Source organism: Anoplopoma fimbria, chromosome 3 (assembly GCF_027596085.1).
Source record: "Anoplopoma fimbria isolate UVic2021 breed Golden Eagle Sablefish chromosome 3, Afim_UVic_2022, whole genome shotgun sequence".
Lineage (NCBI taxonomy): Eukaryota > Metazoa > Chordata > Actinopteri > Perciformes > Anoplopomatidae > Anoplopoma > Anoplopoma fimbria.
The window spans coordinates 15,979,939-16,124,117 of NC_072451.1; the positions used below are offsets into that span (position 1 = coordinate 15,979,939).

General features: G+C 41.3%; 1 protein-coding gene across 1 annotated transcript; it reads left to right on the top strand.

Moving 5' to 3' along the window:
• Positions 1 to 10,433: 10,433 nt before the first annotated feature.
• cdh2 (cadherin 2, type 1, N-cadherin (neuronal)) lies at positions 10,434 to 70,167 on the top strand. The gene is given in 17 exon segments (XM_054623536.1): positions 10,434 to 10,818; positions 12,588 to 12,696; positions 47,205 to 47,425; positions 51,184 to 51,351; positions 52,372 to 52,527; positions 53,781 to 53,925; positions 54,166 to 54,338; positions 55,594 to 55,731; positions 56,199 to 56,384; positions 57,260 to 57,513; positions 58,215 to 58,357; positions 59,478 to 59,663; positions 59,666 to 59,710; positions 60,493 to 60,726; positions 60,987 to 61,126; positions 65,893 to 66,057; positions 68,629 to 70,167. Coding segments are annotated over 17 exon segments (2,730 nt in total). The 5' UTR covers positions 10,434 to 10,758; the 3' UTR covers positions 68,836 to 70,167.
• The last annotated feature ends 74,012 nt before the right edge of the window (positions 70,168 to 144,179 follow it).

The following is a 144,179-nucleotide window of genomic DNA, read 5'->3' on the forward strand; positions in this document are numbered from 1 at the left end:
ATCTAATATATCTACCGTTTGCAATCTGCCTGTGTTGGGAAAGCAAAGTAAATGAAGTGAACATGGAACCCAATTAAAAGTTGACCGTGACTCTGTATGTCAAAAGGTCAGCGATCTGTCTCACTGTACACTGGACCTCGCAAATTTAACCCCGTCAAGTTGGATTAGGTTGAGAAATACTTGTGGAAAAATACAGAAAGGCAAATAGAAGCGACTCCTCAATAGAAGGTGAGGCCGTAACCCCGCTGTAAGTTACTGCTTCCCACAGCGAGCCTCGGCAAAGTGATTAATATTTCTATTTTTAGATCAGTTTCCTGTGTGTTTTTTCTTTTCTCCTTTATTTTTTTAATGGCAGTCGGCAGCTCTGCCAACAGAAATACTTTGTCAGCAACTTGATTGCATTTACATGGTAGAGTGAAGCCAAAGCTGGAGCAAAGAGAGCTAAGCCTTGGGCTCTGCTGAAATAACAGGCACTTCAAGAAATGCTCTGTGAGGCAACTACTCAAAATCAACACCTCAGGAATGACATTTTTTCTTTTTCTTTTCTTTACATGCCCTGAAATGATTACCTCTCACCACACGGCATATGCTCACCATCTCTGCCTGTTGATTCCTAAGCCAATTTGTATCCTAACAAAACTGAAACCGGAGAAGGAAACATGAAAACTGCATACAGCAGCAGAAGGAAGGTATTTTTTCCCAGTTGAATACTTTAATATGGTAGATTTTCAATCTCTCAGGACAGGAATTGTTTTATGGTTTGTAATTTAGAGGTTATTTAAATGTGCGTTTAGGAATGCAGCCAGTGAGGCTATGACAACATCATTACTTTCTGATTTGGAAGGGCTGACGATAAAATGTTTAGCATTGATGTTTTTAATGAAGCATTTTCTGTATGATGCTTTTCCATTATTAGAAATATCAAGGTGACCTCACTTCCCATCATTCATAGCGATCCCCCACGATAACATAATACACCACTGAGCAACAGGCTTCGAAAAATCTTATATTTCCAATAACTATTTGACTGTGTTTTAGAATACTGTGACTTAAAGCAGGATTATTTGATTTTTTTGACCACTTGAGGGTAATAAAATAAGATGTAGAACACCATTGACAATATATATCATATATATTAACCTTATAAAGTTGTCGGGCCTGACTTGTTAGCAAACATTTGCCATTTCGCTTAGCTTTAGTCTTCACCAAATCATGAGGGAAATATCCGTTTATTTAGCTGCTAAATGCTCCATTTACTTCACCCGCCAATCGCTAACTTTATTTGTTAGCGGTTTTGGGGCGGGGCAGGTAGAGTAGTGGGTTTATCAGAGCCTTTTTTTTGGCTGAAAATAGACATGCCTGCCTCAACTGGAAATGACAGCAGTGAGACTAAACTGAAACAGTAAAGGTGTGGGCCGCAAAACCAAACGAATGAGCTGAAAGACGCTTAAACTCTCCAAAGAGCTGATGGGAACTGTTGGGTGATTAATGTCTGTGGGGAGGTCAATACCAGCAACCTATTTCACATTACACACATTTTAAATGTATTGTGGAATGCACTGTAACTACACTATGAAGGTGGGTTGAACTTACCTATAGCAGAAAAGCTCTGATTATAGCACAAACAGACAGAGGGCTTCTTAATGGAAGACATTACTCCACTATATTTATACATAGCTAATAGTCATTAGCTGCTATATAAATGAAAAATAAATAAATTATTGTACAGAGAACACTGAGGTCATACTCGGGTGTACTGTATGTCATCATTTGGGCCCATAGTGCTCTTAGTTATACAAAATCTATTGTTAGATCTGGTTTTAGGTTGTTTTTTTGTGCTCAAGATATGCAGGTCTGCCCATTTTGTCCACCTAAATGTAATAACATCTCCAACATTAAACAAACCAAAGTCCACAGAATCCACCAGTGGCCCATGTAAATCTATATCAAACAAAAAAAGCCTCAATTTAAATTGTGAGTTTGGACCATAGCACTGTGAATACACCGGTTGAGTGAGGCTGATTCATGTAATATCCCCCTCTCTCCCCGGCTCCAGAGTCCCGCTGACACAGCAGCTGTGAGCAATACGTCCATGCGTGGGTGTGTGTGTGTGTGTGAATTTGTGTGTGCACTTCTGCTCGTGTGTGCATTTCGTGTGTGTCTCTGTATGGGTGTGTGTGTGTGTGTGTGTGTGTGTGTGTGTGTGTGTGTGTGTGTGTGTGTGTGTGCGTGTGCCTGTGTGTCCGTGCAGGTGGTAGGAGGGAGGGACAGCAATGCCTGCGAGCTGAATAACAAATCTAGCATGCTGCACACCTGAGGAGCTGTCACTGTCATAATCAGCCGTTTATAATGCATGGCAGAAGGGGGACAGGAGTCGAGAGGAGGAATTGAGGACACAGTGGGTATCAAAGCTCTGTCTGTATTATATCCTTTTCTTCTTATCCCTCTCTATTGGTCTATGTGGAATTGAAAAGGTGAAGGTATTCTTGATTTTTTTATATTTTCACTCGAAACAATAAACTTGAATTTCCTTTAAGTTATTTTCTCTCTCTCTCTCTCTCTCTCTCTCTCTCTCTCTCTCTCTCTCTCTCCCTCTCTCTGTCTCTCATCCACCGAGTCACAGCTGTGGCATAAGGAAAGCTGGATTCCTAGCTCCGCTCCCGTGTCCTGCCTCCTTCTTTCACACCCCGCCTGGCCCAGCAGGTTGGAGCCCGGACACCTCCTCCAGAGAGCTCAAGGTGACACATGGTTGCTCAGGCACAGATGAGTGGCTGTGTCCCCCAGGCCTCCTGGCGACCGCCAGTTGGCCCCCACACTTTCAATCCCTCCCCCTGTACAAGAGTCCAAGAGTAGCGGGAACTACTCCCCCCGAGCCTTTTGTTGTTTCGGTGTGACGCAAATCTTTGGGTTCTGCTGTGAGGGCCACAGGAGCGGCAGGTTGACTCACTTCCAGCTCACTGACACAATCATTCACTGCTTGTATTGGGGGGGCTGTGTGTGTGTGCGTGTGTGTGTGTGTGTGTGTGTGTGTGTGTGTGTGTGTGTGTGTGTGTGTGTGTGTGTGTGTGTGTGTGTGTGTGTGTGTGTGTGTGTGTGTTTAGCCGGAACAGTGCCTGTTAGACAGCCCGGCTGATATTTTTCTGCAGGGTCAGCAGAGACTTGGCCAAGCCAGCATCATGGGGGAGAAAATCAATGAAACCCAATTAGGCACCTAAAAAGGTGAGTAGACTAGATTGAGTCAAAAAGTGATCCCCCAGATTTTGTTTTAGTACATCAAACATCTTTGCCGTACCGACACATCCTCCCTTTTGTTTAACAGTGCTAAGGCTGATATTGAAAACGACATATCTGAAGACAGCTTTACTTACAGTTTGTCAGTATTTCAAAAGTACTGTGTGGGACATGCTCTGTGTGTTGGGGGAGGATGGGTCTTGTGAGTCACGCCAATGCATCACTCTGCTTCCCTTTAACCAAATAAAGTGGTGCTGTGACTACGAGGAGCTTCTGATATCACAATTTTACACGAACAAACACTGGTAGACACCTGAAATACCTCAACTGGTTCACTTCAGATGTCTCACTGCGTCCTACTGACCCTTTGATATTTGCATAGCCGAATTCCCCAGCGGGTGGCGGGTGAAGGGAGCAGTCATGTGTGTGTGTGTGTGTGTGTGTGTGTGTGTGTGTGTGTGTGTGTGTGTGTGTGTGTGTGTGTGTGTGTGTGTGTGTGTGTGTGTGGAGGGCGAGAGTAAAGGCAATATGTCTCATGATCACCTCCTGAGCGAGCCAAATGAGGCACCCTTCGCTCTGAGCAACCTGCCACTAACATCTGCTGCTTTGGCCGCAAAATGCCCTTCCGAGTTCGCCTATATAAATCCTGTTCTGCTTATTGGTTTGATCCATTGTCTATGCTACCAGGATGAAAAGCTCAAATAAAACCTATGCTGCTTTTAATCTTTTCTTAATTTGAATTATTAACATTATGGCTAGCAGGCTTTTGCTTTACTGAAAGTGAAAGCAAGTCAACAGTGGAAAGTCTATCAGTGAGTGCCATGCAGACAGGATCACTACAAGCGGCAACAATGAAATTGAAAATGTTCCATATTGTTGGTATGCCAGTGTTTTATTTTTCAGCAATTATCTGAATTAATGAAAGAAAATCAGCACCTTCATCTGCTGACTGCTCATGAGCTGTGGAGATTGCATTATGCACCAGATAATAATCCTGTTCACATTGACTGACGAAAAAAAAATAAAAGATACTAATACCCACATACCCACAGGCAAGTGTGTTGGAACAGGTACTATGGCAATTATTGTGAATTAGGATCATATTTTAATCTCATTAAAACACTGTATGTTGCGTCCAAAAAAACAACAAAAAAACATAATGTTCTTAATTAATTTGCTTTCTGTCAGAGGGTTTTATATCGGTAATGTTTAAATATTACATATGTTTAAGATAATATGGCTCCATTTTAATATGCGTCCATGATAAAGGCAACTGCAATAATAATAATAACACTTATTCACCCATGTTTAATTTATAATGATGAAATATTAACTAGCCTTTTATCATTTTTTTATCATGATTTTAATTATTTTAATGAACACGCTGTAGCTCCTAATGCAGCCGAGCAAGCCAGCCCTTTGCCATCTTCTTGAGCCCACAGTAATTATTAACACATTTTTTTCTAATCAGGCTTCTGCACCTTTTGCATGAAGGCAATCTAATAAATGTGAAATCTAAACTCTCCCCGCTGAACACATAAAGATAACCAAAACAGGAAAAATGTAAGTATTTATTGAAGTAACCTAATAATCTCATTACCTCTGTGATTTTAATAAAAACAAACAGTGGCTCATTCTCTGACTGCCTCCAAAATGTTGCTCTTGATAAGAAAGCCCAGAGTGAGACAGAGGAAGGCACTTGGGTGGATCAGCAGCAGCCACAGCCCTCATATAAATCCATCCAGGCCCCTGTGCTCAGACGGGCTGTTGTTCCGCCCCTAAATCAGACAGGCCGGGCTGTCACAACCAGAGACCTTGTTGTCTTCTCGCAGATCAATAGTGATGAGGTGAAATTCAGTTTAGGCTGCAAACAGTGAAGACACCAAAGAGGCACTCAGGACGCAAGGAGCTCCATCGGCCCTTTATTTTTGAATGTTATGGTGGGTATATCGCACAATGGAAGATGTTGATTTGGTCATCTTTGCTCATGTGTATAACATGAGGATAACTTGTCATTGAGGTGATGTGTTGTTTTAAACATTATGATTATGCTTTCCTTGTTTGATGCAATGTGGAATATGTCTGGGCACTGATTAAAAACTTGTGACTGATAATAAAAAGTAATTCAAAAAAATATTTACTTGTGAGGTTAACTGTGAAATTGCTGATATATTTATTACAATTAATATATCAGCAAACAACTATTTGCTATGTAAAGTTATAGTTAACTGATGTCTACCTGAGCTGACAATGAAGTCGCCTTCCCTCTGTGTGTGCTGTAATCCTAGCTACATCATTTGCACTGCGCTCATACGCCGATTACAGCTGATTTAGCACCTTTAACTCTGAATTGCCTTAGGTGTGAATGTTTTTGCATTAGGTTAGAGCAAGTGACGTACAATAAGCGACGCGCAGAGCAAATTACGTAGTATATATTGATCTGCTGTTATTGAAAGTTACGCGGTATAATAACAAGTACAGTCGAGAAAGCTTGAGTCCACTTAGGGCAGATTGGAAGAGTGGTGGGTGAGTCAAACAAACACAGGACTTTCACTCAGGACATCGCTGTTCATTTCAAGAGTCAAATTAAAAGTAAATGTCTAGTTTACGCTTGTTATTTAACATCGTTACATTTGTTACTTAAGAAAGTCCGCTATGGCCAGTTCTTATTAATTGATGCTAGTTACGTTGTTACTGTTGTTGCGTTACCTTGTTACGCTGATATCCTGTTACGCTGAAACGTACATTGCCAACATTTTTTCTGGCGACTTGGTTGTGTTATAGCAATGCTGGTCTGTGAGTTGGTTTATCATTTGGATCCAGACAACCCTCAACAATATCTCAACAATTGTTGGGTGGAAAGCTTAGGATACATTTTAATTTTTTGAGTTTGGTTTATGAAAAAACACCTGCAAAACTAAAGATATAAAATGCTAAACTTAGAGTGAACATGGTCAATGTTATACCTGCTAAACATCAGCATGTTGGAATTGTCATATTAGGATAGAGGCTCAATGCACCACCGTGCCTCAGTACAGCCTCACAGAACCGCCAGCATGACCATGGGCTATTTGTCATGTTTAAAAGAAAAAATAATAATTCAATTTCCTCTATACCATACAGCCATCTAATTGTCGTATATTCATATCATAAGCATGGTACATACTTGATATAATGACGCACGAATAAACAGGAAACAATTTACATGCAAAACAAGCTTTTGGACGTGATTTGTTTGAAAGGAAATACAGGATAACGAGTGAGCAATGAATAATTGAGACAACTGGCTTCATGCACACACACCGTTACAAATCAATAGCCTCACTTTTATTGCATCACTAACTGTGGATGCTCTCTCCTCTTCTTGGGTTGCTCTGGAGTTCAACACAATTTCCTTTAATCAGGCAATCAATCATTATTAGATCTGTGTGCCACACCACCACGCAGCAGGCAGATGTGGCCCCCAGCGAAAGAACTACAGTCCCTAAATTGGGGCAGACACACACTTGTGTGAGCGCTATGACTCAGTACACGTTGCCAGCGCTGCTGCCTGTGCTTACAAAGCAGCATTTTGCCTTTTTCTTAGTCGACAAGGGGGTGGCACCAAGCTGCTTTACTGACACGTCTTTGCACAAGAAATTACAGAGAAAGAACGCTCAGCGGAAATTGCATGTCTCTGTCACAGTTTGTCACTTTGCATATAATACAATATAATCAGATCCTTTTTAAGGTTACACATGTTCAGCAAAGTGTTTGCGCAATACTTTTGTCTAAAACACGCCATGCATCATGTCTGTGGTGCACAACATGCTGTGACCTTGCTATTAAATACTTGTGAAAGCCAGAAACAACATCAAGCACCATACATTTACACATATGTGTGTGTGTGTGTGTGTGTGTGTGTGTGTGCACACTATTGCAAGCATAGCTCTATTTGGCTGCATTGTTCGAATGGCATAAAAGATTGAATGAGACAATCTGGCACAAGAGGATATTAATCAGAGCAATACAGTGGTCCTCAGAGATCTTTTATTGAACACATTACAATGGCGCTTGATTGGAACTGATGAGTGCTTTGAAGACCAGGTTACTCCTTTCCAGTCCCTAATTTGCTCCAAAGCAACCTTTGACATGCGTGGGATTGTCAATGACAAGGTAATAAGCCAAGTTGAGAGGGGTCAAAATATGTGTGTTCATACCAAGAATGGAATACATTCTCTCTTATTGAATACTGAGTGTCATTTCAAAACACTGGATCCGTGACTCTGTCAATTTACATAAGCAGCCAGTGGATTCAAGAGAAGGAGGCTATGCCATCTATATTTGACTTTAAGCAGGAATGACTGAGCTCTGTATTACAGTATGTGGGAGCGGAGTGTGAACTGTGTGATATTCCTGTATCAACACAAAGTCAGCATGAAGAAGTGCCGCGGATGTGAAAGTGCTGCTGACCTCGCCCTTTTTTTTTTTCTTCCAGTGCCATCAAGGCCGCCGCGCTGCAGCGCTCTGTGCCTTCATCCAATTGTGCGGAGCAAAAAGGTGTGGAACGGAGGGGACCCTCGGGGGCCCCCGCCCCTCGGACACGGACGCTTATGAGAGTCAACAGCAGTGTCAGCAGCACGACCAACATGCATCACACGGCTGCCTCACACATGCCCACGTAGCAAACGTTATCTGTCCACACACACAGTACAGGCTGCACCGCGACCTTGAATGGCACATTTCTCCTTTGATTGCACATTTTAGAGCATGCCCAATTCAAGTATGTGCTGCACACAGAGTTTATCGGGGGGGGGGGTTGAAGATCTGTCTTATGAATCGTGCAACATGATATTGTTTGATTGAAAGCACCAAGTCCAAATTGGATTCCCACTAACCCCCACCCCCCCTCCCCCTTCCTAGACAAGTGCTGATGAAAGATAACCGCCTCTGCATTAATCAAAGAGATGGAGCATTTTGATCCCACTTTCAATTAGATTAGATTACATAAATTTGTACAAAACGCGATATCAATTATCAACAGGTCACGTTTAGTTTGATCTCTTGGTCAATTTTGCCAAAGTGCACATTGAATGTGACTGCCATGCCTGAAAACATGATTTTGTAACGTTTCTTAATAGCTGTGGAGATAACTGTCCGTGCGAAACCATGACCATGAACAGTCTTTCGCTATCTTAATTTTGTTTAAATCGTAACTAACTTGACTTTCTTTTTTCTTTTGATTGCAGAGAATATTTGATTATTTTTAAACGCAGATGATCAGGCTTGCTGATCAATGGCAAGAGTGTGAAGTGATCTGAAGGTCTTGTTACAAGACCCAAGCACTTAAAAAAACTATTCATCCCTCTCTTTGTTTATGTGTGTGTGTGTGTGTGTGTGCGTGCGTGCGTGCGTGCGTGCGTGCGTGCGTGCGTGCGTGCGTGCGTGTGTGCACTGACTGTAAGTGGGATGTGATAATGCTCACTGTTTGTTTAGGATTACAAGACACTCTCAGGAGCGGCTGTTTTGATTTGCAGTAGGAGGGGAGCATCATAGCTCCCATCACATACTCACATAGGCCACAAAACACCAATAACTTGGAAAACAACAGATTGCCCAGGAGGAGGTGAACGAAAAGTCAGCCCTTGTTTATTATTTGGAGATGGAATTTGTATATATTTTTCATTTTTTCTCGCATGCCAAACTGAAACATCTCGGTGTCACAGATGCAATCTCTTCCATAGGGCCATCTCTTGGTAGTTAATTAGATGTCAGCAGCACAACCAAGGTAATTTAACCTTCATCAGCCTGTATCACATGAGAAGATAATGTTAGGGAAATATTCATTGCATATTTTAGTGGAACATGAAAAAAGCTTTACTCACGGATTCGACGATTAAGTGAAGATGAATGAATAGAATGCAAAATTCTGCAGTGATAGTAGTTTGTGAAACAGTGAGCTTTTTTAAGTAGCAATGAGGGAGACAGTGGTTGTGTTTGTGTGTGTGTGTGTGTGTGTGTGTGTCTGTGTGTGTGTGATTGTGCATTTGAGAGGAACAAACACACACACACACAGATCTGGCACCAAAACATTGACAATTAATAATCCTCAAGATCAAATGTGCTGTAAACAGCAATTATCTAAGGGCAATGTTATCAAAATCTCCCACCTTATGATCAATAGAGGCTACTCTTTATGCAGACTGAGAGACAACTGATTGAATCCTGAATTTCTCATGCCTGTGACATTCAAAAAGCGCTTTGAGAGCAGGGGAGTCTGGAGCTAAACACCATAGAATTTAAATCAAAAAACAACATGGAAATAGATAACAGCCCGGTGTATCATGATCAGAATAAACACGCTTACATTTGATAACTTCAAACGTAACTTAATGACATAACATAACACAATGAGACACCGAATACACGGGCAACCCCAAGTAGAATGGATGACAAGATGTAAATACTGCTAAGCTGTAAGATATTCAGATAGTCTATCTTAGCATTTCTATGCCAGTCTCATTTAAATACAATGAGCATGAGGAAGTCAAATCAGACGATAAGCAAATAAATGGTGACCTCAAAGTGACCTTAACATTCTGAAATACTACTGCAGAGTGTTGGGATCTGAAATGGTGAGGCACGTTTTTTCAAGAGTTCATTTAATTTGGACTGGAAGGACAGTTTGGTCACATCAATGAGAGCCATATTAGAATTGGTTGGTATTGATATTATGTAGTTTAAATCAGGATACTAAAGCTTTATCAGCAGTTTTGCATTTTATATATTATAATGCCTATAACCATAAAAAAAAACAAAAAAACACGGATGAATGAATGAATTAAAATCGATTAATATTTAAATAATTGCTTTACAGATTCAAGATGAATGGCTACAACATAAATAAATAAATAAATAAATAAATAAATAAATAAATAAATAAATACAAATGCCATAATGTATGATAAGACCACAGTAAACTCGACACTGAGTGCCACACACTGTGAGTGAACATAACTATTATGTGTGAACGTTATAATACTCTGTCATTTGGGGATGATGGTTTAACATACAGGGGGTGTGGGGGGGGGGGGTTAGGGAGCCCGCTCCGTCCCTGCAGTGAAATTGGCGGCGCGACCAGCAGGGTGAGACAGTGAGATGGGCGGTTTTTATAGACTAGCGGCTGGGGCTTTTTTTTTTTTTTTTTTTTTTTGCCTCTGTGTTCTTCGTCGGACTGGATGGGAGGGAGCAGAGCAGCCTCAGTACCAGGCACCGCTCTCCCCTCAGTACTGGCTGGATAGATAGAAGGAGGAGGCTGCTGCTGCTGCATGCTGCCGCCGACGACACCACCACCTCTACTGCTGCCTTTTTTTTTAAATCGTAGAAGGACCTGTTTTTCTTTTCCCCACCGCGGCCCACACTTGAGCCAGACGGATATTCTTTTTTAATTTTTTTCCCCTTTTATTTCTTCTTCTTCTTTTTTTTTTTTTTTTTTTTTTTTGATACACGAACAAGGGGTTGGAAATTAAAGCAGTGGCGGTCGTACCAATGTACTCACTACACGAGGGCAGCGGACTGTTTCTGCTGGCGGTCTTGGCAGGACTGCAGGTAATGTGGATTTTCAGAGCAGAGGTTTTTCTGGCGGAGTTACACCGGACAGTTTAGGTGCTTTGTTGTTGTCGCTCGGTGGCGGTGATGTTTGTTGAGTTACGAGCCCCCTGTCTAGCCGCTAGCTTCCCAACAGGCACTTTACATAGCGCGCAGGTTTTTTTTTTTTTTTTTTTTTTTGGAACACTGCCATGAATGTACCAAAGAAATGAGCGATAAAGTAGCTCCGGCACGTGCTGTATTTACCGGCGAACGGTTCTATATGCGCACGAGACGCCCGTGTTGTTTCTCTGCTACGCACAATTTGAATTAATTATTCCAGCAAAAAAAAAAAAAAAAAAAAAAGAGTTCAAATGTACAATGGCGTAGCCTCGTTTAAGAGTTAAAATAGCCGAATCTTTCATTGTCTGGAAGTTATACATGGCCACGTTAACCTAGTTCTCCCTTGGTTATATTTAGTTTAGCTTTAATATTTATGGAGATTGCTGCAGCGTGTCCCCTGTCCCCCGGCGAGTTAATTGCCTCTCTGGTAAAAAGCCGTTATGAGCCACGAAAAGTAGCCCACTGTAAATGGAGGATAGCTATAGCCTAAACGGACTGTTACATTGATAAATAGTCATTGTTGCTGAACCCTTAGAAGGGAACCTGGCTGTGCAATGTTATCCCCCGGATATATTCTTGACTATATGGTTACTTTGCTAAACCCGTGTGCCTTTTTAGCAACAGAAAAAAACGCACCCACACAGTAAAATAATTCCGCTTTGGCAGCTGAAATAGTTGTTTTAAAGAACTGGTGTCTGTATTAACACTTGTATCCAGAACGGTACATCCTGGTACCGTCGTTATAGCTCTTCTGCTCCCCCTCTCCTCTCCTCTCCTCTCTGCATGCATTTTCCATTTAAATTCCTGTGAATAAAAAATGGCAAGTGGCACGGATACCCACAATGCTCTTTTTTCCCCCTTTTTTTTTTTTTTTCTTCTCTCTCCCAAAGACTCCTCTCCTGGTTTTACGGTCTTTTTGTGATGTGCACGCAAATAAATGGGGCCAGGCCTGTGTTCAGAGAAGCTGAGGTTGTGTGATGGGACTATATTTGAACTGGCCTGGACATCAGTTGTGTTCTCGCTTGTGGTTTCTTACTGTTAATGATTTCTTTCTTATCTGCAAAATTCATACGAGCCCCAGTGATTTAGATGCTTTCTTTTGCCTTGCGACAGCCTCATTATTTGCCAAATCCTTTGTGTACTTACACCCTAAGCAGAGTTTTCCTTTACAAAACAAGGCAACAAAAAAAAAACACCCCACTATATTGATCAAAGTGATCTTTCAGTCTCTTTATAGATGCCAGCAGTTGCTCTTTCTTGTTTATTCAGACATTTACACTTAAATGTTTACTCCTGAACAGTGGATCGTTAGCATCTACTTTTTATTGCTTTGTTTCCTGGACGTCAAAGTGGAGTGTTTGTCCAGAGTAAGAGTGTGTTGGTCGGGGGACTTGGTTATGGCCCTTCCCTGGGCCGGGGCCCCTCCAGGGGTACAAATGGAGTTTGTTCTTGCCTAGCCATGCTTTTTGGCTAATGCTTAACCCTTTTGGCCTCATTATCCTAATTGCGGTCCCTGCTATAAAAACAACAGATGCTTTTGTACAACTGTGGGGAATTTCGGAACGTGACCAAGAGGTTTTTTTTGGAGGCAACAGAGTGCATGTTTTCAAGGTTGATTTATGATTCATTGTTGCCCCCCTCCCCTCCCCATCCCCCCACCATTACAGATTGCAGCAGAGGGCAGGGGCACCCCACAATGCAGACCAGGCTTCTCTGAAGATGTATACAAGGTTGTGGTGCCAGAAATCACGGAGGAAGGACGTCCCCTTTTCAACGGTGAGTGGTGAAATATTCCCAGTGCTGGATGCTTGTTATGTCTATGTTTGCTCAAGTGTGTGTGTGCGTGGGTGTTGGTTGGTGTGGGTGCGTGCGTGCATGCTTGCCGCTATGTGTTACATTTCTGGGAGGATCAGAACAAGCCTGACATATTTAAACAATTAGCTTCGGTGTAGCCGTGTTGTACTGCGAGTGGTGTAGTTTGCCTTGTAAACCAGCTCAAATGTGGTTCAACTTAACTACATCGCTCCTGTCAGTTTTGCTTACACGCTGTTTTTAATTTTTTTTTCTTTCTTTTTAGCAGATTCAAACATAAGCTTTATACCTAAGTGCTAGATTATACATTGTGGCTTAACAGTTTGGTTTTGCAGTTTGCATTTTGTTAAGCAGAATATTAACTACTGGCTTTTTCATTAAAAGTAGAAAAACTTTATTGATTGCACTGGAGACTTAATAAAAAGTTGATTACACAAGGATCTGAATGCTTGCACAGCTCTGACCAAGCAAGTAACCTAGCTGTTAAACATCCCATGATATAACCATATGCCATTATTCTGCATTAGTCCTCTTCTAATTTACCATCACTTCAGTTAAAATTCAAACCATATGTGGAAACTATTTCGGTCTGTGTCTTTTAAACACGTTTATGCCTAAAGGTTCCTGCTCGTATCACATGGTAAGTCCACTCCACGGCAGGAATAACAGCAATTTAAATATCTTTCGAAATGTTTGTTACAGCAGTCGTCTCACTGTGCAAAACCCAGATGTAGTAGCTTTATAAAATGTATAACCTGGTGCAAAGAAGAAAGTGAAAAATAATGATTTTTTTCCCTTTGCAGTAGCCCATTACACTGCAGCATGCATGACCAATACGGCCTCTTTGGAATTTAATATTGGCAAAATGAGGATGCAGCACCCATGAAAGAGTACGCAGGCCTACAGACGGCAATAAAAAAACTGGGAATATATCACCATGGTGCTATTTGAAAGGTTAGAGCCTTGAGGTCATTCGGACCAGAAAAACATTCCCACTTGTGTTGGATTTCACGGTGTGTGCCTAAAACTTGCACGCTGCCGTTGGTGTGAGTCAGATAGGTGGAGGAAGAGGGGGAGGTGGCAATGACGGGAGTAGAAAGGGGAGAGGGAAGAGAGTGCTTTCAATGGGGTGGGTACAGCTTTCACTGGGCTTTACCTTGTGCACAAGTTTCCCCTTTTGATCCTGCAGGTGATGGATTTCCCTCTGTTGGCTTGTGGATGAGCCGTGACCTGGGGTAATCGGGTTCCCTTTTGTTTGCTACCCCCCTATTCTCCTTTCTCTACCTCCTCCCCCAGCGAGCTGTTGCTCTGTGGAGACTTCCTTGACTGAGAGGGGCACTCCTGTGTCATTGTAATGCAGCGGGGCTCAGCAGCGTGGGATGATGTTAATGAAACTGCATTCTCTAATGAAAAGCTCCTGGCATGTTTTTGAAAGACAAAGCCCCCACAGTGTGGAGAGCATGCCAAAAGTTTTTCAACTTTGCTTTCACCATGCTGGTTAGGGAGATTGTTTTTGACCAGGAGCTCAGGTTTTTTTATTCATATTGATGCTTCTTTAGCCGCATGTAGCCGGCTTTTGCTTTAAGTTTCTTTGCATTTCATTAACTTTGTCAATGGTTCCCTGAAAGGTCTTAGATAATGAATAGAGAGGCATTGAGTGACTCTTGTTGGGGTGGTTTTATTAACCATACCATTAGCCTGTTTCAACAGAACACATAAGCTTTGTCATGTTAGAAATAACCCAGTCAGCTAATTCCAGCACGCTGTAACGTATCCCTGTGTTATTTGTTGGTAGTTTAACGAAGATGGAATAGGACTTGCTTGCATATCTGTGTAATACTATCTGTACTTTGTGTAAGGTGTCGGTAATGTGAGTACTTTGCTCGTATTGTATTGCTTTTGACCCCAATATATGCATGAGATGCAGCAGGGGGTGGACTGTTGGATATCTTTGTCCCATCTAATTGCAGCCTCTCCTTTGTTTTTCCGAACAAGAGAATACACATCATGCAGTTCGTAAAACCGGGAAATGGGGGGGCAGTTTGCATGTAAACAGCTGACATTGTATGTGCTAAATTGAAGGCATCCTGTGGATTTGATGACGGCAATTGTGGCCGAGCAGTTAACATAGCTATTTAATTGTAAGATTTAATCACATTCCCGTGGGGTGTGGGTGGGGGCGTAGACTAGACTTTAACTGTTAGTTGGCCGAGTGATGCCTCATTGATTTTCAATGGATTTTTTTAATAATGCATTTTTATAAAAGTTTCTTGGCAGAGCAGCATGGAGAAAAGCCAGGAAAGGACAATTATTCCTCTTATGAGAACTCCTCTCCGGTGATCCATTTAAAGGGAGGTTACGCTCATTGTTTGCAGATGCAAAGCCACGTCAGGATTAGGGGGGTTACCCACTGTCTACCCTCTGGGGCCCATATGACCTTGCTTTTAGGCTTGGAAATATTTGCTCTGGCCTGATACCGAGTGGAGGGAAACGACCAAACACGGTTAATCATTATCAGACCATCATGCAGATGAAGAGCAGCGCAAGTCTTTAAACATTTTTGCGGCATTTCCTCTTATCTTGTTTAGTCGCTTGATAAATTGACTTGTTTTACTAAATTTAATTTCAGGTAGGCTGCGGCTGCCGGGGGGGGGTTTGCCTCTGGGTGTCTAATGGAATTCTAGTGGCTTTGGAGAGCTGACACACATTGCATTTTTTAGAGGGGTGGGGGGGTTGCAAAGTGAGTCAGTCGGAGCATTATTCAGCAGAGGTTTCCCTCCCCTAAAAAGTGGGTTAATGAAAAGCCCAAAAGCCTAATTGAACTTAATACAGTCTCTTATGCTGCTGCTCTGCCACCCTCCCCCCAAACCATGTATCCTGCTTTCATTTTTCTTACCTCCAGCCCACTGTCCTTGATTTTGCTTCCTTTTCTTGTCAATTATGGGAGCACTGGTGATAAAAGAGAAATATGGCTATTGTCTGCTTTAGCTTTGGTTCAAGTACTTTAAATGTGAGCGTGTCGAGAGGGGACAGGGCTCCACAGATAAGTCGAGGGGGGAGGGATTTACAGTTGACCAGTTTAATACTGTGTTGGGAACAATTAGTGTCAACGTCTGCGATGAGAACATGAACTCCAAAGCGCTCTCGGCTATACATAAATATATATATATATATATATATATATATATATATATATCTCAGAATATTCAGTTAATCTATCATTAGGTATAATTACCTCTCTTTGCTGTGTTTGTTTAAGGCAACCCTTTTAAACAAACCAAATTTCACCCGTTGACAAGAAAAACACCGTGTTAGCGAAATCCGGAGTTTTTTTTGCGCCGACTGAAACCATTTTTTATGTCGTTCTGGTTCTCTGCCCCTGGGTACAGCTGGGGCCACTCAGATGTGTTTAGGGGGGCCCCAGTGTTTGGCGAGACGTGACCCCGCTCGACCCTCTCCTGTAAACCGGGTCGAGTGCTCAGCAACATACTCAGCCCTTTTTCCTGCTCTCAGATTTGTGATGAGGCTGGTGGGGGTTTTCCTGGTGAGGTATAGATGAATGAAAGACCAGCCAGAGAGGTCCTGACCCGTCACCGGGGAGGCACCGCCACCTCATGTTGTTCTAACCTACGGAGGCGATCGTTCATCTCTTGGAGAAGCAGACAAAGGCTTTCAGGCGGTCTGCATAACACGTTTGATAAGAATTCTTCGGACATTAAAGCCCTTTTATGGCCCTTGTAATATGTACCACATACTTTAAAGGACTGTCTCTTGAACATTGCAGAGTTTCCATTTTATGTAGCTCTACCGGTTTATTGAAATATTCAGTGTAGGTTGGTAACTTTGAGGAATAGCCTGGGTAAGAGTATCTGCTGCAGCCCAGTGGCACAAAAAAAAGTGGCTGCCATTGGGATCTTTGTGTTTGAGGTGTATGAGGTCTTCATTGATGTCTGTGCTGATGCTGAATAATTCTACAGTCAAACATGACTTTCTTAATATTCAAATCCCCCGTTCAAGACTAGATGGACTGAGGAGCAGTCAGTCATACAGCAGATGAAGCAAGATGAAGAGCAACATGGGGACCGTCCCCCTTTTTTTTTTTTTTTCTTTTTTTTTCTTTTTTTTTTTTTCTGAAAGTGGATCAATGAATCCAGGGTCTTCGTTTGCCGCGATCGATATATATTTTAATGTAGGCAGAGTTTTAATTCCCAGCTAAAGCAACGCTGGAGGGTTAAGAGTTGAATTAGTTTTATTCTTTATTGTTATCAGCCTGCAAACATTTATTTTCATTTCCTGTCACTGAGTTTCTTTTTTTTTTCCTTCGTTTTTTTTTTTTTTTTTCTGGGAGCACCATGGCCTAGATAACCACCACATATTGTGACAGCAGATTGAATCTTGGCAGTGCATGGTTTTGGGAAGTAACCTTTGATGCAGTTCGCCTCCAGTATAACGGGGGAAGGAGAGTCGGATCGAGTGCTAGTGTTGGGGCGGCCGCGGCCATTTGTCAGAGGACCGCGGCTCCGTTGCAGGCCTAAGGCCATATTGTAAAAAAAAAAAAATGAAAGGATAATGTTAGCGCATTAAAACGCAGGCAGCCATCTGTGGCTAATTTGTGGGTGTTTTTTCTTCCTGGGTGACATGACAGAATGAGACATAGCTTATGTATGTCTGACCTTTTTTAGGCTCTAAGTCCTTGCCTAAACCAAACGGCAGTCTGATAATAATGCCTCCACATTTGGAGGCAGACAGGTACTTGACTAATGGCTAAATGTAGATAAAGTAGGACTGACACTATCCCGATGGCTTCTCATCACCTCTGTTCATATCGCTCTTATCAGCTCCAGGCTCTGCCCTCTGCCATTGGCACCTAACAGTGTGCGGCTCTGACATTGGGCTGCAGTTTAGGTGTCCCTCTCTCATGCCTGTGTGAATGTTAGGGGGGGGTTGTCCTTGGCATATAATTAGCTTGTTCAACCCAGACAGCTCTTTGTGGTGGTGGTGGTGGTGGTGGTGGTGTTGAAGGGCAGCTCCTGGTAACTGAGACTTCTATAACTAGCTGGTGGAGGTTAACTGACCTAGACCGCCTCTATCAGCAAGACATTTGACAAAAAATCAGCAGCCAGACCACACTGCATAATCAGACTGTGATTGGTTAAATGCACGTTGTAATTGGTCTTTCACAAGGTTGCATGTAACTACATCTGCCCAATCAGAATCTTGTCCATCATGGATAGGGATGTGAGAGAGCCGACCGTTGGCTGTATTTGCTCTTTCACACAGTCATGTGAAGGTTAGAGGGGGTTTTATAGGTTATTTGGTTCTAGATCACACCTGGGCCCCTACAGCCCCTAATGCTACGGTTTTAAAATGGATGTGTGCGCTTCCACTTAAAAGACTGTCAAATGAGAAAAGATTTATTTATTCCGTTAAGACAATCATTTCCTGTTTGCAGCTTGGCCTCGACATGAGGGGGAGCTGGAATCTTTCTCAGCGATTGTGGTGTTGTGTAGCTGGTACGTGTTTTTCTATTTAATGTGTAGAACACCCAGGAAGTGCATAAGATGACCCCACTACGTAATGAGGCCGTGTATAAATAGCCCTATTGACCTGACTTTCTGAATACGTACCTCCGTATAACTAGGCTGGCAATATATTTTTCAAATGCTAGAACAAGTGTGGAAAAGAGAAATGCCATCTTGCACCTAGAAGACAATACATCAGCACTATGGAGTGAATTGTTTACTTTTCCTGGGACTGATTTGCGGATTTCAGGGCCATTCTTCTTCCGTGAGACAGCCGCCTTTTTTTTTTTTTTTTTTTTTTTGGGCTGGTAGAGCAAACAGCTCCATATCTTTTTCACAGATCCTGTCTCCACAAAGAGAGCTCTGTTTGCGGTGTTGCCCCAGCTGTTTGTTGTGCAATAGCCCTCTCGATTTTGCCCACAGTTTCTCCCTCTGCCTTGTTGTTTTTTCTCACATTACATTTAGCTAAGTGAGAGTACAGAGAGCACCGGCTTCACTTTTTACATCGGCAGACCTGTGAAGCGAAGCCACTCCCAGTCCGCACTACTTTCTCTCTCTCTCTCTCTCTCTCTCTCTCTCTCTCTCTCTCTCTCGTCAAACCTTTTGTTCTTCAGGCGATACGTTTTGCTTCTGCTTTGTTGCTTTAGGACAAGAATGCATTCACCGGCTGCCCAGATGTAAATTCAACAGCATTGAACCGCAGACAACAGGCAGCCACAAGGTCTCTCTCTGTGCAGGGTCAAACCGGGAAAGCCAATACTCAAATGAATATATTAATGAGAGTTTCGGCAGACGTAAGAAAATAGAAAACAGAGCCAGCCTTGTGTTTAGCCTGCTTCTTTATGCGAGTGACACACATAGCTCACATTTTCCCCCAAGAAAACCTCACGCTGCGTTCGCGAGGCTGCATGAATCGGCACACCATTATTCCTCCTGCCAACAAAAGAGAAATCTGAAGCAGGGGACACGTTAATTGACCCAGATACTGTAACCATGTTCACAAAAGCCAATATCCTGCCTGGGGAGAGACGTCTACCTCCTGCGGGGGCCAAGCCGGCTATTGTGTTCCGGGCCGGGGGGGGCTTCAATTTCAACGCACCAGCGCCCCTCTGGACACCGGCCCTCTCCGATGAGACGCTGAGTCATACCTCCTGACATTCTCCATGCATCCTCCTTCCTATCCAGCCCTCTATCACCTCCAGCACTCCCTTCCCCCCCCCACCCTGCCACCACTTGAGCCTTAAGATGGAGCGGCTCCCTTGGCTCTGTACAGTGATTGATGTGACTTAATTGAGTAATGCAAGGACAGTACTGCAGCATTTAGTGCTACATTCTTTAACTGAGTTTGTCTGTTGGAGTGACCTTGGATGCTCCACGGCTTCGGTCATGAGTGTGGTGTGGGGTTTAAGTGCTGTTGGTAATATGTTTTGACAGACGGATGTCTGAGGTTTTGTGGAGCTCGGGCTTTTTTGACCACAAGTTGTTGTTTTTTACGCTAACTTGTGGTTTGTGTGTCGTCCTCCGTCGAGAAGCAGGATATAAAGTATATCATTACTTTATTTAAAGTAAATTAATCTTTTCATCTGATCTTGATTTGATTGGTTACTCAGAAAGACACCTTCCACCCCCCTCCCAAGCCGTCGACTCATCAGATAAGCATATGTCGCACGCCATATTACTTGTCTCGAGTGATCTACTGTTACCGGGCCTTGCTGACACCAGTGTCTGCCATCACCGCGCGGATATTATGATTGACCCGCAGCAATATCTAGTCTCCATTTGAGCGAACACTATGGCAGTGAGCAACATCGCTCTGCGGCCCGCGTCGTCTGAGTTTATATTATCTCTGCCTCTGTCGATATTTACTGAGGCATTAAAGAGCGTGCAGCATGTCGCCACTTTATTTCCTGTAGCACTGCCTGCTCAGCAGGACATGGGCTTTGGGGGGGGGGGTTAGATTTCTACTGAAGGGTGTAACGGCTGCTACAAGATGAAGGCCTGCTAATTTCTAAAACATGTCAAGTCTGACTGAGTCTGCACAAATGAGTTGGCTGAGACAAAGGCATATGGCATAACAGTTTAGTTGTGATTTTGATTTGAGTTCCTCCAGTGGTAAATGACTTCCTGCCTCAAGTTGTGAGCACAATGAATGGAATTGTGGAGATGATACAACAGTTGTATCATCAGTTGCTTGAAATGGCTTTGTTCATAAATCAAGCTGCACTAAAGACTTCATCACAAACCTCACAACAATTTCAACTTCTTCACTGGCTTCTTGTTTCCCTCGGCTCTAGGTTTTTTCCATCCTGACTGGGCAGATCAAATCCTGCTCGTGTGAGGTTGTGAGCTCGTAGAAGCTGTCCATTAGAGTGATTTATTTGAATTAAAATCAATATTTACATCAAATTTAATTTGCACAAGACAATGATTTTGCTCGTGTTTGGATTAGCAGATCATAATTTCTCCTTTAAAAAAGCACGGCTGTTAGCTGCTAATATGATGAACAAGGTCATAAAAACTAACGGAAAATCTCAGAGGATCTAATCTGGATGTGTTTAGAAGGGAGAAGAAAAAAATAGCCTCAACAAACACTGTTTCATCGCATTATGGTGGAAAGTTGATGCTTTTTTTTTTTTCCCCCGGAGAATTATACCGTGCACTTTAAGCTTGGCAACAGTTACGCAGGTTCCCAAATGTTTACCAGCATCCCATCCAACCGTCCATCTGATTCCACCAAAGTGCAACGCACTCCATCTTATATAGATCATGTGTCAGCCCTTCACTCTCACACTAAGTGTTCTAAGCACTGTGACCTTTGTAGAAGATAAGCTTCCTTCGGCCGACGCGAAGACTTTGGAATAACGGCATCGACCATTAATTTATGGCATTGCTAACCATATGAGGGCTATGAGCCAAGGTTATTGACCTTTCACGCCTGTCACTAGTGATAGAGGGAGCGAGACCCAGCAGCGAAATGAATTGGGCCTATTAAGGAGCCGGGCTTTGAATCCAGCCGAGGGGCGCAACTTTATCCTCCAGTTTTTCTCTTTCATTTATATCATTACTTTATTTTATTTTTATTTTTTTTGGTACACCGTTTGACCAATTGATAGCAGGAGTTACACTGAATCATAATGCTTCCCTGAATGTGTCTGGGAGCGATCCGGGCGCAGTGCGTGAAATGCCTGAAGGATTTACACTTGGAGTGCAAAACGCATTACAGAAGCACATCTTCAACTGAGGTCATTATTATCAGATGAGGGATTTTGTGGACTCAGAATCACTAATCAAAGCTTCATTGCAAAGGCCATTTTTTTTTTTCCTCGACTACACTTCGCCATTTTATTTCAAATCCCAAATCTTTTTTGCCTTTGTGGGTCTTTGCTTGTGATCTACTTTTATATTTGTGGCAAAAACAAAGTTTGCACAGGCAGAAAAAAAACAAACCATTTGATTAAAATGAAGCATGTAAAGAATGTCGTGCGAGATGCGGACAGAGAAGACCGAGCTCATGTTATTTCAGCCTCGTCCTCCCCTCAGAGCTCCCAGTCTGTAAAAACCTGGTGGGAGGCAAGGGAGGCATGCATTTATATTGGATCAACATGCTATGATGTTATTCTTTTTTCCAGCTCCACTTGTGTTTATAATCATACCCGCTCCCTTGTGGGGCTCAACTAAAACCATTTTTATTGACTCTGGAGAAGCTTATCTCCGCCTGATGCATTGTTTTGTACATAGGACCACAATCACATCCCGGTGGAAATAAGCAACGGAGAAAAACAGAGAAACTTGTGCCGCAAATGGGCTTCTGTTATTAGAAGACGTCCCCCCGTGAGGTCCAACTTAAAGGACATTTTTATTATTGCACGTTCATACATATACCTCCGATATTACAAGTGGGCTTAGCCATAACCTCATTAAGAGAGCAAGAACAGAAACGGAGCCACTGATGGTGCTTCAGCCGTCCTCTGTAGTATTCATTTAGAGCAGCGTGTTTAATTTTTTTCAAGTGTTTGTTTATCTGCAACGAGATAGCCAGAGGACGAGGTAAAAAGGACTAATGCATGAGAATTGTGTGCGCTCGAGAGCCCTGTTTATAAATGCAAGGCTTACTCTTGTGTATTTGGGGGACTTATTTGCATGCAGAGGTGGACTACTTATCAAAATGGACAGCGTGTGCAAAAAAAAAAAAAAAAAAAAAGAAAGTTCTCTCTGCCTGTGGGTAACAGGGGTATTTATGAGTGGGAGGGCTATTTTGGACCAGAAAAGCTCCATATCGCAAAAGCTTTTTACCTCGAGGGTGGACTGTGGACAAGTGGGTGCCAGCTGATTGGGGAAACATGCACTGCGGGTATGGTCGCACCGCAGCCAAATATGGCTGTCACTCCAAGGCTGAAGTTCACTTACAGTTCAGTTACAATAAAGGGGGAGCTGAAAATACTGAAAAGAAACAGCAAAGAGAATGCGTGCATTTTTTTTGCTTTACACAAATAGAAGTCGCTAACATCACAGTCATAGCCGGCCTTTATTTTGATTTTTCTACACTCTACCCCCTTCCTCCTTGAGGTGTGAGCTGCCTTCTTCCGTTCCAGATGCCAGTTACTCGTAGAGATGGAGATAAGGGTTTAACACCGTCACATTTTTAATCCGGAAGCTGCGTTTTTCCTCTGCTGTTGCTCCCATTGCGCAACACTTTGTGATCCGGGACCAAATGCTGCACTTGAACACTGAGCTCTTTCTTTAAATGCATTAAATTTGTCAGGAGGAAAAGCACATAAAGTCACCCGGCGGTTTATCACAAGCTGATGGATAAAATCACACCTTTTTGTTTGTTTGATCAACCGAGCCAAGCTGCCAAAAACCCCCCAAAAAAACAACTTCAGAGAGCTAGTCGTTCTTTGGTCGGTGCAGATGTTGCTGTGGTTACGGGTGTTGGTAATGGAAAAGGACATTTATTGCATTAACCTGTTTAGACTCACCGTGCTCTGTCGTAATAAGTGATTTAAAATCCCTGTAAGTGGTTGATAGAGCTGTCAATCACAAACTCTCAGTGTGAACGTCATGGCCGCTTTCATGTAGCTCATGAGTCATTCTGGTTTCAGACCATTGAGACATTTTTTTTGTCAGTGATTCAGTTTTTCTTGAAAATGAGCCACTATCAACCGTTATTCATCCCTGCATCCTTTTAGGTAGAATTAAGAAGAATAGATACGAGTCTTTCGTTAGAAGTCTTACATTTTGGATGTCGTGAAGTAGTTTAAGTGTTGTCTTTGCCTGGTTTTAAAGGCTGCATTAGCTTTTCTATTTTTCTCTTTACCCACTTAGTCATTATATCGACATTACTGAAGAGCAGCACCAATATTGATATTGAGGTATTTGATCAAAAATATCGTCTTATTTGATTTCCTCCATGTTGCCCGGCTTGAGATACAATAAAGTTAGCAAAACATTTTGACAGATTTTTCATTTAAATCATGTAAAAGATTAACTTATCACTAGAGGAGATGTTAGCAAAACATTTTGATAGAGTTTTCATTTAAATCATGTGAAAGATTAACTTATCACTAGAGGAGAAAGAGCCTCCTCAGCAGGGAACAAAAGATCCTTCATAAGTAAACTATGGATGACTTGCCAAGAGCATAAACCATCAGGTTGGCAGGGCATTATTTCCTCAGTTTTTAGTGTTTGCTTCAAGCAACTTCCCCAGCTTTAGTGCACACACACACACACACACACACACACACACACACACACACACACACACACACACACACACACACACACACACGCACACACACACACACCTTGTCTTTTAAAGGGGATCTGATTGGATAAATAGCAGAAAAACAACTGCGGTGAACCCGTTTGAATGTTTCCCCTCTGTCCTACCAAGAATGTGTTGTCTAGGAGAGTGGAGGTCAGAAGACACAAACAAGGCTTTGTTCTGGCTTCGCCCAGGCTTATTCTGTGCAGAGCGTCTGTAGCGGGCAACACTGGCACACATTGTTCTGTCATCGGTCCGTCGAAAGATTGGTTAGCTGATCGAAAAGAGCATATTTATTCATGAGTTTTTTAAATTCATTATTATTTATTCATTTAGCTACACATTCTTGTCTTCCGAATTGGAATAAACTGATGTTGTGCGTTTTTAAAAAGAAAATCCCAACAGAATTCATGACCCACAGTAGCTGCATATTGACGTGCTGAAGAGATCTGTGGCTTTTCAGTATCATAGAAATTTGATGATACAAGATGGAGTACAATAAAATCCAATTGTGTTTGGATATTTAACTGAGGATGTAGCGTGACTGCATATCCTGAGTGAAAAGGCCGTCAGATCGTCTCATTATGAAGATGATCGGTCCACAGCTGTGCTCCACTGACAGGTATAATCAGTTCAAGCTCTCAGGAAAAAAACAGTGTGGCTGTTGTTGCTTTTTAAACGGCAGACAACCGAACAACCAGAGCCCTCTCACGCTGCGCACCTTATGAACAGGGCTGCTGCATGCATTAAAGGGTATGTGTGTGTGTGTAGCAGTAGGTGTTGGACCCCGCTGACAGCTGGAACAGCATCGTACGGAACTTGGCCACAGCCAACGCGATGTCTAGCCTCTCCTCAATCTATCCTCTGATCCCCCCCCCGGTCTTCGTTTATTGGCCCCGTCTGCGGTGTGCTCGAAGAAAAAAAACAAAACGCAATTGCACCAACATTGATTTGTCTCTGTTTGGAATAAGGCGGTCCAGACACTGGGCACATGCATAAGCAGGACTTTATTCCCCCTCTCTCATTCTATCTCCATTTCCATCCCCAGTCACTCTCCCCCACTTCTAGCAAATCCATTCTCAGCGCGCCACACAGGCGAGACGACGGTTCCTCAGCCGCTTATCGTGCCTTCCACCAGACCACCAAAGGGGTCTGAGCATGTGTACACAGGCAGCTGTGCACCACTGTTAAACTCCACTCTGCGCGGGATAAGTGGGGATTGGCATGTACTCTGGCCGTCAGAGCCGGCTTCATCTGCTCAGAAATGCGACAGCTGGGCAGAGCTTTTTTTTTTTTTTTTTTTTTTTCTTCTTCTTCTTCTTTTTTTTGAGGCTCCTCCCACATGAGGAAGACGGACAGAAGTGAGACGTAGAGAGAGACCGAATGAGTGGAGGGACCTGGAGAGCAGAGGGCTGTCACGGCTTCCTCGCTGCTGCTTGGGGCAAAGCAAATGTTGGCACATGTGTTATGAGTTAGAGCTGACATAAGTGTTTTTAAGAGCGGCCTAACACATTAAGGATGTGTGGCTGGTTCCGTTACGTTCTTGCTTTACTCTTGATGCTGTAAACCCTGAGCAGTAATGGGAGGAAGGGCATAAGAAGAGTAATTTATGTGCGGAGAAGCCTAAAATGAGTCCTCCCTCCGGGATTAATGGGAGTCTCTGTTCACAGGAAATATGAAAGGCCCTTTGTTGGTAAAGGGCTTGCTGCTGCCAGCAAATAACTACCCACCGACATATCGAAAGTCCCCCCCCCAACCTCGAAACTCATTGAATCCTCTGCCGCTCATCCTTCAACCCCCTTTCTTTTTTTTTCTTTTTTTATGAGCCGATGTTTTCTGTCAAAGTCGCTCATTTATGATTCTACGCTGCGCCTGCTGTACAGAAGCCCAGGAGACACTAGCTCACGTTGTTAGTATTCACTGTCACTTCTAGAGTTCCGGCCATTGGGTGAGCAGGGGGAAGAGTGGGAGAAATGGTGCTGTACAGGTGGTGATTCATACTTTCAGCGCACTCTGTCTTTTCCCTCTCCTGTTTTTCCATCTGATGTGTTTAATTCCAAAAACCGACTATCATATCCGGCAGGGAATAAACCAGTTTGCTGTGGTTAATGCGCGACCAGTAGGGCTGCGCTGGTGGTAGAGGTTTATTTTTAGTGTTGGTGCCGGTACGTGTAGCGTAGCTCCTTAGGCTAGGCTAAATAAAGAATGGCCTATCAGTGAGGGGAAATGATTGTTTGGCACGACTCCGGCAGTGTGCCTTTCATCAGGTCACACATTGGTCTCCTCACACCTGCGGCTCAGGACAGGAGGGTGAAAGGCTGTTGGCAGGTGTTAATTGCTAAAAAAAAACCGGCTGTAGAATACTCCTTTCTCCTGAGCTGATATTTCACACTGCTGACTATAATTTCTGAACTGTATTCTGAAACTGAAAAGGGAGGAATTAAGTATTTCACGATCGATTGTTCTGTTCTTGGTCGGCCTTTTCATTTCAATTTCCTCTTTGCTCAAGCACTTCAATAAAGAACATAGATTAATGTGTTTGTGCAAAGATCTTTGTTCGGTTGCTCTGAATATACCGATGCTCTGAAAAGAGTTTCATTCTTTTCTCTCCCATGTCTAGCTTTTCATTTTAGCACTAGGCCTTTAAAAAAAAAAAAAATAATAATTTACTTGTACATTGCTCGGAAGAACAGTTTACTGGAACATCTCCGTCACACCTGAATAAATCTGAACAGACTGATGTGTGAAGAAATTGCAGTTGAATTGTTTTCTTGTGATTTTTTTTCTTTTTTTTTTTCCTTTCACAATAAAAATGTTTTTTCCTTAAATAAATATATATATTCTTGGCTTAGATTAAAAAATAATTGCTGCAGTTGTTTTGAGCTGTCCGTGATAGTTTCAGCTGTGTTGGCGTTCCCTGCCTCAGGAGCTCCACAGTGAAGGCAGAGAATCTATTCGCTCCATATTGACTTCCCCAGGCTGTCTCCAATGGATCTGACATGGATAACGCGGTTGTGTTTGTAACGAAAGGGGGGAGGGGACTTAATAAAAGCAGGAGACCCCCAACTGAAGAAAAAAGGGGAGGGAAGGAAGAGTGGAGTGAAGGAGAGGGGAACTTAAATGAAGAGGGCTCAACTTGGCAAAAGCCATGGTGTTGTCAGGGGCAACTGAAATGGCTCTGCCTCCCTCTCACCCTCCCCTTCAAGACAGCTCAGATGTAGGCATACATAGTAGGACTGAATATGAGCCCGACACTGAAAGGGCTGAAACTAAATACACACATTGGATGTCTGCCTTTTATAAATGATTTATAATTGAGTTTTCCCGGGCTCTGCTTGGAGAGTAGATGGAGTCGGGCTTTAATGAGCTTCATAGTTTCATGTTATCCTATGCTTTTGATTGTAATACTGAAGACGCCATTCATTTGTTTAATTTACTAGACTGGGAGCCGATGGCCGGGCTGGCGGGGGGGGGGGGGGTTTAATGGCCATCCTCTGGAAAGGATAAGGCTTATTAGGTCTGATGGGCCTCCTGTCTCATATAACCTAATGTGGCCATGATAGACAGAGGATTCAGGGTTTGGCTACACTGGAACTATAAATCGAAGCATTTTCCCAGGCCCTGGACTTTGTAATGGCCTATTATGAGCTATGTTTGTAGATGGAGGGGCCAGATGTCCCTGATGTGGCGCAGGGTCCAAGGTGGGCTTTGCGGCAGCATGCAGTTAAAAGAGAGAAGGGGGGGAGCACGGACTGGACATTGCCCCTCATTAAAGTGTGCTCTCTGCATGAGACCCATAAAAATGAAGGAAAAAAACCCTTTAATGTTCTTACCAGGGAAGATCCACAACTTGCCCACAATTCCACAGCCGTAAAAGAAGGGAATTGAATTCCATATGAATCCTCTGCTGTCATAGCTCACGGCACCAGCTGTCCATCCGTGTTAAAATCCAACCCCATGGGCGCCACTCCCTCTCAGTTTGGTGGGTTCCATATGTTGCATTGATCTAAAAAGCTCGGCTCCCACTGGTCTACTTGAGCGGAGGGCCTTAGCCTGATTGAGTGGGACATATGCAAGGGCAACATCAAACATTTCAGTGTTTGGTGTTAAGATCACATGGCCCTGGTGGATGTTATTGTGATTGATTTATGATGCTTTCTCATGTTACCACTCGTCCCCTCTTTCCTAGTTTATATACTTAAAAGTGCGCTTCATTCCTTTTGAACTATCTATCCTGAAACGGTAATTTAATTGAACCCAGGCACACCGTCATGGATAGTGTGTCGGTGTCATACTGTACATGCATGACAGCACCCATCCATCTCTTGAGCACCCTATCTCTTGTTTGTGTTTGGGCTGTGAACCCCCGAGCACAGCTGCCACCGGGGCATATGTGTCTGTGTGTGGGGGGGGGAGAGTTTCTGTAAGGCCGATGACCTCCTAATGTGGATTCCAGTCAGGCAGAAAGGCAAATGTTTGTGCTTCCAGGTCTTCCTGGTATCCAGGGTCGCTACAGCTGTCATGTTATCCCCTCTCCTACCCGAAAAACCTTCCAGCTCGGGATGCAACACAATATCTGCTAGCGTCCCAGCTGGCGACACTTTTAAGATATCTGCTGTTATTTTGACAGAAGCCTGCATACTTAATCAGCAGGCTTCCGGCTCAATGGCTCCCCCTTTGAGGGCTCAAGTCCCCAACCGGAAAACAACAACTGTACTTTTCAAGGAAGGAATCTGATTTAATGCCCTCATGAAGCCGTGCTCTGTCTATTAATGCCAAATGGACTTCACATGAACTACACGTTTTAAATAATGTACAACCTGAATGTTATTCAGGGTAAAAGGTAGTAAACTCTCTGCTTAGATACGTGTGGTTAGTGTGCAAAAATCCTCCCTCCTCCCCACCCAGGTCTTTAATTCCATTGTTTTTTTGTTTTTTTTGCGGAATGTTATGGCCTTGTTTGTATGCCGGTCATGACGAGTGCCAATGGAAATCTTATTTACACTAGATGGGTTTAGGAGTGCTGGCCAGCACAGTGGAAAGTGTCCCTTCTTTGCCAGTCTGCAGGGACCACACCGAACTGTGTTTCTGACGGATGGGTCTTTTAATGTGACAACTGAAAGAAGCCCCGCCGTTTCCTGCCATGGACCGGGACACAATAAAAAAAGCTACTAGTGGAGCTCTGGTTCTACCCCCTCCTCTTTCTCTTTGTCTTTTTTTACTCTGCCTTATATTCTTTCCTCTCCTCTCCTCCACAGCTCTCCTTACTCTTGGTCGAAAACTGATATGCAATAGACCGCTTCAGGTTACAGTGCAGACTGCAAGATTCTTTTCAAATGGTAAACTCTTGTGAATAGGATGTGGTAGAGGTGCGGGTATAGGGATGGAGGAAGGCACCACCGAGGGAGGAGCCGCTCTCCCCTTTGCCGCCAGGCTAAAAGCATTCAGCTCCTGCCCATTGTGAGTCCTCACTCAAAGGGATTGGAGATGGGCCTGATCTTTGACCCCTCTACGCCCACATTATGTAAATGAATGTACAAAAGAAGGGATGATACGATTATTTTCCAAGACACACACACACACACAATATCTTTGGCTTACGTGTGCGTTGATTTCCGTGAGTTTGCGCACAATGAAGCCAAATTATTTTATTTGTCAACGTGGAAACATTTCAACACTCTGCCGGTCTTTTATTTCCTGTATTTGTGTTTATGTTTACTGCTCAGCAGTCGGTGTCCTGAGGCATCTAAACGGCATGGAGATGAATATGGGGGAAGATGGACCTGTTGTCATGTATTAAGCTTCCTCCATATGTTGTTATGGCAGTGGTTGGGAAGGTAACCGGATACCCCCCCCCAACGCTGTTATTGTCCCTGTGCACAAAAGGATGGGGGGGGATGTGTAACACAAGATGGAGCAACACGCTGAGGTTCATGGACAACGCCCTTTTCCCAGACCGTATCGCAGTGGATCAACTGACCATTTTTGGTCGTAGAAGTGTAACATTTCAGTTTTCTGACCCTTGTCCTTGTCCTTGGCTCTTTGGTATTAACGGGTACCATTGCAACATGGTTATTATATTAAGCCTCTAGTTGATTTAACCTTACCCTGTATATAATGGTGACAGCTTCTACTGTACGTACAAAAATACAGACAAACTGGTCCAGTAGCACGTAATAGGACAAACAACAAGGTTTTATTTATGCTTCAGAGGTGATGTTGACTTCAGAGCTGACCCGGTGACTACACATGACTGATATGGATTACACAGGCTTGAACCTGTGTACAGTATCTGCTTCATATGCTGGTTCAGAGTGTCAAAGGGACAGCGGTCTGCAGTCAGTTACTCGTTAGTTTTCTAACATGTTCCCGAGAAAATAACTTGTTTGCCGTGTTGGTTGTTATCAGAGAATGAAAACCACTCTTCCCCCGCCGTTTGTGTGCTGGGTTAATGGATACAACAGCAGCCTTCTTCACACTTCAGTAATGGAAGGTCCACAGCTGGACGGAATGGCCCTCAGTATGCAGTATTGCCTTGTTTTGCTCTGTATAGTGATGTAGTTTAGCCTCAATTGTACCGGATTATACCGACAAAATTTTTAGGTACGATGCATTTAACTATCCGATGCACATTTTTGATGCCATCGCCTGAGCTTTTTTTCAGCGTTTTCCCTACAATAATGCATTTTAAGAAAGGATGGCCAAACTCAATGAATTACAGATGTTTTATTTCTGTGTGACCGGTAGCTGTTGGTCAATGCGTGTCTCCGTCTGAACACGAGCAAGAGGAGGTGGGGAGTTTTTCTTATTTTTTGTTCTTAACAGCTTGTAGTCCAACCACGTTGGGTCTTATAAAAAATGTACTGTGCTGATGGAAATGGGCTGTGATAGCTGTATTCAATTTAAACCATTTTGATTTCTTGAATATTTCCCACCTGAACAAAATTTTCGGACAAATGTCTCTAGATGCTTCAGCACTACGTTATAGAGTCAAATCCATGATTTTGAATGCAGTTACAGTTAACCTCGCTGTCACATGCTGTTAAGATTTTAATTTAAAGACCTTAAACTCTTTTTTTCCCTGTTTTTGATTTATGTGGTTTCATAAATACAGTGTCAGCATTTCTACATGTCAAGATGCATTTTATGATGCGTTCTTCAATATTTTTAATGAATCCAGCCTTTTGCAGAATACATGGAACCATCGCTTGTTTTTAAAACTCAGTATGACTCTGATGTTTCTTGATTCGAACCACATGTCTAAGGGGCTTGAAAGGGTTCTGCAGCATCAACAGACTCAGCTGGCTGGCGGTCTGTGATCTCATAGCGTGCCGCGTTTGCCATGTTTTGCTGCGCTCGTCAAGACTCGCCAAAGCCCCGCCTATGCTAACTAATCGTTTGCCCATCGGACGCCGGCTCTCGTGCCAATGAATAACCTTCACACAGGATCGGGAGAGGTGGTGAGTTTTAGGGATCCATGAGTTTAACGCTGACGTCACAGAACTGGCATTCGTATAAAAAATTTAAAAAAAGTATAATCAGTGTTATTTATCGATGCTGTGGAGAAACTTCTCTTCCATGTTCACAAATAGTGATGAGAATAAAAGTCTGCAACGGCAGTGAGGAGGCAGTGGACAGTGAGTTACAGCCTAACTGCTCTCAGCTCTGATCATTAACTGTTCTAACACACTGGGATATTAAAGTTTGTTTTACTGCTCCCATCAACAACCATGCAGGGCTACAGACACGTGTTATTGAATTCATATAACGTGAGTTATTAGGCCGTACATCTTGGGTGTCCATGTATATTGCCAGATCGGTCCGGTGTGTCCTAGAGGATAAAGAGTAGCGGGGGAGATCGTATTGGTTAATAAGCAGCTGTGCCATACCCCTGACCAAAGAAGATATGAACAAAAAAAGAACCTACGGTTGTTATTAATATTATTATCACCCCCCTGGTCTGCTTGTTTAAATCGCTGCATCCATCTGAGCATGCTGGCACGCCCGGTGCAGATAGACTTTGTGCACAACAATAAATAATACGCTTACTTTTAGTGCAGGGTTTCATCAGCCAATGAAAGTAATGAGATTAAGCTAGTTAAAAAATAAACCATAATTCCTATGCTCACTCCAGTGAATCAGAGGCATGTGGATAAGTGGGGAGAACAGCCTTAAATGAGAAACAGTGTGAGTAAAAAAAAAAAAAAAAAAAAAAAAACAAGCCTTGGACCATGTGATGTGACCCCTGCCATTCCTGTTTGGTCTGTTCGTGCACTTTAAAAAATAGTATCAATTCCAGCCCTATGGAGCGGACATCAGAGGCACGGTTTCACATATAATATAGACACACTTTGAGTTTTTAACTGTTACAGTTAAAGTAAATCTGATGTGTGTGTGAGACAGATTGAGCAAGACCTATAGGCAGCCTCATAACTAAGTGTGAAAAACAAAGTGCTTTCTGAGTGATGAAAGAAGTTGATTGACCCACTTAAAACACAAAATAGCATTGCATCATTAAGTTAGCCGTAGCTTTTCTTGCTAGTAAGTAAACCGTAACAGAGGAACATCTTCCGTGTTACAAAGTCTTGCTGCCACTTTTCAAACGCATCTTATTGTGGGATTAGTTCTACGTGGTGTTAGTGAAATCAGCTCGTCTCGACTCGTATGTGTACGTGAAGGAAGAAAGCTAGACAAACGGTGCAACAGTTCGGTTTGATGTTTGAACACTCTTTATGCGTAAGCTCTTCTAAGGGGATAGAGAGGCTTTTCCGTAAGCTCTAATGTCTCCTCTGTGCATCTTGCCTCTGTTTGGTCTGACACTCTGTGAACCTGCATTTTGTATTTGCCTGAGAGGTTCCGCTGAAGCAGAATGATAGGACAGCACCGACCAAACATGGCACCTCGCTTCTCTCCCTCTCTGGGTCGCTTAGGGGCGACTCATCTGTCAATTGGCTTGCATTTTTTGAAATGAAAAAAATCCCACCTCACAACAGGGTAGATGCACTGTCAGGCCTGGCCTGAAAGCATTGTATAATTGGACGACAATTACACTGCTTAATGACGGATCAGGCTGCTTTTAAAGCAGAGGAACAGCAGGGACGTCATTGGCTATTAAACTAAGGGCCACAATAAATAGATTACTGATTGTTTCCTTGAGACACACACACACACACACACACACACACACACACACACACACACACACACACACACACAGCACGGCAGCACCAGACGCCGCTTCACGTCTGTGCCACCTGCTTGTTTTGTGCCACCGCATCGAATGCTAACGCGAACCTGGTGAACATCGTTTTCACCGCAAGGCGACAGACTATTCCCACGAGTCCACGCGTAAAAAAAACCCCCAAATAAACCCAAGGTCTGGAAAACGTTTCCGCAGGCGGCCTTTCCAAGCGGAGACAGATTTGTACATGGCCGTGCTTGTGGTTTGGTGTTATAGCTGCCGACAAACCGAGGACAGATGTGTTCGGAGTCGTTTTCACCCCTCCACCCCCCACGATTCCCCTCTCCCCTCCCTCTCTAGTTCCAGTTCCCCTAATCTGGGACTCATTGTGTCTGTAATAAAGCACAGCTGCACAGATCCTTCTCTGAACCCACTCGGTTCAGCTGATTACATGGGAGTAAGAGGGCTGTGCTCTCTCTGAGTCCAGTCACACAGCCATGCTCCCCACATGGTAATGCTCTGCTGTTCCTCTAACACAGATAAGGCTTGTGAGAGGAGACGCTTCCTTGTGCTGGACTGGTGCCAAGACTAATTGTTCACACCTGATGTTGCATTTGCACCGGGCAACTGTTACAGTTGTGGGACTGTTTCTCTTCGGAATGCATAAAGCAGATGTTGTTCACATGAGGGGAAACATGCTCATTCTTTATCTATATAATTTTTTTTAAAAATCCATATTTTATCTTTGCAGATGACAGATGTGTATTTTTTTCAGCAGAGGCATATTTTTGTGGAAAACTTTTTCCGAATTAGTTTGCGTAGTTACACTGCTGCACACCCTGCGTTGTGTGGAGGCGAGACTCCGGTGCAATATGCAAGTTGGTTGGGTTTGGAGTGTGTTAAATTGCTTCTGCTCAGAAATAAAAAAGAAGTCATGCATATGAAAGTGAGCAGCCCTAATAAAAAGATGTGTCTCTCTTACAAATTGATTGCCGCATTGAGCATCAGAGGCTGAACTTCTGCATTAAGGATAAAAAAAAAAAAACAGCAAAGGGATCAATGAACACATTTTGATTGTGCACAAGATGTCTGTATCACACAACATACCAACTTTCTATCCAATTCAGAAGAACAATCCCATTCTCATAGTCTACAAACTAGTCGCATTTGAAAAAAACGCATTAAAATGGATTTATTTCTCTACTGAAAGTGTTTGAGTTTGCTGTCAATTTTGAAAATATGACTCATTCAGCCTTGAGATGGTCTTTATTTGCTCTGCACGGATGGATTTTATACCACCATCTATTCATGGAAGAACCTGCCTGCTCTCTTTATTTATATTCCACTCAGTCGATCTCCTTTGAGCACTAGCTCGGTGTGGGGGAGGGTCAAGCAGGTCAGAGTAGGTTAGTAGCGCGATGCACTTCAGCCGTAGATCCATATCTCCAGGAACCGACACGGTACAACAGGGATGAGCTTCGTTGACACTTTAAGACAGCAACATACAAATGCACGCTTTCCGGGAGCTTCACATAACAACCTGTCATGCGTCTGGGGAAAAAAAGCAATGTTTGTGTTGAACGTGAAAGCTTTTGAGAGGAACACTGGGCCCGTTTTTAATCTCGCCTTTGTGTATTTTCCGTCTTCTCTTTAAGCACGGGCTAATTGTGTTTCAAGCGGAATTTGAAACATATTGATTCAAACCCGCAGTGGCGAATGCGAACACAGCCCGTGTATTGGCAGCTGCCCTAATCCATCTCTTTGAAGAAGCGTCTTTTTCTTTCTTTCCCTGCAGTCATTGTTTTGCGGATGGATTTTTTTTTTTTTTTTCCATTTTCTGTTCTCCTCAACCTTTCAGAGGAGGCATGTTTTTAAATCCAGTGACGCTACAGCCATGGGGTTTGTTTTGGCCTTATGATGGGGTTTAGAGAGAGAGATCTTTTAAGTGTCTCGTGATGTGTGGCATGGGTGCATGTGAGTAAAATGAGGATAATGGTTGGTAGCTGTTACTGTAATGGTCTGCCCACCACAATGACTCAAAAGAGAAGCATTCACATATCCGTATGGCTTCTTCTGAAAAATAGTTTTTTCTTGTTTTCCTCCTTTTAATCTAGGAATATTTTAACTGATTAACACATAAATATACGTTTTTGTACAATTTACACAGGTTGCTGCAAGCGGTAAGGCAGAATATACTGTATTTCTTTATTTTATATGTGTGCAAATGACTCAGTAAATCATTTTTCTTTACTCTGAGAGAGACGCAGAAGCAACCCCTATCTTACAGTATAGTAGTCCTCTCCAGAGGCTGTCAGCCTCATCTTCCTTTGTCTGCCGCTTTGTTTCCCAGCCAAAGAGGATTCACATGCCTTCTCCTTGTTTCTCCCCGCGCCCCCTACTCCTCCAAAGGAAAAAAAAAAAAAAAAAAAAAAGCAGAGAAGCAGGAATTCCATTAGCTTTGTTATCAAAAACTCAGCATGAACTCGTGACTGTGATACACAGGACATAATGGCCCCCAGAACTGGTCCCAGATCCCTGTGCAGTTTTTTTTTCCTCCCACAGCTTTTATTTTACATCTTATGCTGTAGGTGAGTGCATCTCATCCCGCCGCGTCTTTTCTTGTTACAGACACTCCTGTGTTGTAGAAAGTCCCTCACTTTTTCCAATATGGCTCAAATTGCTGCGTCTTTCTGCTTTGAGTACACGGAAGGATAAATGGAAACTGTGTGTGTGTGTGTGTGTGTGTGTGTGTGTGTGTGTGTGTGTGTGTGTGTGTGTGTGTGTGTGTGTGTGTGTGTGTGTGTGTGTGTGTGTGTGTGTGTGTGTGTGTGTGTGTGTGTGTGTGTGTGTGTGTGTGTGTGTGTGTGTGTGTGTGTGTGTGTGCGCGCATGTTAAAAAGAAAAGCGGGAGGAGTGGACAGAAATTGTGTGTTTGTGTGGTTGGGTTTGTAATTGGATTCAGTGGACCGTATCAGTCTTTACCTGAGCTAGTCATTTGCATGGGTTTGATTGACAACAGAGCTATGCAAAGCAGGCACAAGTACTATTCCCCATGAAGGTAAAGGGGATGCACAGACCATGCTTTTCTCATAGCTATCACCTTCTTGTTAATTGGTATTGAATCATTATTGCTGAGAAAATGGCTGAAATTGAATGAGCATAAAGGCATACCAAAGCTGCCCAGTCACAGAGTGTGTGTTTTGGCAGATTAGATCTCACCTACGGTCGAACGTGGTGGGAGGTTTCTATAAATTTGCCTTTGTCATCAGACTTTACATACACGGAAGAATCAGAATGGGATCCGAGATTGGGAGCATTTCGTTTTGCCTCTGAACATGTTGACGATTACATCGGCAAACCGTTCGCCCTGTTAGCCGCTGTTAGCCGCTGTTAGCAGCTTATGCTACTAACAGCGCTAACAGGGCAAACCATGGCAAAAGTGCTGACAGAGCTAACAGTGTTTACCTGAGGAGGAACTGAGGGGAAACCGGAGGGTGGGTGCTACGCTTCCAGAAAAAAACGCTGTTGGTCGGGATGGCGTCAACAGTTGTATCCACTGTATGAGAGCAGCTTGCTAACATGCACTAACATGCACAAACATGCACTAACATGCACAAACATGCACTAAAATGCCGGCTACGTCAACCAAGTAAGGGAAAGCTTGTAAAACAACACACACAGAGGGAGAGCGACTTCATTCTCTGCTCAGGTAGACATGACTCCACTATATCGATAGATAAATAATGGTTGTCTGATGCTATATATTAATGTTTAGAATATTAAATACTGCTCCTTGAACAATGGAGCAAAGCTAAAAAAAAAATGCATGTGGTGTGCAGTCTCTAAATGAAATGTCCATCCTTTTATTGATTTGTACTTTTTTTTACACCCATGGATACAAGAAGCCTTGACTTCTGGTCACCCATGCGTGTGTGAATATGACTCGCGAAACAGATCATGCAAACTTGAATATTTTTTCATAATACTACTGTGGCATTGCCTTGAACATCACAACGTCCTTGTCATTTTGTTTGTCCTGGCTGGTCATGCGTGTGGCACCATGTAATGAAAGTTTACATTTGTTTGAATATAGTGAGGCGGCAGAGATGTTTACATGTATCACCAGAGAGAAAGCAGTTAATGATTAGCATTAACCACGTGCTGCTGTGTAGCTATGCTTGTTACATATGGAGAGAGGGCGCCTGCCCATGTCACGCATGATGGTTATTATTTAAGGTGGCTGAACCTTCCCTCCCGTCACATTTAAATGAACTCCATGTCAAGTAATGACACAGGATGTTAGACAATTTGTCTGAATTTAATCACGGCCAAACATACATCTGTTTTTTTAATTTGATCAATGCGGATAATGTACAAATAGCCTCCTCCGGGGTCCATCACGCGGGAAATGTCTTTGTCTTCTTGAACATTCATCTGCACAACCTTTGCCCCGCTAAAATCAGAGTTGAACCGTTTGCTTTGTTTTCTCCCAGTAGAGGTCCTGTCAGCCTTTCAACCGTCTCTGAACATATCCGATTTGAAATGTGATCAAACTCTAATTTCTTAATTCAGTTTTCGTAACCAATTTTGGCGTAATACTTAAACACACATCAGCTTTCAATATGATTTTTTCAAATATATTCCGCTTCACAGATAACTGGTAACACTTCTCCAACCACTCCTGTAGTTTAATTCATTGCTGTCTCAGCTGTATGCCAAAAAGTGGCGAGAAACACAGCTTCCGTTTGTCACTCGTTCATTGACGAATGACAAATGCACGAGTGGTCAGGATTTGATTGATACAATATGTGTCCACCCTTTACTGAAACATGTGACGTTTTTACACAAACTGGCATTTCTGTCTGGCACCAGCCGTCTTCAACCACAGAGACACCAATGGTGTGTGTTTTTCTGCAGTGATAACAGTTTACTCTCTTTCTGAAATGAGTGAGTACCCTCAGTGATTATCGATGTCATTTCCATAAACACACTCTTCTGACTGAGTTAAAATGGTAGAGATCCTGTGCCAGCGCAGAGCCGAAGCATTGCTGTTTGACAGACAATATTGACTGCAGCTAGAGACAGTGAAGCCGAAGCCTATACCCTAACAACGTGTGGTTTTTAACACTATTACTTTTCCACTTGGTGAAAGCAGAGGGAGACACTGACATCATTGCATAAGTCACCTCTTCAGTTTTCTTTTTTTTTTCCCCAACAAGAGCCCCGGATAATGATTGTCCCTGCGGAACAATGATTGGTACAGTTCTGGGCCGAGGGATATATTTGTGTCTCTTCTCTCGGCAACAAATCCAATACAAGACACTCTCTGCTGCTGTAATTAAAAAAATAAAAGAAAGTCTTACAAGACCCAGCGAACATGCCAGCAGAGGTTACCTCATCACTGGTCGCTGCCTCCCTCCTTTGTCTCTTTGATTTTTATGATGGTATTTTGATGGGAATGATCAAGGGGAAGAACTAAATAGCTCTGAGTCCGTTGCTTTCGAGATCAAAAGGACCTAATAATGTCACATTACAGGTTGCACTGAGGCAGTTTTAGTGCCCGGCCCTCTTCACAAAGCCTCTTCAGAAAATATCAGCTCAGCTTGGAACCGGAGGGGAGGCTCACAGTGATTGGCTGACGTAGCCATTGGCTGCTGCCCTTTTACACTCGCCTTCCTTTGAACATGAACCGCCAAATATATCCCAAGAGCCGATATACCATCAATTCTTTAATCTAATTCAAGCCAATTCTTCCCTGTATATCTATATGGAAAAATGATGAAATGGACGTGGGGTTCTTGCATCAAAATGAATTCATGTTTTTGAGGAATCTGACTGTGCACAACACTCAAGCTCTTCTCTTTTTAAGGAGCATCTTTGCTTGCATCACAGTAGATGCATAATAAATGAAAGCGATCGATATTTGACGTTTTAATATTCATGTTTATTTCTCACCCAAGCGCGAGCCTCTGACATGAGCTAGCTTTCCGTCCGACTCATAGTGCCAGAGAACTGAGCACTGAAACATCAGCGCCGTGGCAGGGTGGAGAGATGGAGGCTCTTTTTGTAGATTGAACAAAGTGACCAATGTCAGCACTTATCAGGTGAAATATGGAATAGAGAGCGATTTAAAAAAATTAAAATAAAATAAAAACTCCAACCTTTTATGGGAGGACAGAAAGTGGTCAAAGAATAGCTGTTGTGGTCATGAAGTTCAACACCTCATTTTAATATAACGCTGATTTACATCTGAGAGGTTGTAAATCGCTCAGATGTAAAGGCCAACTGGGCGTTGTAGACAGAAAGGCTTAGGTGATTTAGAGACAGGAGGCTACGTCTGTATATATGGTCACATTTACCTAACATTTAGCCCCATCATAGTCCACAGTAATTAGAGGTTTCATTCTTCACAGAGTATCAATTATTGTCCTTTGAACTCAAAAGAGAAAACACACTAAAAGGCAGGTTTTCTATCAATCTATAAAGCTTTTAACTTTCGTCATTTTAGCAGTTTGATTTCCCCAGCATATTAATGTGATGCTTTTCATAATGAGCGCCACCTGTAAGTGTCCGCAGGGGTCGCAGAGCTCATCTGAAAGACGTCGTGAAGAGTAAGAGGGTTTGACATCCCGGTAATGTGGTCAGTTTAATGCCCCCACTAAAGCCTACGTATCAAGCCGCTCGTCTCAATAACTCGCCGAGCCAAATCCCAGTAGCTATGCGCTGATAACTGCAGAAGGATGTAGCTTAGCCTTATCAGCTCTTGGCTCCAGTGACACAGTAATCCACACAATGCTCGGCTGTCATTGTACTGGAAAAAAAAAACACAGAATCATTTCATTTACCCAACAAAGGCCTGAGAATAATTGTGACGTCCCCCTGAGCTTCCCCTCCACTACCGACCCATCCAGATTTGCTAATTTTCAGAAGGGCAGATATTACTTATTCAAAGGGAGCCCAACTGTCATGTATTTTTTTTTTTTTTCTTTGCTGCGCAGAAAAAACACGTTTTGCTACAGGAATAAGAGGCTCTTACTGAATGTCACAGCGGCCAGATGCTTTCAGTTAGCCTTTTTTTCTCAGTCAGAGCCCAGCAGGTATCTACCAAACATGCAGCTGTTGTGTAGCCATGAAAACAGCCAGTGGAGAAGAGAAATGGTGGTTTAACTAAAGGCCAATCATTGCTGAGACACAACAGAGAACAGGGAGAAGAGTTGCCGCTCTAAAGGAACTCTGCTTACTTTTTAATTGTCCTTTAAAAACAATGTATGTCAAACATGATTGCTGTGCCCAGGGTGAGCAAATGACCAAGTGCAAATATGATATACATGGGCGTTTAAAAAAAGGCAAGAGAGCACGTCAAAATACATGGAAATAGTTTCCCTCTCCTCTGGGCCAGTTTTCTACATCAAGGGGAGTTTAACAATCTTTTAAACCCTTGGCTATACCCGCTCAGACACCCATGCTTCTTGAATGTATATCGGTGTGTGTACCGATGTGTGATAAGGAAAGGTAGTGTTGGTATGTCTTTTTGAGGGCTTCTTCAAAAATTGTTTAATGATGCATCAGTTTTGAGGAAGGAAAACCAGCTTCAGCAATATGCATAAACCACACAAACAAAGTGCTGGGGGATTGGTCACTGCAATCACGCTAGGAAAGCGAGCCAACCGCTGATTAAATGTGTTTATGCTCTGGTGCAATCCCTCTTTAGTTTCCTAAATTGCCAGAGACACTGAACAGAGTACAAACACTGCATGTTTTTTTCATGCAAATCCCTTACATATTTTAGGCCCAGCTATAAATGCATGGAATGCTTTGCGCGTTTGAAGTGCGGTGCATTAGCAAAACGCCTTCAAGGGCTTAGACTGGCAAAAGGCGGTATCATCATTCCCAGATCCAAGCTTCGGCTACAAACAGTTTACTTTCTCTGAAGAATACCATCTTTTCTGAAAACAGAATAAAATATCTTTGTCTCATCTCTGCATCTCATTTTCTTGGAATACATGGATATTTTCGACATGTCTGGAGTCAGTAGTGCAGCATAGCATCACCTCAAGCTCCACAGTTGCCCCTCTAGCAGCGGTGGTTGTTTTATTAAAAAAGACTGATGATGTCTTCACAGCCCGACGTTTATTCACTTCATTCTTGACACAATAGAGCGCTGCAGGAATGTCTTCTAAAACCGGTGAATGAACATTTTTGCTCCTGCGGTTCCCTCTTCTCAAAGTTGTTATTTTTCATGGGTTTTCATTAGATGTCTACAATAAGGTCGGCGCTTAACACAAGCTTAAGAAAATGTCAAGTTTGTTCTACCGTATTGAATACACCTGTGAATCGTGATGACAACAAAACGTCATCATGCCGACTAGTCCGCCGATTATATTCACCGCTCAAAAATCCTAAAAGCGGTGTTCATTTTTGAAAATTATCTATTAAACGTTTTAGTTACTAAACGTATTGCCACAGAGCTTATTCTATGCAAAGATCCAATTTAAATATCCCATTGACTTTTTGTCGAGAGAGCCTGTGCCATGCTAACTTTCGGGGTTGGACTACAAAAATACATTACCCCTGCAGCACTATACTTATTATTTTTAATTATTTTTGTATTTTTTTTTTTTACTATTAATTTAAATGCGCATAATTTATACATACATACAATCCAGCTTAATTTATTGCATCAGATCAGTGGGCAACAATACAGTCCTTTTCCAGAGGAAGACGTTGCCTCTTTTAAAGGCTTAATTTGTTGAATAGTATATTCATAATAATAGCGTTAGAAAAAAAGTACAGCTAGAGATAATAACATATGCATGCACAATTAAGCATAGCGAGCAGTCATCTTAAAGGAATTAAGGGAAAAAAGAACATATGCATTGTGCTATTAGCATTCTGTTCAATAATTGGGCAATTACAGAATTCGCTGTGAAAGATCTTTTTGTGGTGGGGCCACAAAGTCTGAACGCTGTAAGGGAATGCTGACCTTAATTTGGCATGTTCTCCCCCAATTTTGGACGGGATTAGAATTTTTATATCACAGCAGTTGTTATTGAGGTACCAGAGTGCGAGCTCCACTGGGGCTTAACAGGATCTTATAAAACAGTGGTGTTGGCATAGATGTCTCGCACAGCACATTCAACTGGAGCCTCCGCTTCATATTGCATTGTCTCCTCTCCAGTGCCGGGCCGCAGTACTAAACCTGCTCACATTCATTTGCGAATAATGCATTTTGTCGGTGGGGTGTTGTGCCTTTTGCGGGGGGGGGGGACTGCCACTGGGGTATTTGCCTGGGTCTGCATTTATCCTCGGCCACTGATGAAACACCTACGCTGAGTATTTCTCAACTGCCGGTGACCTCACTTCCCGGCGAATGAGTGACGGTATATTGGGATGATCTCACATGAGAGGTTTCAGTCTTGTCACATTTGCAGCACATTAGAGGGACTCTCAGCCAGCGTATATTTGGCAGGCAGGCGTAAAAAGCTGAGATTGTGGAACATTTTTTCTTTGCCTCCGCGCAGCCTCGGAGCCCACATTCCATGTTCCAAATTAAATGTCTCTCTCTCTCTCTCTCTCTCTCTCTCTCTCTCTCTCTCTCTCGCTGCCTCTCCCTATCTCTCTCTAACTATTTGTGTCTGTCTGAGTTAGAGTTATCACGTGACGGAGCAGACAATAGAGAGGCACTCTGGCACTACGGAGAGGTTAGCCGGGGCTTTTTGTGTTGCTTGTCAGTAAGGGGGGGGGGGGGGGGGGGCGCATCTAAGCTGTGAATAGAACCATTGAGTCGGAGGTAATTTTGGGCCCCGGTGCGGGGCATTAGTTGGACGGGCCTTTCTGCTGACAGGCCTGTTTTTCCCTTTTCTGTTCCCCCCCTCTTTTTTTTTTTTTTTTTTTTTTTTTTTTTTTTTTTTTTTTTTTTTTTTGAACCCCCAACCCCCAGGCCCCCGCTGCTGCATCGGCATTTCTGTCCAAACCAAAAGGCCTTTATCATTGCGGCCATGACGACATGTCTGATAGGGCGTGGCAGCCAAGATCTCCTCTCGCCCGTGCACCTCGGGGAGCCAATACATCTAGATATATAGATACGTTGCAGCAGCCAGAGTTTAACCGGTGCCACACTACACATTCCTGCGGTTTTATAAGCCACCGGAGCGCGTCTGATAAATGAATAGACACCTGCTGGACACGCTCATTCATTATCATTGGGAATGGCCGTGCCTGCTGGGAGTTTGTGTAGCGATTGCCGTGGGGGCCGGTCCGTTGAAGGGCCTCTCAGAGGTGTCCTGATGGCCAAATTTCAGACAATGTTAAAGAGCTGGAGCTCAGCTCTCGGGCTAAAATAACTCACAAGGGGAGCGCTGCTGTCAAGTGCAACCGCAACACTCGTTCACAAAAAAATGTTTAGTCAAAAGTGCCAGTAGGGCAGAAAATGAAAGCACATGGGCTGCGGTATCTGGGGATCCAACATTTTCACAGTGTTAGACATTTAAATGCATTTAGTGATGGATGTGCTGATAGCTAGTCGGTTAAAAGCATACGTGTTTAGTCTAGAAAATATAAATCAAGCAAGCTGAGCCAGATTGATATCTGTAGTAAATAAATAACTATATTTTATAAATAACTGTTTTAAGATCAGACAAGGCAGTGTTACATTACGGGAGTATTTAGTGGAAAACTGATTACTGGAACGCCTGAAGACAAAAAAATACAAAAATCATCGAGCAGTTCCGTTTAATCATTAGCAAGCGCTACCGAAACTCCTACCTTCAGGCATCTAATTCACCTGAAGGCAAATCATTTACATAAGCGATAATGATTATTTTAATTACGAATTAACTTGACGGTTATTTTCCAGCTTCATATCAAATTTAGTCAATAAAACATCAGAAAATGTTGATAAATGACCGTCACTTTTTCTTTGTGATGTCTCTGAATTCTTCCTATTGTCCGACCAACAGTCCATAATCCAATTATTTTTAATTTATATCATTATTGATTAATCAACTAATTGTTTTGGCTCTATTTACACCTGCTGAATAACATTCTAGAGCATTAACGCCTCAATCAGAGTAGTGGGAGTGAGACATTACCCAGCTATGGACCGTCTTCTGCTGCATTTGAGTTCTTTTGACAGTCTCTTACTCTGTATTCTACCTCAGTCTGAGGATCTGCTGACTTGGGCTGGCTGCTGATTGCCTGAAGGCTTTCAGTTTACAGGCAGCTGGCTTTAAGGGGAAAAACCTCTAGAGAAAGAAGGTCATCTATCTGATGTCAGCTTTGCCGGGTTCAAAGAGAAAAAAAAGCTAATTGGTCAAGGGTTATTTAGCAAAAGCAGCCAGGAAGGAGATGGTCAATATCAAGTGTGTTCCAGTACGGAAGAAAGATCTTGTCGAGATCTTCTATCTTCATTATTGGAACCGCTGGGTCTGCTGCAATGCTATTTCACTTTGTGTGCTGTTGAGTAATATTTAGATGACTTGCAACTGTTCAGGTAAAAGAAAAAAAAAAATGCAGTTTGCAAACTTTGCGGTGAAGTTTTCTTGTTTTCCTCAGTGTTTAAATATTTTAGCAGAAGCTGTAATGGAGTGCAGCTCATGGTCCTTGCTCTCCCTATTGTGGTTTTGATAAAGTATGGCAAGATTGCATTTTCATTCATCAGGGTGGATACATTGTGACTACACTGCAAGGCAAAGTTCCCTCATGCAGCCTTCTATTTTTGATTCACTCTCTGTATCTCTCTAACTTGCATTCTATTCACCACATTTGTAGAACTTGCTTTAAAAAAACAAACTTTTTAAAGACCATTGTCCTTCTGTTTCCTTCTGCTCTGTTGAATTCAGCCATTCTGCCTTTAGATGCTCACTAAGAATACAGGTACGTCTGGGACCAAGTGTATCTAGCTGAAAACATTTGCCTTGTCCGCTGTTGTAAGCAACATGCGCTGAATTCAGCCTTTTTATTGGTAGTAAGTAGTTGAGCTGTGAATCTTCAATTTTTTTATATTACAGCTACTTTTTCAATAGTTAGTCCAAGCAGTCAGATGGATCTGAGCTCCCTCGTTATTCAGAAAGTGCTTTCAAAAATCTGACAACCTGCTATGATGTAAAAAAAGCTGCATCTAATACAAGCATCTGTGTGAGCCACCTCAGTACATAAACATCACAACAAATGAAACATAAATCCTTCTGCTGTGCATTGCAAGTGTGCTGTAATCTGCAGAAATATGGTTTTCACATAGCTGCTCTAAGACAGGGCACTGAAAGCATATGGCATTTCACACTGCATGAATTAGGCTAGCGGCTAGCGTACTTTTTCTTACTCATAGCTCTTCTTCCATTAGTTGGTTTAAGTCACTGCATCTCCCGACAGGGTTAACGACACCATGGTTGAATTTCAGCCTGCGTGCACCTTTTTTTTTTTCAGTCCAACATTGTTGAAAGAGAGCAAGTAACATTGTTGGCCAGAGCAACAAGTTAGCGGACTACCGAGTGGTCAAAGCACACGGAGAGTTTGTAAGCTCCTCCCTCAACGAAACACAGAGAGCAGAAGAAACTAACAAGAGCGACAGGCAGTAAATGAGAGCAAAACGCAGTGAAGTCTCCCACTGAACTGAAACCAAACTATCTTCCCTCCCTGCAGAATCGCTCTTGCCCTCATCACGTTGCATCTCTCCACACCTCTAATAGCGTGCTGTGCATTTTAGGACGATTAATTGCACGTGTTTATGTGATACCATTAAATTAGGTCTGGGGGGCTAGACTTATCACTTCCTTTGGACTCTGAACTGATGCACTGCATCCTCTCCCCGAGCCCAGAGGAACTCGACGCGCCTTCCGAGTGCAGATGATACTCTTGGGACATCTGTGGGTCTCCGAGGTAGCAGCACAAAGGAAGATTAGGCACCCTCCTTCAAGGCTTTTGTTAAGTAATTCCACATCTCCTTTAATAATTCAAAGCGGCACCAGCAGAGCCTCCACACAAGCGATATGTGATGTGGTAACGTTGTGATCTCTGTGGCCGGAAGGGATTTTTATCTTTTCCTTTATGCCGTTTTGTGTGCGCCTAAACATGAGGGGGTTGGGGGGGGGGGTGGTTTTCAAGGGGGAAACAACTCCACACAAAAGGAGCACACAATGATGCTCTTAGGTGTGGTGTGTGTGTGTGTGTGTGTGTGTGTGTGTGTGTGTGTGTGTGTGTGTGTGTGTGTGTGTGTGTGTGTGTGTGTGTGTGTGTGTGTGTGTGTGTGTGTGTGTGTGTGTGTGTGTGTGTGTGTGCGCACATAGGAGCTACGTAGGCTGTGCTGTATTGTCACTCACTTGAAACATGAACCGGTGTTGTGCCACTGAGCCACCGGTGGGACTCCAGCTCCCACGAGCCACCTGTCTGCAGTGCATGTTTGCATGCACGAGTTTCTGTGTTTTTTGATATATTTCTTTTCCTGTGTGAACATGCTGATGAAATAAACATCACACGCACATACTTCTGTCTCTCGAGGAGCGGAGGATCGGCAGTCATCCGCGGAAAGCAACCCTGTATGTCATGGGGGACAAAGCTAGCATGTGATGGCCTTAGCCGGAAATAAAACACGACTTATCCTAGAAACGTGTTTATACACGCCGCATATATTTTCTCAAACGCAAACACAATGGGGGCATTTAGTCTAATTTACACATCAGGTTTTTAATGTAAAGTTTGGGGTTTTTAGGGTTCTTATTTAATAGACCTTAAGGGCCACACTTTCCCTTTTTTTCTTGACTTTTCTCTCCCTCCAACTCTCTCCTCCACTGCACCTGTTTTGAGCAATACCTTTGGGGCACAGCTTGAGGTGAATAATGTATGAGTGCGCAGGAAAATCAGAAAACCTTTGTGGACCCTCTGTGTCTGTCTGGCTGTCTGTCTTCCTCCTCCTTTGTCTCTATTGCTAGTATTTTTTCCACCAGGTTTCTCCCTCGCTTTCTTTGGGCTAATTTATTTATTAATTTTTCCTCCTTCCCTGTCTCTTGCAGTGAGGTTTGTCGACTGTGGCAGAGGGGGTCTGGTGCGGTTTGAGTGCAGTAACCCGTCCGACTTCCGGATAGAGGCCGACGGAGTAGTTTACGCTGCCAGGACCATTCAGCACTCCACCCTCCCCGAGTCGCAGCTGCTGATCAAGGCCAGTGACACCACCACTCAGCAGCAATGGGTGGCCCAAGCCAGACTGACACCCTCCACACACTCCAGCCAGCAGGTGAATATACCTTAACCACTTCCATGACACCTCCGACTTGTTTGTTGACCGATGTTACCGCTGCAGAAAGGTGGAATGATCAATTCTCCCCCTCGCATCAAATAACTTACGCTTATTAGGCACACTGCACATTCACAGATGACTAGTCTCCTAAATTGTAGCAGGTGTTCCGAGAGACTGGATGGATGCTCGCTAATTAAAACTTAATGTGTCAATTTACTAGGAGCACAAACATATACTCTACACGGTCAGCGGGTAGCAGGAGCAGATGCAAAATAGCTCCTCGTAAAGTTGATTTCAGTGAGCATGCCTTGCGATTGGGAGGTTATTGCCTTATCATCCAAAAGGGGACACACCTCTCTCAGTGCTTCGGAAGACGGGAAGCATCTGTCTGAGCCGTGGAGAAAAAGCGCTCCCACCGTTCCGCTGGACATGTTGCGCAGTCATCTGCAATTAGTTATAACGGCCGTGTGCTCATGTGTCAACATTGTGGTTGGCTGTGGATCAGAGGAAGTGCACACAAAAAAAAAAAATCGCTACACATGTCCTTTCTGTCTGCCTTGTAACCAGGAAATGAAAAGAAGCTCCAAAGGCCGTGTTATTGTAGAGGTTTCTAACTTCAGTGCCGGTGGATTATGTGATCCGGCTCAATTAGATAATATCTGTTGCTTTAAAGCTACAGGGGTGACGCTGCACATACACACACACACAGACAGACACACATATGCGTGTTACTTTTCTTTAACCGAAAATGTAGTATCTGTTCATAAATTAGGAACATGATATGTCAATAGTATCAAATACTGTGTATGTATGCAGATTATAGAGTATCAACTGTTTCTTATCTTTCTAAAATGATGTATTTGCTTGTCTATTGATTTATACAACACTATTTATGAATCGGTGTCTGAAGTCGATAAATCTAGTTGGCAACACTATGCTTCTGGCTGTGACAATAGTTGGGTTACTCTCTGTGCCACTGTGTTCATTTAGCTAACCATAGAGTGGCGCATGTATATAAATTTGACCCGCAGATAATCGGCTGTATCTGAGACTGATCGGCCGGTCATCGGGCATGCCAGATCAGAATTGGCTGATCGATCGGTGCATCTCTACGATTCTCTGCTCTGTGTGCTGCTCTATATCCTGGCCCAGTCCATAGAGACTAAAAGTTTATGTGCATACGATAATGATCATTGCCTTAAAATCTTAGATCATTAGCCTTCTGGGGTCTTAATGAACACCCCCAATAGCAATAATAGTGTTTGTTTTATAAAGAGCAATTGCGTATCTGTTATCTTTTTATATCCCTGTAATACACTTAAGCAAATGGCCACAAGTGGCCATTCCCAAATGGGCAGCACGGTAGATAATCTCAGGAAGGGCGGGTGTTTTATTGTATGTGGGTGCAGATTAAAAGTTAATACCAACAGTTATGTGAAGTTACTGTCTGTGCTGCGAGCGCAGTAGTCTGCTGGGCCCGAAATGAAACTTATGAAACGGTAATGATTTCAAGGCTTTTCAAAACCCCGTAGTTAGCCACTGACACTAATTTACTATAGGGACTCCTGCAGATATGTGCTTTTAATAGAACCATTACTCACTGTTGTCGAACGGTCAAAGGCAAATACATACTTGTCCCAAACAGGCTGAAATAAGCTCTCAGTGGGCTTTTTTTCTTAGTCATTAAATAATAGTCTGAACCAAACATTGGCTGTTCATTTTCATACAAATGATCAGCTGCATCATCAGCAGCCGTCCTCTGATCTGTATCTGCAGAGAGCGGTCGGGTTTGCCCCTGATTTGTCCGTAATGAAATCAGGGATTGACTTTCTTGTATCTCCCACGTTTATGAGGTCATGGGCTGTTATCCCCCCCCCCCCCAGCACAATTGCCATGAATCATCACGCATCTCTCTTAATCACATAAGCAATTACATTTATTTATTTATTTTTTATTAGTCCATGATTGCGGCAGCCTCGGGGAAACATTTTAATCAATGACAACCAAACAATATCCTCATTAACACGAGTGTCCTCGGCCACCGTCCCCACCTCCATTACAACCCTCAGCTCCGCCTCATTCCGTGAGGAGAAAACATGTCAGTATCTGAAAGGGAGAATTTCTCTAAAGAAAGGGCAAACACACACTGCCCTAACCCCCCCCCCCCCCCCCACACACACACACACACACACGCACGCACGCAGGGTCATCACTCAGCTGAACACTCTCCTGGACTCTAAAGTAGACTCCTAGTCGGAAGATGGAGGGGGGTTTCGGAGAGCGCAGATAGGCGCGGGACCTCCAGCGCATCACAGATAGATGCGTGTTGGGCTGAACGAAACCCAGCTTGCCATTCATCATTCCAGACGTCGGGGTTGCAAATAATTACTGCTCTCACTCGGGCCCTTTCTAATAGGGTAATAGATATTTCTGAAGCATGCCCCTTCGCTATCTGTCCGCTTGCCTCTCTGCATTTCCAATGTGTGAAAGCAGTTTAATCGGATTTCAAACATGATTAGTGGAAGCTCTGCGACAGCTCCCCAGATGTTGGGGGGGGGGGGGGATATGGGTCACGCTATAAGGTGACGAAGGGGTAATTAATTTCTGTATTTGCATAGGACACTTTGTAGTATTCTGTAGGACTTAACTACCTCACAACCAATCAACATTTTGAATAATTACAGGCAACAGTAGGGAAGATACTTCAAGGGACGTGACGGCTCCATTGAAATCCCAGCTATCATGCATTGACATTGACGGAGTCTACATATTGTTTTTCTGTTTTCCTTCCCGCCTCATTTCGTTCAAGGTTATTTTAACTTTCCCTGGCACTACTTCAGTCTCCTCGGTCTCTGGAGCGGCATAGGCAATTTGAGCCATCTGTGTGTTTAGTGTCTGGCTTGCAGGTACCATCCTCCTTTGTTTCAAATCTCATTCATTACAGCCGAGGGAGGATGGCAGATCCATTATGGAAGCTGGTCTGTCTGTGTGGGCGCATTTTATCAGGACATAAGAAGGGGGTCTGCCGTTTAAAGCAGAGCAGCGCCGGGCGTGTGCGGGCTGCTGCGGTAACCGCACCAAAGCATTTCAAGGCATATCAGCCTTTATCACCACATCAATTTCCTTTGATCTAACCAAAATGGAAGAGTCACCAGTCAGCCCGCAGTACCATTCTTTGCTGTAAGGTGTCGCTACAGTATATGGGTTGTTATTGGTTGCTATTGATTGTAGCTTAATGGATACATGATCAGGATTAAGTCTTTCATTCCAGCAGGATAAACATAATATCAAGACTAAGAGTCTACAGCAATGCTAGCATTTACGTGTGGTTGACTTTAGGCACAGCAGTGCTTTGAGCTAATTGCTAACATGCTCACAGTGACAATGTTCACCATATCCACCGTCTTAGTTTAGCATATTTGCCAACTAGCTAAAACAACATGACATGCCATTAGTTTTGTACTTAGGTATTTGATGTATGGCAATTTTGACCTGATTATGGCGATAGATTAAAGGATAAGGAATGCTTGAGGATATCACTGAAGCCTTAGGATTCATCCTCTGGGGACCATGAATTTCCATATAACATTTCAGTTGTTGAGCAATTTCAGTCTGCTGGACCGATCGACCAACCAACGATGCCATCCATAGAGCCATGCCCCTGGCGTGGCTAAAAATAAAAATTACTTTCATGTTTTTCTACAAAGATATGATCACTGCCCAGCTCTTGAACTTAATCATTTCCTTTTTCACAGGTCCAGCAAGCCGCTGCCCCTCCAGTCATGTCCAAGGATTTGAAGGAAATAGTGTTTCCATCACGAAACGCGGACAGCCAACTCAGACGCATGAAGAGGGACTGGGTCATCCCCCCAATCAATGTCCCAGAGAACTCACGAGGCCCATTCCCACAGGAGCTTGTCCGGGTAACGTAGCTCACCCAAGCGCACACGCACACACACACACACACACACACACACACACACACACACACACACACACACACATACACACCACTCTCAGGATTTGAAAGAGAATGCCTTTTTCTAGATATGACAACTTTGTAGGTCCCCGTTGCCCTAAGCTCCCACTGACATCATCGCAGACATTAGACGTATGCCTTCACCAAATGCTTCATATTTACAGCTCTTTGCTAAAGGTCAGGGCTCTTTTTTTTTTTCTCCACTGTATTATTTATCTTTTGTTTCAGGGGGCAGTCGCCGGTCGGTACTAATGTAACCTGGCATTACTTGGAAGCAGAGAGAAATCTGAAGTGGCCACCAGCACAATTGTTCCTCTGTTTCCTTTTGAGATATTATAGTCCTTTTATCATGGCTCAAGGACACGCACAACCAAATTAATTTGCTACCATTCTCTGGTCAGGGCTGGTTGTAGATAGCTCACAGAGGACAAGCACTACTCCCAGGGACAGCTAAGAAGTAGATCCTTTTTCAGCATGTTAAGCTGACTTCCGAACCGAGTTTTAAGTCCTGTACTATTTGTGTGCTTTATATTTAATCCGGTCATATTAGAAGGATGTTTCTGGGCTGTAATGGATGATACCAGGATGAGGAAATGCTCTGTTTGTTCAGCATGGATCCAGGGTGCAGGCACAGAGGGTCTCGGCTTACATGGCAAACAGGATAGACAGCCCAGAACATCACTACACAGATACACACTTCATATGCACTCTTTTACTTACACTGCAACCTATTTATAACCAACACTGTGATTGGTGCTGAAATAAACATCACACGGACACATATACTTCGGTACATAAATCACCACATTCAAGTTCCTTATTAAGTGTTTCTATGTCGAAGTAAAAACAGAACTATCAGTCCATGTTGTTTTCTGATATGATATAAGCTTAATAAATCAAGTCGTAGTCATGATACGCCCAGGATTGCTTTGAAGCTGTCATTAATAAATCTTTCCACCCGCAGATCCGGTCGGACCACGACAAAAACCGGTCGCTCAGATACAGTGTGACGGGCCCTGGAGCTGACCAGCCCCCCACCGGCATGTTCATCATCGACCCAATCTCCGGAGAGCTTTCAGTCAACAAGCCACTGGATCGAGAGCACATCTCCAACTTCCATGTAAGTCCCACAATAGTTCAAAAAATAATCTTTATAATATTCTCATAATTAGCTAATGGTGTTCTCTCTGTCCGTGCTATACATTCCTGCCAGTTGTCATGTGCTCAAGGGTCATGTGTAGCATATACAGTCTCCTACAGACCCAATAAAGACCGGGGTCTCCAAGGAAGTCTGACTTATCCGTCTGAGAATGTAGAGGATTTAACATGGTGTTTTTGAGTGGTGTGTGTGTGTGTGTGTGTGTGTGTGTGTGTGTGTGTGTGTGTGTGTGTGTGTGTGTGTGTGTGTGTGTGTGTGTGTGTGTGTGTGTGTGTGTGTGTGTGTGTGTGTGTGTGTGTGTGAGATACATTATGATAAGCTCTAGCTCCTTTTAGAACTGCTTTATTCATTAGTGCTTCTCCCATTACATTGCAGCGGTCTTTAAATGATATAGCTTAGCTTTTAATGCTATTCAGAAATGGGCTTTAACACAAAATGGTAGACATCAAGCAAGGCTGTAGTTAAAATGATAGTCTGCTAATGTGATCTTTGAGGCCTAGAAAGACTTTCACGAGAATAAACCTACACTGTCCATAGTGAACTGTAAACTGTAGATCAATACAGGAGGAGCTCAGTATTATTTAGTGTGACTCATTTTTACTTATAAACTTACTGTATGCACTTGACGCTGTTCAACTTTCAGCAACATTCAGTATATTGATAAGTTTCCACTTCAACTAAACTTTATTTTTTTACATATAAAGGCAACTATTCCCAGCATTTAGTTTTTTAAATAAACTCTTATTACCTTTATTTATTCCAGAGAATGAATGAAGTGAATTGAACTCCTGTGTAAGGCACCAACCTTGTAGTTGTGTCTATGAAGGAAAGATGTACTACTGCAAATCAGAGTTGTTTTCCTAAAACAGAAGTGAACCTGTGTTGAACTAGTGTAGGCAACAGTACTGAATAAAATCAGTTTGTTTCAAGAGACGACCATGAAAAAGGCAGCTAAAAGCCTTGTGTTGTTGTTGACAACTCTATGGCAGGTTATCTGCCTCGAAAAACGAATCATGTGTTTGTCTTTTGCCTTGCACATACTGGAGCTTGTTGTGGGGCGAAGTTAGTCTGTACAAAACCAAAATTAAATTCAGAGGTCAATGGGTGATGTTGAGTGAGTAGTTGGCGCTCTGTCCCGATATGTTGTTTGTACAGTTGAGACTCGTCCCTGCTCGTACGGTTCTACAGCCCAGATGTGTTTGTGTTTCCTCCAGCTGAGAGCTCATGCAGTGGACCTGAACGGCAACCAAGTAGAAAACCCTATTGACATTGTGATCAATGTGATCGACATGAACGACAACAGACCCGAGTTCACTCATCAGATCTGGAACGGCACTGTTCCGGAGGGTTCCAAGCCAGGTAATATACCACGCTAAGCCAACAAACAGCATCGATGGCATTCCTGGGCTGGCCACTTTATATTAACTTTGCATTAGAGTGTTTATGGGTATTTAAAGATCACAAGAACATTGGAGTTCTATATTACAAGGCTTTAAATCTAGAACTGTTCAATACGGCACCATTCGCTCAACTTCTAATGTCTTTTGAGGGCCGTTAAAAGAAGAAGTTACAGTATTTGTTCTCTCTCTTATCCCCTAGGAACATTTGTTATGACGGTGACATCTGTTGACAAAGACGACCCAAAAACAGCCAATGGGATGCTGCGTTACAAGATCCTGTCTCAGAATCCGGAGAGCCCGACCTCCAACATGTTCACGATCAACAATATGACGGGAGGCATCATTACGGTGGCGGCAGGCCTGGACAGAGAGGTGCTTGACACATTGTCTTTCCTACAATTCTTATTTTCTGGTCCATCGGTTTATGACTTAGCTTTCTGGAAACTTAATGTTTATGAATGTAGACTTGGAAACCACTGATTGTTTCAGAATTTAAATGAGACCATTATATTGATTATTTTTCATCTTGCGTTCGCAGCCTGTTGTAGATATATATTAACGCATCCATTTTTCTTGTTTACATAAATGGGCTGAACATTTTTTTTTTTTTTATGATGACAAAACACAGCTTGAGTATATTTGCTAATATCCAGACTGTCTGAGAACTAATGAGCCAAAGGGAATTTTGTTGATTACCGTCTAAATGAGAAGTAGAAATGGACTTGGCTGTTTCACACTTATTTACTCTTACAAGGAGGCAGCGTGCATCACTGAGCGGCTAAATGTTTCCTTTCCTTCATTCTCGCCCTCTCCGTCTTTCTTTCTCTAAAGCAGAAGCCTTATTACCATTTTCCCTCTCTATTTCCCCTGCTGTAAATGCTACCCCCTTCTTTCATTTAATTGGATCGCATGGCTGTTTGAGAAAAAAAAAAGAAAAATATACAAAGCTGGAGCCAGTTGGTGCAATTCTACTGAGGGCAATCTGGCTAGGTGGCTGCTCAATCACTTCCGCCCTGGGGCCGCCGTTTTATGTCCGCCAGTTGCCACCATGAAAGTAATTTGCCCGGCTCTCATTACCTAGCAACTGGTCCGTCACCTGAGTGGCTTTTAATGTGAAGAGAGTCATTTGTTATCTTCATGATGGTGCACATAGCAGAGGTGCAAGTCTCACACATGCACTCGCAAACTGGCATCCCCCATAGAGAATAAATGGGTATTTATGTAAAAAGACACCATTAGTCATCATGATTAAGAAGCTGGACAGATTTGTTTCATTTCAGTTGAACACCTTGAGGTGCCACCTTATTCGGGGACACTTGTAAAGTCCATCGCAATCTAAAACAACAGTCTAGAAAAATACCTCTTTATGAAAATTAGAATGTTCTTTGTTTTATTTTTTGCTGAGAATTTGTGTGAGATGTGTGGATTCAACTGAATTTGGAGGCTGTAGTTTGTGGAAGTTATGTGTCGCACTGCAATATACTGAATTGTTTTTGTCCTCAGTTATATTCAAACCGACAATTCAGTGAAATTCTCAAAGCGTGGCCACAAAATTGATTATATGGTTCAAAGATCAAAGAATTGTGCTTTAATCCCGCTATTGCTTCTCTTTCCTTTTCCCTTTCAGAAAGTGCCTCAGTACACGCTGATCATCCAGGCCACTGATATGGAGGGCAACCCCATGTACGGCCTCTCCAACACAGCCACCGCTGTCATCAGAGTCACTGACGTTAATGACAATCCGCCGGAGTTTACTGCTGAGACGGTAAGAAATAAAGTCATATTTAAGACGTCAACGAGGCCATCTTATTGAAGTGAAAGCACCACGAGGACCCCTATTTCACCCCGTATATGCACTCAACCGCCAGTTCTGCTCACTTACCTAGTTCTGCTTGACCAGCGTTTCTGAAGCCATACAGATATACAAGTAGCCAGCCATGTGTAAAGTGTTATATCCCCCCCTCCAAATGTTGACACATGCAACTACTGGGAAGCATGCCCGAGTGAAAGAGGCACTTACTGTGCCTGCAAATAACAGAAATTTGTAATGCCACTGTTGTGCCATCAGGGGAAGACAGGGAATGAGATGACATCATGATGAGTTACCTTAGATGTCTATTTATCCGACATCGGTCCTGCTGTGCCGTGTGAGGCAGGGCTCGGGGAGTATTTCTGCTGCACCAGCAGTATCACTAACAACTCGCTCTGTGTTTTCATGTTTTATTCATGCAGTTTTTCGGCGAGGTGCCTGAAAACCGCGTCAATGTCATCGTGGCCAACCTGACGGTGACTGACAAGGACCAGCCCAACACGCCGGCCTGGAACGCCGTCTACAAAATCACCGGGGGCGACCCCACCGGCAGGTTCTCTGTGCCCACTGATCCGACCACTAACGAGGGCCTGGTGACGGTCGTCAAGGTGAGGCCTCCTCTTCAAACTCCGCCCCTGTTATCCCTTGGCGATGCATAGGAAATGTAGGCATGCTTGTATCAGCGCATTATGTAATATCTACACAAATGTTATAAATATTCACTTTGTCATGTAATATCACCCATATTTTGGGATTAAAAGGCCACATTTTGTAATGCACATCTTGATTATTACAAAATGCAGGTGTTATACATAATGAAGTGAACATTTGTTACACATAGTCGAGTTATAACATGATATGGTGTTAATAATGTGTTACATTGCTGCTCTGAGAGCTGCTCTGAGAGGTTTAATATCTGGCAGTTACATTTGTTGTTAAAAAAAAAGAAAATAGTTCAGTTGTTTTGATGGATTGAAGCATTTTGTCTAACGCAGTTCACAGGAGACCATTAATGATAAAATTGAAGGTCACTGCAGCAGATTTGTCACAAATATCATAATTGTTTCATTTTTTTACAATCAATTTTTCTGACAATAATTAGTACAGTGTAATTGTACTGGCAAATTCTCCGCTTGGATTATATGTAAATTTAAATTGAAAATGCATAATTAATACTTGGAACATGATTTTAAAAGGCAGAAATGGTTGGTTGCACAGCTCCCTCACCAGCTCTTTTGCTGTTGCTTATGCTTTTATCTGACCACAAATGGATAAAGTCTCTTTATTGCATCTCATTGTCTATTGTGAGCTTTCACAATGAGATTTTTCATGCAAGAAGAAGAAAAAGCTTGAGCTATTTGGGTTGCTCTCTCACCAGTCTCCCATTACCAAAAAAATGTAATGTGATTCCCCTTTTGTTTGATTCACCCTGCATCCTGATGCCTGATCTCCTCTCGATAAACTCCCTCTTACTGTTTTCCAGCCTATTGACTATGAAACCAGTAGGACGTACGTGCTGACAGTGGAAGCGAAGAACGAGGTCCCCCTGGCCAGAGGCATCCACTCTCCTCGTCAGTCCACCGCCACCGTCTCCATCAGGGTGATCGATGTCAACGAGAGTCCCTACTTCGAGCCCAACCCCAAACTCATTAAACTGGACGAGGGAGTTATGTCGGAGTCAACGCTGACCACCTTCACTGCACAGGACCCCGATCGCTTCATGCAGCAGAGCATCAGGTAGATTTTACAGTAAAAAGAAAAAAAGAAGGTTGAGTTAAGTCCTTTTTATAGCTTCATTTCCTAGAATGTCTGTTCTCCCTTAAACATCCAGCACAGATGTTCTGTTTTACTGTTTCATCACACATTCAGCTGAAATAATTAGCATCAACTGAAATGAAGATGCTAGTAGGTTTATCACTGACTATATAGTACTTTAAGTGTAAAACAGGAGTGACATAATGATTGAAATGGCCACTCTCTTTATCATTAATGCTCAAATAACACTACGCAGCCAACAACCCCTTTTTTTCCCCTCCCCCTCCCGTTCATCATCAAACGCCTCTCCTCACAGCTGTTGGCCGTGATAGAGTTTATCAGCCTGAAAACAGTCCATGTGAAATATGCTAGCTCTGTAATTCCTCGGTTTGTCCTACAAATTAGTTTGAGCTACTGATAACAACGAGCCAGTTTGGTCTCCCCTGTGAAGCTGTTCTCAAAAGTTGGAATTATGTAAAATGCATGATGTCTGAAATATTCATTCTGTGTGAACAAATAAAAACATTTTTTAGAAGACGCAAGAGAAATTTTTCTTCTGCAGAATTTTTTACTTATCCTTCTCACTACTTTACAAACAGATCTTGCAGATAAACTCCTGACTTGAAATTCAAAAAAGTAAGTGTTATAAAACACTTTTAAATCTCTTTTTCTTCTTCCCTCAGATACTCCAAACTCTCAGATCCCGCCAACTGGCTAAGGATTGACCCGAACACCGGTCGCGTCACAACAATTGCCGTTTTGGACCGAGAGTCGCCCTTTGTGAAGAACAGTTTGTACAACGCAACATTCCTGGCGACTGACAGCGGTAAGTTACCGTTCAAGTGCTACTTGCATTTACCAAACATACCTCTTTTAGCTCCCGTGACGCACCGGTTGGCTGTTTAGGTGTTTCAGTCAGATTGTTACACGAGCACTCTGTTCTATGCCATTATTGTCAGAGCATTCAGGAGGAGATAATGCTGCCTTTTTCAAAAGAAAACTTTTCAAAAGAAAACTGTCTACAGTAGCCTACCTCTCAGAAAGGCCCATCTTCCACCTAGCGTCACCTTGACTTCCACTGTAATGCATCTGAAGCCAGTCCACAAACGCACAATTTCTGTTGAAGAAATAAAACAACTTAGTTACAGCCACAAATACATCCTCTGTGCTTGAAGGTCAACCTTGTACCAGGCACTTGGTATGTCTGGAAACACTGACCACCTTAGTCGAAGGTTAATGTGCTAGCAATCCCAGAGCCATCCAGCGTGTGGATACATTCACCTCTTCCCCGGCACTGGCGGGATTTACCTCTGTTCAGGTTTACCCTGTTTTGCGGAGCATAGCTTAGGGCCAATAGGCTTAAAAACTCTTCCAATAAAGAGGTTTCTCTGCATTAATGGGTCAGGATTGGATGACTAGCTCCTTTGAGCGTGGCCTGAATGGTGAAAAAAAAAAAAAAAAAAAAGCCTCTTAGCTGAGCGAATACATAGAGGAGCCTGAGTGGAGCGACAGTGGGCTCTGTTTGTCTGCTTTAGTATTCCTGTCCCGTGTCCTTCGTCAGGAAGACGGTCCTCGGGCTCGCTCGCACACACACACACGCACGCACACATGCACACACACACACACACACACACACACACACACTAGCCAAATGTTCTGATATCTCCCTCTTTCTGTCTGCCTCCTCACTTGAGATGAGATTCTCAGATCAGTATGCAGTTTGGATGGGTCTTCTCCCACTAGAGTAAATAGCTGTTTAGAGTGTCTTATTATAGCATGAGACCCAAAGAATAAACTCCATACTTTACTTTTCTCTGTCGACTGCATAATAACTGCAAAAATGAGGAACGGCATTTCAATAGTATTGATATACCCATCCATGTGTACCTTTTTCATAAATATGTATGTGCTGAGTGTGTGTGTTTGTCATTCTATGGCCACCACAGGTGTGCCTTCAGCGAGTGGCACGGGTACTCTGCAAATCTTCCTGCGGGACATCAACGACAACGCCCCCAAGGTGTTCCCTCAGGAGACCGAGATATGCCAGAAGCCAGAGCCAAATGCCATCAACATCACCGCACTGGACGGAGACCTGAACCCCAATGCCGGGCCCTTTGCCTTTGAGTTGGCCCTCCGCCCCCTGACGTTAGGAGGAACTGGACCATAACAAGAGTCAGCGGTAAGACACAGAGCACACAGGTTTAAACTAATCCTCATTTGACGTTTTCATGTGAATTGGTCCTTTTCAGCATTTTTTTTCAATTAATCGCGTCTAATAATTAGAAAGAAATACTTTTAAATATAAAAACAATATGGTGATAACAGCCAGCAGTCTGTTGTTTAGTAATTAAAGCTTGAGCAATTGTTGACAACACTTTGGAGACGTCTAAATAGCCCACTGCAGAGGGGTCAGGTAGAGTAGGGAGAGACAATATAATATATTAACATTACCATGCAGTCATTAATTGTTTATGCTAATTTGAAATAATAAAAAAAACATGAGTGGTTTGTGTGTTTAGCTATTAGATAGTGTGAGTTGTAAAGCAGTGAATATATCTTAATAGGATAATGGCATTTGGATTTATTGCAGCTGGGAATTGAGCCTAAGCAGCATTATCAAAAAGGTATTCAGTAGATTTATAAGCTCCAAATCTAAATCCCGACCATGTTTTGGATTAGATATGCTGATGCAACTTCCAGGTAGGAATTTACGCTGCGCATTTGCGGTAAAAGGAGTGTAATCTTACTGTGTAACACGGCCTATACAAACAACTATTCAGAGTTTGGATTTAATCCTCTCTGAAAGAAGCTGAAGAAACATGATGTTATTTTATTTTCACACACATTGAGTAACTTAATCTCTTGTCTCACTACTGCTTGTAAACGTGTTTTTGCTCTGACGAGGCGCCGCCGTGGATCACTCACTCACGGTTCCTGTCTTTTGTACTGCTCCTCTCTCAGGTGACTATGCTCAGCTGAGCCTGAAGATTGGCTTCCTCGAAAGCGGCATCTACGAGATCCCCATCATAATCACGGACTCGGGCAACCTGCCCATGTCCAACACCTCCCATCTGCGGATCAAAGTGTGCCAGTGCGACATAAACGGAGACTGCAGCGACCAGCAGCACATCATGGCTGCCGGTCTGGGCACCGGCGCCATCATCTCCATCCTCCTCTGCATCATCATCCTCCTCAGTGAGTGTCTCAGCGGGCCCCTTTTCGAACAGCACATCACACGGAACGCACATGGGGATTACAAAGACAGCTAAACATTATCCGAGATACGGCTAGATTACGGCAGGATTACCAAAAAGATAGCCTTGATCGGGCGCCTATCCAGGCTCTAAAACATCGGCTCAGATTACATTTGTCTCAAAACATGTCAGTTATTATGTTTTGTAATATGAGATCTCTCTCTCTCTCTCTCTCTCTCTCTCTGTCTGTCTGTCCATCAGTTCTCGTGCTGATGTTCGTGGTGTGGATGAAACGCCGCGACAAAGAGCGTCAGGCCAAGCAGCTCCTCATCGACCCAGAGGACGATGTGAGAGATAACATCCTCAAGTACGATGAGGAAGGCGGCGGAGAGGAGGATCAGGTGAGAATGATGTGGTTAACAGTGCCGACTGCTTAGCGATTCTGTTGTCTCTGAAAACCTATTTTCTCAATCTGCTTATCACTGAAAGCGATCGTGTCCTGCATTAACAACATTTTAGTTTTTCCCAAATTATGGTATTATGAATCAGAAAATTGGTTCGCTCGTCTCAGTGAAATGTCAAATAAGCACAAAAAATATAGTTTTGGTTCGGCTCATTTAGTACTAGCATATCAAAATGTCAAATAACAACCGGCCAAACACACCATGAAGCTGTGCAGTGTTTCTGAGAGGGTGACATAAGGCGGGTGGGCTAGGGAGAAACATTCAGGTCACATCTACAATATGCAGCACAGCAGCAGTTTCTGCATAACTGAAGCAGTATAAGCACAAAGGGGGCCACCTAGACTCTTTTCCCACAAGACCACATGCACTTACAATGCATTCCTTCTATTCCTGCTTGTTATGCTGCTCCAAGATACACTTTACTGTCACAATGAGGAGTGAGACCGTTTTTATTGTAAACTGGAAAAAAGCGGCCTTTTCCTGAAAGAAAGGAGCCGGGGTTCAAAAACTTGAATCAATAAGACAAACACATTTCCAATCGGTTCTGGAAATATTGGAACTGCTTCCTGAACTGGAACTGGATCCCGCTTCACACAAACACACACACAATAGAAATGCAGCGCCACAGGCTTCAATAAAGTCACATCTCTTCATCCCCCCGCGCTGATCAGGCACACACAGACACAAACTCAATTGTCCTAATGACCCCTTGTTAGCAGAACGGAATCATTTTATTTAAAAAGAAATGCACTAATACAACAAATGGTCTACTTTCTTTGCCGCTGGCTGAAACGCTCCGCTGGCTTAGGTAGATCAGATCAAGCAGGAGACCCCTGTCTGACCCAGCACGGTGCCAAATTAGCCTCGGAGACTTGTAATTGGTGAGCTGATGTCATTCGGAGATAGACATCTGCTGTGGCACAATAATGAAGCTCTGTCTAAGGAAACAATATCACTGGAAAGCCATTACACATCAACTGGTGATTAGGCAAGAGGGAGTGCACCCCCTCGTGTATTCGCATCCTGGTTTTCACACACAAAATGGTCATACCAGACCAGAACATGTTGAAAAGGAAACTGTTTCATGATAAAACACTTCAATTTGTAGAGAGAGCAAGCTTCCATTTTTGAGTGATGCAGAGGAGGGCAGAGCGCCAGGAGAAAATGGTCCTGTCTGCGGAATCAGGAGAGTCAGCGTTGGGTAAAAAATGGCCCTTGCTCTCCCAGCGATGTGGTCTCTATAATGCCCACCTCTGTTCTCCCTATCTCCCGCTGGGGAGGAAATTGAAGTGTCAGGCCATTGGGTGCTCTCAGAGTATATGATTTTAGTCGCCGCTGCCATTGCCCTGGCTTGTTTTGTTTTGTGAGGCACTCATTTTATCACAAGGCAGACAGCTGATCAGGCCGCGCGCTCTCCCGGACATGGAAAAAAATAATAATGGAGAAATAATAGCAAATCAAGCTGTCGTGCGCAGGTGAAGAAAAATGAATGTAAGAAAGGGATGAGTCATCGGCTTCTTCAAATGACCTAAAGGTGATTTGATGCACATTAACCTTAGAGACAGCGAGGCTTCGGAGGCGTGCTTTAAAAAATTGTTTTGATTTGTTTTTCAATCCCATGTAAATGGAACAAAGCAAATCAGACCGGTTTATGCAGATGGTGTAAGTGCCTTGTGTTTTTGTCACCAGAGACAAGCCTAGCATGTCAGAGGAACTGTAACATCTCTAATATCAGCAAGATAATTCTGGCTTATCACAATCTGGGGCTCATTTTTGCACCTCTGGTCATTAGATGCTGTGCTCATTTCTATATGGTTTCATATGGGTCAGACCTCCCACTCTTTTCTAGAGATCATTTTCCACGACTTTTTCAGGACACGTTCAGTGATGAGAGCTGGCGCCATACACTAATATGTTCCTCTCTTTTGACGTCTGACATAAAAGACGTAAAGTCCATAGCCTTGTTCACATGTACATGGGTGTTTCATTTCTTCTAAAAAAAATATCAGTGCAGACCAAAACGCAAAAATGCATGCACACACACACACACACACACACACACACACACACACACACACACACACACACACACACACACACACACACACACACACACACACACACACACACACACACACAGGCAACTGGGTCTGTGTGACGGGAGTGTCGCATTGGCTAATGTAGCCGTGACCTTTCTGGCGCATTTTGACACCTCCTCGGCTCAGTGGTGACACCTCAGTTTCTGAAAATCCTCACTGTGGCCCAAAATGTTACAATAGCTCAGTTTTTAGTGACCTAAAATGCTGTTTGGTTGTGGACAAAAGCTCGGAATGAATTGAAAAATCTAAGCTTACAAAAATACCAGTGTACATGTGGACAAGGCCTAAGGCTCGGCGTGAACCCTGCCTTCGCCCAATGTCTCCTGCAATTGGCTCCAGCCCCCCCTCGCGACGCAACCCTAAGCAGGATAAGCGGTTACGGATAATGGATGGAATGGTTAAATACAAGCTAGGAAGAAAGCAACGTTATATAATGTCATTCAACTCTTGTGTGCTCGAATGTGACATGACTTTAGAGAGCTGCCTGCTCAAAATACTCTCATTCATAAGCTTCCATGTTCAACGTTAACGTCCTTTCAGATGGTAATTCATTCTCCGCTAAAGGAAATTAGTAGAATGTTGAAATCATTTTCAAGGACAACACAAGGTTTTCCAGGACATGAGGGTTTTTTTTTCCCATTTTCCATACGTTTTCAATGACCGGAAAAGTGGAAATCCCCGAAATTTAGCATAAAGTCTGGTGAAAAAGAGGGAAACAGTTAGCTGCTTTGTCCAAAGGTCACAAAATCTGTCTAATGGCACGTCTGTTCCCAGTTTTTGAACTAAGCTAAGCTAAGCTGACCGGCTGCTGGCTTTAGTCTTATGTTGAACAGACAGACGAGAGTGTGTGATACATTTTCTCATCCAAGTCCCCGCAAGAAAGCCCATTTGCCAAAATGTCAATCTATTTATTTGAGACATGTTAACGTAAGCAAGCCAGCACTACAGCCAGATTATATGAATTGTCATATTTCGTAGTTAAAGCCAAAAGTTAGCACACAGGAAATGTGTGTAATAATCCATCATTGCACAGGAAACCTGTGTATGTGCTCACTATGGCACCTGGAAGTCCCTCTATCGACTGCCATTAATCCTGTGTGATCATGTGACTACTTCTTGCCCCATTGGATGCTTTTTGTAATTAAGGTTACCGCTTTTCCAGATTCCAGGATTAAACATATGTGTACAATGTTGTTATTATTACCTGTAACGATCATGGCAACAACGATGAAATCAATAAACTCAGTTCTGTTTTTTAATTTGCCCAGCTGTGTCTCATGACAGATCAAGTGTGTAAGGCTTGGCATCGTGTAAGGCTTGGCATCGTGTCTGAATGTGGGTCATGAGGGCCAGGGGCGGCCATTTCACCAGGCCAGAGTACATGAGAGGAGTCAAATTCCCGGAGGGGGGCTGGTATGTCATTAGATCTTCCTGCTGAGTCCAGCCATTATACGTCTCCGCTGCCTTTCCTGTCACCGACTCCTGACCCCTCTGGTGTGCGACCTCCGAGAAGGTCAAACTGTAGTTTGACTGAAATTGACCGAAGATGATGGATGGCGTCACTGCGCCATGTGTGGTGACCATTGTTCCTCTTCAACTGGCCTCAGGGTTTACTGTCATTCTACCATGAAATCAAATTAAACATGAATAATCAATGTGTTTGTTTTTGGATTTGCCATGATACTTTGTAGTGTGGACTTAAGCTGGTGTTTGTCAAGTGGCCACATGCTTTGTCGTGTTTGTATATCTGGGCTGTTTGTGCATCATCACAGGGTTTATATTTATTCTCTTGTTTATTTTTACATCGGAGCGTCTGCAGCCTTTTTCTTTTTCCTTTTTTTTTTTTTTTCCCCCCTGAGAGTGAGCGTGCAGGCGTCTTTGTGTGTAAGGTACATGTACAACTAAGCAAAAGCAATTTTGAAGGGGGATATTAGAGATGGATGGATTACCGAAAATCTTCTAAAGAGGGACAATCCATCATGCACGCTTATTAGGCACACACCCTGATTCTCCAATGGCATTTTCTCCATCATATCTGCCGGCACCGGGACTCCATCCAGTCATTCAGCTCAGCTCTGCTCTTCACCACGGCCTCTTTCTCTCTTCACTCTTCCCCCCCCTCCTCCTCCTTCTTCTTCTCCTCCTCCTGCCCATGACTTTGCACAAACTGCGAGCCATTCAGGTTGCCTTGGTAATGTTAATAGGATTAGCGATGGGCTTATGCATATCCACCATCCCGTGTCTGGGCATTGATTAGAGCAGAGCAGTCGCCTGCACGTCCTTCCTGCAGCACACCGCACAAGTACAAACACTCGGCGGCGTATGATGTGGTCCTCAGCTTGGACCCCCTCAGCGCCGGCTCTTTGGATGTGTCAAATTGTCCCTGGGCGTGTGCTTCACAGACAAGAAGATTTAAAGTTTCCCCAGTGTACCCTCGACTCTTCCCCGCTGCATTCCAAACTTTAAAAATCTCTTCCCTCCACTCAGTTGAACTTCATGTGTTTACCTATTTGGATAATCACACTCCAGTCCGGGGGTCTCGTCACGCCTGCTTTAGCTAACTCCCATCTGTCTATGTGTCGTGTGTGTGTCCCCCCCCCACAGGATTACGACCTGAGTCAGCTCCAGCAGCCGGACACGATAGAGCCCGATGCCATCAAGCCGGTTGGAATCCGCCGTCTAGACGAGAGACCCCTCCACCCTGAGCCACAGTACCCCATGAGGTCAGCAGCACCCCACCCCGGAGACATCGGAGACTTCATCAATGAGGTAAGAACACCATCCAGCACACACAGTTTCTTTTTAACCACTAAGATTGTCTTGTTCAACGGTGAAATCAAATCCCAGGGAAACAGCTGAAGTGAAAGAATCAGTGCGTTTACAAAGCTCAAATTTCATTTTCGAGCTGAATGCCTTTTCTTATCATAAACTTGTATCTAAATAAACAATTTGGTTTATAGGACTCATCAAGCAGTTGCGCATCGCCTTGCAGTGCGAGGGAAACTTTAAATTGAATCAGATATTATTATTAGAATTGTTTTCATCTTTCCCCCAAGCAGAAAGAGCAGAGGCTTCTCTCATCGCACATACATCCACTCAGACACACATGAAGCCCAAAGAGTACATGACGCTAACTCACACATCAGATATAATTGTTTTTCTCCTCACTTTCCGCCCAAAGTAGAGTTATAGATGTGTCAGCATAGAAATGGGAGACGAGAGACGCAATACATTGGCTTGCTATCGGAGTGCACTGTTCAGAGTGCCCTCGTTTGCCTGAGGCCATCATTGACTCCAGCATGAAGGGAGAATGTAAAATGAAAAGAGCAGTCATGTATTTTTCACAAGCTCCAACAGACAAGAGTTTCACAGCATTACAAATGGAGTTCTCTCCTAGTTTTTGGATGGCGCCCATGTTTTTAAATTAGAAACTTGCTCTCTCAGCTCTGCTCCCCGGCAATCCATCTCTCAGATCCCTTTACCCAGACACCGCTCATTTTCGCGCTCGCCGTGTGTCGTGAATACACATAATACATTTGTCGTAACGGACGATTGAGCCGAGTTGAAATTTAATGGTTTTTTTGCGCTGCTCGATGAGGAACAGTTTGACAACGCTCACCATCCTTCATCCTTGTTATTTTAGCGCTCTCACAAGACCCTTTGGAACATTCCTAATCTGAGCATCCTGACCCAGAAAAAAAAAACGCTCACTGCAACCAGGCAACGCTGATCTGTTTTTCAGTCCCAGATTTGACTGTCGCTTAAGCTCAAGTCATGGTGGCTCTGGCGCTCACACTGTGCTGGAATCTGACCTAACTGATAAGGGCTTGCCGCCAGAGGAGCGGGGGGAGACGGTGAGGGGTGGGGGGAGGGGGAGGTGTCTGATCTCCGTCCTGAAATGTGCACACGCCCCCCAGGAGATTGTGGCTCTTAATTAAATTAGAGGGACAAATAAATTAGGCAGAGGTTTAGCATAAGGACTTTAACCTCGCAGTCGGACAAACAAAGGTCTATCAGTGAACTCCTGGTCTGTTCCCATAAAAGGTGGGGTAGGGTGGGGTGAGGGCACCAACTTGACATGACCTCTGTTGGTCACAGGTGGACACAGTGTCAAAGCTGAAGTGACTGCGTTCATTGTTTTTGTTCTTTTAGCATAGTGCCACGTTGCAGCCCTGGCAAGGTTGTTCTCTGAATAGAAACGCCAGTGGGTTTTATTACACGCCTCTGTTGTTATCTGTGGGATGGAGGCGACTCAAACCGGTGAGGGCAGCTCAACATATCTCCCAGAGTCGCGATCATCTCCAGCACAGTGGGTGACTCAGTTATCACGAAATTACGAGGCTGAGTTCTGTGATTGACTAACCTTATGAAACTGCCAGTGAGTTTTTGGTTGGAGACGGAGGGGGCCATAACCAGCGGAGCGATTATGGTTGTAATTGTAATGAACGATCCATCTGTCATATTTTCCCACCAAATTATCAGCATTGCAGCCCTGAGCAAATACTTAACGGAAGCTAACAAGTGGAAAATAATCGCTAAGTGCCCAGGCACTTTAATTCAATCCGTCTTTTTATTTGAGAGCATTTCAGCGCCGTAATGGCAGCACGGAGGAAACTATAAATCTTTGACAAGTTCCCAATGGGCTGAGGTCTCGATTTTTTTATTTTCTTTTTGTTCTGTGTCCCGTTCCTCCCCACTACTGTTAATTAATTTCTTATTTGTTGGGTAACCTGGCAGAAACCAGGCTTAGATCCAAAGTGGTTCATGGCCGAAGTACATCTCAACTCCTAGATTAGCAATCCATCAAGTCTCTTGAGTCCCGTTAGGGAATGGGGCTGGGAATCGATAGCAATCCATAAACCGCGACAAGGATTTCTGGGAATGTCGAGCACAATCTCCAAAATATAACCAGCACCACGAGCCCCGAGATAACGTGTAGAAACACGGCAATTCCTCCTCTACTGTTCAGGCAGGACTCAGATAGAGTATGATTTATTAAAGACGTTGCTGTCAAGATTAAAAGACAAAGAGCTGGAATTGTTCTGCCTCTCTTGAAGAGGGGGGGGGGGGGATTCCAGTCATCTGAGGCCGCTCAATTTTGGCTTTTGATCAAGCAGCAGATAATCCGACATCCCAGAAACATCAGGAGAGTTCAGACACAAACACAGCAGAAACTCAAAGGAACACTAGAGCCTGATTAATCTGACTTCCTGAACAAGTGGAGGTAGAACCACTGACTGGGTTTTCAGGATGGATTAGTCTGTTTGTGTGCAGAAGTGTTGTTGCGCAGACTCATATTAATCCTCTCATCTAACCGCGGTTTGATTTTCTTCCATACAGGGACTTAAGGCAGCCGACAACGACCCCACCGCTCCTCCCTACGACTCCCTGCTAGTGTTCGACTACGAGGGCAGCGGCTCCACAGCTGGCTCCCTAAGCTCCCTCAACTCCTCCAGCAGCGGGGGCGACCAGGACTACGATTACCTCAACGACTGGGGCCCGCGCTTTAGAAAACTGGCGGACATGTACGGTGGAAGCGATGACTAGAGCACACGGCCACTCTGCGAAGGAAGAAGAGATCGAAAAAAAATGAAAAAAACGAAAAGGAAAGATTTCCTGTTGATGGACACGGACGGATTCTGATATTCCCCGAGGGTGATGGAACTGTGACAGAAAAGAAAACAAAAAAATAACTAAACATTGATTCTGAATTTTTTTCAAAAACAACCAACCTAGGCTTATTGTTGTAGTCTACGCATACATATGCTTGTTGAAAGCTTAGGCATAGGCTGTGGTTACGGAGTACGGAGGATGTGGGGAGGGAACACTGGTGGGCTGTCGCCACTCGGATTGTTGGTATTGAATGCGCTCAGTTACACTTGAATTTCACAGTACAGAAGCACTGGGATATAATGTGCCTTTTTGTACATTTTTTGGATCTAAATGATTAGTTTTATGTTCAAGGCTTTAATGGTACTGACTTTTGGAGTGATTTCAAACAAAGTATGTTACACTCTGGTATGCTTCTACATGCTTTTTTTTCTTTGGTTACACAACGCTCCTGTTTGTTGAAGATTATTTAAATAAACTACAAAGACGACGAAATGAAGGATCTTCTGTTAGCTTGGATGAAAAGAAAATCAGTTAAGAGCAGCACTGTACAGTACGCTAGACTTCTAGACTTTTTCACAAAAAAAAAAATACAATTATGCAGCTGGTTGCAAATAAAGGGAGTTATGAATCATACTTTTGTAGCAGATTTTTTTTCTTTTTTCATTTGTTTCTGAGGTGATGTAGTATTTTACAAAAACAACAAAAAAACTGTTTCGGTCTAATCTATGTACACTTCATTTGCCTTAGTCATCATCTGATATTTTCAACTTTACTTCTGTAAAAAGATGTGTGTACATAATGTTTCTTTTTTCTCTTTGATCTTTTTCTTTTATTGTAGTAATGAAAAAGTGCAAAAAGTTCCAAACTTGTAAATGTATAATTTGGACTACAAATTCAAGTTTTTTGCATGTTTTTATCTTTTCATGACAACAAAAGTTAAAAATGTTGTTTCCCAAATTTATTTACAAAGTGGAAAAAAAAATAAAAAATCTGGGTGACATTAAATGTGTAGAAGTTAATTTTTTTTTTGTATAAAATGTGAAAAATTGCATTGATAAAAATGGAAAAGTAGTGATCTTGTCAGCACAACTGTTGAATTTGTACCAAAAAGGGGGTGGGGGGGAGTGGGATGACATGCTAGGCACTAATTACTGAATCAGCTTTAAGACTGGAAAAGGTTTTGGACTTAAGCCTTGAGGATAACCATGTGTACTGGAAAGCAAATTATACATCTCTGACCCCGACCATCCAAATAAAATGCTAATTTTGGAGCTAAAAAACTACACTGCCTCTTTATTTATTTGGTTTTACTCAAACTCAGCATTGTTGCAGAGGCGTAATTAGATTGCGAATTGTGCAATCTATCTCTAAGGACAATAGCTAAAAAAAAAAAGATAATTCTAATATATTTTATTAGAGGGAAGAATAAATCATTTATACCCTTCTTTATTTGTTTGCACACGTAAACAGTTCAGACCCTTTAGGCCAAGTGGTTATATGATAAGTTGTGCGGCTTGAGGGTAAGAAGTAACAATAACCTCATTCTGTAACACTATCTGTGTGTTTCTAAGCCAAGTCAAGGTCAAAGGCTCACGGAAATGCCAAATCCATCTGGCACCTGTCTGCTATCAGCCATTTGTACTGTGCAGTACTGTAGGTCAGATTGGACTTGACCTCAAAATGAAGCATGCCTCCAAAAACTGCGTGCTGCACCCCTGGGACAGGTGGAAGGATGAAGCCAAGACCAAGACTGTGTGTGTATGTGTGTGTGTGTGGTGGTGAAGTAACGATCTGCTCAGCCGTCACGTGTGCTGCGAAACCCGGTGATAAAAGTCGCAAAACGTCCGCCATTTAGCCGTCACCTGCCCTCCCTTCCCCGTCTCTCCTCTGCCACCTTGGGATTTTTCTTATTCACACAGCCACCCCATGCACCCCGGCTGAATAGATGTGGTCATGGCTTATTAATTCAACCAAATTAGACAGGAGCAAGTCTGGTTTTGTAGTCCTCACACAAAAACCTGATGTATGTCTATTAGAGAATGACCAGTGAACCGTACCTGCCTTTTGTTTTTTCAGCAGGTGTAATCAGTGTAGCTGCTCCGTGTTCCACACCCGCTATCTCTAAAGAACACCAGTCGTTTTCCATACATCCTCCTGCGTTGAGGCGAGGACTCATATTTTTTTTATTTTTTTTACAGATGTGATTTCAGGTGACCTTGTCTGGCATATATCACTTATCTCCAAGTATGCAAAGCTGCGCACTCCATTAGCCAGAGGCAACATGACATTTTATTTGTCGTCGGGTGAAATGTTAAACAACAAGGTGTTGTTTCGACTGCAGCTGAGTCAGATTTAGTTTTTTTCAAAATCACTTCCTTAAAGACGTCTGGCTTGGATGTACTTCCTTTTGTTTCTGCTTTGCCAGTGAAAGCCTTACACCACTTAAACCTTTGCCTACCTGCTTTCTTTGCTTTGATCTCTGGTCGGCACAGATGTGGTCGGTGACTCAACATCTCAAAAAGGCTTCATCATGTGCTTTTTATGACTCAGACGTTAAGTACTGGGCATCCAAGCCGGACATATTTTCAGAGGCGTTTTTTACAGCATTAATGGAGTAGTAAAGCATTTTGTACATTTAACGGACGGATCTGAGAATTATATATCAACCTTTTCATCTAAATCTCCGCCAGACAATCCAAACTGTCAAACTAGTAGGAGGAGTAGCTCTACAGCTGCAGCATGGTGCTACCGTGTACATTCTTCCAGTTTCTTAAGCCGTCTCGTCTCCAGCTTTAACTCCCCTACAGGCTCTCCCGCCCTGCCGTGTTGTCATCTTGATGTTCAGATTGCTCCAACGGGTTCATATCCACCAAGCAGTCAAGTCTTGTCTCTTTTTTTTTTTTTTTTTTAACCCTCAACGGGGGGAGAAAAAAAAAAGAATTGAAATTCCAACACTGTACTTCAATTTCACAACATGGATTATCCCCGAAGGAAAGCTGGCAATCTAAGAGAGCCCAGGACATAAAGGCAGCCTCTACACGGCTCCTTCACTGTCCACGCCCAAAACGTAGTTCTTTACCATTAATAGACTCGCAGTGTTGTTAAACAACACAAGAAAGAGAGTGATGCTGGAATGTATTTTCTGGGGAATTAAAGGAAAATGTAGTTTGAAGATTATCCTCGTTGACATTGACTGAGTGAGCAGTAATTGGAATGACTATTGTGTGAGAAGTATATTTTCTTCATTTATATGCCATATGGTCCAGTAAGGATGGGTGAAATAATTGCTCAAAATAGCATCTAATTTGCATATTTTAAGCTAGCTGACAAATGGATAAAAATAGTAATGCAAGGGAATGCAAATAGGCCTAGAATTATTTGCAAAGCTAATTAAATTGGATGGGAAAACGACATAGGTTTAATCTGCCAGTTTATGTCTTTGACATACAAAATGCACATTTCCCAAAAAAATAAACCACCTCAGGAATATAAAGATAAATAAATAATGAGCCATCATTTGTTGGCTGACATTGTCGGTTTTGTTGTGCATCCTTCTGGCTCCCATGTGCACATTGCATTCCAGTGACTACGTATCATTTTCCCATTAGACACTGCAATATGTGCTGGGCACATTATTGTTTTTTGGTTTTTTTGAAAATATTAACTCCAAATGCGAGAAGGAACTTAACTTATAACCCCCTGAGTACTCCCAAGATGTTCTCTTTGGAAAATGGCTGCAGATTGCTGTTCTTACAAGCACCCCAGGGCCCCTTTTATTGACTGTGAAACAATGCTTTCACCGCCGCCCCCTCACCATCGCAGATTTACTAGACAGCCATCCTCAGCTCCTCAGCGTGTGTGTGTGGATGCCTGAGCAGAGTGTCACAGATCCAACCCGGCCTCCGTGGGGGGACTGCCAGTAAACATGCAGAATACTGACTAGGATCCGATGCAAAACTGGCTTTCTAAGTTATGCTGCTCCTGACCTTTGGTGGACTTTGGGAAGATGGATGCTACCCAGGCTATCGATAGAAATTTCTGGCCCGCAGCAGAAAGACCATATTTCTTATGGTTTCCCCAGTTCCCTGCATGCTACCTTTGGAATGAATAAGTAAGCAGGCTGGATGACAGCGAGTGCACGCACAGGGCAGGCACAGTCTTTAATGTATTTGTGTATAGACTGAGTCACTTGTGTGGAATCAATCAGTTTCATTTCTACGCTGTTGCCCTCTAAGTGTAATATTAGATCAATTCATTTGGATTGCTTCGCCCACAGAGACTGGCGGGGACCTGCTCTTGAGTCCCAGGTCTTTCCGCAGCAATCGCACCGACATCCAGCCTTGATCTACGGCTCCCTGTGTTCTCACTGACTGCAGGCAGATATCTCTGGAATGGCTCACCCTCTGCTTCAGCAGATATTGTTCTGCCTCTGTTGGCGATGCTGATTTATCAGCTCTCGTTTATCAGGCCCCCATCCTGCCGTTATTCTCAAGTCCGCGCACAGCCATGACACCGCGGTCACGGGACCGGGGGGGAGGCGGAGGAAGGGCGGGGCGCACTGAGACGAAAAATGATGAACGCCGTTTCTCTCATGAGATGCATATCGGCTGTACATGAGATTTTCAGGCTTGTATACGAACGTTCAATGTCACTTTCTGCTGCCTGCGAGTGCATGGCAGGAAATGGTTTCTCTTGCATGAATGGTTGATGTGCTCCACAAAAGGACATGTAATCATAAACCATACACACACACACACACACACACACACACACACACACACACACACACACACACACACACACACACACACACACACACACACACACACACACACACACACACACATTTTACAGATACCCAGGCCGTTCCATCCCTCTCTCTAATTCTCGCTCTGTTTCTATTCCTCTCTCTCACACACAAGCAGTTACCGTCTTTATCACAACCTGAAAAACCCAAAACAATTACATTGAGCAAAAGCCAAACGGCAACCGGGCACTCTAGAGAAATACTTTTTTTATTCTCCTTTGAAATAAAATATGCAAAAGTGGAGTGAGGAAAAGAGAACAGCGGGGAAAACAAAGACTCCCTCGAGAGCCTTTAGATTTATTCATGCTTTTAAACACTTGACATTCCATCACCCTCTTGTCATTAAGGCTTTATGTCCCCTGGCCACATCCACAAAATAACTAGATAATTTCTCCCAATGAGAACAAATATGTTGCCGTCCTTGCTGCCGACTAGTGTTGGACTTCCATGATCGGTGGCTAATAAATGTGCTGAGGGCTAGACGGCCCCGAGATCAATGTGCGGCTGATCATACAACGGGGTCGTTATATTATGGTCCATGTGGAGGAGAAAGGAGGCCACTGGGCAGGCCAGTGTTTCCTGTCTACTGACTCTATTGTAGTCACCCATTCGTATGGATAGCCCAGGGCTGGAGTGACAAGCCATCAGCCGGGCAGGGACCAAACTCTAGAGCATACTCCGTCTAAAGAACATCAGCTTTTCACTTACACGTTGCACACAAAGAATTGGCGCACGTCAAAAGTGTTTTTTAATAAGCCTATTATTTATAAGACATCTGTAAACTGCATAGGATACATTACATTACATCTCATTACTGTAACACAGAGATAAATTAGCAGCCAACCCTGCCATGTATGTCAAACCCTCCTCTGTGATAGTGATAAATACGCCAATATAAGCTGCCTTTAATCCCTTTTTGTACACTTTATATTCAATTGACAAAACTCTCAGGATATAATAAATAGCTCAAACTGGTATTTCCTGCTAATATGACATTGCCTCAGCAACTCTCACAAAGGTGCGAAACAGATTCACACTGCCACTGGATGATGTTAAATGAGCTATCAGCCTACGCCGTCTAATCTCTCTTCGGGCCATCGTTTTTACAAATGTCTTCTTCTCTTGATTTGACCCTTTACCCTCAATTTGAAGTGGAGAGGAGCTTCAAAAGCCGGATGGCTTACACTGGGATCGTGTTCTCTCTCTGTCGCAGAATGTTTTTACAAGCTGTGTCCTTTTAGAAGTTCAAAGTCCACGCATGGATTTTACTCGGGAGATTTTCCGAAGTGTCACATTGGGCCTTATTGCCATGGAGTCATTGGTTCATTTGTCTCTTGTGGGTGGATGAAATTCAAAAATAAATATCTAGTTATGCTGCACTAGATGAAATCTTTACAGGTTGAGTTTTGGTATACAGTCTGCACATTATAGAGTTAAATTACTTTTTAGGGTTTATCCATGGAATATCTTGATCTTTTTTTTTTTACAGCTATAATAACACCTTAATAACTCCAACGCTGAAGGTGAGTCTGTGAGTAGGAATGAAACTGTGGCTGCTCGACAGTTGTGAATATTTCAAAACATTTCTTGGATGCTCAATGTGTCGCAACAGTATATGAAATTCTCTCTCCCTTTCTTTTTGTTTTCTGTTTGTCCACACAAGTATTTTTAGCACACGAAAAAAAAAGAGAACAGGGCTGACTAGCAGCACAAAGAAAAGATCCTCAACCAAACGCAGGGAGAGGAGCGCCTCAATCGTGTTGTTTACAGCGCAGAAGAATTGTATGATGGGCAAACAAATACACAGACAGGCCAGATGCTGCCCAGTCTCACAATGCAGAGTTATGCAGGTGTGCAGCAAGAGGCTGAAGCTGAAATTATTATGGAACAGTTTAACCTAGATTAACCTTTCCACTTTTATCTCATCGTATTGGTCAAACTAGTTTTTTTGTGCAGCATTGTCCAAAACTATTGCCAGCTCAGTCAGGTTGTATCTTTAAAGCGCCTACACTCACAGGCTTTAAAAAACAATGTTAAAATGTTTTTTTTTCTCCTGCATCGAAGAGATTATTCAGTAAAAGAAGAAATATAAAAAACACTGCAGAAAGACAGATGAAGACAGCAGTGCCAAAGTAAAGAACCCCATAAACTGTTCAGTTTATAAACAAGCAGAAATGCATGCCTGCCAAGATGGATAAATCATCTTCATGGCTTCAGAGCCGCAGAACACAGAACACAGAACTACTGTTATCAGTATGTAGAGCATGGTGGAAGTGGTTTTGGTCAGGCACACAAACAAAAGTCACAATGCAGAAGACAAAGACACAACGAGGCAATCGTGCTGTTTGAATATTGGTTGTCCTGGCAGCAGGATGCAGTGCAAGACAGCCAATAAATACAAATATGCAGTTTATACGCAAAATACAGCTGCAGTACGTGAACAGAGCCAGCTCCAGAGTTAGATGCCAAAGCATTGAAGGTACGGTTGAATGGAGTAAAATAAAGAAGTTTAACCATTTATTAATTACTAACAAATTCAGTATATTTGCGAAATTGTTTACACAATGTCTTACGTCTCCTTTTACATCCATGATTCCTTCTCAATTAGAGAGACGACACTGTAACAATGGTGCAAATTCATCCTAATTACGTGTAAAATATGGCGGAGATGACGCCCACCATTAAAGCCGAACATAGCAATATTAGCTCATTATCCTCGTGCATCGACGCCACAGCAGAGGCGGTCATTGTGAATGAAACTCAGTGTGTGCATGTTTCATTGATTTGCCTCATTTCAATATGGACAACAAATTGCATTATGGCAGCTGAATCCGTCTGTACATGTAGTGTGCATGCGTGGCAGCACAGCCTGATGCACTCGGGCCTCGGACACGCTTTACAACCTCAGTGAAAAATCATCAATAACAAGGTATCCGAGGAATAAGACATCAATTGCATATGAGGCGGTGATCAATAATTAATTTAATATAACTTGAGATCCGTTACTGCCCATTAGTGTCTTAAATAGGAACCATAGAGATGTCATTAAGACACATTAGTGTTGAAATGACTATGCAAAGCCAATAATTCCTTGGTTGTGGATGGGAGCTAGTCATTAAACATTCATATGCAAAACAGGCTTTCAAAAGAATCTTAACCCCGTTTTTATCTGCACGAGCAAAGAATCCATATTGGTAATAATAACAGAAGCCAATCTAACTGGAAAGAACTGGAAGTGAGTCAGAGGTGGCGGATATTTGCACCCTGTCAAGGAACAGCACTGCACAATGTGGTAGCATGACCTTGTTATCACAGCGACTCCACGTGAGCTCCAACACCATCAATGGCGTTCTTTCTTTCTTTTTTTTTATCTAATAGCACATGAAAAGGAACATGTAAGAAAAATATACAGATAATAATGGAATATGTAAGGGAGGCCAGAAGCCTAAAAGGCATTTAATCAGTTTTTATCTAAACTGATTATAATTTTGAGTTTCAAAGAAAAAAAAAATCATTGTGCTATAAAAAATAGAAGGTCACACACAAATAAGAAAAGTATTGTGAAACTAAATAATCAGAAAAGGATTAACCTTAACAGGGCATTCTGGGTGATCTTCAACCACACACCTGTCTTTCAAATCACAATCCATCACGGAATGAGCCAACATGATGGCGACCAGGCCCATGACCCATTGATGAAAGCACCACACAGTTATATACTTGCATCACTACAAATGATACTGGGATCAAGCACACCTCATAATAAGAAAGAGGTGAAACTCGTCTCTGTCCTTCAACTGCTTCCCTCTTCTAACTGCGTCTCTGTTGTATTCGTTCTCTCTGCTTTCTGACTCACGCTGCTGGTTTTATAGCTTCATTGTACCGCAGTGGGTTGTAACAATAAGTCGACATGTCCTACCCTGAATTTCTGAGTTTATCGTGGATCTTTTCTGATGGAGATGCAGGTGTCATTTTGACAATACTACCTGTCATAATGTAACTACTCAGACCTACTATGGCCTCCAGTAGCAGGTCACCTTGATTTATCACTAATAAGAGATTTAATGGAAAGAGGACACTTGGCAGAAGTAAATGTTAAACACATGGATCCTCAGAAAGTAAGAAAGAAAGAGTGATGTTCAAATAAATAATAAAACATCAAAATATCTCTGTAATTTACATGGTGCTGACGAGTGTGAATGCATTGCTGCAAACTGGAAATCGCGATAGAAATTCCAATTAGAGTATCTAACTTGGGAACATTTTCTCAGAGGAATTGATCCTGCATGTGCTGTGTTGTCAGCACACAGACAGAAATGTGTGTTTTAGGTATATTTAATGCGTTTTACAAATGAAGAGAGAAGGGAAAGGGATTACCGATATAATAATGTCATTTTTTTTGACAAAATCTCCACCAGTTTTAAAATCAAACATTGTACAACACCACAGATAATCTGATCTCCAACCAAACGCACACAGTGAAATGGCTTTAAGCACACTGCAAGAATCCCATTTAATAAAGCTCATTGTATGCATGAGTGATCCTGAAATCATTACAAAACAACATCCAACAGGTAGGCATGAATATTTCTTTTTTATTTATTCAATTTGCTTGCCTGCTTGTTTGTGTATGTATTTAATATTTTGCAGAGCCTCTGCTTCCTGCAGAAGAAGGACCTGAGCAGAATGATAATCTCTGCAGTTGATGAGCACGTTCGGAGGAGCATTGAATAACACACGGGTGAATCACTGGCCATCTATCATCATTGCTGGACTATTGGACACAACCTTATCAAGGACGACATTCATGTTTACATATTGGAAATTACCTCAGATGAATATCTGATATGGCATTCTCTGGTGTATTACACTAGCTTCACTGACAAAATAGTGTCAGCCTATAGCTATAGCAGATAAACTCAGAGAAAACATTCCCTTAAACCCTGGTCACAAGAAGAAAAGTACACCATGCATCATTAAAATTGCTTTTAGTTATGGTTGCATGTAAACAAAAAGAACAACTAATTTAGATGCAAATGTATGCATGCATTAATTCAATGTCCCCCCGCCAAAATAGTAGCCTAGGTGCTAGTGTAAGGGTTAAAGAATGTCCATATGGTTTAGAACTAACCATATGGAGGCACCCACACACTTCCCATGGCATCATGACAGGTCACTAAGATTGTTGATGCTAAAGTGTTAAAATAATACATTATGTTATTAATTATTTAAACAACTGTAAGCTCCTGTAAGCAAGACTGCAGCAATAACAATGTGAAAGTAAACTTGCATCAACCAAATAATATGGCCACTGTTTCATTTAGCTTAACAAGGCCACACATGCTACATACCTACAGTAGCCAATCAGCTAGGCTGGGCTGTAAGCTTTATTTATCAATGGGCATCAAAGAGAAGAGCTGCTGTTAGCAATGTTAGCTAGAGAGACGACAGAGAAAAAACTGTGCATCTTTATTTGAGGAACAGCTTTAGCTAGCTAGTTAAACTGCTAGCTAGGTAGCATGTGCAACCTAGCGTGTTATGCTTAATTAAAACAGCAGGTCTTCACTGTTTCTGTGTACTGTGTTTCTTTATAGCAACAGTGTCTAGTTGGTTGATTCAGAATTACGTTTTAACTGTTGAAGCTAACAGGAGCTAACTGGCTACATTTGGTAGCAGTTATTGAGCTTGCTTGCTTGATTGTTCAGAATATTTGAAGTGGGGTAGTATGAGGTAGCCTACTTATGAGGATCGGTACGCATCCACCTAAAATAACATTTATATCAGTTTAAGTGCATGCTACATTTAGATTTTTTTCACCGCCGTCATTTTCCGACGGGGGACTATTATCTATGTTTTATACAAAGCCACACTACTCTGTTGACTAAAACAGTATGTATAAGTTTCACTTTCACTGTAGGTCCCTGTTGAGAGTATTCTAAATATAGCATACATTTAAACTGATATTGATTTATTTTAGCTTAGCCTTTTAGGTGGTTAAAATATGTTTTGCAGCTGCTCCAGTCCACAACAGGGCATTGCTTTGCTCCCGTGCTGGCAGTCCTTCCTGCTTCTCCACAGTTGGGATTATCAGTAAATGGCCAACGACCATCTGCTGATGATTCCCTCAAGAGGCTGCATATACCACCTCCTCGTTGGGTTCTCACTTTTTCTCCTTATAAATTCTAGGCACAGGAGCTCTTTCTCATCTTCAAACTGTTCCATTTTTTTCCAGCTATGGAGTGGTCTTGGGCCAAACTTATATCAAACTATTGAATCAAATCTATCTGATAAATCCGCCTGACAAAAGATTTGAAAAGCCCAGGTCCAAATCAAAAAGAAATACATGCTACGTCCTTTATCTGCCTGGCGCTTGCAAGAGATGCCCGCAGCAACCTGCACAGAATACATAGGTGCAAAGCCACAAATAAATAAATAAATAAGGCATACGGAGACCATGAAAATAAAATGTGACAAAATAAAACTGTCAATGGGGAAAACGCTATTATGAAGCAAAGACTGCATTTTTTTTTTACAAATAATTCTACAATAAAATAAAATAAACTCCCTGCCTATGAATAGCTTCCCTTTTCACAAATTATTGATTAAACTGTATTTTACAAAACCCAATCTTCATATTTATGTATCCAATATTGGCCACTTTTGGGGCTCTATGAGTAAACACCATGATTGGACATAAAGCAGTGTACAAAGTCTATTATCTAAATGGTTTAATTGATGTGAGAATATGACTGGCTATATTCCATCAGTAACCCTGCAGTGTTTGGCAGGGAAAAAGACAAACACTTTTTGAGGCACTTGACTCAAATCTTCCTCTGAGGTTTGATCATCCTCCATATGAAGGAGAGAGGGGAACTGAGGGCTCTCAAGCAAAGGCACTCGTCCCTTTTTGCCAATACCAGCAGTCTGCATCTCGCTGCACCCAGAGACAGTATTGAGGTGGACAAGTTATTTTGTGATTCAGACACTGTGATGGCTGCCAGGACTTGCAGGGACCGATTGGCAAAGAGAGGGGGACCTTTTGATGTGTGTGGGTGGGATGCAGTACGAGAACCAATAGGAGGTCCTTTTTTTTTAACTTGAGAGGACACCCACAGACTCTGGTGGGAGATGCTGTGACTGAGCGGCCCACAAAGCGGTGGAGTTGGAGAGAAGAAGAGAAATAAGCAAAGGAGATAAAAAAAAGTAGATTATTTGATCTCCAGAGGACAAACTGTGGGATACCAGGTGCTTAAGAATCTTCTCATATCCTGCTTAGCTTTCTCAAAATATACCCAATTTAGATGATGTTATACAGCACCAGGGGATCAGCCTCTCCCAGGGCCCTGCAGGCAAATTAGTGGGACACTTGTACCTGCATGGCAATGCTTACAGGGATGCTGCTCAGCATTCAGAGTGCAGGGAAACACATTAAACAAGGTAACAATTTGTGACTTTGGTAGAAATGCCAGTTTTCACACTTTGAAGAGCTTTCTTCATAACAAATGAAAGAGATGATCAAAAAACATTTCTTAAAGCCTGTTTTTCTAATATATTTTCAAATTCTTCTCATTATCAATTGCTTGAGGGTAAGATATTGCAATATTCTACAAATTATGCATAAAATGGTTTATTATCAGTGCTGTGGTTATAAGCAGCAATCATTAAGCATTGTAATGAATGTTTATGTAGGGCTGGGTGATACGGTATGTTATGTTTTTTATTCACATCACATCGATTTATGCTTTCATTTGTTGTTGTTTTTTTGTTTGAAAACAGACAAGACCTACAAAATATACACAAAAAATTATAAAAATAAATAAGAAAAAAAAAAGATCTTTGAGCTCCATTGTTTTTATCTGGGCTTGCATTCTTATCATGTGGGTTACTATATTAAAATGATTCCACTGAAATTTACCTTCTTTTTAGCAGGTGTTCTCGGGCCACGTCGCAGTGCCACCAATTCTCCCACTTGACTGCGGGCTGTGTTTGAGATGCTGGAATAAATTAGTTATGCTTTTACTTTGAGTTGCCACAGACTTTAGAAAAATGTTACAGCGAACAGTGTTTTGCTCAAGGTCGCTGTGGAGGCAGTACATTTTTTTTTAAGGAACAAACTCACTTTAATCAGTGCATCCTGATTTTTTTTTTTACCTTTGTCTGAAGAGAACTTGATTGTTTACTATGAACAACGAGGGCTCAGGGAGGCGAAAGTGAAAAGTTCAAATTTAAATTAAAAAAAATCATCCTGAACACGAATTTGACTTAACTGATGAAATCAATTTATGACACATCTCTATGTTTATACCACCTTATATGACGTTCCAAAGACTTAAAGCTGCTGTAAGCAATCCAGAATCCCTAGAAAACATTGTCTAGAAGCACAGGGGAACAAATTACTATCTATACTGTCTGTGGACCTGGTTTCCTGTACAGAAACAAAACATGAACCTATATTTATGGTAGCAGGAAAAGGTCCTGCCTGCTTTACGGGGATATTAATATTGCAGGTCTCTCTAAACCTATATGTTTTTCTACAGGTGAGCAGGGAGGTGAAGAGGCACTGACCCACTTCAATAATGAGGTACAATGAGATCTATCCAAAGCCAGCGAGGGAAAGGGGGTTTGACCATTCCTTGTGCGCAGTCTATATTTTATTCATATGGATATTAACATTGTGCTGGAGTGGGGATGAAGACAACGATTTATATCAATCTCTTGACAAAGGAAGTGTCTCTAAAACGGTTGGCTAATTTGTGCTCTACAGAAACGCTTTTATGGAAAAGACAAAAAGCCAGATGATTAGTTAGGGCTCATTGGTCCCGGAGCTTGGAAACAAATGAGTACTGCTTTATACACCCCGTCCCCTCTTAAGGACCCCAACCCCCACAACACACACACACACATATATACAAACACTACTTCCTCCCAAAACATTGGTACCAGCGGTTAGAGCTCCATTAGTCGAGCACAGGGGAGGTTTACCTCTGGACCGCACCAGATTTATGATGGCCGAGGCCCACGCATCAGTGACCCTCTTCAAGCTGGCCCTTTGTAAGGTTCCGCCATAGATACAGTTAATGGAGGCACACAATGAGCCTCAATGGCCCTGCAATGATGGATCTGGGGCATCGTGTGAAAAGAGCTCTACAGACAAACCGGGTATTTTCAGATGCCTGTCACCCAAACTTAGAAGTGGGAGGAGAGGGAGAGCACACTGGAGAAATGTAGCAGGGAACATTTGGAGAAATATAATTGGTACACCTGAGTGGAGTTTTAATTGTACATTGAGGGAACAGATTGGATGAGAATCTTGACGAGGAACTAACCCAGAAGTGTCCACTGAAAATTAGCTTTTATGCATATATGTCAACAGCACTATACACAATGTATACATATGTAACAGCTAGACGCACCACTCTAAATGCTTTTTATTGTGTAATTATATATTTAAATGTTTTTATCTGCATGTTTTAACTCCAGATGCAGATGGTTTTTTTTTTTTTTTTTTTTTACCTGGTTGGTTTCTTTTTGCCTTGTGTTGATTCCCCATCTGCAAAATAAGAACTTCATTAAAATCAAAACTCACACCAATGAATAGTTAAAACATGCAAATAAATAAAGTTAAAATCAAGCAGATGGAGTTAAAACATGCAGATAAAAACATTTAAATATATAATTAAACAATAAAAAACATTTAGAGTGGTGCATCTAGCTGTTACATATATACACTAGGTATGGGACGATATGAAAATTCCTTTTCACGATTTTCCAGGCCAAAATAATAATAATTGCGATTATCCCGATAATTATCAAAAAGATACTCTTAAAACTCTTGAAATGGCATTAAACATACTTTACTTTTCTGTAATGGAAATTATTATTTCACAGACAGGACAGCGTGTTTTTTTGTGTGAAAAAACATCCAAAAATCTTTAAAATATTGTCATAAATCATAAGGTCATAAGGGTAAATACATAAAAAAGCAACATTGTTGAAGTTTTTTACATGATAATTCCTCAAGCTCTATTTTTCATTCCTCTACCATGATAGCAAGCTAGACAGCTTTTCAAGTCACTCATGTGACAATATTCAAGATTATCGTGATAATGGATATTCACAACGATCAACCTATCGCTTTTCCTAATATACAAAAACAAATTTCCACACAATGGAGACAAATAAAGAATACAGGAACAAAAATGTTTAATATTGATGTCTTAGACATAATTCTGTTGATGTAGAATCAAACTGATAAAACTTCACATTCAGAACCAACATTCACTGAATAATCAAAGCCATCCTTGATGTAAAGACATGATGTTATTTCTTGATTGTCTGTTATGTCATTAGTTACTGCATAACAATAAGCATGCATTCATGTTTTCCCATTGTATATTATTTTATGTATCTATAAGGTCATCTTAACTTGCCATGACTCAAGTTTTCCTGTATATATACTGAAGCCTGAACTTTGGTCTGATGTTTAAAATTTCAATTTTTGACCCCCAAATGGTTGAATTCCTACCTAAAGGTCTAATCCATAATTTATTGGCCATGAAATTTTAAGGTGTTTTCACAAATGCAACCGATTTCTCATAAATTTAAAATATATCTTGAGTTTCTTAGCAGACTGCAACAGGGTATAGGTCAATCTTAGTCCTATGCATATATAAATGTTACAAATGTGAACAAATATTCACAAAACCGCATAGACAAACACTAATAGACGTGAGTGAAAAATACACCACCGAAACCAATTCTGTAACTTGTGGAACAGTAAAACAGCCTCAAGCTGGTGTATTAAGAGGAAAAGGGATGACATCATACTGTAGGATTAAAATAAGTAAGCATTATTTACAGCTTCGCAGTCTCCGATGCAATTTGGCTAACTGTAAATCCCACCCAGTAAATAATGAATCACCCCATTATAGTTTTTTTTACCTGGCCTGTTCTCATCAGCTCCTCATCCCAAGGTGCCACCATTAGGCCTAATACAGGAGTCGTCTGCTGAACTTTGCCTCCACTTAGAGTCTAATGACCGTGCTTAGTGGGTGTGCTTGTCTCAAGTCTTTTTCTCTCTGCAGGGATGCAGCCCCTACCGACGATGAGCACTGCAGCTGGGAAATGGGGTGACTATGCTCAAGTAAGCAAATTGTGAACACGGTACAAAATGCAGGGTGCTATATTGACGGTTTGATTGCAATGCATAGCGATTACCGGGCCTCAACCTCTGACATCTGTGTTGTTACGGTTTCCTGTTGTTGATCCTGAGGTTATAATATGAAATGTGAGGAAATAAAGGCTGCTGTTAAATTTCGACGCAGTTATGGATATCACGTCCTGAGTTGCTGTAAAGTTACAAAGCTACATCTTGACATTATAGTCTGGTAGTTATGATTAATGGTATGTAACTGCACCCCCATTCCGTCCAGTGAACTGCAGTGTCAGAGAAACTTTGTGTTGAGGTGGTCCGTTTCACGACAGTGCCCTCCTCCCGCCCCTCTCCGATCATCACACACAGTGTTCTCTTCCACTCAGCAGCTTAGATCGTGCTGAGATTGTTTGCTCAGGCCTGTCACTACTCTCCCTTTTCTTTTTCTTTTTTTCCTCCGATCATTCTGTAGCCAACAGTGTTGTCCTGAACTCAAGTGACATGGAGAAAAGGGGATTTAACAATGGGCATCATTTGCCAAACAGGAGACACAGAAATGTGTACTTAGAGTGCCGCTAATAATGTGCGATTAAAAAATAATTAAACTGCCAGTTAGACTGTGGCTAATCTTTGCAAACATTTGGCAAGAGGGTTTTTTGCATTATGAATCTGTTTTGGCTTCAGATTCCGACGCCTGTCAAGACACTGAACACATGTTTTGTCTTTCAGCGTCCTCCCCAAACATTATGTAAACAAAGATAAAATGGGTGTAATAAAACAGTCTGGGTATCATGATACTACCTTGGGGATATTCGTTATTTTTGATTGTTTAAAGCATGAGCTGTGAGACTTTCCAGAGAAGCATGTATCTCATATTTTCTTATCTGTTCTATATTCATTACATTCAGAGACGACAGGCTAAAGCAAACAAACACCACAAGAGCATCATCCACGTTTCCAAATCATAACTGGTCCCACATGCCTGTGCAATGATAAGTGTGTTTTTTTTTAATCAGTTTAAGTAAACACCATCAGCAATCAGCTCCTTCCTGGAGGCATTCTGCTTCTCTTTGTCATCTTACAGGAACACTGCTGCTGCCAAGGACCTCTTTAAACCAAGTTCACGGTCTCCCTCGGTCTGAGACGGATACCAAAGCCGGCTGCAACAGACAGCGATAATGAAATAGCAATGACGAAAAGAAAGGTCACATTGACTTCACTGCTAATCTCTATCCTCTCCAGTCAAGTATACACAGTGACAGACAAATGAGCTCCTCTCAAATACATTAAAACCATAAATAAATCCGCCATTATGCATCCCATTTCAATGCTCAGGTGACACTCTGAGCTTGTGCGACAATATCTCTCCTTCGTATCCCACTGGGTGATCTCTCCATTAGCTGTGTGATTTGGAGTCTGATGAGTCCATCACAGGTGACAGTGACAAGGAGGTCCCTCATTACACTTCATATACAACCGGTATGAGCACAGCTGTGCGCTTCAAAATAATTCCTGCATGTCCTTTTTGCTGCTTTAAGTCACTTTATCATCCAGACACAATGACACCAGGTGGCCAATGAATTATAAGCCAAGGCGGATACTTTAAAAGTGTGCCTGGTGAATTATTCCTCACATATATCAAGCCTAAAGAGGAGAAATCGTTCCATTTAACAAATAAAAATATTCTCTTCTTATCTCAAGGGCCAAGGGAACCTGCCTCCCAGAAACCAAAAAACTAAATGTAATTAACCCTTCGCTAAGTCCCGCCCCCTGCTGCTACCCCATCAGGCTGTCAGAGCTAACGTGGAGCACACAGTTACTAACTACGCTCCTTGAATAAATATAATTTACTTATAGAAAAACAAGCGATTTCAGAGAGAAGCAGACAGAATGGTCTCCAATATGTATCTAAACTGATTCAGCAGCAAAAACCGGTAGAAAATAATAAAGATAGAAGCTAGTCAAAACACTGTTCCTGTAAAGCCGGGTAGGTCTTTATTCAATGTTACAATCATTAAAAAACAAAAGCAGCATGTTTTTACATTCAGTATACCTTAAGTAGCGTGCTTAGCATTGAAGTGCTAACGCTAGTTAATGCTGTGCTAACATACTTGGCCTCTATGGATTCTTAAGGAGCAGAGCCAGATAGTTGTCAGGCTATGATTGGCCACTCTACGTTGCAGGGGTGGGACTTATCAAAGTGTCAATTTGTAATGTAACAACAATTAAACACCCGGAGATGAAATATAGATTCACAGGCTACTCAACCCTAAATGACCCTGGTATTGATATTGTGCCATTCTACCTGTAAGAAAAGCAACCTATATGTTTTCCCTTCAACATCAAGCTGCAGTTTGGCGTGACATTACAACTAGAGGGCATACATAATAAATGGCTGTTCATATTTACATAAGGGAAATCAATAATATTTGTGTGTGTGTGTGTGTGTGTGTGTGTGTGTGTGTGTGTGTGTGTGTGTGTGTGTGTGTGTGTGTGTGTGTTTGTAACAGGAAGGATCTGGCACAGAACATATGGTTGCTTTGCCAGTCCTACATTCACAGTTTGGTAGGTGCCAGAGTAGTCACACTGATTTCCAACATGCCATGTGTTCCAATTGTTCCCAATTTAGTAAAAAGCAAGCAGAGAAAACGTGAGGACGGCACATGATCCTGTTCGTCTGTCTTTGCTCCACCCAGACTTGTTTAGCTAAGCTGCTCAAACTGCACAATGGGAAAAGGCGTCCTACACCATGAGCTGCTTGGTACTGAGGTAGTATTCTTACAATCCATCCGTCTCTGTCTCTCCATTCGGCGGCCATGTTGTGCTGACCTAATGCTTCTCCCCGCTGCACAGAGACCCCGTAGAGAGAAACAGTAATACTCCCCCAGTTCACTGGAGCCACACAAACAGCTAATACTTAAAAAGAACTCAATGGAACTTCTGTCCTGCTCTGTCCTCCTGAGAAACTCACATGCCCAACTTAACTTCTGTCAAGGGTCATAGCTTTCTTTTTTTTGTTAGATTGATTTTTTTTACAAGAGAGACACGGCTTTCCCAAATACGATGCGACCCCATTTTAAGTTGTTTATGTGAGACAGAGAGTGGTGTATGTGTGTGTGTATATATATGCTTTTCAGGTTCAATTTTTTTTCCTATCAAGACTTTTGTCACAGTAGCACTCTTAACAAATGCCACCAAAACATCAGTGCATTTATATCATATTCCTTACACTTCAGGCTGGCCTCATCCAGACTACAGTCCGTTCCCCATGTAAAACAAGAAGTCAATGTTATTGTTTTTGTCACGTAACTTAACGTAATTTCCGTGGTTACTGTAACCCAAAAAAACATCTACTCCTAAACCTAACAAAGTGATTTTGTTGCCTAAACCTAACTGCGTTTTCTGTGAAGAAGGAAGTTTGTTTTGAAAAGGTCCTATGCATGTAAAGAGTTGACATTGACAAGTGTTGCAGTCTGTCGTACGGAAACGCACGTAAAATGAGGTGTAACTTTTCGTGAGTTATTATGTGAACCGCTTTATGAGGATACGTTGTACACTCACATTATATCTCCATGAAGCTTCTGACAAAGTTTGCCAATGAGAAATACTTAAATGCAAAGATCAAATACCATCCCTGCTGCCTAGATTTATGTAGATTTTGTCATTTTTTAACGTCAATATAGCTGATTATACAACACAACTTTTGTTATTAACCGCAACTAATTTTGATTTTGTAATGAAATAATGATTTGGTCAGCTGAATGGTCTGTCCCACTCCTTACCAGATGTGGGCTGTGTAGTAACATAAAAGAAGATGAAGGAGAAGAGATTTAGCCATTTTCATGGTGTTCATTGTGGAGAGATGTGTTCAATCAAGACAGCATTGAAACGCTGATGAGGTTTAGAGCTCACTAATTAACACATTTTCTTGTTTATTTTAAATCTGTACAAAAAAAAGTGTGAAAACAACATGTCGTGGTTTTCGAATGGGGTTCTGGCTTGAAAATATGTTGGCCAGCAGATGCTTCCAACCTCAAGTTGTCAAAGTTACCTTTTAACAGAGCTGTCATCTCTGTTTCCAGTCTTTGTGCTAAGCTAAAGTAATGGGCTGCTGGCCATAGTTTCACATTTACCGTACAGACGTGAGAGTGGTATCGATCTGCTCATCTAACTCAACGCGAAAGCCAAGTGTATTTCCCAAAATGTTGAATGAATGTCTTTTTTATGATAGATTTTCTCTCCTAACTGGATAACATATTCATTAGAAGTTTGATCTTGAAGCCAAACGATGACAGAGCTAATATCAAGCGTACACTTTCAGCTTTCTAGGACTTTTGAGGTGCTCTTTAGAGATGTGAGAGGCTCGCACCCTGCTGCAATGTGATAATGTGGGAGGCTAAGACCAGAGGATCACTGGCTGAGCACTATGAGCTGCTATACTGTCTCCTTAGCAAGCGGTTGTGTGTGCACAGAATGAAATCTGCCAGAAAATGAATGTGTATGAGTAGAGTCAGGCCATATGAGAGTGTTGCTGTGCTGGGTGTGGGTATCTATAAGTGTCTATATAGCAGTAAGAGTAAAGGTGCCTTTTCCGCAGTAGTGTTAGCATAGTGATTCTCTGTCTCTCTGTCTGGCTGCTCAACAGAGATCAGCGGAGTGTCACAGGGGAAATAAACAGCAGCAGCTCAGCAGGATGGGCCTAATTAAACCCAGGGCCTTAACGCCGCGGCCAGCAGTCTCCTGCACCTTGGACCAGTCTAGACCTGACTGGCCCCCGCCAGAAGACCCGCCGTTGCCATGATCACCGGCTGCCACCTTGAGTGAATGCCAGGGAGGAAAAGGAGGAGGAACTAGAAGGCACTTACAGTAGCTCATCCCTGCTCCAGGCAGCTGAAAAGAAGACGACTGGGCAGTACTCGGTCAGCACAGCAATGAGGTAGTCCTCAGGGTGTGGACCGAAACAAACGTTGCTGTTTCATCGGAGACTGGAGAAGAATCATTTAAGGCGGAAAGATAACTGGGGCTGAGGAACCTGTGATGAAGCATTGCCAAGTCTTTTAGGTCTGGGAACGGTATTTTACTTGTGTTTTATTTGGTTTAGTTTTATGAATTTGGATGATCCTGAGACCTATAAACTAATGCATTCCCACAGTACTCTATTGTAAGTTCTGGTGGAGACACAATATTTCAGCCTGGATTGTGGGGAAATGCGTATAAAAAGTTATAATACAGTACTCAATGTTAACTTCATATAGCTTCAATGAAGAGATGGAACAAGGTGACACTCAACACGTGTGATATTGTGAAGTACTTAATTTCAAGTTTAAGTCCTGCATTCACAATTCAGCAAAAGTACAGAAGTATGTGCAACCAAGTATTTATTTTACAAAATGGCCCTTCTCAGAATATGTTATGTTGATAAATTATTATTACTGATGCGTTTACAAGTAAGCAGCATTTAAATGTTGTAGATGTGGGCATGAAATTATAATAAACCTGTTAAAAATGCAGAGGTAGCATTAAAATGGAGTACCTGAGTAAATGTACCTCGATACTTTCCACCGCTGCATAATACCTTAGAAGTTAGGGAATTCATTTTTATATCTCCTATGACAAGAAGCTATTACATCCGACAAAAATGTTACATAGCGTAAGTCCCACTTGCAGTCGATGTAATACGTCATGAAATTGGAAGAGATGTTTCTCGGGCTACTTTCTCCCACCGGTCGATGAGCAGAGAAATGTACAGCAGAAAATGAAATATCAGAGCTACCCTCCTGTGATTTACAATAGAAGTCTGCAGTGAACGCTGTTCCTCACAGTGTGTGTGTGTGTGTGTGTGTGTGTGTGTGTGTGTGTGTGTGTGTGTGTGTGTGTGTGTGTGTGTGTGTGTGTTTTTTAAGGGTCTCACAGGAAATTACGACAAGCTTTTGTGAATGTTTGTGCGAAAGGTGTGAATTGAGATTGCTGAGAGGGAGCCAAGTCTCATCTTCCTCCTAATGCTGTGTTTCTGCAGCAGAACTCCAAGCACTCAGGTTACACTTCCTCCACGTATACTTTCCTCCTTTATTGCCTAGTACATAATAGTAGATGACAGCAGAGATGTTGGTGAGGCGGAATAACACGCGGCATGGCGTTTGAATTAGAGCAAAATTCACAACATACCCTGGCATAAATCCCAGTCATCCGATCTACTCAGCGCCGCGTTCGCCCGTTCTAACCTTGTGTGTTTCAGTTGACCCCTTTGACTCTTGTGGTGTCACTGAAAATAAGCAGCTCCATCTCTACTGCTATTCTTAAACCACTCATACAGCCAGAGAGAGGGAGAGGGAGAGAGAGGGAGAGGGCGGAAGCTCATTCCCAGTGTGATGTTTATCTGACATTTTCCACTGGTCCGTGACTCAGTGGGCCGTGATTGCTAGCTGAATGCAATCGGGCTAGCAGGGGCTCTCCCAGCTTTGGCTGAAGGGCAACACTTACTGGATGCTGCATTCCTGCATCCCCCCCATCACGCAGGAGCCAGCAATGACAAAATATTCCACCAGGATTCAGAATGTGTGTGTGTGAACGCATTCAAGTGCATCTGTGCTTTTGTTGCCCTGGCGAGCGTGCTGCTAGTTCTGCCTCGCGTTTAAATCGGGGGCCAAATAGATTTAATTTCTCTAAATTAATAATTCACACCATCAAATGATTTTTCCTCCATTAAACCAAAGCCCTCTGTGAGTACTCAGACAGTGATTAGGACATAGAGGAGATTATAGAAACCAATAAATAAGGAGGAGGAGGCCGTGCGGTGCATTGTGTACAGTACAGCTGTCTCCTGCAAACTAACATGCCCTTGTGTGCAGAGATTCTGACAAAGTGTGAGCTTCCGCTTTGGAAACTTAAAAAGTTACAGAGTGGTGATAATTACTCCAAGAGCTTTAGCTTTCATTTCAACTCCTCTGATCCTCTCCCCGCTCGCCTGTTTAATGATGGGCACTGAGAATCTGTACGGCTCCCATGAGATGATTCTTAATCAAACAAAATGTATAAACATCTAATTTCCTTTTTTTCTTTTTTTCTTATTCATTTCAGCCACTGACTTGTGCTTCAATGCCGAATAATGATCCCATCTCTGAAAATAGATTCTTGAGAATGATGTGTTCACACTTATGTGTCATCCTCTAATAGGAAACAAGCTGTACTGCATTGTATGAGATAAAAGCCTCAGTGATGTTAAATGCTAAATGGAGATGTGCAGCCTGCACAGTACAGGTTTACTGAGGCAAACTTGAAGAAACTTGCCTAAGTAGCAGCTATGTTGCGGCGTAATGGCCAGGTGTCCTGAAACAGCAGGCGTGGATGGCCCTCCTCCATATTCATATTTCACATTCATTCATATTTCACAGTGGCTGAGTGATTAGCATACATATCATGTCACATCCACCTGCCAACTTATTTCAAGTTTCATACCGCACTGGTTACTTTAACATCTCTTTCACCAAACCCCCCCCCAAAAAAGTGACATTTAATGATTCCAGATGTTGCACACTGATGTGTTTAGTAACTGTATATGCTGTGTGGGTTGCGGATAATCTTGATGTTCATTTTAAGATATTTTAGAGCAGGCAGCAGAGCAATGGCAAAATAAGCATTTTGGGAAGGGTATTTCCTCGTCCGTGATTCAGAACAGCTTTTAAGCAGTTAAGGTCATTGCTTCTCAAAACCGCAAGGCCTCTTATAATGGGAGCCACATGAGGGCTGAGGCCAGAGTCTGGTCACAGAAATCAGCACTGGTAACAACCCAAAGCATTAGCCTCGACACCTTTTCCATCATTCTGTTATTCTGCTTTCAGGAGAACGTTCACCGATCATTTTTCACAGCAACGAACAGAAGAGCGTCCATTCCCCGCGGCTCGCTCTCTGTGGACACAAAATTACCAGACCACATCCACACAGGGCCGCCCGCATGTTCTTCCTGCCCGCGATCGCACGCCGCCAGTGATGAATAGTCAATTCAAAGATACACTATGTAACCTCTCTTTACAGGGAAGATGACAACACATGGAATAATTAAAGAGTAGGTGTGAATGCAGCATGGTCTAACTAACTAGATTACAGCCAATGGAATAATCAATTGAAAAACAGTGAAAGTTAAACATTGAATATAGGAGCCTCCTTACAATCTGTATTCAAAGATGTATATTACAAAATGGTGCCATTTCGAATAACATCTTTTCCAATACCTGAATAAAAAAGTATCATACTTCCTTGTTGTTCTTTGTCTATAATGGAGTCCAATTCAATTTTTCTTTTGAAATAATAAAATTTAGAATGAATGTACTATTCATGGCTACATGATAAACAACACAGTTAAAAGCACAGAACGCACAGATCTACAATACCTTAAATGATGTACCAATAATAGAACCACTAATAAGGCTACGACTTTATACGTCCAAATCTGCATTTAGGTCGAGCACTTTGGTTCGATGTAACTTCCAGCACCGACATGTTTATGGCTGCTCATGCCATCCAGTAACATAACAACATCTCCCCTCATTTCAGTATTATCTCTTGACTGAGAATTCTTCATCTTTGCAATAGGCTGCATTGGTCACTCGCTTTCTAACGTTGAGCTGCATAATGACAATAAGAAGAGCTTAAACTGTCATGCTTCATGAAAGCAGCCAAAGTTTATGCCTTTAATGAGTTCAGCTAAAAATGTATAGCTAGCAAAAGCAAGCATGAGCACATAAACCAGGAAAAACTGATGCATACATTTAGATTTTAATTATTTAATTGCGATCAGATTATCGCCATTTAACCTTATCTCTCATAATGTTACATTGTTAACAACCAATCTGTATAAATTGACAGGATGAGGGCTATTAATGATAGCAGCACCGCTAACAGCTAACCAATGAAGGTTCTGTGCTGTTACATTATGATGTGTTCAGGTTTTGTTCAGTGAAAATGAGTATTGGGCGAAGGTAAATTTAACATTATCATGATGTGTTCACATGTAATCTTGTAAAATGTAATGTTGAAAAACTTGAATAAATCAAGTTGTTTAAAATATATGGTTTCACAACACTAGCTCCAAGCAGCTTATAATACATCATTAAAACTACTAATGACAAGATGTTTTTAATACCAAAAATACAATCTTTTATTGCTTTATCATTTTATTGTGTGTTTTTAAAGAAAGAAAAAACACTATAGATGACTATGAAAACGTAAAAGGATAACATTTACAGTTGGTGATGGTTTACAGTTACTTCAGGGCGGATGAAATGATTTTTGGGATGATAGAGAAAAAAAATAGTCTTGGAGCGTGATAGACCAGCAGCTATAATCAAACAACAAAGGGATCAGTATCTCCATTCAGTAGTATTGGCGGCAAAACAGCATCTCCCAATATGGATCATCAATGATCATCCATATTGGGATCATCCATATTGGGATCATCAATGATCATCCATATTGGCATTTAGTATAGGCGACAAAAAAAAACATGATCTGGGATCTCAAAAATGATATTGGCTCCATTTATTTCATTTGTGCTAATCGGATCAGTGACCCTAATCCGTGTTCGGAACCCAATCGTGAGTTTTATGATAGATTGCACCACTAATATCCATATACACATGATATATTATTTTACTGTATATCCATGTTGTTATTGTGTTAATGAAGCATGTAAATACCCCTCAGAATGTCTCTTTTGTTCATTGCTATGTAATACATTTAACTAATCATTCTTTTCCTGTTTGTTATCTAGCCTTCTGTGCTGAATTCAGTAACAAGCAACTTGGCCTGCATTCATTTTTGTCAGTAGCTAAAAGTTCACCACGACTTTTCTTTTGAGGTGAATTGCCTTTTATTTATTAACAGTCATAGACAGCGCTTCCCAAAAAAAGTATCTTTTGATGAATAAATAAAATAAGAATACTATGAATAATATTAGTAGCTTAAAGTCAATGGATGTAATAGTTTAATGTCATGTTGTTGTATATGTTGCAAAAGCCCCTTACAATAACAAGAAGTGCTCATATTTCAACTCATGTCAGGGCTTCAGCAAAGGTTTTTTACTTATCCCAACAAAGACAATTAAAGGAAATCTTTACATTACATTACATCACAGTCATTTAGCAGACGCTTTTATCCAAAGCGACTTACAATCAGTAGTATATTACATATCATTCACCCATTCACACACTGATGACAGGGCTACCATGCAAGGTGCCACCATCAGACTCTAACTAACATTCATGCAACATCCAGTCCACACCGATGGCAAGCCTTTGGGGGCAACTTGGGGTTAAGTGTCTTGCCCAAGGACACATCCTCTGATTGGAGAACTACCTTGCTCTCCACTACGCCACAGCCGCCCTTCTCAGTACTCTTAAGCTCATTTAAGTCATTGCTCTTTCTTTGCTTTCACCATATTTTGCATCCTTCATCCTTCCCTTCACACTTTTCCAACTATTCATACTGCTTCAGCTGCTTTTTTCATGCACTTTCAACTTGTATCTACTGATTCATACTCCATTCAAAGCATAACATGTTCCATATTTCTCATTCATTTTGGGTATACTTCAACTTTCCCACCTCATTCATAGTCCTTCAACTGCTTCTTAGATTAAAGCCAGCAATACAGTTGAACATCACCTTTTAATAAACCTTGAAATATTCATCATTCATCTTTCATACAATATTATTATTATTATTATTATTATTTAACTTCAAAGCCATCAGTGTATTGTAGCTCAGCTTTACAACATGAAGCATTCACACCGCAATTTCTTCAGAAATTGCCTTCTCTTAACATTGTGAATCAATTGCCTAAATATTCCACAAAGTCAAGTGTTCAATGACACCTGTTTCATATCACAAGATTGTATACTGTGCCCTCCCATATTGCCTAATGTTGTTTGCAGTGTTTTTATATTTTCAGATTCAGTTTTATTGATTTATTTATTTTGGAACCCACTATGACAGAAATGATCTGATGTGATCAAACAGGCACAGAGGAAGCCTCGGCTCCTGTAGTATTAATCATTGTGGTGAGGGAGGTTTTTTGGATTGCCTTTGTCCCCGGCTCTGGTGTAATCAAAGGGTCAGGCCTTGCTGCTCACAGCCTGAGAAACAACATTTAATGAGGATGTTGTGTCCTGGCTCCCTCAGTCTCACTAACGCTCTCTTGAATGTCAGCCACTGCACACATAATTGGGCTGATTATAGCAGTTTATTTTCCAGTTTTCACAGACCTTTGATAGGAAGACCTCTCATTGATGGATGTCCAAATACCTGGACATTCGTCACATGGATCTTTTTGTGGTGCAAGAGCTGGCATTTCAAAAATAATTGTAAGTTTGTGCCAATAAAATAAAAAAATAAAACATTTCTAAATATCAAACCTACTATTGACAAACTGACCATTTAGGCAATGAAACCACTCATTAAGAATTGACACGGTTTCCTGGTAGCCGTATGTCAAATGTGGACAGCAACTAACAGAATGCCAGGCATGGTTGTGACTCAGGGGAAATTAATATGCCTATAGCCAAAGCAAATTGGTATTTTTCCCAAAATTGAAACAATTCCTTTTTCTGTTTTGTTTTTTATCAGTTGAGAAGCCTGCAAGCCAGTTCAGACAGATAGCTTAAATTGCACAGCCATGGCCCCTTGTATCTAACTCTACTGGCTGAAATATACATCCAAAGCACCCTTTGCTACAGTGTGGTCTATAAAGCTTTCAGGTTATCGGGATCCTCTGCTCATTAGCAATGTCTGCTTGGCTACCGCCACGGCTCATGTTGCTTTTCATAAGAAAGCTCACCTGCTAAGAGTCCAATCATGTTGCTTCAGGGTGGCTTTGTGGAAGAAATAATTGTGCTTTGTGGAGGTATAATTGTGTTGGCACCACACTTGCCATGGCTGCTGCTTGAAGTTCCTAAACCTACCATTTGTTGTTTCTTTATATTAGCTCTCGGCCTTGAAGACGCACTTCAAGAAGACAGAAGACCACCTTCCTCTGTCATGTGGCAATTTGAGATAAATGCAACTGCCAGATGGTCCTCTGTGGAGATGCCAGAGATCACTGCTTTATAACGCCAAGCAAGTTTCAAACTTTTTCCTGCTTGTACTAAGATGCATGTGTCATTATCTTGACTTTGTTTATGAGATGTGTGTCTGTGCTAGATCTGCTCCAGGGCGATGTGTTGTTATCTGCTGGGTGCTAATGTCTGCTTTTGCTGCTTGCTTATGCTAGCTGCTACAAAACCCAAAGGTAAGCCTCCTCTCTCTCACCTATAATGCAACATAACAATATAACAAACAGAATACCTGTAGCCTTACACGCTGGTGAGAACAGATTGCCTGTCATTCTCATAAGAGATAGCGCAGATCTTCTCTGCTGGGAAACTCCCCTGTATCCAGCCATCCATCCATTTTCAATACTAGCTTATTGTGTTCAGGGTCCCAATGGGGCTAGATCCTGTCCCAGCATGCATTGGCCATGAGACAGAAATGTGTATACCCTGGACAGGTTGCAAGTCTATCAAAAATATCTCTAAAAATATAAAGGTGAAAACACAAACTAACAGGAGCCACCATAGTTCCATGGACATCTGCCATGGATACACTGATGTTGGAGAATGCCAAACATACAGGTTTTTTCTATTCCATTAATCAGGTCACAGAGAAATGCACTCAACATTTTTCTGGCATGCTTTATTTAAAATTGTGATGTGTTTTCAAGGTTTTTCTGTTTTGCCTCTTGGCATTGGCAAATATGTCTGTAGATCCACTCAGTGATAGGAGCTACTCTTCTTTGTGTGTTGGCCTTGCCATGTCAGATTAAAACTTAAGATCTGGTTAATTCCCACAAGCTGTTGTCTGGGTTGAATAGAGGGTGAAAGAGGTGGTTTGAGGAGGAACGTTGTAATGCTAAGAAATTGGCAAATTCTGAATTGAAGCCTGAAAGCAAGAAATCATACGTACAATTCCGAGCTGAAACACTCACACATGACTTTCCTTAAAGAAAAACAGGACAATGATAAAGGAATGAGGTTCAATAAATAAGGCTTCAATTAACACATTGGTGAGGTGATACCTTGGCTCGTGCAAAATGAGTAATTTACAAATGCCATACATTCCTGAAGGCATGGTCAGATAAACAGCTATTTTTTATAGTTATTTTTTTTATCCCACATTGTGAAATGCATCATATGTTCAAAGAGTCCCAAAGGGTCTGAAGCTGATGGATGTTACAAGAGTCGCGTATCAGCCCGGACAGGATGGAGGAGGAGATATTAGGCTAATGAGTATAATTAAAACGGTAATGGCATCACAATTGTAAAGTGTTAGTAAAGGTTTAATGTTCTATTAATTCTGACCTCTATCTTTCTCTCCTTCCTCCTTATTACCTTCCTCTCTCACCTCCTGTTGTTCTCTTGTTGTCTGTGCAGGCTGTGCGCACGTATGCATGTTTGAGTAATGAACTGATGCACACATATGTGTACTGTAGGTGGGCGGATATGTAATTATTCCCAAGATGTAACCCTGGTGACCTCTCTTACGAATACGGCCGTTAAGGGGAGTTATTGTGACCACATGACAGCGTAATGATTGGTGTGGAATGCAAATGCGGAAAAAAATGGAGCAGAATAGCATCTCAAGTTTGTTATTATAAGGAGTAAGATAATGTTTCACAGAGTGGGAAAAGACGGCAGGAAGTTGGTTCTAGAAACTAATAACCACCAGTGAAATCTTGGGAATTAACACCATGCATTTTAAGGCAATATAAATCATTGTTGACGAAACCTTATAGACCATTTAAGGCTCATTTAAGGCGATTACACCGCATCAAATGGCTTCCTGAAATGTCAAGGGTGTTTCTTACGGCTACTCACACTGAAGTTATAATAATAATAATAACCCCATTCTTGGAACTATTTATGGTCAGCATTTTTCTACAACAGCCGCTCAACGTATTAACATTCAGTATTCACAAAGCAGGAGCCGATTGGCGATCGGATTGTATATTGACATTTAAAGGGAAGACCAACGACTGTTTGTCCTATATTAAGGCGATATTACTGTGCATTTAGAGATGTGATGGACTAGCGTGTCCTGCCCGCTGAGCTCCGTTAATTCACAAGTGGAATTTAAATCTTTTTTTTCAAATGATGCCTCAAATGTCTGTCATCACATTTTATGACAATATGACCCTAAAAATGGGAAAATATGAATATGTTTTGGTGGTTAAATAAACCTTGTTTCTGGTGCAGGGCGATTGCTGCTAGACCTCCCCGTCAACCAACAAATATGTATCGAAGCAGAATATTTTGTTAGACAAAAACAAACAAAACAACATAATGCGCTGTATTGCTTGCTGTGTGTGTGGAAAGGGAAGAGAAGGTGGACTATTGCATGCAATGTTTAAGTAAGTTATTTATAACAATAATGTGAATATCAACATTATGAAATGGGCTTCAGGATTATTTTGTTTATGGATGTTTAACAGAGCACAATGCTGTTATTATTGTTGCACCAAGCACAGACACACAGACTTCTAAAATAGACCTGCTGTTTGAATAGAGGAGACATTGCTATCAAATCTATTGTTTAGATAATTTGAATAGAATATTAACACTCTTTTATAAATGTTGAGCCACACCGCCACTCCCTGGCAATCAGATCGCAATCTTGAGTTACCACCAGTCCCCTTCAGGTTAACACTGTTAGCTCGGTTGCCGTTAATTGCACTGTTAGCTGCGAGCCACCGGCTCAGCCATCACCATGTTGCGCGCCATGTAGAGGCAATAGATTTGCTCTGAATTTCAAATTTAGCACCTCTAAGGGAGCTAAGCTACTCATGATGCTGGCATGTTAGAACTTCCTTTGTTTGGTTCAAAAGTTCAAAGCATCAAAATCCATCATGCTGCAAACACACCAGACCCTGTTTCAGCTTGATCTGGACCGAGACCACTTCTTTTGTCAGACTAAGGTTCTGCGTTTTTTTCAAGACAGTAGTGTGTGGGAGGTTTCACACCTTTAGTTTTTGAAAGGATCAAACTGAAAAGTCAGAAAGTCCAGACCACAAAATGTAGGCCTGAAATGGCCCCTAAACTGCATTTGCTGACATCACAATGACCAAATCAACTGGGACAAAATCTTAAGGATTACAACTTTAAAAATCAACACCCAGCTCTATAGCTTTTCGCAGCCTTCAGTCGCAATCAGCTCCTTTACATCTAAGCATCTAGAAAGCCAAAGAAATCCTGTTATTTTCCTCAAGGGTTCATGGACCCACCATGGCTGAAATATGAGTTTCATTTGACAGGTGTGAAGAAAAAAAAAGACCCCAATGCGATGCCTCTTGGATGTGTAAGCAGCCAATTCTCTACTAATACTTTAGCCCCAAGCACTAACTAAGCTGATGGTATATCAGAGCTCTGTTGTTGTGAATTTGTTTTGGAATCTGTCCTCTCTCTAGTGGTAAACACTATGCAGGTTTGAGAGACATTCATTAGGGTATGACAGCACATGACGGACTTTCCTGAGGGACATCTTGTTTGTGCTCTTAAATCTCATGTTTAATTCATCATTAGACCAGAGGCATTTTGCAATAGCAACTCTGTCAACAGAATACAAAAACAGACAAATTGTGAGCAAAATTGATCCTCCTAAGTTCCTGAGTGTACTGCAGAAAAAACACGTAAAAAGAGAATAATGAAAACGCGTGAAATGTTGACTTTTATAAAGTGCACAAAAACTTCACGTGTCAGACCACTTATGATTTATGAAGCCTTCACTGTATTGGACCAGTATAGTTCATGACAACTGGCAAAGTCATTAATCATGTGATGTGTATCTTGAACTTCCCATGAGGCTGATCTACTGTCATTGATCATTTTCATGTCAACAGCAACGGGCCCGAGACACAGTCTGGAGATATTAAACCTTAAATAAAGATGATGGTGACATTTCCCAACGAGGCTTAGTGGGACTGACTATTACGACTTGTGACTGGGGCCATTCTGTAACTGAGTCACCTTACCTGTGAGTTTATTACATGAGTCAGCGGAAATAATCCCTGCTTGGATTAACCTGGATGTTCACTGATGTAGTAAATATGAAAAGGCATCCGTTTGTGCTCTCATCTTAATTAAAGATGGGGGGGCTCTGATTTCAGGCAGATTAGATGGAGGTGACTCTTTGGAATACACCACATTTGTCATGACCTTATCCTCGGGTAGCTTAGGTAAGACACAGCAAACAGCAGCAATTGGAAAAACATATTTAACACAAAAAAATACATGTGTTATAATTGACAATAATAACTGGTTAGATGTGTTTATCTCTCTGTGTGTTGACAAGAAGAACAATGTCACACTTTAAAAACTGCACCACAGGGCCATCTGTCCAAACCACATATTCATTTATATTACATTGATGGGCACTTTGCAGTTTATGCATACTACAGACTACAAATATAATGGCCTTCCTCAGCATTACCTCCCTAGAATCAATCAACTCATGCCATTAAACAGCACTAAATAAAAAGGCTACGGCACAACAATATGCATGTACATCAACTAAATATCATCTTACCGCAAGCAACAACAGTGCTGGGCAGTAACAGGTATAGGCTTACTTTTCTGGGCAAGGAGTAGAGTAAGGTAGCCTGCCGTTTTCAGATCAAAATGGCAAGTGTGAGTTAGTCTGGCACCTCTCAGTTCTTTTTTGATTTCCAACGGGCGTAGACCAGAATGCTTCTGGACGCAATTGGATAGACCTACAATCAGTTAGAGCAACGAAACATGTGGTGAAGCGCTGAGCAACGGAAGACATGTAAACAAATCACAACGTGCAGATAAGGGATGAGCTTTGATAGTGAAACATCCACATGTCTGTGACATCATCATTTGAAGATAAAAGCTGATGGTTATTTGCAGTTGATTGTTTTCATTTAGCGAAAATATACCGTTCACTTATTTCTAAACTGATGCAATAGCGGCTTCAACAGAAATTTGCTACAGGGAGTTCAGCTACCCAGAAAGCTTTATTTGAGAAATATAGTAGTAGCTCTGAATTATTGTTATATTTGGTGCCTTTTTTTTTTCTGTATAAATCAGGGCTCCAGACTGCAATCATTTGGTCACATTTTATGACCATTTTTGGAGACTGTGACTATATAACAGGAGAACCAGTGCAGCTTTGCAAAATATTAAAAATATCCCTTTCTATAGTCAAACAGCTAGCATGTCGCTAAGGTCAGTTAAGTACAGCAGCTAGGTGGTTCTGAGGCTAAAAAGCTGTGTACGCTCGACATTGAGTCAAGTGGTGTATGGACAGGACCTGGATACAGTGGCTTTAACCCACTGATTACTACTGTACAGACCCCGACTACAAATGAATTCATCAGCACAAGATGAAAGCGCCCATATCCGGGACATTTTGGCTTCATTTTTGCACAGTGGGAGGAAATGTAGACGAGTTGTCCATCTTTACATACAGTCTGTCAACAACAGAAGAGCTTCCTCAAGACGACAACAAACAGCCTTATGAACACCACCAAAACACACGTTTTACACATGGTGGAGTACACAAGTAACACTTTCTTGCTGCACAATGTTCTGTAATGGAGAGTGGGTTGAAACCTATCAGTGACTAAAAGGTGCACTAAGCGATTCTAATCCAATACACCTCAAGTTACGTCAAATTCAGTGAATATCTCGGTCCGTTAGCTGTCCATTCTCTGTGCACTGAAAAAAAAATCCAATGTTCATAGACAGCCCTGGCTCTGTAAATGGGAAGCAAAGTGGTACAAACAGAGCCATACTTTCCGAACCAATCAGCAACAGAATTTCAACAATTTTACTCCACCTTTAAGTAAATATTCCCTGTTCATGTTTGTCCCCCAAAAATTATTCAATACTTAAATTTTTCAATCTGCAAACTGCAAATTCCCCAATTTCTTTCACTTTTTATGCAAGAGCTGTACATTGATGCATGCACTTGTTGGCTGCACATTACCATTGTGGGTGAATTTGAAAGGTACAGTGGAATGCTCATCAGATGGTGCATTTAACATTAATTGAGTTTAAGTAACCTTTGTAACCTTTTTGTTTACTCCCTATGCAAAGGTATGCTAATGCTTAATCTAATCATCATAAGCTATAATGAAGTCATCCTTAAAGTCATTGTTTTAAACTCTTATTGTCCTGTCAACAAACTACTATTATGTGCACACACGCCCTCAACAAACCAGGCCGTTGTAGAACCTGACAGTGATTGAACTGAACATTTTAAGAAGTGAAACTGTCGCCGCTGACTGCTGCAGAACGCCTCGCCACCCTGTTAAAGTTCAAAGAATATCAATAACTCGTGGAAACATGGTAATCAAGTTTCACACTGTACACAGCGTAGACTGCAGCCAGTTTTCAGAGGAGCCTGTGAGTACAGCCCGCAGCGCTCGACGGCAATAGTGTTTTAATCACTCTGTCACAGACTTGAGGCCGGCTTTAAGAGCACACTGAGACATGATGAATGATGGGCTTAGGCCCAACACAACCGGTGTAGTCTGCAGGACTGCAATGATGCTGCGATGGAAACGGCTGATTAGTGGCATCTGGGGGGATGATTAATTGATGCAAACACATTTTCGATTTAACGGCTCTTTGATCAATTATTAATGAACAGACCCCCCCCCCCCCCAACAACCTCCCCACCCTTTTCTGTTATTATGTACATCTTCAATGAACTGACACTCGGCCTATCTTTGACCTATCAATGCCCTCCCCTGCTATACTGAAACACTGGAACTCTGTGAGCAAGTATATCTGAATGAGCACTTTCACATGTGTGGATATCAGTGGTAGGTCTATCTTAGGAATGAATGACAATAACTGTGAATTAAGACCACAGAAGATATACATGCTTAGGGAGAGGGAGATCCATTGAATGCTGTTAAATCTGGTCCCAGTGATCTTTCTATGAAGCTGACGTTTTTCTCCTCCAAATAAATTAAATGTAACAAAGAGCGTGATTCCTCATTCCGGGACAGTTATTGTTCACACTCTCATGGAAGCTGTAAATTGGTGCAGAGATTTCTCTGAGGACCTTTAGGTGAGAGAGCGCTCATGAATGTGCTGCCGGTAAGTTGGAAATTGTTCCCCTCGAGGCATCACTGCCTTCATTCTTGTAATCTTGCAGACTTGTGGAGAGACAAAAAAAAAAAACATATAAAAAAACAACGTTTTTGACAATTGCCCTGGGGCTTTACTGTTAAAATGCTTCCAGAAGAGTCAGGGTTTTATTGGTCGTTTCTACTCGCCAGGTAGTCATGGGTAATATTCGACTCTTGCACTAAGGTGAGAAACCTGCATATTTGACGACTACGTTTGAACTTTCTCCACCATGGAGGTCAAACTGCATTAGAAAAATGCAATATGTAAGAGGATTTAATCGATTCCGTTTATGCAGCAGCCAAGATTATTACAGCTGAGATCAATTGTGTGTGCATCACAATTTAATTATGATGGAGTTTAAAACAAAGGCCCCTGCAACACTAATACATCTCTTCTTATACGAGGTTTCTACAGTTTCACTCGTTTCCTAAGAATCATTTTGCTCAAGAGTTTGGCTGTTTTCTTTTGCAGTTCAAAAATGGTGCTTAGCCCATTATACTTTGAAACTCATTTCAGTAAAAGGGCAGATGATGCCTTCCATATCATTTTATCGCAGTCATCGTTCCTTTTATTGGTATGTTTACTCCGAGGGAAATAATCTCTATGCTCTCCCCCACTATCAATAATTCATTAAGGAGTCAGGGATAACAAGGGTATAAAGAAAAAATATATGTATTGCTCGTGATCTGGGAGGAAAGCCAAAAGGATATGTCAGAGACAATTATGGGGGAAGGGGAGACTAATTCCTCCCATGTACTGCTCAGGCCCCACTTGTCCCTTTGGCTCTGTTCTCGGCTCGTCCAGCCAGTGTGGATGGGTGCATTAAGACACACAGGTGGACTGATAGGGGTTGAAAGTGACCCTCTGCTCTCAACACTGGCACAGAGCTGCAGAGCATCAGGCTAAGCCACTTTGACTCTCCTGGCTCTCTTAATTGCCCAGTGAACCTGGCCGCAGCATTGAGCTGCCTGACTTACTGGTCCCCCGAGAGTGTATTACAAGTGCTCCGTCCAACTAATCGCCTCCTTTGTCCCCCATCATCCCTGCACAGTTTGTCCACACATACAGACAGGCCGGTCATGATGATACTAGCCCTGTCACCTCTTTCTCCTGCTCCCCAATCGCCACTTTTTTCTCCCTCCATGCACCACTGCATAAATACAGCAGAGTGCGACCGATGAATGGAAATTGTATTTTCTCTTTTTCTAAAGTAATAAAAACATTCAGTGTGGATTCCTTTTGCAAACAAACACTAAAATTAGCTCTGCAGGCTCACAGGCTCTGCAGTCCCCCCCCTCTTTAAAAGCTACCAACAACGTTCAAGGACCCAGGGTAATTTGATTTTTAAAGACCTCTTTTGGTCAAAGTGCTTTCCCACTAAAAGGTGCACTACAATTTCTTTTTTGCACATTTACCCAACTCCAAAAGAGTTACACAGCACTGACTGCTCTGGGGCATCTGTTAGAAAGTCGGGAATGTGACAAATTAGAGCAAATGGTGACACCTTTATGTGGCAATAGCGCAAATGTCTCATCATAAATATTTTGATGCCAAGCCTGGATCCAAATCTAAATGTATGACATTGAAAGTACATGTTCACTGGTAAAATACCACAATTTATTTAAAAAGACATCTATCATAAAATTGTCTGTGGCACTTCCCAAGTATTATGGTAAAACTCACAGTACCAAATGTCCATGCTCCGTCTGTGACAGTAATAGTTAGAGCAAAAAAATAAATAAATGTAAATGATTAAATGTGAGTCATTCAAGGCAAAAAAAAAGCTACACTGCAAGAGCTCAAATCCAAACAACACTGCGGGCAACTTTTTTGAAGTTATGATAAAACTCTTATATTTTACGGCATATTAGGCTGACTTTGTGATCATGCAGTCTGAGTTTTTACACCCACAACAAGGCAGGGTTGGAAATGTATTTCCTAAGAATATAGCTCTACCACATTCTCTATAAAATCAGCGTTTTTTAATATTCAAGAGAGCTACTTTTGGAGTGACGACCGCTTGTTGTTTTATGTCTTTGTTCTACATTCCGGTTAATTAACATGCTAATATTAGCAGTTCCTGCTCTTGGAAGCACTAAACTATACAGCATAACAGAATACAATAAATGAACGGTCTTGTCTTACAGTTAACCTTGTCATACTTTTAGTACTAACACTTACTACCTCTTCACAGTGTTAGCTGATTGCTTTGATTGAAAGTCCTCTATCAGCTGGTGAGGATGCTAACCTTTTGACCTCTGACATGGGCTTTAGCCCCAAGTCTTTTGTTGTTATTATTTTTTATCAAATTGTATCCATTACTTGCATACTTAAGACAGCTTTTACAGTGTTCTTGTTTTAATGCCAAACAGCTTGAAACATTGAAAGTCAGATGAAGACCATGTTTTCAACCAACACACAGATGAACTGTTTGCTTAATTAGCTGGTAGCTACAGCTGTAGCTAGCCAAAATCTATGGTAGATAGAAAAGAGAAACATTTGTCCTGCCCTGTTCCAAAATTGATTTGGATTTTTGTGTGGTAAATCAGCCACCATTATCACTTTAAACTTGCAAGAATAGAAAAGGTAAACATGCATGGCAACAGTAACTAAGAGGAGGGTGGAGGCTATGTGAACAGTCACTTATATATTTCATTATGATGAATACTGTACAAGGCTGTTAAATGACATTGTTTATAATTTAATTCAATGGGGCTATTGAGATTATTTAATACAGCTTTCTTAGTGCCTCGTGACTTTCTGTCCATTATTCATGAAAAGCTTTAAAAACAACTTCCTTAAAAAAGCCTTTTTTCATAAACAAGTGACTAAATGTGAAGGCTGAATATTTTAATCTATGAATCATCTCTGATGTGACATTTCAAAGGCAAACACCAGACACTGCACTTACTGAAGAAAAACAAGTTAACGTTGCAGTTTGACAGTTTGAGTGGAGCATTCCTGTATTGTCTCGGTGTACTGGTTTTAGAGCTGAGGCGGATCTCTGAGCATGAGAATTTGTTTGCTCTGCTGTACTGCACATGGTGCTATTGTAGAATGGCTAGCTCTAAATGAACCTCAGCATATCAACAGAAAGGCATTTCACATAATTTTCCTTGACAATGGATTATGCCTATAATAAATTAAGTACCATGGTAAGAGATCTACAGCAGAAGACTATATTTAGTCGATTGCAGTTGAAAACATAAGTCAAGAGCTTCACTGGAATCCGACCATGACCTGCTGCCAGACAAAAAAAAATCCACACCGATGATGTATAGATGGAAAACAAATAAGATGCATGGATGGTTAGAAGGTGGCATATAACAGAGACAGTGTATAGATGGATATTACTCCGTGCAAATGAGCTTAGCTCAGGTTTCATTGAAGGACATCCGCCCTTTTGCATGAGCTATGAATCGGTATTTGGGACATGACCTTTAAAAACAATGAGATATTTACCCAAAGGAAGGTGTTGGCCCATTATCAGTGGTGAAGCGATGAAATGATCTCCATGCAGTGGGAGATGGGCTGAAAGCATTACGAGGACGATAATGACTGTCTCAATAGCCCTTTAAGTGGTTAAATCGTATAATTATGATGCAAAGCCACCATCAAATCTCTCATCTGCCCGTGTTTGATCCTTTCTCCATACAATCAAGACCTTTCTACCCATATCTCCTCTCACTCTCAGATGGATGTACACATAATGTGTTCAGCTATGTTTATTCAAAATGCCCCCACCCCCACTCAGACAAAACCCACCACAAACACCCCATTTACTGCCCGCAGAAATGTGTGGAAATGTTCGCTTTTAATTGAACATGATGTCAATGAAGGACAATGTTGTTAAAGAGGAAATTGGAACGCAATTACTGGCAGCTTTTATTGCACAATACATGGTTGCTTTTTTTCCCGCCTATTCCAGTCTTTGTTGAGCTAAGAGCAGCATTGATAATGTCTGCCAATGTAAAGTGCTCTTTGTGCTTTTTGAATGAGGCTCTGCTTAGTATCAACAGTGTTAATGAAGACTCTTTCCTGCACATTGCCGCACATCAGTAATACATGGTTATGAAGGATTTGCCTCTCTCATCCCCACGTGGCTTTCTGTCTGTCTCTTTGTATTTCTTTTCTTTTGCCTTTCCCTCCCTCCCCTCTCCTATCCTCCTCCTCCTCATCTGTCTCCCACTCCATCTCTCCCTCAGCCTCTTTCTAGTCTCTCTATCCCTCCGCTGACATCAAAGAAGAGCATAACCTGAAATGAATGCATGTGCTAATCACCATCTCCTAAGAATTAAATGATCTCCAACCACTTTGACAATTCATGTGAAAAGAGAGCTCTCGGTATTCATAAGCACAGCGCCGAGCATTTACATGGATAACGGTGTCAAAGCATTAGGTGGGAGGTTCAGAGAAAATGGCTCTTGCGGGATATCAAAACCTTTCAGTGTTCTGTGTGAACTGGTGTCCCTCTATGTCTCTGTATGTCCATGTCATAAAGAATGCACTGTTTATATCAGGTTTTGAAGTTTATCTTACTTTCTTCCTCTTTCCCTTCTCCGTGAATCATTTACAACAAACACTGACAGATAAATAAATTGATAAGCAGGAGTTATAGACATATATAGAAAGCCTGTATTGTCACTGAGAAGAATACAACAACAGAGAGAATAAAAGATTCAAAAAAGAACTTCAAGAAACAAACATCCACAGCTGATAACACAGGTTCTTAAATAGTAAGTGAAATAAATAAATACTAGGTCATTTTGCAGTATAAGAGTATTTATTGCATCTGAATCAATGTATTTGAAAAGTGATGTATGGTACAATAGCACTTTTGACAGGCCTCTACACCAACAACAGTAGCTTAATTTAGATAAAAATGATTATGTGCTTGATATGGCCAACTTATTAGCCATATGGCTAACTTATTAACCATATCAACCTTTTCATACATCCAGACTAACTTGATCATTCATTTGGAGTTGTCTTTCTGGCAACTTTATGATTGCAACACACGCTCCCTTTAGCTCCTGACGAACTTATCTGGCACTTTACTATGGTCACCAGCTAGGTGCTAACTGTATCTGCTGGTCGGTGTTGGGTAGGAAGCAGTGGTCAGATTATAGAGCTTTTTCACACAAAAAAAACCTTCAAAAGCGTTGACCAAAAAACAAAACAAAGTAATGAGCTGAAAGGTGCTAATAAGCTCCTAGAGCTGAGAGGAACTGCAGAGTCAGGTGGTTATTGACCCCCTGGCTAAGGCCCGCCTCCCGCTGCTACTCCATCAAGCTGTCAGAGCTACCATGGAGCCCACACTATCACTAACTGCACTCCCTGAGGAATTGTTATCTAATTTTTGGGAAAATGAAAAAGCGATTTCAGAGAGAAGCAGACAGAAGGGTGTAGCATATGCATTTGAAGGATGGATATGAATTATTTTGTGATTAAATCGTATATCGAGATATCATGGTACACAATTAGGTCGTCTAAATTGATCTGATTATTCTGTATTTGTGTGCATGCATGTAAACAGTCAGTGTATAGCTGGAAATATTTTCTCTTTAATTTCAATTACAACAGTTATGTTCCTTTTGAGAAAAATACTCAGTACTTTACATTATCAAGTATTTTATTCACATATAGTGTAAAAAAAACCATGCTGCATCATTTTATATAATGACACATTAAAAAGTGTGTGTGTGTGTGTGTGTGTATATGTATATATATATATATATATATATATATATATATAGCTACATTAAGGACGACATCAACATTGCTTCTTATGTTTTAGTGTAGTATGTTTAAATTTCTGAGGAAAAAGCAGATGCAACTGTGGTTAACAGTGAAAATATTTGTACTGTATGCTTTTAAATACTCAAGTATTTTGAACTTGAGGGACCCCAAAATTTGTCCGTTTCAGACGAGTATGCATGAGCATTTGAAAACACGATGTCAATTTATGATACAACATTAAGCCATCCTCTCTACACGGCTGAAGTGGTTTCATTTAGTCAAGGCAGGCATTTTTGTTGTCGATAATTTTGTTTTTTTAGAGACGCATCAGCATCAACGGAACTCAAGCAAATGCTGTTAAAGCAATCGACTTCAGAACTGAGTGAAAAGCACTGAGGTAGTGTTGGAGGAGAAAAAAGCTTCTGTCAACATGTTGGCAGACGCAGAGTGAAATCTATGGCAGTAGGCAGGTGCATAAAAGCCGAGAGAGGCTGGGCAACCAAACACATTAAAAAGCAATAACCATATGGTCAGCTACACAAATGTCTTTGAGTACAACATTAACTAAGGGGAGTCCAAATGGCATTACTGTCAAAGATCTTTACCTTTGAATGATGATGATACGGTCCTTCATACAGCTGTTAGCAAAATAAAAAGACAATCTCAAAACCATAGGGAATGTCTAGAAATACAAATGTTTAAAATATAAGACTTTATTATGAGGTCCACGACTCACAACAGAAGTATTCTGTCATGATTTATTAAGCTAAATTACATAAATGAGAAGTTTAAAATGAGCAAGGAGAAGGGATACCATTTGAAATCCATCCATCAACATGAACAAATAGCCTAGATGGTAAAGGTGTCAGTAAGAGTAATTTCAATCAATGGAGCAAATCCTCTCAGCCACATTTCAATTATCAGAAATCCATAGTGAATTTGAAGTTAATGAAGTCTTGATGAAAGATCAGAGATAAATTTGACACAGCCTTCTGTTTGATAATCGGAAATTGGGATTAAGAGTTATCCATGGCATTAAAAGAAATAAGCATTGAGTATGATATTTGTGAAACACTGAAACTTTAAGGAGAGAGAAAACAGAGTTCCTTTAAGTTAATTAGTATGGAGGTTATTTAGGCAGAAAAAAGAACATTGTCATACCAACAAATGTGGTTAAATATATATTTTTTTATACCAGCCATCATTTAAAGTTAATTTACCGTTTACCTTTTAAATAGAAAGTGCTAAAGGAACATTTTTACACAAACCATCTCTGATGCATAATTCACTTCTTCGCTTAACTTTATGTCACTATGTTTCAAATACTCTTTGTGCAGTCCAATCATGATAACATCCTGAGAAGCAGTTGTTAAGCAATATTTGGACATCTGTTGTGTCCTAGTTTCAAGAAAAGACAACCATGCATGGGAGGGAAAAAAAAAAAAAAAGAGACCGATCAGTCTTCCTGGAAATTACGGACATTCTTTTAATGTCACCCCAACAGCAACATTTCTTGGTAATGCTAAATCTGGTAGTAAAAAAAGGCCTCTTGAAAAATACAAACACCAATTACATCCACCAGCTGTCATTTCTGATGACACAGGAAGAAACTATTGGGGAGAAGATACTGATGCAGAGCCAAACCAAACCCCTCTTCCTATTAAATGAAAGAACAAGAGAAACAACCAGATCACGCTTTGTTCTTTTTCTTCTAGTACAGTTTAAGGATCTTTGAGGGGATTGTTTTCACTGTGATCTTACAAAATATATCTTATTTTCCTTATCAAAACACAGTGTTGTAGAGGGTTAATCTCATTGCTATTGTATATCTCTTTGTTCCGTCGTATGTTGATAGCTTTTCTTTCAGTATTTTTTTCTATATATTTTCAGCCCTTTCAGCCATTTGACTATTGTTTTTCTTTAGTATTTTCTTCTTCTATTTTCTAGTATTTTATTCAGTAGAATTCCAGTAGCAGCTAAATTGCACATAACAGCTCTTATAACTGACAAAGAGCAGCAAAAAAAAACAGCAAAACATCTCCCATTCTGCCACAACAGTCTACTGGATAGCTTCATTTTGATTCAATATTGTGCTACTGGTACTGTGTGAATGAGATTGATCTTCCACGCAGACATTGTTTGGTGCCGTATTGCAGCTGCGAACGGGGACCGTTGTCAAAGCGCTCTGTTGTGCTGCATTCACGGACTATTTAATACTCCATAACAGGTTGTTGACAGCCGAAGAGCATTGCACTGATGAGCTACATTGTCAGAACGTCCGACTCAAAAAGACTAAACAAGGGAACTGCTGTGAGGAGGATGACATAAATGTATTGTGTTCTGTATCAGAGCATCCTTGAACGCATCAACGTTCAAGGATGTTCTTTCAGGAACAGTTTCTGCTCTCTTATTACAAAAACTTCATCTAACTAACATCTCCGAAACTTTATTCTCATGCTGGAGAGAAATAATGGAGAAAAATTGATTCCTGGGGGAAAAAAAATCAATATCAAACATATGCTTTGGAAAAGAGTTGGCATGGAACATGATTCTTAATCAAGGACGTGATTGTAAACATGTAACCACAGTTCACGTCTGGTGATATCATCTGTAAAAAGCAGTCATTTTATATCGAAAAGTTATTTCTCTTGATGCCTCTTGTACAAAACGTAATTTCGACTTGAGTTGTACTTTTGCAAGATTTATTTTTTAACCTAATCTAAGAAGTTTGGCGCATCTGCCATAGTTCCGCAGCATTACAATGAGTAATGGGCCACTGCAGCTCTTGCAGTGTCAGACTCCCGAGGCAGTGTGTCTGTTTATTTCCCAGAGTGCCGTTTGTAAAGGAAATTGGTTTATACTTATGAGCCATTGATCCACAGAGAACAGTACAGTTTGTCATTCAGTAGGTCTCCCTCGGACTGAGGATGGAGAGATAGGGGGAGAATCCGGGGAGAGATAGATCCAGATAAGTTACTTCCGCCGTTGCTATCAGTGCAGTCTAGGAGGACATACTATTAGAGAGGATATGAATGGCTGCTAAAGAGATTTGCCAGCAATGCTAAGTACATTGGTTTAGATGCTCAAAGGTCAGGATCTGAAGTATTTGGCAGACATGGAGGATGTCATGGCTTTTTAAAATTGTTTTAGACACTTTTATTTGTTTAGATTTCCAGTTGAAGTAGACTTGTAGTCCAGAATTAGAAGCCTGTTTGCATTAAGAAAATGTGTATGAAAAGCTTTTGAAGCTCACTACTTATATAGATGAAAAAACGCCACTGCAAACTTGCTGAACTAATGGGTTTTTTTTCGCAAAAGAATTATTAAGCCTTAAACATTAAAAGGTATTCTATTACAACGGCTTTGTGAAAAGATACTTGAATATTGCTTTGATGTGAAACACTATTCCGGCCAATAAAGGCCATGTTGTGATGGAGTCATGATGACATACTGAGCTTACAGGTGGATGAAAAGTTTATAATGCTGCCGGGCAGGTTTGAGATTTTTCAATGACCTTTTGATGCTCTTTTTCCTCTGTGAAAACCTAGAAGCTCACTGCAGTTGCTGTTCTTTACAAAGGCAGAAACAACTGACTTTCTACAGCCGCCTTTTGAGCCTTTCAAGTCAATACCTGATGCGAAAAAAAAGAAACATTTGTTTCACATTCAAACAAAAAACAAAGAATGTCAAAGTTTCGTCTTGTAGGATAATAAAAAGTGCACAAATGATCAAAATGATAATATTACTCAAAGGCATAATGACTCCTGACAGTTTTAATGTTTCTTAAGAAAATAAGTAGGGATCAACTTTAGAAAGAGCCTCAGAGAGAGGACAGAGGTTAAATGTTTACTACATTATGAATACAAAAATAATTCCACACGCATGACATCTTGGCCACGACTGTGATTAAAATGCTGCAAGAGTGTGAGGCAGCTATTTTATCCACCTAGGCCCACATTCTCCAAAGAAGGATAAAGATACTGCATATCTGTAGATGTATTAAATTTTTAGTGCACCAACACTGATGATTTAACTCGATAGATGCCTTATTTGCAGAGAGCCGTTGCAGCCTTTTGAAGAGGGAAGATTGCAGAGCTTGTGATGCTCATCCTCCACTATCTGCATTCACAATATGTCATTACATACTTGAGCTTCATAAGAGCAATTCATGCTAATGGATGCAATTACACAGAAATTATAACCTGTCTGAGGGAAAGTCTACAAACGAGCAGTCATGTGACTGAAATAGGTACTTAGCAAACAATCAACACGTGCGTTCTGTGTGTGACATGAACAACTAAACTAGTGTGCTCTCGGTGCTACAGAGTTGAGAGGAAAGGGAAAAGACTGACATTTCCATAATCTTACATGAACACTGTATTTGACCTTGTGTTACTTAATACCCAGTACAGCTCAACACTTGAAAGAACTCTTATCTCCATTTTGATGAAGTTCAGAGGGGGTAAGTGGATTCATCCATTTCCCCTGTGGAAATCCCGAAGGTTAAAATCTACTCACTCGATATTTAATGTGTGATAGTGAATTTGATGTCACCGATGATAAAGATATGCTTTTTGAAGCATTACAGCGCTCAGCCCATGTTTAGGGTACCAGAATTTGCATCGGTACTGCGTTGGTACTGTAGTTGAGGGCTTAAACGATTACTCAAGAGATTTTCATTTTAAATCTTCAATCTTAATTCTGTGCTTTAAACCTTCATTTCCTCACAGAGCGGTTCTGCAGCACACAAGTTGATACTAGAGTGAAAATTGAGGAAGGGTGAAGAAGGGGCAAGAAGGCAAGGCAGCTTTATTTATAGAGCACATTTTCATTACAGAGGAACTCAATGTGCTTTACATTCAAAAGGAAAATGAAAGGAGAGAGGGGCAAATAAATAAATACATATAATGAAATGAAATAAACATCAAGCAGCACAGTGGTATAACAATAAAGAAAAAAAACATATCTATACATACACCCCATTCCTACACACACATACACACTTACATACATAGATGCATACATACTTATATAACATATTTGTTAAATAAAGAGTATGAGTACATATTTGTCACGTAACATGTTTTTTATGCACAATGAAACCAATCATTTTCATTGAAGGTGACATGTTTAAAAACCTTAAAATATTGTCATCCATTTAGATGAATAGTTGTCAGAGTAATTTCGATGATCTCTTATCAAAATAATTGATTGTTATTGCTGCTCTGTGTTCCATTTAGCAAGTCAATAAAGAACTGAATTTGATCATTTTTCTATCCCAAAAAGTCCAAACACTATGATATTTGTGTGCCTGGAACAACAAAGAAATTGTCAACAAAAATCTTGAAAAAATAGAGAAATTGTTCCAATGCCACACACATTTACTCCTTTTAGTCCTTTTAATATTTGATAAGATCACTGCTTAAGGTCATAAAAGATTTTGGAATAATGAGCACAAAAGCCATGCATCCATATAAGATTTACCCATGCATGGAGCTCATTATAATAAAGAGAAATGCTCTCAATACGACGTATATATCACGGCTAATTGGAGCTGAGGATACCTTTGCTGTCAGTGGTTTGAACTGCTACCCTGGCATTTAGAGAGAGAGTAATCTCTGAACCTGATCCTGGACCTTTTTGGTTGTGTTACGCAGAGCTTCATAATGAGTGGTTGGGTTTAAAAGCTGAGGGACCAGGGTACCAACTGAACCCCCAACCCTGACTGATATAACACAGTTAAATTATTCATTTGAAGTAATAGTCTCGCTGATGAAATATTCATCATTCTGTAATGAGGGATGTATTGATTTAAATAGCAGCACTTTGTTGAAATCCCCGGCTTCATTCTGTGAAAAAAAAAGGCGGAAAGAATGAAAGGTATTCATAGATAATCTTTTTGTATTTTTATCAGCACTGAGCACTTGTGCTGATTACAAATTAGGCACTCTTGTGTGGGAACTATGTGTAGGAAATCACAATAGCCTCATACAGTAGATTAGATCTCCTCCTGATAATGAAAACATTGTTTCTCTTTATTGCATCATTTCATTGTGAACTCCACTTGCCCTAAGCATGAAATTGCACTGACGACTCAATGACCACTTGTTACAGAGAGTCTCTGCTATATTTTAAGAATAATTATCCTTCAGAATAATTCATTACTTCAGAGACGTACAGTATTGTTTAATAGAAACACAGGTCACGCATTTCAGTTGGAAAGAAATTAGACTTTCATTTAGGAAAAATTGCATAACCATGCACATTGTACATTATTACACCACCAGACAACACACGTTTTGTGATTTTTTTTGAAACTGTTGAAAGTGAGGTCTGTGTTATCGTGACTGGGACAATTGGAGACTTTTGTGGAAATTTCTCAGTAGGTTAAGGTCCACTTTTTTGGTTACAATGTGGCGGGTGTAACCCATTTGTCTATGTTTTATTCACTTTAACTGTTATTGTTAATATATATATATATAAATAAATGGGACTTGAGCGTCATGTGGCTCCTTTCTTCATGCTGAGCCTTTGCTCAGGCCATGTCCACATTACTACGTTTTCATTTTAAAATGGTGTTTCAAAACAAAAACGGTGTCCGTCCACAGAAGTGTTTTAGCACCGTTTTCAGTCCAGACTTCCGTCCACACGTTAACCTTTGAAAAACCCTTATCACATGATTATTCACGTACACTGGGCGTGCGCGTGCTGTTGTAAGGAAGCAGAGTGGTTGCCAGTTACAGAAAATACAAGTATTATAATACTCCCCATCATAATAATGAAGGGTTGTGCTTGATACTTAAGAACTTCCTCTAAAATCTTCCACTATGAACTCAAACAGACAAATTTCATGGAAGTTTTATTTTTCAGACTTAGTTACTTCCCTGCAGGTATTGCTTTATCTCTAACTCACACACACACACACACCACATTTTTCTTTAAATGCACACTTACAAATCAAAGTTTACTAGATAATGGGTCATTACATTTGGTCAACACACGTCTCTCACTCATTTTCTCTTGGTTTCGTTGTCTGTTTTTACACTCGTAGCTCTGATGGTGGCTAAGGTCCCTGTTGCACTAGAGAGCATTAATGCTTTTGTTCCGTGTGGACTTCACAATAGTTGTGCAGAACAAAATAAGCATTAATCAGAAAAGGAAAGTCCTCTGCTCCGTAGGGCTGATAACACCGCTAGACACGACGCTCGCTAATGGCTCCAATAACAGCTGCTTTCTTCACATGTCAGCAGTAGAATTATAAAATGCAGAATTATCTGCACACAGTTTCTAGAAAACAAGGTCAGCAACGCCTGTAATCCGTTATCCATGTTGAATTAACCTAGTAGTTGATCGGTAATCAAGGCTGTTGTTTTTATCTTCGCTAAAGGGCCACGTGATAAGGGGGTAAAGAATCAGGGAAGGGGCACGTCATGACTGCTAAGACCCAATCAAGCAGAAAACGCGGATGCCTACATCATCGTTTCCAAACTTATGCGTTTTGGCCTGTCTACACTTGGAGGTAAACCCGGCGCTCTAAAACGTATCCGCCCTTGGGAGCGTTTTCACACTACTCTGTTTTTGACCTTAAAACTCCAGCCTAGTGTGGATGCTCAGTGTAAACATAGCGAAAATATGTGTTTTAAAATTAAAACTAAGTAGTGTGGACAGGGCTTTAGTCTGTAGCTTCTCCATACATTTGGAGAAATTGGAGAAAACGCAGTGAGAGAACGGCGATGTTAACCAGCCCCCTAGATGGACAAACAGTCATTATCTGCCTCATCCGTATGCGTAAATATTAATAAGTGTGAATGTGCGTTAGTCTTTGTGACATCACTTTTAAAATCTCTGACAGCTGTTGCTGACTGTTGGTATGTTGGCTGTTTAGCTACTAAGGCACATTGCGGGCAAAGCAGATCCCGTCTAAACAGACAGCCAATCGAGAATCTTGCATGAGTTGTTACTGATGACTTGTCCGTGTTTCCAGGTCTTGAGGCAAAATACCTACTTTTCTGCCATTAATATCTATGTACCCATTTACCGATTTGTCTACACATTTAAAAATGTATGTATGCATTTACAGATTTGCTTACAGATTTGTCCAGGCATTCACAAATGAACGGTTGAACTGACTCGTGACTGTGATTGGTGGGAACACTGTCATTGCTGGCCACATTGGGCCTGCGACCTGCTAGTCAACTTGCCCGACATGCTCTTTTACTGACCCGGGCAATCAGGCAATCACTTATATCAAACCCTGCTGGTGTGTTATTTGAAACAAGCATTTTTACACTTCAGTGTTGCTGTGTTTTCAGTAACTTAGATGGAAAAATAAAAAACAGAACATGAAAAGCAGTTTTCTTCCTGCTGTGCAGGAGAATCAACAGTGTTAGTGTCAACTGAAAACCTGATAGCGGTTTCAATTTTTATGCAGTATGGCTGTCATTGTAAGCCATCCTGTCAAGAAATTGCCGTTTGTGTGAAACATGATATCGGACAGATTGTCAGACACTTTATGGCGGGGAGAAAAATGCTGTGGGATAATTTTGTTTACGGTAGAGGAAAACATGGAATAGCATGGAACGGCAGCCTCGTGTGCCAAACTTAAGAGGATGCAAGTTAAGGATGTAAAAGGGTGCTATTTGTCTTAGGTAAGCACCAGCCTACAGCTTTTTCATGGCATAGACTTCTGATTAAACATGACATATTGAGGGGGTTGAACAGGGCCTTTGAGAATTATGGCACACTCATAAACAAGTAAGAAAATGTGTCCCTGCTGGCAAGAATTAATTTAAATGCAAGGCTGCTGCATTTCATTATTCAGCTGAATCATTCAGAGGGTGCATATTTGGTAAAAGTAGTATTAATTAGGTATAACTAATATCGTTATTCAATAAATTGCACAAGGAAAATTATAAATCAGGGGACCGAAAAATTGTGTTTCTTCCTTCCATCCTCAAACACACTCCAAATTAAAGTTTAGATAACTACTTATCATTTTATGAAATATTTATTTTACATTAAAATGATCAGGATTGCATGAGTTCTATAGTTCTATAATTTAGCCCCAAAAAGGCGAAAAAATAACTTGAATTCTCAGGGATAAATTCTAATTTTAGAAAGATAACCTTTTTGATCATTATGTATGTCTACAACATTTTTACTCATCAGGAACACTCGTGCCACGAAGCAAATATTGATGTCGACGCACTTTGACATGCCAGTACGGTGGTAGTTTTTAGGATGCTCCCTGCTGCGTCAGCATGGTAAGGCAGCAAAGACAAACAATAACATAATAAATAATATGCAGGGGGCACTGCAAACATTCCCCAAATGTGAATAAACTTAGAAATGAAAGACACCAGGGTTCATTCAAAGGCTAGGATGGAGGAGACTCCTCGCCAATAGCAGCAGAGGAGTTATTTACATTACATTACATTACATTACAGTCATTTAGCAGACGCTTTTATCCAAAGCGACTTACAATCAGTAGTATATTACATATCATTCACCCATTCACACACTGATGACAGGGCTACCATGCAAGGTGCCACCATCAGACTCTAACTAACATTCATACAACATCCAGTCCACACCGATGGCAAGCCTTCGGGAGCAACTTGGGGTTAAGTGTCTTGCCCAAGGACACATCGACTGCTGAAGCCGGGTATCGAACCACCGACCTTCTGTTTGGACTTTCAAAAGGGCTCACCATTGACATTAACAACCTGTCAAAAACTTTGTTCATGGCTAGTGGTGCAGCTGTGTGGTGGTTTGTCTTCCGCATGTTGTTAGCTCCATGCGATAGCAGGTCCGTGGCTCAGAATGTCTTCCTGCAAGCTAGCGATGCTGTACAAAGGAAACACGAGGAGAGACAGAATGGTGGAGTGAACCAAGAGAGGTTGGTTAAGCGCCATCGCAGCAGGACAAAGTACTGAGGCAGGGCTTGTACCAGAACTATATTATAATTTAGTTGATATGTTTTTCTCTTTTCATTTGTTGTTTGTGTTAGTTGTAGTTTATGGCTCAATGAGCAACTGTGTAAGTACGTTTTGAAAGAAATATAATATTGCTGAGAGGAACCGAAACAATTCAGCATTTCACACAGTGTCCAACAATAATGTCTCTTTGGCCTTTTTAAAAACAAAATAGGCATGACAGGACAAGCGTTAAGATGTTGCTAGCTCTTAACCCTCAGTTGGAATGCGCCCTTTACCGCCGGCTCATAAGAGTCTTTGTATCTCTCACATGGTCCAATAATTCGTCCACTTCTGGTCTGAGCCGGCCTTGACGAGGATGGGAGTTCAATGTCAACGCTCTCTGCTGTGCCCCCTGCCTGGTGGACCGGTTAGCTCATCTTCTAGTTAGTCTGATTCTGAGTTATTCTGGGTGCTGTGTGGTGTTCTACTTTAGGTTACATCTGTAATCTGTAGTGCTGACCACAAGACGTCACTATGTCAGACCGCGGTTCATCTCTCTGTGCGCTGATCACAGCTGGACGCCAACCTTGTGCTGTCTACGTGAACAGCGCTACCAGGGTGCAACTCTGGAAGCCTGCTTTGCTCCTCTATTAGTAGTACTGCTGCTGTATTTTTTGCTGATTTTGAAGAGTTGAGTGTACATTTTCAGGCTCCGCAGGCTGTAGAACTTTGCTAAAATATCCAGTACTGCTAGATCATTTTGGAAGTAGTCTACCATCAACAGAAAGGCCTGACTTTTTATTTCAGAGATATCAGCACCCATTTTAAGCCAAGGAAACTCAGAGACATTTATGTAAGATCAGTGGCTCCCTCTTGTTTCTGGGCTGGGACTGATTGCTGGATTGTTCCACCAGTTTAGACCAGTTGGTCACTGTCCCTCGTCATTCCTTGCCAGTGCTTCAGTCCGCTGCATCCCTTCATGAGCTATATGTAGCTTTTGCAGCATGCCTGTTTACATTGTGCTTGGCAGGATTATCCTGTCTCTTGCGAACATCACTCCCTGAGTATTTGATGGGCCAAATATTGTGTCAGTCTTGTGTTTACTGTAACGGTCGGGGCCAGCCATGTCTGAGTGTGGGTGTCTTGCAACAGCTGCAGTGTTTCGTCTCTCCTTGTTTCACCCCTGAGCTGTTCTAGTGCCTCTGTGCTCAAGACATCTGTTGGCTCTGAAGCACAGAGCGCTTTTTCGTCTGTGATGTCATCCACTGTTCGTGTGTTGCTCTTGTTCTAGGACAGCTCGTGAGAGTGTGCCCGTGATCAGTAGTTCTTTACCCGGTGTGCAGCTGACATTAAAGTCATATTGCTGTAGCTGATGAATTATTCTCTGCAGTCTGGAAGGAGCTGTTCCCAAAGTCTTTCTCAAGATGTTTTCCAATGGTGTGTCGTCTGACTGAACATGAACATCACCCCATATACATACGAATGGAACTGTTTGCACGAATAGAGAAAAAGCTCTTGGCAATAGTCTTGTGTATCATAGCTCTTCTCGGTCTCTGTCAGTGCCCTCGATGCATAGGCCATCTTGCAAGAGACACACTCCCAGGCCATCTGGGCCATTGCACAAACATTGTCCTTACATAGTAGCTGTCTCAGTGGTGCTGTTAGGGTGGCCCTGCAAGGGATATATACTGCGCTAGGTACTTTATCGTGCCGAGTATTCGCTGTAGTACTTTATGTCAGTAGGTGATGGCATCTTAACGATGGCCTTGACCTTTGCTTCATCTACCTTAACACCCTCTGAAGTGACAATGTGGCCCATTTATTTTACGCTGCTCCCCTTATACTGTATTTTCTTTTTGTTGAAGTTCACGTCATCATGTTCTTTCTCTGATCGTGATCATCATGTCGTGTGCTTTGATGTGGACCCCTTGGATGTCTCTGAATGTTTCACAGTTACGTTGCTAGAAGACTTCAATCGCAGACTTGAGTCCAAATTGTAGGTGTCTGAACCAATATTTTCCTCATGGCGTGTTAAATGTGCTTAGTAGCAATGACTCCTTGATCAGCTTTGCTTGCCAATCCTATTCATCTAGAGCTGTGAATATCTTCTTACCAGCAAGTTTGCACAAAACTTTATCTGTATTTGGAACGGAATAATGCCGTCTTAGTATCACTATGTCCAAATTACTGGAGTCCTAGCCAACCCTTAGTTTCTTCTTGTCTTTCTTTTTTGTGGCTTCAAGGCTTTTTACCCATGGTTGATTCAGTTACCTGTGCAATCACATCAGCTTGTTATAGGTCTTCAAGAGTGGCTTTGAGCCTTTCTATTACTGCCAGTGCTATTTTTTGCAGTCATGTATGACCTGTGTAGCCATGGGGTCTGTGTGGAGGTGATGCTCTCCAGAAAACTCCTTGAAACCTTCAAAGACAATCGAGTGCGGGTCTATCAGCTCCTCCTCTTTTTGTTGTTAGATTGTTTACATCCAGTGTGTCAATGTCCATCCTCTTCACTGGATGCAAGTCCTCCCACGCCTGTCTTCCTAGGATAGGTATGGATGAGTGCCTTGATCTATAAAATGGTAGACTTGCCTGAGTCTGTCAAGCACTGTGTGAGTCTGCTTTCTGGCCTCAGTCTCATCCCTTAATATGCCACCAGCACCGTTCTTGTGGGCCGTATCCATTGGTGTGCTCGCCTCTAGCTTGTGTCCAATTTTGACTTAACCGACATACAGGGGAATTTATTTCAGAGTACCTGATCCGTCAACATTAGGGCCTAGCTGATCAATATTCACTGTTCCAATAAACAGGACAACTATATCTGGACTTACATCATGCACTGTCTTTCCATGCGGTGCTTTGCCTGACAGACACATCTTTGCATAATGGTTTTGTTTTCCACAATTGTGGAAGGATACCCAAGACATTTTCTTGGCTGGTGAGATCTCCCACATTTCTTGCTTTTGTTCCCTTGTCCACTGATCTGTGTGTGTTGAACTGGCTGTTCTTGTCCTTTATACCATGGTTGACTGTCCTTGTTTTTTTTTCTTCGACAACTCTCTTCTGGGTAGCTGCACTCATTGCTAGTTCTTGTGCTCTAGCGGTCTCTGCAGCTTGTCATGTGACTATGGCCTTCTGTGAAGTAAAATTAAAGTCTCTCATTCAGGCGCTGTTCATTCATACTAAATATAATGTCTCTGATCATGTCATTGTCCAAGGCGTGAAATTCACAATCTTCTTTTACATGAGTTCAGTCACATATTTCTCAATTGTGACAGATTCTGCAATAGGGTGTGCCGAAAATTTGTCTATCAAACACTGTATTTTTCTTGAGCTGACAATCGGTTCTGAAAGCTGCTAGAATTTCTTCTCTAAATCTGTTTTTCATTTTCATCACCATTATCATCATGTTCAATGTCAAGCGTGATCCACACTTCGATTCCCAGTGTGTGCAGTAAGACAGCTTCTTTGATTTTTTTTTCTCCTTGCCGTCTGCACCACACACGGTAATGAAGATTTTGAAGCTCTGTTCCCATCGTTTTCGGTTTTCTCACAAATTGTCTGTGAGCACCTGCAGTGATGGCAATCTAAATTGTTCTATCTTCTTTGTGCGCCTCCAACTCGTTAAAGAACGCACCTGCTAGCTAAATCTTCAGCTAGCAAGACTTTGGTGTCCATCAACTCCAGCAAAAGGACAAACTGTACTCACTTCTAAAACCATGAATTTCAATTTTTACATGAAAGAAACGTTTTTGTATGCTGTCAACTTTAATACTTTGAAAGAAAGATAAAATCTGAATAAAAAATCTGAATCGGCAGTTCAGACTTGTTAAGAAAATTGCAATAGGTGCTTCTAATTACACCCAGAGGCTTTGCAGTTACAGCCTTACCCGGTCTGGTATGTAAGTAGTAGTTTACAGTGGCTAATGTAAGCAAACCTGTGTAGATATTGCTGTTTAATTGACATCACTAACTTAGTTAAACACACTACCTGCACCGGAAAGAGTTTGACTTTCAATGGCTTGCGATCTCATTTAACTTATTCTCAGTGAAGTTACCCAATGGTGATGTCTTTGATGCAACTGACTTAATACAATCTTGGAAAAGCTTTTCTTAAAGCACTTATTATGAGACAGAACTCATACAACTTTCTGCACATAAATGAAGGCACACTATGAAACAAATAATACTAACATTCATAAAAAACCCTTGTACAACTCACTATGTATTTGATTGATATACAGTTGAAATCTATGGTGGTCCTACTGCGAGGCAATCAGGGCCATTCACTTATAGACTGCCACAACCAACCAACAACCTGTGGGGGACCAACAGTGGGTTGACCTGAATCAAACTGAATCTGTAACCTATATGTTGAACTTCTATACGAATCAACTCAACTTCTAGTCATCTTCACCTTCATTTTCATCTTCACTATCAACCTACTCAATTATATACAGTATATTACTGCAATACCTTCCATTATATCATATTTTAAACAAATCAAGACATGATTTGGGGCATCTGGCATTAGCTTGCATAATGTTGTTCAAAGGCAAAATGTATAAAAGCATTCAAGGACATTTTAAACTGTAGAATCAAAGTGTGAGGCGGAGGCATACATTTTTTCATGACATAAGCTTGTTATATCGACAACATTGTCTGTTTTAGTGGGTTTTTGCAATGCGTCTTAGAGACGGCTCTGCTGTAAAAAGCACAATGTAAACCAAGGTTATTAATTCATTAAGTCTATAAATGTCTGTGTGGCATTCATGGAAAACACAGCAACTTTTTGAAGCTTTCTGCGCAATCGTTGTTGCCACAGTTGCCTGTCTAATGATGACGTCTGTGCAATCAATGCAATTCTTAATATGTTTTTTCATCAAATATATTGCACTGAAGACGACTCTCCACTCTCTACCAGCCAAGATACAAACTCTCAGCTAACCAGGACTGATACAGACAGATTGACCAAGCAGATGACAAACAGTAGGACGGATTTTCCGATGGACCTGAAGTTCACGTGCTCAAGAAGATGGTCAGTTTTCTGTAATTACCACCCATTGCCACAGTGGGCGCTTTTCAGCAAAAGTTACATCATCTACACATTCACAGAACTAACAGAACAGATAAAAGCTGGCCCTTCACCAGTTCCTACGCTTCACCTGCTGACTGCTTTATACAAAATAACCCATATTCACTTATGGCTACCTTTTGCAAATACATATGTCTTATGTGTGTATATGTAAGAAACAATTTTAAATCTAGAATGAGAATAAAGCTTAAGGTAATAATGGCTTAAACTTCCTTCTATAAACTTTAACTTCATAGAAGTATAAAGGAAAAAGGAGTAATAATTTTGTATTTTGCGTGATTGTTTTTTATTGCTTCTGTCTCTTCTCCTCATAATCATACTAATTGGTGAAATGCCATATCTGTATTTGTATTCGTTGCATATGTCATGTAATTATGCCTGTTAACGCACATGTGGGTCCTGTCAATAATTAGTGTCTTGGCTGAAGTGCTGTCTTACTTAGGTCCTTGCTTTGTTGCATCTCTCTTTGAGTCTGATCAAGCCCTTAACAAAAGGTTTTGTCAGTGATACTTCAAGATCTTTCATCATATGTATTTTAATGGCCTGCAATTACTGCCACTCATTGATGTTAATCTAGTTCTTACCAACCACTTTTGCCCCATAGTACAAACTGTACACAAAGCCCCTTTTATTCTCCCTGAATTTAACATTTGCCTGCAATTTTAGTTAAAAATACAAAGGTCAAAGCAGTTTCTCAGCAGTTTTTTTTTAGGGGCAATTTTAATTAAGGTTTGCTCGGACTAAGACCAGCTGGATGTTCTGCCTGTTGCTACCTTCATATAAAGCATATAAACTGTACTTCCCAGGGTAATTGAAATAACGATTTCTGCTTCACTACAAATACAAAGTCAAAACTGAAAAGGGAAAACTCTAAATACAATTTGGACATCCTGTTGTGATGTCATTTGTCATTTGAACTCAAGAAGTATGCTTCACGATACACCAGTGACAATGTGGTGGCTTTGTTCGTTCTTGTCTGATGTCTGAAAACTAGGGAGATTAGTCGACTAGTCAATTCCACATTGATAACCTTGCTAGTTGAAACCAAAAATACTTGTTTGCTTATTCCCTCCCAGTGAATATCAAATAGTATTTTAACTTGAAATGTCCATCCCTATTACAAATGGTATAAACAATGCCAAACCCTGACACTTCTTAGTACACAGTTCCCGCTGGCGTTTCATTTAATTACAAAACACACCGGGTTTGTGAGGCACAATCTTAACCGTGTGACCGGAGCAGACACTGGGATCATATTGATTTCATCTGCATTTAAATACAAATACATACTCTTATAATATACGCATTATTCTTTCAGAAAATGTCGGACCTTATAGATAATATTGTGCTCAATTTTGACTGTTTTGTGAGTGTTCTCTTACTTTTAGACAAGTTGACTAGTTTAAGTTTAAGCTTTGACTTAAATGTCAGGGAAACACAACATTTTCAGTAGTTTCAAAACTGAGAACTGTATAGTGGTTTGACAGGACCAGAGTGCCTCGGAAAAAAGGAATATGATTTTTCCTTGTCAAACTTAATCCAACATATCTTTCTACCAAAAGAAAGACGGCGTGCAATCTTCATCTGGTTGGAGCCTTGATGATTTATGCAGCGACTGAGGAGGTGCTGCAGACTGAGGCTACAGTGGTACAACGTGGGCGGCTGTATCAAATATTTTTTTAATATTTGCTCTGTCCACACGATATATTAAGTGTAATATATCAGTTACAGTTGTGCTGCTTGTAAGTTTGCTGCATGCAGTAAATATAGAAGCATTAAAATCATCTCCCCAACATTCAAACCGAGACACACAGCTTTAGTTTAAATCTTAAGTATACATTTTCCCATTTCTAAAATGACACAGTCTTGGAAGCAGCTCTGTGTGGGCACAGGATACAGCAAAAGTGCAAAATAGCATTTCATCTTTTTAACTGCGAGTGAAAAGCGAGGTGTTATCTAATGAAATCTAATGAAAATGAGAAACACTATTCCCCCTGCAGAGTCTCTGCCAGAAGAATGTCAGAACTACTGAGCCCTTGCCCCCATTGTCGCTCCTGCTTCCTTCTTTCATAATGAATTTAACAGGCTTCCATAACGAGGCTATTATAGACTCCAGCCTCCCAGCCGAACAGAAAATTAGATAAGAGGGCACCTGGACACTTCAGCAGCCATCAAAATAGATGCCAATCAAATCAGCCAAGGTCTGTGTTTTGCCCATGTTTTTTTCTTCCGAAAGACAAGACTACACAATCATCCCCAGAAGGTTTCTTCACCCTCTGATTTACTGTTTTAATTTTCTTCAGACAATATGCCGTCATCAAAACAGACCCTATAATATATTAAAATATAGATCAACTATTCTGAGAACAAAAGTATTTTAATAACAAACCCTGTAGATATAATACAGAATGACGAGGCCTTTCTATGAGAGCACAAGCGCAACAGCAAAGACTTTCAGCCTCTGAGAAATTTAATGAAGAAAATGCCTCCCAGGATTTGTATCAGCAGTTAGCCTTTTCCATGAACCTTAAAAACAAATGAAAACATAATAGAAAAAGACTGAGTCCACACAGACATGCTAGTGGCTCTGTGAGGAATTGTTTGAAAAAGCAAGCTTTGAGCTTAATTCGTTGTCATTGCTAAATGACAATGACAACGCTTCATAACATCTTCATACAATGGAAGCTGACGAGGATTCATTCGTTTTACATGTATAGTAATAAACAAAAGTATTGGATAAAGTGTAATTTTGACCTGATAAGGGCAGTAAATAGATATTTAGAGGGAAGACATGAATTTCTGTAACAAAGTCTCTTTTATACTGTGGTCCAGGGGAACTCAATTAAAATCAAAAAGTTCCTGTTAGAGTTAATGTCCTTAAGCAAGGGTCCGGAAATCACAATGTCTTTCTTGCATTATGATTCAGTGCCATATATATATTGAAGTAGCGCCTTAGATAATTTATTTCTATTGCCCTCAGCATACATTTGATTGGGTATGGTTGCTCAAGACTCAGTGTTTCCCATTAATTACCAAGACTGTGGTAGACCGCCATAGTGTAATTCGTCCCGCAATGGTTTCATAAAGAACCGAAAATATTTTTATACTTCTCAATGGCTTGGCTGGATTGTCCAAGCCATCCGCATTTCCTCCGCTTCAGTGCACTCCAACCGGCTCTTGTTTGACTCAGAAAGGCTCAGGATCGAAAGGGGCTTTCGGCTCCAGCCTTGAGCTTTACACCACCCCTTTGCACAGACCTCACTGGGTCCCTGGGCAGTGGTATTAATGCTGGCTGCGCCCTCTCTGCCTGCGAGGAGGCACAGGGCCCCCTGTCCATGGGCAACTGTCAATCAGACGAACTGTGCGACTCAGCGACTGGTGTGCGGCGATGTGGATAAACCCACCAACCCATCTTGAAACATGGAATCCATGTTGTTACTTATGCTTTGTAAGTGTAACTTTTTTGCCGTGCCATTACCATTCATATTTATACAACCAGTGTGTTTATTATTGAATTGTATATTAGGGTAAAGTTGTGGGAAAAGGTACTCAGATCTTATACTTTAAAATGCTATGTGCATCTTTGTTCTACATTATTTGAAGGAACTATAGCGTAAGATAACTGGACGCAACTGTCACTAACGCTAAAGTAGCGCCTCAGGGAGTGAAGCTGTCATTTTGTTAATTTTAACAATCTAACAGGTGACCACACGTTAGTTAAGGTTGTAGCGACTACAGCTGTTGGTATTTATTGTTTGTTTTTTGTAATGTTTGGGTTTATTGTTTTTTCAGACAATTGAGCCAAGATAGCTACAATGTGTGATCAATTAAACCTTTAGGTAGAAGTAATAAGAAAAAGTACTTAAAGTAAAATAAGGGCTACCCATTATGCAGAATTGCACTTTTCAGAATATGTTGTATTAATTGAGGCTTTAATGTGTTCATCACTTTAATGTTGCAGCTGGTAATGGTGGAGCTCATTTTTACATTATATACTACTTAATTAAACATAATATTTTATTAGTTGATTTATATTTTGTAGTAAGATCTGATTCTGCAAAGCTAGTAACTGATATTGTCAAATAAATTAATTGATGTAAAAAGTGTTATAAATCCCCCTGAAATGTAGTGGAGTAGAAGTATAGAGTAGCATTAAATGGCATTACTTAATAAAATACAAGTACCTGAAACTGTACTTAAGAACATTACTTGAGGAGCCTAAATGTACTCAGTTACATTCCAATATGGTAGAACATAGTTATTCATAGATCTAGACTCTTAATTCTGCTCTCAAAGGGCACCAGGTTGATGCAGTTCACTTTAAAATATAAACAAATAAAGAACATTTCCAGTCTCAGAAAAGACTTGTTAATTTGTCTCGTAGTTACTTTGTTTCATAGTGCTGCTTGCCGCTTTTAATAATAACCAAGGTCTTGGAAATTTGAGACATGCTGGTTATGAACTGCCCATGGGAAGAATGAACATGTTAAAGTCTGTCCATTCTTGATTAAGAGCTCTGCTTTCACTTTGTACTTTTCTCTCTTTGGAACACGCCATGGGAAAGTACTTTTCTCTGACTCACTTATTTCTCAGACTATTGTCTCTCATCTCTCCACTGTGTGTATCCCACAGTTGACTCCAGTTGCAATGCTTACTGGAGTGCACAGGTTTGATTGGCTGAGTAGCATCATGTAAGGTAATTTACAACGTATGCAATTGGTTTGTGAGTTTCCTGGGTCGCTAAACCAATTCCATAAAACTGAGAAAGGTCAAATTAGAAATTCTCCATTAAAATGTATTATTCTAAGTAAATTATCTGCTAAAGGTCCAGGTCCGGATAGGATGGCATCTGGGTCGCCTATTTGTGCCCTCTGCTTTTGGTGGCCCTATTGTTGACCTCTGCAAATGTCACCCTTGTGGTGGCACTAGAGGAAAAGTCATCCTCCGTCTCTGAGGGTCATGACTGTGTCCAAAATTTCATGTCAATCTATGAGATAGTTGGACAAAAAGTGGTGGACCAATACACCGACATTGCCATGCCTGGAGCAAGAGTGAGAGAAGTGACGTAAAATGTTAAGTTCCTCATGCTCCTGAGTAAACTATTCTTTACTGGCTTTTACAGTAACGAGTAGGGGTGAGGTGAATAATCGATACAGTATAGTATCGCAATATTTGACATGCAAATATTGTATTAATACAAGGTCGTCCAGGAAAACATATTTTATTATACAAACTATTAAAAACTATCAGTAAAACCTTTTGGTTGTTGACGTTGACAAACTTCATACATTTGCAGTGGAAAAAAACGTAACAGATTGCAATATATTGCAAAATATGTTATCGCAATACTCTGTATATCGCAAAATGTTTGAAATTTCAATAAGATCATATAATGACATAAGTATCATGATACTATCGTATCGTGGGGCCTCTGGTGATTCCCACCTCTAGTAACAAGTAGAGAAAATCAAGAGGAGGAGGATGATTTGACTTTTCAATGGAAGGCTTTTCAGTTTATCATCAGAGAGGGAAGAAGGAAGACAGACGGGTGCCAAACTACAGAAGATTTTGCCTGTAGGGCAGTACAGAATCCTTCAATCCCATCAACACAACTGTCACAATTTGGAGTTCTTGTTAAGAGAAGTAAAAGGTGGAAGAGATTAGTAATAGAAATATACCTCTTGACAGTGCTTGACGCGGTATATTATTAAACACTGCTGTGATTCACTCTATAATTAAGAAAGGAAATGGTCCGCATACTAGCTTGGCACTTTGAAATGTCATTTCTAAGCCTCTAACTTGCTATACAGTAGTATCTTATAGGGAATTGTTTCCTAAAGATTTAATTCTGGAAATGGCATTAAACGGGCTTTATCTAAATGCCACTGTCTTATTGATTGCCGATTATGTTGCTTGTATTGATCTTGAATCTCACCTCTTCTTCAGGGTCCTTCAACGTCCCTGTAGCCTCTGCAGCCACCGCCCACAGCTTAGTCAGAATCGCTGCAGCTTCTTTCTTTTTTTCTGTCTTCAGGAGGACATGATTTCCTTCCTTAATGCTCTATAACCCTGCCACTGTCTCCAGGCAACTCAAAGGCTGTTGAGCTCGTTAAGTCCCTATCCCCTGAAGAGGCTGAGTTCCTTTAAGATTTTATGCACTTCCAGAACCTCTGCGTGTTTCTGTGGAAGATCAGATCATATTCACACACCAAGCACTTTGAGAATAATTAGAGCAGTAATAGAGCTAGGCAGTCCAAGGCGAGCCCTCATTAAATTGCTGTTAATGTGGCTATTTGAAGCGGTTGGTTTTGACACCACTGTTATGTCACAGAGAGTGTTGTGAATGAGGCGAATGACTGTTGAAATCACCAACCTTATCTACCACATTTTATATTTATACTCTATTTCTAACAGAATACATTTTGAAGGAGTCATGTGAAGCCACCTGTAATGCATTTACCTCTACTACATACAGCATCATGTAGAACATTCATATCAAACATATCTGCCGAGTGTTCACTGCAGGGGTTTTTCAATATTAATGTATCTACTCATGGCAACTAAAGTATGCTTAAGGTATGGCTGGACAGATAACTCTGTTATAACTCAGGAAGGTTTTACCTACAGAAGGATGGTTTAGATAAGAAATAAAAATCGTTTGGTTAAGGTTAGAAAAAGGTCACAATGATGGCTATGTGATATAAATGTTGATGTTGTCTCCACATTCTATATTTGCACTGAAGGTAAATCAATAATTCTGAATAGTTGCGTACGAACACAATTCTTAGATTTGAAAAACCCGTATTCCTTGGAAACAGTCCCATTACATGCCATGTAAATAACCAGATTTGGGAAAAATATAAATCTTCTCCGTCAGAGGAACATCAGATAAGCAACCACTAAATGAGACTAAAATGAGTCATCATGTAGGAAGCCATCAAAAAATTAAATCATTGCACTCAGAGAATAGAAACACACAGACACATTTATTTCAGGGCTTGGGTGATTCGTTGACGTTATAGATTGCAAAAATACGTTGATTTGCATATTGTGCGTTGGCGCGTCACAATAATGTCTGTGCCCGGTCAAAGCAGGCTTCCCCCAGAGAACAAGCTGCAGCTAAAACAACTCGCCCACCATCCTCTAACGTGTTGAAAGTATTTTAGACAGATAACCCAGAACGTGATGCTGTGGCTGTGGCGTAGTGGAGAGCAAGGTAGTTCTCCAATCAGAGGGTCGGTGGTTCGATACCCGGCTTTGGCAGTCGATGAGTCCTTGGGCAAGACACTTAACCCCAAGTTGCTCCCGAAGGCTTGCCATCGGTGTGGACTGGATGTTAGTTAGGGTCTGATGGTGTCATCAGTGTGTGAATGGGTGAATGATATGTAATATACTACTGATTGTAAGTCGCTTTGGATAAAAGCGTCTGCTAAATGACTGTAATGTAATGTAATGTAATGCTCTGTAAAGCCTGCAAAATGGAAATAGTTTATCACAGCATTACAACCTCTAAGCATAAATATTTCGGAAAGCAAAAGCATCCCGGATCATTTTATCAAGACGGCCGCGGCAGCAACACAGCACAGTGTCCGGATTATGTTTTGATATATTAGGATTATCGACATGTGGAACATGTTTCTGTTAGTAGTACTCTCTTTCTCCTTCGCCTCCATGTTAAAAGTGATTTCTGCACCGCTGTTTTTAACGTTACACCATGCCTCATCAAACGTTATTGGGCTGAGAGAAAATGGCTTTAACTGTCAATACAGACTGTTGTTACAATCTGTAAATCGTTTAAATGATTGCCCTTGCCCCACACTGATGTAAAAATAGCTAATTATCTAAACTGCATATCACTCCAGTGATGAAATCAATCCATGTCATAACCATTTTAAGTTTCAAGTCAAGTACTTAAGTAAAATAATAATACTCCAGTTCAAGGATAGGGTTGCTATGATATACAGAAATTAAATAAATCTATGTGTCACAGCAATCCTTTTGCCTTATCTGACAATTAGGATTTATAATCTTGTTACTTTTGTTTGTTTTTAAAACAAGATGATTAAATAAAATATTGAAATATCAATAAGACATGTGTTTGGGTAAATTAATTGTTATATTCATCATTACTTAAACAATTCAGAGATGTGTTTAAATTGTGCCTTGTAAACAATATTTTTCATCCATCAGGACTAGGAAGCAGGATGGCCAAGATAATTGTTACACCAACCTTCAGTATGAACCCAGTTTCAAGCTTCACTGACAGAAAACATCCACCAGTGGAAGTGGCCTTGAGCAGGACCCTGATTCTCTATCCGAGAGACAGTTGTTGACACTGCTTTCTCACCTCTTACTGGGTAGGGACAAGCCGTAATTGAATTCTTACGGGATCAATGCAATAGAGAAATTGATAACAAAAGCGTGTGAAGTAGCAGTGGTGAAGGGCTCTTAAAGATACTGATAAATCTTGAGACTAAACAGTGAATATTTTGTTACTCAAAGGCAGAATAAACCAAAATAGGCTCTGTTAAGCATTTCATAAGAGACCAAAAAGAGAGAAAAGCCTGACCACACATATTCATTCATGCACTCACCAATACAATACAGAAAGAAATATATATATTAACAAAACTTTCAAAGTATCCAGAGTAAAGTCCTGTACAGTTTAGGTAGAAGATATTCCTTCAGATAAGCGAGAATAGATCCAAGTCAGATAATCTTTTGTACACCCTGAAATCCAAAATAGTACAGACCAACGTTGCAGGGGCTACCATTACTAAAAAAGTATTGCAATAACCAGCTGTGAAAAACTGTACAATAACTGTATTACTAGAAACGCATTTTAAGAATGACTGTGTTTTAATGAAAGCCTATCCTATAAATTGAGCCAATATCAACAGCGGCTGCTTTAGCACGTTGCTGCGATAGGGGTGTGGAAAATAACAGCGTGGCTTTAATTATCTATCAAATGTACCTATAAAATAAGATTAACCGTTTCTCTGAATCCGTCCAAGCATCTCTTTGAATGCAGCAATCACATAATCCATCAAAGAAAACATGTTTAAGTATTATTTTACCACAACATACAGCACTTTCTACGGATACTTAGTTGTCTTCCCGATTTTAGAACATTTTTGCTCATCAATTTCTCACAGAACAGCATCTGAATTTATTATCATTTTGTGAGTATTTGTTTTGGAAGCCTTTTGTCTGAACCATAATTGGTGAAACACAGGGGAGTGTTTTACAAAAAGAGATAACTATCAAAGAAATCACCTTAACTTAATGTTGGGGGACACCAGATTACTGCATAACATGTAAAAAATTTAATAAAAATAATTTTCATAATTTACCTAATAAAAGAAATTCAAGCAAAAAATTGTTTCTAAGTCATCATTTTGGTATTGTGACAACACCAGTACAGACAAAAGAAACCTGCTTGAAAAATTTAAGCATGCTGGAAATGTGTTTATGCTTTTTTAAATTATCCTCATTCCTAGCTTGTTATTTCTTTATTCAGGAATCGAGGAGAGTTGGACAGGTCTTGTGGGCCATTAGGACTAACCAAGATAATGATGTTCTGAGCCTCGCTGGTATTTGGAAATATGTCACACAGTAAAAAAAGGATTTTTCACAAAAGATATTCATGTGCATGCTTTGATTAAATAAATCACACGTTTCATAAGCGAGGAACCAGGGATCCTTGGAATTGTTGTTTCCGTAAAGATTCTGCGTTTCTTCTCAAAAGAAAATGTTCCATGCAGCTTTGTATAAATAATGAAACAGGCGTCTATTTTAACGCGAAGTGAACAATACTCAATAAACAAAACCATCGACTGAGACTTCCAGTGTTCAATGTAGGCAAAAGAATATGAAGCAAATGTTTCACTTCTGTGGTCACTGACAAGTAAAATGCAGCGCTTTAAGCAGGATTAGGTCAACACTGTGGCTGCCAGGAGAGTGGCACATTAATTAGTGCTGTTGAGCATCACAGAATTAAATCTGTTTTTCTGAAAAGCAGCCATTGATCATAATCTATCTCAAGTCACATTAAGTTCCAATGTTTGACTCCTTTTACACTCACAGGAATCTGTATCTGACACAAAAACAAATGAATCTTCTATTCAATTGTTCATACATTTCAGGGAGAGAAAACAAAACTTGACTCTAGAAATACATTTTTATATAATCTAAGTAGCCATCTCTAATCTGTTGAAAGGGTTATATATGCCAAAATCTTACAGTGTATATGTCTTGTGTATTTTGGTTTCCCTACAGACAAAATATGTCAGAATCTCATTTTCCAGTCTGATCACATCAGAAAGCAACACTTTTTCTCTCATCCGGAGACACGTTATAGAATGATTCAACAATGTTTTCATGCATGTTTGACATATCCATTTTCATACACAACATCATTCTTCAGTCTCGCCTCAACAGCTGTGTGATCTTGTTTCTTCCTTTGTACTAGCCAACATGGAATTTAAACATTCTCTGCCATAACCCTTCCTTTAATCTCTCATAACAGCGCGCAAATGTACTGGAATTATTTTTTTGTAGGTAGTATCTTTGTAGTTTTTTTCCCAGATTTTTTGCCTGTTCGGTTTGTGTATTGCTGCTACAACATTACACGGAAAATCAAATACTTTGTGAATCTGTGCCCAACATTTGTTTACAAAACTGAGTGAAAAAACTTGACGGCAAACACAAACGTCTCTGGCGGCTCCTGACAGCTCCGGAATCAAAGTTCATCCCAGATCACTCATATCAGAGATATTTGAGTGGCATTGCTATTAAGAAAATATAGAATTTCAATTAAAATTATTTCCCAGGCTAGACAGTTTGCATCTGTTTTCCCAGAAGCGGTTGCATATAGTTCTGCATTTCAAAATAAGAATACAAGCCATTAGATGAGGGCAATTGAGTGGAGTTGTCAAATTCAAGAAGATCTATGATGCTGATAGAGACAGATAATTATCTTATTCCCAGCAGATGTAAGGGAGGAGGCAATCCGTGTCCTGCTTTGCCCTACAGCTTAATGCCGACGCTATTGGCAAGCCATCATTTTAACAGTCTTGTTGATAACACAAAAGTACACTTATTGCCTGATTTTCAATATCTTCCTCTAAAATCAATAGCAAGAGATACCAGTGAGTTTTGAGCAAAAACTTTGCATTCAAATTTAAAAGGAAAATATAACTCATACGAGAGTTGTTATGTGACTGTGTCTGCATTACCAGATAGGCAAGTGATGCAGAGTACACCAGGGGATGCCTGGAGACTGCATGGGTATCGTTATCATTACGGAGATAACATGCAATCATTGTGGCGACGTTATCAGGGGACTGCTGTCATGCATCTTTTTGTGACATCCTCACCAACGCAATTCAGTTTGATTACCCTCTATTCACATTATCATTTAGCCTATTCAAAACTCGTAGAGAAATGCATTTATTATGATAAAACTGAACATGATGAAGAGTTTAAACGGTTGATTGCGGCTTTGATTATTAAGCCTAATTAGATCAACTGATTCCCATGTCATGAAAAAGATTTCTTGTGGCTATTTCCACAGCTTGGAAATGTTTCGAACACTTCCATATTTCATGACACAAACCCTCTTCAGGCAACCCGATGTGATTTTGCAAACATATTTCTTTATTAAAAGCTGTCTGTCCTGCACCTTTCCACAGGGCTGTGCAGTCTGTCACCCAAACGGAGCGTGTCCATCTGTCCCTTCCCATTTACGCTCTGTTGTTCTCGCCACGGCTGAGCCCGTCGTGTAACGCCGCCGATGGTTGACAGCTGTTTGCTGATTCAGTGCCACAGCTTATTTCCTCTGTCTGTTTGTTTTGATGTCAGCATTCAGCGGGATCAGTGGGTGAGTCAGCGCGCCTCTGTTTCAAGGCCCACTCCTAACATCAGGACACAGACAACGCAAAGTAGTTGGCCTTTTTTTCCAACATGTCGGACCAATTTGAGTTCACCTTCACGACAACTTACAAGACTGCCTGCATGACTTTTACCATCAGGGTGATCACAATCACCCCTGTTAAAATAACTTAATAGTGCTCATGGCATTTGCAAAATATGTAGCATCTAAAAGACTGTGTTTAAGGGAACCCACTCATCTGGTACGTCTATTTTCAAAAATTTTCAAACCTTCAATATGTTAGCAGCTTTATGATGCTGTACTTATGCAGCTAAATGCTTAAACCGGCATGCTAACATGTTCACAATTACTAAGACATCACGCTGATGTTTAGCAGGTAAAATATGATATTCAACATTCGAGGTAGCATGCTAACACTAGCACTAAAAACAAAATACAGCTGAGCCTGACGGGAATGTCATTAGTGTTGCTAATTAAAGTTTGAGGTAATGATGGTGCTAGAGGTCAGGGGTTTACCAAAGACGTTGCAATTCGTGCTTAGGGGGACATCAGTGTCCTTCGCAAATTTCATAGCAATCCCAATAGTTGTCTAGATATTTCACTCACATCCAAAAATGTCAACGTGCTGGTGGCTTTAAAAGGAAAGGTCATTGGATCAGTAATGTCAATAGGAGTCATACTCGGGGAATCGATTTCTGTATTTTGTGCCAATCCATGTTGGAAATGTTGAGATTTTCCACACGGCTAAGTGAAAACTTTGACCTGCTGGTGGCGTTAGATGCCAGAAGTCAGGGGACAACCCTTATTATGATTCATACTCTGGGGACCACTACTGTGTGTCCAAAATGTCACGGAAATCCATCCAATAGTTGTTGAAATATTTGAGCCTGGACCAAAGTGATCCTTCATGTTGGTTGTTTTCATTCAAAAGATATGTAAATAATATGAATAATTCCCCCCTTTGCAGTTACAGGATTGCTTTCTCTGCATACTTTGGACTTTTTGCATTCTGTTATATTTAGCTTTTAATTGTATCATCACTGACATCAAGGACTAACAGCTCTCCCAGATATTTAAAACATTTAAAAAGGTGGAGGCCCAAGGTAATATTTAAAACTGCATGCGACTGGATTTTTTACGACTTGTTTTCAGAAAAAGGCTCCACAGTACACTTTGCTACCCACTTTATTAAGTCCACATTCTCATTTACACAAACAGTGTGCTCCTCCAGACAGCAAGTCATACTGTATATGAATAATGCATGAGTGTAAATCATGCAAACAGGGTTGGGAGGTTCAGGAACTCTTGGTTACTAACTAAACGGTAGAGTGGGCAGGATGTGATCCAAGCAACTTTAAATGTTCTGTGATGTTTGATCCCAGGTGTGCTAATTCCAAAATAAACACGTTCACTATTCTGGGCAGTTCACTCACTACGGTGAATTCAGTTTAATCAGAAAGGTGCCATGAGCAACAAAATATGGACAAACCAACAAGAAAAGCTTCCAGTTAGTGACAGGCTTGTGGACAAAAAAGGTCTTGTTGCCAGGAGAGGTCACAGTCGAACGACAAGATTTGTTCAAGCTGACAGATGGCTCCACAGAAATGCCAGTAACAGCTCAGTACCACAGTGATGTGCAGGAGGGCATCAAAAAATCAGACAACTAGTCAAATTCAAAAATGGATGGACCACAGCGGCAAAACACCACGACAGGTTCCACTCTGTCAGCTCAAAACGGATGAGAGGAAGCAATGGTGGGGATGTCATCACCGCTGCTCGGCAGGAAGCGTCGCCTGGTCCGAAAGGGATCAAGGTTTGTGTTGCAACGTGGTCATGACAGAGTGCCAGTTTAGCATAAACTGCATGAATCCATGGTCCCTTTGGTGCCAACTGAGTTTCATTTTAATGACATAGCGTACTTAAACGTTTCTGACAAACAACAACGTCTTTTCATGTCCACAGCCTACCCTTTTTTTTCTCTAGATGAATTCTTCCAGCGGTACAAAGCGTCATATCATCTTAAGACAGAGTAACAGAAACATTAAAGTGTTGCCAGCTCACTCCCCCGATCTCAAACCAATACGCCAACCTTTGGCTTGAGGTGAAACTAAATGTTTAGTGCATGAATATTCCACAGAATTGATTGTGTATTCAGACATTACCAAAAACCCCATCCAGTTCTAAAACCATAAAGGACTGTCGAGCACAGATATACATGAGAATGTGCATCAGAACAATGATTCAATCCTGCTGAAGTCCAGAACGAAATCTCAAAAATTCTACACATTTTACAACATGCACTGCACTTACTGCGCACAACTAACTGAAATGATTTTTATACAAATAAATTGCCATATCATGGTATAATAAGCAATTCATCCTGTATTTTGAGTCCATCAATTGGACATGTTTATACTAATGTTTGTGGTTGCTGGCCAGTTTGTTTTGGGTTTCATCAACACCAAGAGCTTTAATTAAAAGCTGTGGTTTGTGTGGTGACTTTTTGAAAATTATAGATACTGCTCTGCAAAAACAATTCTTGTATTCACTCACATTCTATTCAGAAACTATTGTAGTTATACTTGTATGTCAAGCTGCTATTCACAGTTCCAGGCTATTCTATGAATATAATAAAAAGGTATGACATGTTGAGGCTTATTGTTACAGGACATTTAGAATACAGCTGGCATTTCTTCATTACACAGTACTGCTGTCAATCTCTGGTATGAATACATCTTTTGTTGACAAACAGATTTCCTGAAAAGGCCCAGATAAATTATTCTCTATATTGAGGGGAGAAAAAAAGAAGAGAAAAAAAAAAGAAACCCAATCTTTTGAACGTACCCTTGCATCTTGACAAAGGCACGAGAAAATTAAAGTGAACTCGACTTGTCTTTTACAATAAGCACAGATAGTCCGTCTTGCACGTCGGGGCCTGTGTGCTTCATGCAAAACGAAAAGTAGAGCCTCTCCCTGACTAGCTGCACATCAGATTCATTGGGCCGACGTCTAACGCATCCAGATGAGCATTCAATCTATCATGTGGTAGAAATGTAGTGTTTTGCACTTCTTTAATGCTGAACTGTTAATGCCGTCTATATTATTTTACTAACTTGGCCACGCGGAGGAAGAGACATGTAGTTGTAGCAGAAGAACAAACCCTATGGCTGCATATGACTTCAGCTACCTTGATATAAAGATTTATATTAAGAGTGGATGATCAGACTTGTTTGGGTTATTTTCTATGTAGAGCTATATCATGAGAAACAGTCAAAACTATATGATTAGAACCTGTGCAAATAAACACTATTTTTTTCTACTGGTTTGTGGCTGTGTAAATGCCTTTTTTGTAATGCCATATCAACTACTTTCAAATCAAATTTGTAATCCACATCATTGAGAGACCAAATCAGTAACAACATGTCTAAGGCTCCCTGGATCTCCTACTCTGTTCCACTCCTGAGATGCAACGCTGTCCATCCTGTCCTGGTCTCATTGCCATAGCAGATCTATATGCCAGCAATGTCACTATATTACATTCTAAATTATTGTCTTTATGGCATTCTTATATTTTTCTTACATTTCAGGTGTTTTCTGAAGTCCAACAGTGTGAGCGTGAGCCATGGCTACATCTGTTCTCTAGCCACATGTCCACATAATCTCATCCATCCAATCAGGTGCTGTGCTCACCATTGTTCCTTTTCCCATTCACAAACTTGCTCTTTTTCCTATCCTCTCTGTTGCTTGTCTAGAAACCCCCCTCCACCCCAAGCTCCATCTTCCACCACACACTTCAAGCCGCTGTGGCAGGCTGCCGCCCTCCTGCAGAGCACTCAGCCAAGGTCTGCTCCAGCCTTGGACCATGCTGGCGGTAGAGTTTGCATTTTGATAAGTCTGCATCATAACTTCTCTCTTCTTATTTGCATTTTGTATATGCATAGCATAGACTCTTCTGGTTTACTTGCTTTCATTTATTTACTGTATTTTTTAGTTACATAACCTAGCTAGCTTGGTATGTTCCTAAATACTATACAGGAGGCACAGTAACTGTAGAGAGGGACGAGATCTGCCGCCATTTTCAGTTTTTAATGCTTTAATCACTCTCAGATGCTGCCCTTAACACTTGTACTGCAGAAGCACACCTTATATAACTGGTAGTAAAAAAAGTTTTTGTTCTACAACTTCATTCTTTTAGTGTTTTAAATCAAGAGAGAGGTCAGTTTCAGCAGATGAGGTCCTCTAAAGCTCAGCAAAGAAAATCATTTCACTGCTCTCACAGATGGGAAGCTATCTTATGGATCCACCAGCACTGCACGGACAATTTCTGAAAACACATTGTATTATAACATAACATATTATACACATTTCATCCTAAAGTGGTGCAGAGTAGGCAATAACCGGGCAGATGGGCAGAGAAATATAGTGTAACGGATATATAGTGTAACAAAAAAGAAAAGAAAATGTGATTCTAAGGGAATATTTCCACTATGCAACTTATTACTGAACAATGTATTCTTCCACAAATAACCAATTTTTCTTCTTTATCATGCAGCACATTGGACACATATAGTGCTAAGTGCTTTCTTAACGAACTCATTACTTGTCCGTACGCTTCAAAGCCATTTGATTTACTGTGGCTTTACGTCTTTCCCCAGCGGGTTTGGTTACTTGTAATACTAATATGGTTTCACTAATGTTCTTTCTGTGTATCGGCTCTTACAGGCTACTGTATCCTGGCTGGTACTGTATCCTTGCAAGCACAACATGTCTGTAACTTACACTATTGCTTGCGACATGAGTACTTTGGTCTATGTTAGCAAACAAGACAGTCATTCAGAACTTCTACAGATCTCTTTATATTTATTTATGTTTAACGTGGAGAAATGGCTTCACATACCAAATGTCAGTGTGTCTACATCGAGATGGTTGTGCAAAATTCATGCTAATGATGTTCAAGTCATTGCAGTGCGGGACAAAATGTGCACGGGTTGCTTAAAAGTGAAACATGAGCATGCAAAGACGAGCTAATAATGCACTTCAGAGAGAGGGGTCTGTTAAACTTTTATGAGACAGAAATTACGCTGGTTTTCCAAAAAAAATTAATCTAGGAGGGGAATGAAGCTGGATTTCTTGTGGGTGCACAGGATAGAGTGCAGGGAAGAAAAAAGCTACAGAAAAATATATAATCAAATGGGGACAGAAATAGCTTTAATTTTTCTAAGTGACCTGTAATGACACCAATTGTATGAGTGCATGCTGCTCTGTAACAGGTCAGTCGCAGTCAGGAGAGGGCTGAGGATGCAGGCTGAAGCCTTATTTGCAGGTTCAGAACGTCCATCGTACAGCGTGTCAGGGCTAAAGAGGGAGGGGGTCTCAGGAGAGCAGCATGTTAAGGCCAGGGATGAGGTTAGAAGGGGCCACCACCGCTGTCTGAGCTATACCTTGTTTTGAAGGGCAATTGTAGCACTGCACTTTTGTGCCAGTCAGCAAAATCTTTAAAGTGCTGGAAAGCAGCAGTGAGATGCAGCACTACTGTAGTTCATCAATTAGTTCAGAGGTGAACTCTCAAATTAATTCTTTACTGAACAGTTGGAATATGCTGAGGAATATACAGCACAAATGAGAATGGGTGACTTGTGCTACGTCTCTACCTAAATACAACAAGGCATGTAACACACTTATATTTACTGCAGATAGACGCTTCCTGCCAAGACTTTGAACTTTCTAAGTTTGATTTCAAATTTTCTATAAAAGCCATGTTAAACATCCTCCAAGTCCCAGGCAACTCCAGGGTTGAAGCTGTTCTGGTATTGTTGCTGAACATTGGCCAGCTTTATTGATTCACTTCTCAGCCTGGGGAAAAAACATCAGTGTTTATGTGATTTGAAATACCATACAATCCTGTAAAATCACCTGATCATTGTAGACTTAAACAAATTAGTGAATAGTAGAACATAATATGCTAAGCACAATTTGTAGCCAGTGGCCGTTGTTTTGCACTAAGAGCACTATGATGCGCGAATTGATTTTGCTGTAAAGAACACACTCAGAGGGAGTATTCAAACAAAAGGTCAAGAAGATGGAACTTTCTTATTATAATACTGACATTACCCATTTTGTTCAGAGTCATGAACTGAATCCTTGGTAACCAAGAGATTCCCAAGAGAGTAATGGAACATTTTCGGTTCATAAGTGCTTCAAGGACACTCCATCCCACTTACTTGTGAATTGAGGTAGTTATTATCGTTACAATTACGATATCATATACGACAATGTGTTGGTGGAAAATTCAAACTGGATAGGTATTAATACAATACATCTTCCTTATGTGTTAAGTTTAAAGGCATAGGAAGATAGCATAAAGGGAAAGTAAGGATTACTGGTACCTGCTTAGTGAGACGGCTTTTTGGAATATAAATACAGAACAGGCTCTTCCCTTGATGAGGATAATTATACTGCTTTTTTCTTCAATTAGCTTTCCAGCTCAGCATGGTACCCAGGAGTCTAACTCGGATACATTTTTCATAGCCTTTCAATGGCATTCAGTTCCAGCCAGTAGGAAACTGACATGAGAGGAACAGGATACTTAGCTTACCCAAATAAACAGCGTCGGTGTGTACAACCCGACAGGAGGGCAAGGCACTGAATGTGTTGCAGCTCTCTGATATTGTTTTTCCTGAAGAGATCCTCTACTCGAACCATTATGTACCATGGCAACACGTCTGATTGTTTCATCCGTGATCCTTTTTGCCTCTTCCCTCACTCCACTACTGTCTCTCTCTCTACAAGTTGTCAAAGTTGCTCGGGAAATAGTGAGTTCAGCTACTAGATGCTACTACAGCCGATCAGGAGAAGAGTAAAAAAAATCCACTTTAGAATACTCCAACTCTCTCCGGCACTGCCATAACTGCATTTCCAACAATTGCCAGGTAGAAACTAGATAAAGTTACAGAAAGATATTTACAGGTGAACTACCATGTACTGCAGTGTGAGGAAAAATAAAACTGGTAAAAGTCAGGAATTGGTAATAGTACAACTGAGGAAAGAGCTTTTTTTTCATAGTCACTTTATGCTTCAACATTCAACAACAATCCATCACTATAGAGGCGGACATTATGAACCACTGAAGCCCCAGCAAGGAACACAAGTCAAATCCCTGAGTGGGAGACACCATCCACTGTGTAGCAGTCACTGCATTCTCGAGAGTGTATAAAAAAGGTAAACAAAGCTGTTGTATGATCAGCTTTACAAATACAAGGTGTGTCAATCTAAGTGTAATCATTTTTTCATTTCAAATTGGCAATGCGTATTGCTCCGAATCTCTTATATAGCACATTTAATTGTCTCTGTACACTTTGTCGTGCACATAAAAAAGTAGTCCTCACACAGAAATGTTTCCTTCAGCATTCATTTTACTCATCTGAGCAGTTCAAATGTCTCATAGAGGTCATATCTAATCATACTCACACATGCCGCCATGATTAGTTAAAAGAA